Source organism: Pelobates fuscus, chromosome 4 (assembly GCF_036172605.1).
Source record: "Pelobates fuscus isolate aPelFus1 chromosome 4, aPelFus1.pri, whole genome shotgun sequence".
In the NCBI taxonomy this organism is placed as follows: domain Eukaryota; kingdom Metazoa; phylum Chordata; class Amphibia; order Anura; family Pelobatidae; genus Pelobates; species Pelobates fuscus.
In genome coordinates, this window is record NC_086320.1 from 297,117,322 (window position 1) to 297,261,500 (window position 144,179).

The 144,179-nt window shown below is 43.5% G+C and overlaps 2 protein-coding genes across 3 annotated transcripts in view; one reads left to right on the forward strand and one right to left on the reverse strand.

Annotated features, from left to right (window-relative positions):
- Positions 1–3,277: 3,277 nt before the first annotated feature.
- On the reverse strand, positions 3,278–64,448 carry DYNC1LI1 (dynein cytoplasmic 1 light intermediate chain 1). Its single transcript, XM_063452223.1, has 13 exons — positions 64,156–64,448; positions 48,916–48,989; positions 39,449–39,565; positions 34,619–34,849; positions 21,713–21,882; positions 20,684–20,777; positions 20,148–20,283; positions 19,468–19,579; positions 19,221–19,280; positions 19,090–19,131; positions 10,727–10,847; positions 9,197–9,307; positions 3,278–5,450 (listed from the first exon to the last, which is right to left on the reverse strand). The coding sequence occupies exons 1-13, from the start codon at positions 64,269–64,271 to the stop codon at positions 5,338–5,340; spliced, it is 1,497 nt and encodes a 498-aa protein (XP_063308293.1). The 5' UTR covers positions 64,272–64,448; the 3' UTR covers positions 3,278–5,337.
- A 76,312-nt stretch (positions 64,449–140,760) lies between these two features.
- The window catches only part of CNOT10 (CCR4-NOT transcription complex subunit 10), a 99,159-nt gene continuing 95,740 nt past the window's right edge, over positions 140,761–144,179 (forward strand). For both annotated transcript variants that reach the window (XM_063452220.1, XM_063452221.1), the window contains exons 1-2: positions 140,761–140,846; positions 142,413–142,537. In XM_063452220.1, the coding sequence (XP_063308290.1) occupies positions 142,516–142,537 (22 nt within the window). In that variant the 5' untranslated portion in view covers positions 140,761–140,846; positions 142,413–142,515. The remainder of the gene's footprint in view (positions 140,847–142,412; positions 142,538–144,179) is intronic.

The following is a 144,179-nucleotide window of genomic DNA, read 5'->3' on the forward strand; positions in this document are numbered from 1 at the left end:
GTTTTTTGGGGGTTGTTTTTCACTACCACATCATTTGTTTTTGACAGGTAGATTTGTGGAAATTTACATAGAGCAATTCTAGTACAATTAACTGTATGTTGTGCAATCCGTATAGAAACCAACAGAATTCTAATGCTTATTTCCCTACTTTTCAAACTAGGGCCTGCTTTACTAATTATTGCTTATTAAAGAACCTACTTAAAAAAAATAAAAACTCGAATGTCCTTTTAATAAGTGCGGGCGTTTTATACACATTTCTAATAGGTTAAAATTTTGCTAAGGAAAAGCATGCATTTATTCAAATTGCAAAACAAAAAGGACAGTGCTAAGAAAAAAACTTCCTAGCCTGAGATTTGAGTTCTGCTCTAATTTTTGTCTTACACAAAATGTACGGTTTGGACACTACTTAGAACTATGTATGTGCAACCATGCCAGAGTACCCAAAAAATAAATGGGAACTCTACCAAAACATGCAAACAGCACACTTTGCCTTCATAAATAGCAAGATATGGGATTTGAAATGCCAGCCCAGTACTTTTTGCCATTACTTTAGCCAGCACCTGCAGGTTTAAAAGGCTGGCAAGTTCAACCAGTGGTGGATGGTGTGGTTTCAAGACTCAGCAATAACTGCATTACGACCTGTTGTAATCTACCAAATTAACCACTCTAACTGGATCCAAAGAGACATGAGGCCCCATAAAATACCACAACACCATAGAAATGTAGCATCCTCTATATATATATATATATATATATATATATATATATATATATTCATAAAAATGTATGTGTAATTATTATATTTTTTTACTATTGTCACATAATCTGATGTCCAAGTATGCCTGTGGACTGGTCCAGCCTATAAAAATCTGATTTAGAGTGCCTCTTTACAAGTACTCTAATTGTTTCTTTTAAGTCCACCATGTCAACGCATTTAATGAAACCGATCCCAATGCAGAGTCTTCACTGCAGCCTAATCCTTTCAAAGACATACTTCTCATAGAGGAACATTACAAACATACAGCATAGTGATTCTCTCTGACAGAGGTACACAACCATTTTAGCAGGAGGTCTGGATGGCATGCCTGTATATGAATGTATATGGAAGTTTAATAGAGCCGCATAATTTGGTTTCCCTCTGTGAGATTGGCACAGAAATCATTGGTTTGGTATCCTTATACATGGCAAACAGCTGAAAGATCAATAGAAAAGTCCCTTTCCCCATACCCTTATCTCTCATTCATTTCATACCCCATCTTCCCTTTCCCCTTTCTCTTTTCATCCATGTCACCTAGAATTTCTCACTATATGCCTTCCCCACCACCTTCTAACAATGGATCAAACGGTTACACTTAAATATCCACCACAGTGCTATACAGCCAGCCATAAGACCCATACTGAGACACACAAATACTGAAGTTAGGTAGGGGTGAACATTATGAGGTAGGCCTATCACTTACTTCCAGAAAGGACCTCATCCCTGGTTTCCAGAATGGCAAGGGAGCCAGGAGGAGCGTGTAAGAGTTCTATAAAGAGCAACCTCGAAGCCCGTTGTGTGGCAACATCATTCATTGCTACAGTGAGAGTTGCTAGGAGAGATTTGTAGAAGTCTGCTGTCGAGTACGGCAGGGGGCGGGGTCAGATTCCATAATTTGCAATAATCAACGGGGCCCGGTGTAGTACTAGTCCAGGCTGGGTGCGGCCCATAAGTTGCCATCACCTGCTCTATGAGAAGCATTGAATTCAATGCTGCATACCCAGTTCAGCAACAGCATAAACTGCATGTTGACGCTTTACCTAAAGTAGATTCCATTAGTGAATCCAAATCCTTCAAGGAACAATATAGCCACCAAAACAACTTTAGCTTAATGAAGCAGTTTGGATGTATAGACAATGTCCCTGCAGTCTCACTGTCCAGTTCTCTGTCATTTAGGAGCTAAATCACTTTTGTTTCTGTATCCCTGGGCACACCACCCCAGACTGACTGCATAAAAAAAAAAAAGTTCATATCAGATGTTAACTTACTCCAGATGTTTTATATCCTGCTCTGTAAATTAAACTTTAATCACACATAGGAGGCTTCTGCAAGGTTGAGCAAGCTATTAGAGTAGGATATGAGAGATTTTAAATTAAAACAGAATTTGCAATAAAGGAAGTATAAACATTAGAGGACTCTACAGGAAGTGTTTAGGAAGGCTGTACAAGTCACGTACAGGGAGGTATGACTAGGGTGCATAAACAAAATGCTTTAACACCTAAACAGAGAATTTAGAAGTGAAGTTGCATGGGCATAATCTATACACCAAAACTGCTTCATTAAGCTAAAGTTGTTTTGATCACTATAGTGTCTCTTAAGGGCTGTCTGGTAGCTACTAGAGGCATGGGTAATGGCAAAACAGTACTAAATTTTTGCCCCAAAATCATTTCTAAAAGATGAAATTATTAATTGCTTTGACTGAACTTAAAAAGTCAAATTACAGACATACCCTAATTTTGACATGTCTCACGGTGATAGAAATAGTCAAAGTTTGATAACACTAACACTAGATATTACCAACTGTAACCCTAAAAGACCACTTTTGAGCACATAGGCCGCCCCAAGCATAGTGATGGCTGTAATAGCAAATCACAATTATTGCATTGCCTTGCCATCACTTTGGGGAGGGGGGCCAAAACTGCACACCCAATCAGTATTGGACTCTTCTCACAAGAGAGGCAGTCCAGAGATGCCTGTGTAAATGTTGAGAACTTGTTACAACATTTAGATACTCTTGATCTGTATATGATCTGTTAACCTATTGCTGGATGTCACATGCTTGAGATATCCACCATTAGCCCAGTAAATACTGGTATCAGCATGCATGTGGTAGTCTACATGCCACCATCAATGCGCTATGGCTTAATGCATATCAGATGCATTTGGCAGCGTCAGAGGGATATTGCCAGACATACTCACAAACGAGTAGTCTGGCAACGGACATGTCTGATTGCAATTGGGGACACCCATTTAAATGGCCACTGTACTCTGTACTTCACCGTCACTTTTACAGTTGTTGAAGGCTGAATTAAAGTGTGTGACAACAGTCATGAATACGAGGGGGAAAAAAAAATAATAATAATAAAATACCCCATAACCAACAGATTTTTCAATAAAGAATTTAACTTTATTAAAAATCAGGAGACAGGTCCACGTTAACCATCTAGGCTTTTAAAGGGGTAGACAACTTTAATTCACCAAATGTATAGTGTGGTATTTAAAGAACATTAGACTAAAGCATTTTAGTTTGTACAATTTGACATCACTTTTAATTGGATTGTTTCATTTCTGTTATGAAAGGCTTCACAAAAATCAACAGGTACATTTTTACATTTTCCTGTAACCAGCTTGTTTGCATAAACTTCCCTTATACAACAATTAATATTGCTGCTGCTTTTCGATTTCACATGTCAATAGTAAAAAGCCTCATCACTGTGAATATCTTTGAATGGGGTGGAAAAATGACAAAGAGGACACTCTGTATACATATATATTTACATGTAAAACCATATTAAAGGGAGAAAATTAAAATAAATAGCCATAGTCTTCATTGGAAACATTTTACTATCATGCATATACTTTTATCCAGCTAACCCCTCAGTAGTATGGACTGTGAATGTTTATCTCTGGGACAGGAATATAAATCCCATTGCAATGAATAGTTCAGGAAGTTGCAGGCACAAATTAAAATATGCATGCTTATGCTCCCTGCTCAGCGGTTCTTTGAAAAGGTACACTCTGTAGGACTTGCCTAGTTACCATTGAGGTTTATTGTACACAGTTCCCATAATGCTCAGTTAGCCAGAGATTGCCGAGCACCATGGAAAATGTTAACTGAAACTGCTATAGGGTAAACTCATACCAAAACCACAATGCTTTCAATGTAAGAAATATCCCGGGATATGGAAAGACCTGTACTATGTACTGCATCCCTACAAAAATGTGCTATTTTATAGAAGATTTAAAAACACATCTTGAAGCAAGTACTAAATTAATACCAAGTGTATCAAAACGGGCTTGTTTTCGCAAGACCTGTTAAACCTATATTTTGCAATATCAAACATTCAAGTGTATTCAAACCCAAGAATAAAAATAAAAGAAAGCAGAATCCATTACAAAAATCTGCAATCGGGCAAATGTGCCCACATTGTTTAATGAATGCATCCTACCACAAAAACAAAGAGTTGGAAAATTTAAGCCAGTATTGGCAAGACCGGAAAATGGATAACCCATTTGGAAAATTACATCAATCAGGAGGAATTGGGCTGTTCTATAAAAGGTGTAAATAAAAAAGCCTAGTTTTAAACTTTATGTATTGAAGTGTGGAAGCTTGAATTCTCAGATTGTTCTAAACCATGAAACTGCCACTACTACCTTTACATACATCAGCCCTCCCCCATTACACAGTGAGCACTAAATGAGATTGTCAAAAATAAACATAAAAATAAAATATATATATATGTCTATGCAGATAATAAATACAGCTTTATTAACCGATTGTTGAGAACATGACTTACAACCAAGAAAAGAAAGAATTGGCTAGTGCAAAGCCATGTGTTTTATACAAAACAAATCTGGAAAAATGTAGTTAAGCTACTCTCCACCTTCTTTTCATTGACAAAATATTTATTCAGTGCGTGAAGCAAGTGGTAATAGATCCTGCCTATACCTTACATCATTGTATTTGCACAGCAGCAATGTTAATGGTCTGTTACTTACCCCACAGTTAGATTCAAAATTTACCCTATTTATGTATCAAACAATATATCCTACATTTTAACACCTTTCTCTTTTGTTCTATGTCAGCATAAACAAAACAAAATAAACCAAAGAAAGAAAACCACAAAAAAAAAAAAAAAAAAAAGTACTTCATTCGATTTGCCCGCTACCTCCCTAAAGGTTTCTACAATAGTAGAAAAGAACCCCAAATCATCAGTAAAGCCTTTGGCATTGTGCATCATCTACACTTTGCGGGTTGGGTAATTAACCCCAACCAAGTTGCAGTCTTACCAAAATAATTTTACAGGAGGAAAAAAAAAAAATACATAAAAAAAAAATTAAATGTAGATCTTGGCTGTAAAAACAGCAGTCTTGTATGGTTTCATACACTGCACAGATCTAAGCTGGAATAAAAAAAAAAAAAAATAAAAAAAAAGGGATTTCACTTAGAAAGAAAATAAACTCCCCTCCCCCTAAAGTGTTTGGGCTCCACAGTTCCACGATCACTGAGGAAGGAAAAAGGCAGATGCACTTTAACAAAACTCCAAAAAGCTGGATAAAAAGGCTTTTGTTTGGCGTCTTCAAGAGGCTTCACTTTCTGCAGGGGATGTAGGTGATGTTGGGGACACGAGATCAGGTTTTCGTGAAATTCTTTCCAGCTCAGCTTGAACATCTGTTAACACAGGCTTCTGGCCTAGAAAATTATAAACAAGAAGTTGTGTCAGAGTTACATTGCCTATAATAAGAGGAATCCAATGGTTTGGATCTTGCTTACTTGAAATTAAAATTAGAGGCAATGTGGAGATTTGTACCATGTATTTGCTTGGTAAATGTGGCTGATGAATTTTTGAACAGGTGATCATTTAATAGAAGTCTTAAGTAATTAGGTCCTGTAGTTTATTTACTGCATTCGGGTACATTATAATGTTGTAGTTTGAAGATAGGTCAACATACAAGGTTTTGAAAATAAAATAAATCAGTTCAATGCAGCAAACAATGCAGACTGGGGCGGAGCATGACCTTCATCCTGAACGGACACCATTCTATACAGCCGCCCACAAGAAATATATAATCCACCGAAACTCTCGATACCTGCAGCCCATCCAGCCTCCTAAAGTACCCAGCTGGACCCCTCAAGTCTTATGGAGTCAATAGATGCCATTTTTTTATGGCACCCAACCAGCCTAAACAGAGGTGAAAACTCTGTGCCTACCACACGCTGCCGCTCCCAAACCTGGAGGCACTGTTTTGCGGCGCAGAGAGCCCGGGAGACAAGCCTACCCCCACGACGGCTGTCCGAACAGCCCACATGCAATCTATGGGCCGCCGCTCACATAAACGGCAAGCCACGGCAGACGGCAGGGACATCGGGGCCATGCTGCAGAGGCCCATGCCGCCAAAACCGGCGCCAGCGGAAACCCTCAACCACCTAAACAGACAGGGCCTGAGGCCCTGCCGGACACGCAAGATGCTCCATCACTACAGCCTCCTCCAACCTGACACAAACTACCAGGTAGGACCTGAAAGTGTTATCTGACTTTCACAAAATACTGGCAGCAGAGCTAGCTCCCATAAAAACAGACATGAAAGCAATCACAGAAAGGGTGCAGGGCTTCAGAACAGGACATAACGGTCATACAAATCCAGCTTTCCACGCTCCAAAACACAGTGCAACAGGTCTGATCCCAGCAGAGGGCCATGTCTACAGAGCTGACAGCCACGGAAGAACGCCAATGGTGCACAAACCTAAAAATCATGGGTGCCCCTGCAGAAATCACGACAGTCGCCTATTAGCCACTATTCTGCCCCACGCTATAGCAAAGAAACTGGCAATTGAGGGGATATACCGCCTACCTTGCTCCACTAAGGTGCCACTGATGGCAGCCCGAGACGTCATACTCCGATGCCCAACGGTCCATGATAAAATCCAGATGTCAGCACTCAAAAGTAGGACACCTCTGGCCTTTGAGGATGCATCACTTACGTTCTACCAAGACCTGACAAAAGCCACCCTCCTCTGACACAAATCCTTTGGCCCTATCACAAGTAGTCTGTTCCCCACCTGTAGGCAATGCCTGCTGTTCTCAAACGGATCTCTAATAGCAAACAGTAACGGTACCTCACTCACATCCACGGAAGACGCAGCCACGTTCCTGGAGGCGCTGGGACTACCACCCCCGACTGCCGAACCAGCTACATGGCCCACCACCGGATCTTGGGATCCTGAACACATTGTACCCTTTGTTCCGAGGAACAGGGAATCCCAAGCCACAGAACAATGACACCAAACAGGAACTGAGTTACCATATGGTACCTGAATTCCTGGCGGTCATTGCTCCCCTACTCAGGCACTGCCTTGGAGAGTCTAAAGCTTAAAGGGACACTATAGTCACCAGAACAACTACAGCTTATTAAATTTGTTCTGGAGAGTAGAATCATTACCTTCAGGCTTTCTGCTGTAAACACTGTCTTTTCAGAGAAAATGCAGTGTTTCTATTACAGCCTAGTGATAACTTCACTGGCCACTCCTCAGATAGCTGTTAGAGATCCTTCCTGGGTCATGGCTGCCTAAATTGCATCCAAACATTCAGTATCTCCTCCCTCTGCCTGCAGACACTGAACTTTCCTCATAGAGATTCATTGATTCAATTCATCTCTATGAGGAGATGCTGATTGGCCAGGGCTGTGTTTGAATCATGCTGGCTCTGCCCCTGATCTGCCTCTTTGTCAGTCTCAGCCAATCCTATGGGGAAGCATTGTGATTGGATCAGGCTACCACTTCTGATGATGTCAGCAGACAGCTTGTTTTTCTGAGTCTAACAGCATGCAGAGTTACAGCTTCAGGCTTGAATACAGTAAGATTTTGCTATATTTTTGGAGCCATGAGGGGCCCAGATGGTGGTTTTAACACTATAGGGTCAGGAACACATGTTTGTGTTCCTGACCCTATAGTGATCCTTTAATGACTCCAACCAGTTATTCACATCTGTTTTACCTTAAGTACAGTAATGGTTTAGTATTTTTATTTTTTTTACACTGACGTTTGACAACACTTTCAGCATAGCTCCAAATTAAAAGTTTGATTTGCATTTCACGCACACACAACCTCTCCCCCCGCCCCCCCACACTCCTGCTGCTCCCTTGGTTAAGAGAAATTACACTCAAAGCACAGAGCGATACCACAAGTTTGAGCAGCCGCACTGACCAGAAATCATTAAACTCTGGAGCATAGCAGAATTCACACATTTCAGTCCACACCCCACTTTGCCTGTACGACACTTACCCCTAAAGCTACCAAGCATGCAAATCAAACTGCAACACTCGCATCTCGTCCCCCGACTTATCATGTCATCAGAACCTAGTGCCACTATTGGCACAATGCCCACCTCAATGGGGACCCTTTCATATAGCCCAACAGGCTCACATGCACCCAACCATCGAATTTAGTAGCAAAGAGCACACTGACAGCATACTGGGTATAGTGACAGTCCAAAATAGAACACCATGCTAGTCCTGACAAGCAGGGCTCCAACCTGTTTCAGCCACCCTGCGGGACAACTCTCTACGAAACTAATAATTCCAGCTCAGCAATCAGCTGGTAGAGCAAGAGCGTGTAGCCTTCAATACCTCTAGCAGCCGATTGCTCAGTACATGCATAGACCTGCTTAACATGTCGGGCCAGAACGCTATAACATGCTTAGTCCAGAGCTCCAGACCTAACTATGAATCCTAAGTTTAGTACTCTTGTTTAATTAATTAATTTAAAAAATGTGCAAGTGTTCCATGTATTTGCTTGTTATTGGAAATGCTCGCCATCGAAATTGTGGCATGGCAGGCATGAATGTTACCTACTGCACAAATAAAATTTAGTTTCTCTAAAAGGTTGGTGTGTGCATGTGAGAAATTTCTTCAGCAGAAAGATTTGTTTGTTTTTGTAGTGCAGAACAACAAATACCTTTATTAAAATATTTTTATTTTAGGAAATAAATCCTTAAATAATGGTTACAAGTTGTACAAGCTGAAGCATCCACCCCAGCCAACCAGGCCAGTCCCGGACGCATCCACCCCAGCCAACCAGGCCAGTCCCGGACGCATCCACGCCAGCCAACCAGGCCAGTCCCGGACGCATCCACGCCAGCCAACCAGGCCAGTCCCGGACGCATCCACGCCAGCCAACCAGGCCAGTCCCGGACGCATCCACGCCAGCCAACCAGGCCAGTCCCGGACGCATCCACCCCAGCCAACCAGGCCAGTCCGGACGCATCCACCCCAGGCAACTTGGGAAGCAACCATCTCTACAAAACCAAATATGGGGAGGGGGACTCTGCTCCAGATTTTAACTAAACCTTTCCGGATGGATGACCTACAGATTATGAACGGCTTCCTATGGTTTACACATTCAGGATACCTGATTTTTTTGCCAGATGTTGGCAAACTTACCTCCAGGATTTCCAGTTGAGTTGCCTGTGCCACCAGGTCCAGGTGATCCAGTTTTCTTACTTAGCAAGCTGTTAAAAAAATTAGCCAACACTCCTTCACTCGTTGTCCCAGCTAAAGAAAAATAAATGTATAAAACAGTCATAATTTTATAGGAAAGACATTCAGCTCTTACTAGACTACAAAGTATTATGCACCAATAAAGCTTGACTACATAGTTTTATTTACTAATCAATATTTGATTTTTCTGCAGTTTACGTGACATCCATATTCCTAAATTTATGCTGCCAAGGAACGTTCATTGCTAAATGAGCCATTAGGTCAATTGATTTCATTGTAACCACTTATATGATTTGATATATAGGATGCATCCATTACAACTTTGTACGTTTACTTTATAAATAAAACCAAATTTAAACAAATGTAGAGAAGACAAGTCTGCCTTTAAACATTGTCCTGTCTTTGGCAAGATGCCTGGTTTGAGCACTTGTTACAGTAGGGAACAATAGCCCTAGCAGTTAGGCAATACCATTAAATATTTGCATTGCGAATCAAATCACAAACCACATGTTTAACTTGTATTCTAGTCTAAATAGGATATAGTTACAGTGCTGCAGTCTGCCCTGTGTGTGCGCTATTTAGTGTTAGTTTGTAGGGACTTCTAAGAAAACCATCTTCAGTACAAACGCAACTGCCAATGTTAAGTTAAACGTTTTAAGAGGATTTTAGTGCCACTAAAAGGACCATCAGCTACTTTAAGGGACACCCCACACAAAGCACTTCAGGAAGCTGAAGTGCTGCAGGGGTCTTAAGCGAGTGTCCTCTTTTTCATAGTACAAAAAGTGCAGATTTCAATACAAATTGTCACTTTTAGAAATCAACCTTCTTACAACGGATCGTTTTACTTCCTGGTTGTATTTAACTCAGTGGAGCTAAACTCAAGAAGCAAGCAATTGCTTAGAGCACATGAAAAAAAAAAAAAAAAAAAATATTCTCAGAGCTGCATTGGGAAGTCTAATTGGACAGTCACAAAGTCTGGGCAGAGGAACAAGGGGAGGATTTGCAATGGTTTCAGACATTGTGAGATCTGCAGATTTTGCAAGCAGTTTTTAGATATACTCAAATAGAAAAAAGTATGCACTTTTTTTATTATTATTTTTATTATAATAATATCTACTAAAATGATTGCAGTGGAGTGTCCCTTTAAAAATACATCGGAGTTTGGGTTGGTGTGCAGGCAACGTTTACTGGTTTGAATTTTTTTATATATGGAGAATAAATACTATAGCCATTTTTAGCATCCAAGAAACTTGAGTGCTAGAATATATGACCATTAGGTGTGCTTAAATTCTGTTTAACAGACGTTTTCCCATTGGTCTGATAAAGAGGACAGAATTCTTCTAAAATCCAACGTCACTGCACATATAGTCACTCATTACACTCAATGAGTGTAAACCATGCCTTATAATTTTACACATGCAGCCCATTTCCCCAGCATAACATAGCACAATTTATCTGGGTCTCATGAGGTACCTTTCATGTTTGGATCAATTTTCTTTGTACCAGCAGGTACTGGGGACACACTTGCAACATTAGAGCCCCCTGATCTACTTGGTGTTCTAGGCGATCCACCAGAGACCCTCGGAGATGCATCCTGATGGGGAGGGAAATATAGATATAGAAAATATTATTTAGTTCTTACATAAAAAAAAAAAATAATAATTTGGAAATGTGTAGACATTAACATTTCACAAGTGCCTAGTAATATGGAATGCTGATTTTTTTCTAAGTTTGCTTTATTTCAATTCTGTTATACTTCATGTGACAATATAGAGCGTTCAAGTCGAGCGCTTACTGCTGCCTATAAGGATAGTCAGAGTCAGAACTGCTTTCTGAGCTCCTCCAGCACAAGAGTAACTCACAGCAGAAACAGGTACACCATTGGCCTCTGTGGATCAGCACCTGCAAATCCCGCACATCAACAAACCATATGTGATGACATAGTATCTACCTCATTTGTAGCAGAGCCAGGATGTGCAATTACTTGTTATAGGAAAGGGCTTCCTGGCCTGTTCAGTGTCATTGCTTTCTGGACCAATAATCATGGATCTTTTTTTTCTCATTATTATTATTATTATTATTCACGATTGCTGCACATACATACAGAATCCTAGCCATTATAAAAGTGGTAGAGCAGCATAGATTTTCAATAACCAGGGCCGAACTGGGAATTAAAAGCAGCCCTGGAAAAAAATTCTTTACCAGCTCCATAATGCGTCGCGCCAGCATAGTATGCAGATACAGAGTTAGAAAAGATAACTTAAAATTAAAAATTATTACTCCAACGTGAAAAAAGCACATAGAGGCTTAAAAAAAAAAAAAAAAGTGCAGATTTATTTTAAGCAGACGTGCCTTTGCATATAACCAATGTTTCAGTCCAACTACCGTGACATATTAAGGAAAGCTTGGTAATGGGACTGAAATGGTGAATGTATGTAGGGCACAACTGTAAAAAAAATTACGTTATCTTGTTTATTTTGAAGTCCTGTGGGTGCACTCTTCACTTTAAATATGTTATTGTGCTGGAGTATGCAATTGACTGGGCCAATATTTGCTCATTACATATGGTACATATCAATGACATTTCTATGTGTATTATATATTCATACATGCATACATACATACATACGGCGGATCCAGAGCCTGATCTCGGGAGGGGCACTTATAGATTAAGTAAAGAAATAATCCATGCACAATAACCACTCCTGCTCTGTGTAGTGGTTATGGTGCCAGGACCCGCTCCCAGAGTAAGTAGTCAAACCGTTTAAGAACAGTTTGACAATAGTGATGTCGCGAACATAAAATTTTCCGTTCGCAAGTGCGAACTTCCGCAAATGTTCGCGAACGGGTGAACCCGGTAAACCGCCATAGTCTTCAATAGGCAGGCGAATTTTAAAACCCACAGGGACTCTTTCTGGCCACAATAGTGATGGAAAAGTTGTTTCAAGGGGACTAACACCTGGACTGTGGCATGCCGGAGGGGGATCCATGGCAAAAATCCCATGGAAAATTACATAGTTGATGCAGAGTCTGGTTTTAATCCATAAAGGGCATAAATCACCTAACATTCCTAAATGGTTTGGAATAACGCGCTTTAAAACATCAGGTATGATGTTGTATCGATCAGGTAGTGTAAGGGTTACGCCCGCTTCACAGTGACAGACCAAACTCCCCGTTTAACGCACCGCAAACAGTCCATTTGCACAACCGCAAACTCCCCATTTGCACAAGGTTGGATACCAAGCTAGCCATGTCCCGTTCCTTGTCCTCACTGATGTCATTGAAGGTCTCTTCCTCCACCCAGCCACGTACAACACCAAGCCCCCTGTATTTTTTTTTTTTTAAATGTACACTACTGTTACACCAGATATGAGTTGCACTGGTGTGGCACTGCCCTGGCAGGCCCTGAAACGCACACGTGTGAAGGAAACTGACTGCTATAATTTCACAGTCAAATTTCTAGTTTTTTTTTTTTTAATGTACACTACTGTTACACCAGATATGAGTTGCACTGGTGTGACACTGTGCACACGTGTGAAGGAAACTGACTGCTATTATATTACAGTCAAAAAGTTTTTGTTTTTTTTAAATGCAAGCTATTGTGACACCAGATATGAGTGGTGGCACTGGGCAAGTGGGCACAGTATACGCTGTGAGCCTGACACACACGTTGGAAGGCAGGCAACTGCAATTAGATTACACAGAAGAAAAAAAAAGCAGACTGATGTTCTAGCCCTAGAAACGGATTTTTGGGGTGCTGTCCTTACAGCAGAGATCAGATGAGTCCTTCAGGAATGTAGTGGACACTAAATACACTAGCCTAGCTATCGATTTCCCTATTAAATCAGCAGCAGCTACACGGTCCCTCCTCTCACTAAGAATGCAGCTTCCAGTGGGCAGGGCCTAGCTGTCATGGAGGAAAGACGCACTTCGTGTGAGCTCCCTCAATATCTCACTTTAAGCAGCTATCAACAAGCGAATTTCACCCAGAAGGGGGGATGACCCAGCAATGTTGCTCCTACCTGACCGACCCGACATGCTTAAAGGACCACTCTAGGCACCCAGACCACTTCAGCTTAATGAAGTGGTCTGGGTGCCAGGTCCAGCAAGGGTTAACCCATTTTTTTATAAACATAGTTTAAGAGAAACTGCTATGTTTATTAATGGGTTAAGCCTTCCCCCAAATCCTCTAGTGGCTGTCTCATTGACAGCCGCTAGAGGCTCTTGTGTGATTCTCACTGTGAAAATCACAGTGAGAGCACGCAAGCGTCCATAGGAAAGCATTGTAAATGCTTTCCTATGCGACCGGCTGAATGCGCGCGCAGCTCTTGCCGCGCGTGCGCATTCAGCCGACGGGGAGAGTATGTTTTCCTGGCACTATAGTGGTCCTTTAATAGCGGTCTGGTAGATGGTAATCAGTCACACGGGCAAACAAGACAGGAAAGGGTTAAAGATAAATTCAGAGTCAAGAACAAAGCCATGGTCAATACCAAAATAAACAAAATAGATCAAGGAACGCACTAAAGGGTACTGACACAGAAACCACGATAGGACAAAGTGGATAGGGCTAGGGAAGTTTAAATATCCTTTAACATTTGATTGGCCCATGTCATGCCTACGCCCCCAAAACGTTCGTGTGGGGGTGCTGGAATGACGTGGGCCAATGGGAGCCTGAATCAACTTTTGGCTCCCACTGCCCCTTTAAGAGCGAGCTTGTGACTCGAGCCGTGCTCCTAGTGCCAGGCAGGCCACGTGACCGATCACTGCGGTCAGTGCACGCGGCTAAGTCAGAAGAGGAGATCAAGCCGCATGCGGCTCGTGTGGAGGCAGGAGTGATCCAGCCACGCGCGACTCAAGCTTAGGAGCCAGGTCGGTCCCAGGATAAAGTAAATACAGCCACAACCACTTATCCCAATCACACCTTTCCTAACGTCCTATCCCATTAAAAGCACATTACCGCGTATTTAATAAAACAGATAGACCCCTACTTCATCCAGGTTACCGATCGATGGTTCGATATTCTGAGCCCTCTCTGATTTACTGTACATGACTATTCGATATTCTCACAAATTTTATATAGCATTTTATGTTTGTCTGAGACCACCTTAAAATTATTGGATATCGCTAAAAATCATGATCACTATATACTTTCTCTACAAACCTCTAAAACGAACCAAACTACTCATCCATCCGCTATACCACTTTATCCCACCTAGAACTAGTGCCCAGTTAAAATACTTGACTCTTACTTACCCACACTCAGTCATGCCACACACATTTCACCACTACTCTCACTGAATCCCTCTGACTACAGCTAAATTCATCTTCTACATCAGAACACTACTCCTAAGATTGGGTTGTATCCGTGTCTCGGGTCTTTCATTTAGAATAGGGGCAGCTTCGGTCTCCTTCAACACTGACACTCCAGTGCATATTATTAAAAGATTGGGCAGATGGAAATCCTCAGTCTACAACCGATATATTCCTCATCCCGAGAAAGAAATGAGGAAAGCTTTTAAAAGTTTGGCTTTGTAAATTTGATGCAATAAGTGTGTTTTTCTTTAATACCTTTTCACCCTCTTTGCATGAACCCGATTTACATTTATTACTAATAGGTTTCTGAACATATATATTATATTATTCACTCACTCACTCTCTGGGCCGGCCTAAGACATCATGCTGCCTAGGTCCAACGATAAATGACTATGGGGGATAATGTATAATAAACACAGGTTACTGGCTATGGAGGGATAATGTATAATAAACACAGGTTACTGGCTATGGGAGGATAATGTATAATAAACACAGGTTACTGGTTGTGGAGGGATAATGTATAATAAACACAGGTTACTGGCTATGGGAGGATAATGTATAATAAACACAGGTTACTGGTTGTGGGGGGATAATGTATAATAAGCACATGTTACTGGCTATGGGAGGATAATGTATAATAAACGCAGGTTACTGGCTATGGAGCATAATGTATAATAAACAAAAAAAAACAAAAAAAATGAATGCAGCTTCAGAATTAATCTAAATTGTATGCTGTCTAGGAGGTGGGAGGGTCTGGGAGGGAGGGTCTGCTGTTGATTGGCTGGAATGTGTCTGCTGACTGTGAGGTACAGGGTCAAAGTTTACTCAATGATGACGAATAGGGGGCGGACCGAACATCGCATATGTTCGCCATCCGTGGCGAATGCGAACAAGCTATGTTCGCCAGGAACTATGCGCCAGCGAACCGTTCGGGACATCACTATTTGAAAACTTACCTGGGGTCTGCTGGGATATGGGGCTGTAGTAGGGTAGCAGTAGTGCAATGTGTGAGGGGTGCAATGTTTGTGAAAGGTTGGGGGGGGGGTGGTGTGTGTGTGTGTGTGTGTCTAGAGTTCACTCTCACCACTGCGACCACCAGGAATCCCTGGTGGTCGCAGTGGTGAGTGAACTCTAGCCCGTAGCTCCAGGGCTACAGTTCACTCTCGCGAGAGCCGGAGCGTTGCCGCAAGAAGGACCCGGAGGAGCTGCAGGCTGAGCTCCCGGGTCCTCTCTTCCTCCCTCCCCTGCCGGCTGCCTGCACGGTGCCTGTGGAACGGGGAGGGAGATCTCTGATCTCCCCTCCGGTCCGTGAAGGCACAAGGCGCTTGGACAGTGCCAGCCCTGCATTGGCCAGCAGGGGAGAGCCTGGGGGGGGGGGCGCAATTGCCCGTTGCCCCCCCCCTGGATACACCAGTGATATATACAGCCCCTCTGTGTGCCTTTTTGCCTCCCCCGGTCCCTCTGTATGTTTCTTTCTCCCCCTCACTGCTCCTCTGTGTCCACGTCTCCACTCTCCTTCCCAGTCTCTCTTCCCCCTCTGCCTCTTTCTCCCCTTCCCAGTGTGTGTGTGTGTGTCTCTCCCTCTGTCTCTTTCTCCCCCCCTTTCCCTGTGTCTTTCTCCCCCACTATACCATCTCTATTCCCCAACTTTTTCCCCTTGTGTCTCACTCTTCCCCCCCCCCCCCCCCCCTCTGTCTCTTTCTCCCTCCTTTCCCTGTGGAACTCTCCCTCCCCCTCTGTCTCTCTCTATTCTCCCACTGTCAATTTCTTCTCCTGCGTCTATCTATTCACCCTCTACCTTTCTCCCTCCCCTCCCACCCCCCATCCACCTGAGAGGAGTCAGGGGAGCCGGCCACGTTCCACGCTGCAGCCTCGCCGGTCCAGCGGCACCAGCCCCTCTGAGTGTGCCACCAGACCAAGTACTGCAGTGTACTTCATGGGGCCCCGAGCAAGAAACTGAGCAGCTTCCAGGGAACCCATGAGACACACTTCATATTAGAGATATGTAATACATGTGCAAAAGGCATATACGGTCATAATCACCATTAAGTAATTATAGCAGAAGAATGATTAGCAGTCATAGTCAACTTTGAATCAATGTATGTTTTCAAAGATGCCCCTACAAGTGTATAGAGTTTGTTCTTAAACAAAGCAACCTTCCAGAGCAATTGCTCGAATAGGAAAGTTTTTTATGTCTGAGTTTTTAGATTCACTTGTACCTAAATTATTATTATTACTGCACATGGTGGATATGATTATTTACTATACACACACACACACACAAATGATGTGGAAGACTAAGCCATATATTTTCCAATTTGTGATGTCTGATCAGAAAACCTGTAACTGCATTTGTTTTAAGCATCAGCACGATTACAATATGAAGTAGGGATCGACCGATTATCGGTTTTACCGATATAATCGGCCGATATTCGGTATTTTCGGCAATATCGGTATCGGCCAATAGGGATACCGATATTGCCGATAATACCTCCCAGGACCGCCAGGCTCATTACAAGCCCGGCGGTCCTGGAGGGGCGGGCAGCAAGCGTTTACTCACCTCCCAGCAGCTCCTCCAGCTCCCCAGTGTAAATCTCGCGAGACCCGCGGCCAGCTCTGACGGCCACGGGTCTCGCGAGATTTACACTGGGGAGCTGGAGGAGCTGCTGGGAGGTGAGTAAACGCTTGCTGCCCACCCCACTTCCCTCCCCTCCCCTCCCCTCCCCCAGCTAAGCCAATGCCACTGGACCACCAGGGAATAACATATCCCCCCTCCCTGGCAAGGCAACAAGCAGGGAGGGGGGACAACAAAAAATAAATGATAATAATTAAATATATAAAAATAAAATAATTTAATAAAAAAAAAAAAAAAAAATGTTTTAATAAAAAATGCCCCCTCACACACACACTATTATTATACACATACACTACACAAACACACTGTGTATATAATTCAGTGTGTTTGTATAGTGTGTGTATATATAATGCAGTGTGTTTGTATAGTGTGTGTATATATAATGCACACTACACAAACACACTGTATTATATACACACACACACACTATACAAACACACACTGCATTATATACACACACACTATACAAACACACACTGCATTATGTACACACTGCATTATGTACACACACACACTACAAACACACACTGCATTATATACACACACACTGCATTATATACACACACACACACACTACATTATATACAAACACACACACTATACAAACACACTGCATTATATACACACACACACTATACAAACACACTGCATTATATACACACACACACTATACACACTGCACAAACACTGCATCCACTACACACACATACACAGCTCCCCTGTCTAGACACACTGCATCCACTACACGTGGCATGTATATTTTGTGCATTTACCTTTAGAAATAGTTTTTTATTTTCCAAAATGGTAAATGTACAGAATATCGGCAAATTATATCGGCTATCGGTATCGGCTCTAAAAAATCAATATCGGTCGATCCCTAATATGAAGTTGTCACAACTTCCATCCTTTTAGCGCCACAAAGTGGTATTCAAAATTTTCCACTCGCCACTACTCATTGACGAGGAATTTTTTTTAAAAATAAGCCCAGGGAAATAGAAATATATCCCTGGAGTAAGGCTGGGCTAGTAGCCTAGGACTATGCCATTTGGAGACACACCATTTTAAATTTCAATGACAACAAATTAGTCCAAAGAAGGGATTCACACACACCTTCTAAAGAAAACCAACTTAGGTGCAAGTAGGCAGAGGTGGTTTATTACAACAGTTTAAGTGTGCAGACTATTAGTTAAGGCAAAGTTTTGGCTGTAAAAAAAGTAATAAAAAAAAACACAGCATACTTGAGAAAGGCTTGTTAGAGAGGAAAGATTACTTTAACTGATTAAGTCTGCACATTGAAATTACTCTGTGTGCACATGCATTTTTCTGTTGTATGACATCAAATTAGTGTCAGGACAACTGGTAAGAAAAGAATACGGCAAATGGCTTGATGATATACATAAAACCAGGGTGGATAAAATTTGCTTAAACTAATAAACAGAAAAAAAAAAAAAAATATATGAAAAATACAGTGTGTGAGCTTTAAAGAAGCTTTCTAGTGAATTGATTGTATGTTGTATGAATTGGCCCCAGCAGCAACCTTATAATGTATGCATTTTCAGGTGAGTGTAGCCCTCTTGGTTTCATATGCAAGTATATTTGGGAGTCTAGGTCAACTCCCCGTCACTGGTTCCGCATTCCTGGGCCCTATTTAACCTTGCACTATAGAGAGCCTGGGAGGATGTATTTCCCAAGTAAGTGGGTCGATGTCATAAAAGCAGGCAGTAGGTTGCTAGGATAGGACCTGACCAAAAAAAAAAAAAAAAAAAAATAGGGGTCCGCTGGCATTGTGGCAGTCTCAAATCGGTAAAAAAAAAAAGGAAAGGAAAAAAAAAAAATATGCGCTAGAGATATATAGCAAAACAAAAACACACAAACAACTCAAACTTACAGGTCGTCCAGCTGTATTTGGAGGTTGTTTCGACAACTGTGTCTAAAAGAAAGAGAAATAAGCTTTCGTTTTCCAATTGGATAAAAGAACCCAGTGTATTTTAAATTTGTTCATCCCAAATGATTAGTTACCTGCTGCTTCATAAGAAATACTTGATCATCCTCAGATACAATTTCCTTCTCATGCACAAACTGTAAACGAAGAAAAAATGTTAATCTAAATATAAAATTGCAAGTTAAACTATATAGCTGCAATTAAGTAACAGAGAGCATGACGGCTAAATAGGATAGTGCTCCATATTATGTAAACCCACACAAAAACTAGAATGCTATAAAACTTCAAGTATTAAAAAAATGTTTACAAACGGAAGTCATTTACCTTACGCACAGGTGGTTTAGTGATTATATCTTCAAAAGTGTCTTCAAGTTTTAGTGTTTGAAAATTTTCGTGTAGAATACCTATCTTCTTTTCATTATCCCATCCTGCTGGGCTGAAAAGAAAACAAAAAGATAATCAGAATATAGATATGCAATAAATCTATCCAGCTATACAGAATGCTTAAAAGGGACACCATAGGTAACTTTCGCTTAATGCAGCAGTTGTGGTGTGGTGTATACATCACGCCTTAGGACTAAAACTAAATTGAAATTTCCCACCAAACTTTACACTGGCGTGTGAGGGAGCCATACACTCAGAGGGGCTAGGGGACACAAAGAAACAGACAGGGGCAAAAGAGACTTTAATTAAACCCATTAGATTTAATTGTGTCAACTAAAATCTACTGGAGATTAAGTCGGCTAAAACAATTCAAATGACTAAAATGGCTTTTTAGTCAAAAGACGGACTAAAACTAAATTGAAATGTTGCCGCCAAAGTCAACACTGTACTGCACTATTATGGTACTGCTGTAGAGACATGCATGTTCTGGCACCCCCCCCTCCACCCCCGTTTCTGGATTTTTTTTATACCAACATGTCAAGTATGCTTCAGCTGGGCAAAACACAAGTACAAGATAAAAAAAAAAAAAAAAAAAAAAAAAAAAAAAAACTGCTACTTACATATATACTGCATCCTTTTCAACAACCACCGCAGGCATATTAAAATGGAAACCATATAATTGCTGAACAATATATTTATATACAATGTCAATGTTTTTGTTCTCTTTTATTGAGGTGTAGATAAGTGCAGCGCCATCTTAAAATAATTTGTAAAGGAAAAGAAACAAAAACCATATCCATGCAATGGTCTGCATTGCTGCAAATAATCCCGCAGTTATCTGCATAGAGGTGCCTTGTGTTATGAAATAAAATTACTATATTAAAATGTATGTGCGCATATAGCTTAGCCCAATCTCTACTTGCTGCTCAGTAGTCCCCCTCCTCCCCAACAGGCAGATACTGCCCAGAGCCTGGCAGATCAGATGGCTCCAGACAATATGAAGTGCCCCCCCGCCCCCCTTCATAAATTCAGCATTTAATTTATAAAAAAAAAACTTTACTTACAAATCATTGGCCCATTTTAAATGACCTATTTTGTGATCATACAATTCTGAAACATTTCCAATGATTATATGATACACTTGTGAAAAGGATACATTGTAAACAGAATTTTCGGATATGTGACTGGATAAAATCAAAGTGCTCATCTCTGTAGTCATGTTCTTTTTCCAAAATACTAATGGCATCGCACTGCAAGTCAATGATAGAAAATAAATTAATGAATGCATAAGAGAAAGGGTTATAGAATTAGAACAGAGCATACAGTTGCAAACAGCAGCAAGGTAACTTATTAATTGCAAGATGGAGACCGAAATGATATTTATATTAACACAAACAATATTGTGCAACAATGTGTTTTGGGCAAAAAAACAAACCAAAAAATAAAAAATTAGCAAAATGCACAGTTCGTGAACAGAAGAAAAATCTAAATAAGAACGGTGTATCAAGGGCTTCATGAAAAGGGTTGCTAGAGTGGTGTAAAGCACACTGCCAATTTTCTCTAGAGAGGTGAAAATGTGTTTCTGGAGTGATCAATCAGGCTTTAGTATCTGACTGAATAAAAAAATAATTAAAAATAAATTAAAATAATCTGCTTGTGGTAGATGCCATTAGAACGCTACCTATTGGAACTCATTGCACCTACAGTAGAACTCATTGGAGGAGCGATAATAGTCTGGGGGTATATTAGGGTTAAGGATATGCCCCTTAGTTCCGGTGAAGGGTCATCATAATGTTACAGGATAAATAGACATTCCAGACAATGAGGGTGTTCAAACTCTATGGCAACAGTTTGGGGAAGGCCCTTGAGAGTTCCTGAATAACTGTGCCAATGTGATTTATTCAATAAAGGGAAAACTGCTGTGAATTCAAAGTGAGTGTCAAATTTAAAGTCAACATAGCTGAACTTGAAATTTAGAGGACTTGGAGGATCTTTGCAGTTTACCCAATATGGCCTTACATTTCACATTTTGAATTTCTGAATATTCTCAAGATACTGTTTTGTTCAGAGCCATAGCCTCAAATTTATTCCTGAAACCTTTAAGGACTTTTAAAAATTGTTGATCAGAAACAACTGAGCTGTTCAGTATGAATTAAGTAGTCAATATGGTTAAGATCAAACACACCTTTGTGCAAACAACAACTACAGGAATGCCGAGGTTGTGTGTAAGAGTATCTTCTCCCAGTGGTAAAATCACACTTTCGTCTTGTTCTTCTTGTAGAGATGTATTTCTACGTTGAGGTGAAACAGGACATTCTTCTCCAGGCTCTACATATGCTTGATAATTCCTTACCACTGAAAACAGAATTATGTAAAATGGACTGAGAACAAGTTATTAGATTAAAACATTACACAAAGTATATTTTATATTAACTCCAGTAACATATTAATGGGGAGGGGTCCACTCTTGACTGCTGGAAGGCGGGTGAACATGGCACGCTCTCCTGGCTCTATACTGCCCTGTATTATAGCTCAGCCAGGTGGAAAAATGGGAGAGAATCTACATTATCTGTCAGGGAGCTCTGTGCAGTGCGAGCCATGGCAGAGAATCTATATCAGTAGTGTCCAAAAGGTAGATCCCCAGATGTTTTGAAAACTATAGCTTCCACGTTGCTTTGTCATTCTAAAAGGCATGCACAGCATCATGGGAGTTGTAGTTCTACAACATCTTGGGATCTACCTTTTGGGCACCCTTTATCTACATGATCTGTACTCTATGTAGTGCACGTGGAAGGAGCAGAGATATAACTAAACCTCATCCAGTTCCTCTGGATGTTCCCAGCATGCTGCTTGGAGAACCCTGAAAGATCTGGCAGAAGAGCTTGCAGCTCCTCTGCCATAGATCTGTTACAAAATTGGTAGATGAGTATAGGATTTATTGGGGAGAAGGGTGTCAGGACATATACACAAGAGGATGATGGGGATGCAAATAAACACAAAATGTGGGTGATGCAACAAAAAGAAATTTTTGTTAAAAAAGTTACAATTCGGACGGGATGCAAAACAATTCCAACCAGTGTTCTAACTAGCTGTGTCTGATTAACACACAATACAAAATACACACTACATTTATACCATTTGTTCAGCTACTATCGGTTTCCAAAAGGGAGTGCTCAGCATATCCTGCTAAGCAACTCTTGTGAATAGTTTCATTTGTGGAGGACAAAATAAAAATATGCTGGGTTTATAAATTTGGCAAGTAATTACAATTTAAGTGGATGCTATACAAGCCCTTATGAAATGCTACAAAAGCACTTGTACAAGCTGTGGGTCCACATGTAAGTGGTCTTACACAGGTCAGAGGGAAGCTAGATAGAAATGGAATTGAGATCACTGATGCAGAAGTAGTAACTTGCACTTTAATTATACCAAGGTTAGTTCAAACTGTTTGAAAATGGTTTGACGGAGGCAGATTCCACCCAGAAACAATGGCTCCATCACAGTCATACCAAAACCGGGCAAGAACCCAGAAAACACTGGGAACTACCGACCTCTCACTCCTCAACGCGGATGTCAAACTCTTCTCTAAAATCTTAGCAACCAGACTACAACCCTACATGCCCAGATTGATACACCCGGACCAAACGGGCTTCATACCGGGAAGAGAAGCTAGGGACTGCACTCTGAGAGCGTTCACTATCCAACACCAAGCTCAAAGAGAGAATAAGAATCTACTTATGCTCGACGGACGCTGAAAAAGCGTTTGATCGAGTGAGATGGCAATTCATGATGGTGACGCTCAACAAAGTTGGACTGGGGAGGGGGATGCTCGCATGGATCGACACACGTTACTGCAACCCCAATGCACGGATCCGAGTCAACGGAGCACTCACAGATTGATTCCTGATTAGCAACGGCACCAGGCAAGGCTGCCCATTATCCCCACTCCTATTTGCCCTAACACTAGAACCGTTCCTGGACAAGATCAGGCGAACACCAGCCATACGAGGATTCCAATATAAAGACCAGGAACATAAAGTTGCGGCGTATGCAGATGATATGCTCTTCTTTATAGACAACCCGAGGCACACGTTACCGGCACTGATGGACGAGTTTGAACGCTACGGCCGAGCCTCGGGGCTTAAACTAAACCACACGAAATGCGAAACCATACAAATTTCGGCCCAAACATCCAACTGGGACCACGTCAAAAGAACCCCTTTCATAGCTGCGACGACTAGATGATACCTGGGAATCTGGATTTCAAGCAACCCAACGGAAACCTTTATACGGAACTACGCCCCGCTCCTCAAACAAATACAGAAAGACCTGATAACCTGGAATTACGACTGCATCTCATGGCATGGTCGCATCGCAGTACCAGAACATCTTGCCGAGACTCCTCTACTACTTCAACACCATACCCTGGCACTTACCACCGGAATTCTTCACAACTCTGAGAAAAGCGGTCAGCAAATATGTCTGGAAAGGAAACCGAGTGAGGCTTAGCCACGATAAAATATGCCTACCCAAAGCGTGGGGAGGCCTAGCACTGCCAGACTTCTATCCTACAACGGATAAGAGACTGGCACGCAGCCCCTCATCACAAACGCTGGGCAACACTAGACAGAGAAAGCACGAACAAAACCCTGCACTCACAGGTATGGCATCACACCCAGAGGGAAACCCCAAACAGCGACAAAACCTCGCCCATAGCACACACGCTGAAAACATGGGCAACAATGAGAAAAGAAACATACATATCCCCCCCAGCTGAGCCCACTAACGAATAATATTGACCTAGGCGGCGGCCTTCCGAGGAGCGCGTGGCCGACAGCAGAGGGAGATGACTATTTACCCCTGAAGGGGGCGCTAAGCAACGCAGGACTAAAGAACACTGGAACCGGCACCCCCACACTCATGCACAGGTTCCGCTACGCGCAGCGGCGACATTTTTACTACAATCTGCCAAACAGACTGGCAGTCCACAGAGACATCACGTGGTTCGAAAACCTGTGCGTGAATGAACCAGAAGCAGATGGGAGAGTATCCAAACTGTACCAACGGATTATAATAGGAGACCGGGTTCGGAACATAGCCTTCAAGAGACGATGGGAGGACCTCAAGGATAGAACATACACAGATGCCAAATGGGAACAGATACTCATACTTCAGCACAAGAGCTCGATCAGTTCAAGATACCAATAAGTCAACTTTAAACTGATCTCACACTGGTACCGCACACCCTCGCTACTGCATAGAATATTCCCAGGGAGTAACAGATTTTTTTTTTCAATGTATTTTATTTATCATTTTTCATACATGAGAGATACGTAACATCCGCAATGGCGGAGGGGTACAGAAAGGAAAAGGAAAAGGGAAAAGGGAGGGGGGGACAAAGACATATAGCATATCGACTTTTGTACAGAGGTAAGTTCAAACAGAATTACATAATTACAGTAGTAGGTACATTTGTCTGGTTAGCATGCATAACTCAAAACATATGACAATTTTGTTTGTTTACACCCATATAACGATATGCGCGCTAACCTTGGTTCAGTCAGTCCTAACTGGGGTTAGGGGAAAGGAGGAGGGGGCGGGGTAAAGGTGGGGTAGCAGCATCTTTCAAGCTTGAACCTCTACGTCATCTATGAAGTTGTTAAGAACCTTAAGCCCTATTAATGGTGCTAACTGCTGGAGGTTATTGTGTGTGAGTGAAATCTTGTATTTTTTTTTGTTTTCCTCATCTGTATTCCACCCATCTATGCCAGCGAGTCGTATGTTTGGCTTGGTTATCGGTTAGTCTGCTTGCCATGCATTCATATGTGTAGGTCGAATCTAGCCTGCTCAAAATCTCTGGCAAAGTGGGCGGTTGTGTAGACTTCCATTTATGGGCTATTGCGGTTTTGGCTGCTATCAGGCAATGAATCGTTAAATAAAGTTCATCTTCAGGGAGGGTGTCCGTGAAGATGTGGAGCAAAAAGCACTCAGGGCTCATTTGTATCCCGATCCCTAAATTGTTGCGTAGAAGCGACGCTATGTCGCGCCACATTGTGGTGATTAGTGGGCATGTCCAGAATATGTGGTAGAGGGTACCTTCCTGATTCTGACATCTCCAACACACTTTCTTTGTCCCATGGTAAATATGGGCTAGCTTGGTGGGAACCAAGTACCACCGCATAGCTAGTTTGCAGTAGGATTCCCAGTGGGTGAGACTACGGGTGGCCTGCTTTGTTTTCTTTTGGGCCCGATTCCATATTTCTGTCGAAAAACATTTACCCATATCTAATTCCCATTTTGCCATGTAGGGTGGTTTGAATTGCGCGTTCTGGAAAAGCAGTGTGTTGTAACACAGAGACAGTGCTTTAGCCTTCGGCAGTTTCCCCATACATTTTTGGATGAACAGCGGCAGCAGCGCGGGCTCCTTGAGCCGCAGCCCGCACTCCTGCGTTATGTTCCTTATTCGTAGATAGGGGAACAATTCTCGTGGAGATAGGTGGTATTCCTTTGCTAAGTCAGGGAATGGTTTGATACCTTGGGGGGTCAGTAGGGAGCGCACAGATTTAATCCCCTGTCGTAGCCACGTATCCACTTGGAGGTCAGTTGTTCGGGCCGTTAGAGCCCGCAGTGGCGCCGCCATGAGTAAGTCGTTTTGTTGTAGGAATAGTGGGGTAGTTTGCTTCCATGTGCGGAGCAACGTCTCTGTGGTCGGTAGGGGGGGCTTTGGTCCGGAGAGCCGAGCTCCCGTCCAAAGGGTAAGCGGGATCGTGCTATTGGGCATACACGCGTTTTCCAGCGCCAGCCACACCGGAGGAGATGCTCGCTCAAGGACCGCAACGCCCTGTGCCAATATGGATGCTTTGTAGTATAATTTTACGTTGGGTATGCCCAGTCCGCCCTTCGTGTATGAGCGCCACATCGACTTTTGTGCTATCCTCGGTGGTTTTCGTTTCCAGATGTGCGCGTTCATTACGGCTTGAAATTTCTGTAAGATAGGGTTGGGGATTGCGATAGGGAGGGTGCGGAAGAGGTATAATATGTGTGGTAATATCATCATTTTAATAGTGTGAATTCGCCCCAGCCATGAGATCTCTTTATCTCCCCACTGTTTAAGTTGTTGCTCTAGTCTGTTGGCAAGCGGTAAATGGTTTTCTCTAATTATCGCTGAGTGTGAGGTAGGCAACTTAATGCCCAGATATGAAATGGAGGTTGCTCGCCAATCGAAATTATATATCGTTTTTAATTGATTGAGGGTGGAGGATGGAATCCCCACCGCTAGTGCCTGTGTCTTTTTAGCATTGTTTTTATAGTAGGACATCTTTCCGTACCTGTCTAATAATGTTAGTAGGGTCGGTAACGTAGTTTCCGGGTGTGTTAGAAATAGGAGGACGTCGTCCGCAAAAAGGGCTATCTTTTGGATCCCTATCGGCGTATCTAGTCCTCTGATTGCGAATGTATTCTTTATATGTCTAATCAGGGGTTCCATACATAAGATAAATATTAAGGGGGATAGTGGACATCCTTGCCTGGCGCCATTCGTAATTTGAAAAGAGCGTGACAGGAAGCCAGAATTAAATATTTTAGCTGCAGGTTTAGAATATAGAACCATAATACATTTCAGGAATTCCGTAGGAATACCCATGTGCAGCAGCACCGCCTGCATATACGTCCAATTTAAGCGATCAAATGCTTTTTCAGCATCCAACGCTAGAAGTATGCCCTTTTGGTTGGTAGAGTGGGCCCAGGAGATTAGGTTTAAGAAGTGGCGTGTGTTGTCTCCTGGTTGCCTATTGGGGACAAACCCTGCTTGTTCAGGAGAGACCAAATCTTGTAGGATGGGCTGTAGGCGCATGGCTAACAATTTGGCGTATAATTTTAAGTCCGCATTAAGTAGCGAGATCGGTCTTAGGTTGGCACATTCGGTAGGAGGTTTTCCAGGTTTAGGGAGCGTAACAATGTGAGCTAGCAGCATCTCCTCCGGTATGGATCCTGATTCCCGAAAAAAATTGAAAAGATTTGTGAGGTACGGCGTCAGAAGGGGTTCGAATGTAGTGTAAAAGCAGTTGGGGAATCCATCTGGGCCAGGGGCTTTATGTTTGGGTAGCTTGCGGATTGCGTTTCGCACCTCGTCTTCAGTGAAAATGTCCGTCAACTTGGAGCTGTGGTGTGCAGTCAGGTGTGGAAGGTTAGCCTCTTTTAAGTAGACATCTATTTCTGTCTCTAGTGGCTGGTGAAGGGTATCGTCCAATGTGAGATTATATAGCTTATTATAAAAGGTAGCTAGTTCATCTACTATGTCTTGTGGGTTAAATAGTTTCGTACCTGTAGTTGATGTCATATATGGGAGTTTGGATTGGATGTATTGGGATTTTAGGCGTCTTGCAAGCATTTTGCCTGCTTTGTTCCCCTGCATATAGTAGGAGAGTTTCAGTTTTCGTAAATGTCGTTCTAGGGTCAGTAACGACAATGCATGTAGCTCTTCTCTTGTTCTTTCAATTTGTCGAGAGAGCAGTTTGGTTGGCCTGATTTTGTTATCTCTGTCTAGTGTTTTGAGACGTGTAAGTAGTTTTTCATGGTCGGTGTATATCCTTCGCTTTTTTATAGATCCCGCTTGGATTAGAAGACCTCGCACTACAGCTTTAAGAGCCACCCATTTAGTATCAATGCGCGAGGGGTCATTTACGTGGTTTTCATGGAACATTGTGATGCATTTGCGAAGGTTGGCGGCGATATCGCCATCAGCTATGAGGGATTCGTTCAGGCGCCATGTACCCCGACCTCGGGCCGGGTACATGGCCCTGAACGTGACAATTATTGGGGCGTGATCAGACCAAGTTCTTTCTCCTATGTGCACTGCTGTAAGATTCGTGAGGGATCTCTTGTCTACCCAACACATATCTATACGTGAGTACGTGTGATGTACCCGTGAGAAATAAGTGTAATTTTTCTCCTCCGGATATAGAGTGCGCCAAGTATCGTATATATCATTCTTGTGTAATAGTGTACTAAGATTGTGGCTCAGAGTAATGGCCTGTTGAAGTGGGCGCTTATCTGCTATTCTTTTGATGTCTAAGTCTGGATCTAATGTGCAGTTGAAGTCCCCACAAATGATAGTGTGGCCCACCCGCAATTTATTTATCTTGTTTAGCGATTTATTTATAAAAGAGGTTGGGGAATTGTTGGGTGCGTAAATGGAAGCAATCGTGAGTTGCATGCCGTTCAGTGTGCCTACCACGATGAGGAGCCTGCCTTGCGTGTCTGCGTAAGTGGTATTTAGTTGGAAAACCCAGTCAGTGTGAAATAGTATGGCTATGCCTTTGGTTTTGTTAGGCGAGAGAGCATGGTACACTTGGGGATATTTGGAGGGTAGGAAGGTAGGAGGCTTTTTTATACACATATGCGTTTCTTGGAGACATACTATTGCTGCCTTAGATTTATGTAAATCTTTTATCACTGCACTTCTTTTGTATGGACTATTTAAGCCGTTTACATTCAGAGATAAGCATTTAAACTGGCCTGCCATTAGTGGTGTGTATTTGGGTTGGGATGCTTATTATAGGTAGGTCTGCAACCAATCGGGGATGCAGTCTTCCGGAGGTATAACCAGGCCCTAGATAGTTGATGGTGGAGTGGTGCCCTGCAGGTTCCTATAGTTATACAGGAGATTGCTGCTATCGAGGTAGGGGTTGGGAATGGGGGACGGACAGGGGGAGAACAAAAAAGAAGAATAAAAATAAGTATATACAATATCTCTCGAGCCCGAGAGAGGAACAAGGGATACAATGGGGAGACTTCCAACTCGTCCATTGAAGATCCCGTCTGGGGGTCGTGCGGAGCGGGACCGCACCCGGGCCGTATGGTTGTTGTTAGTCTGCGTATCAGTATTTTCTGTCGGGGGGGCGCACTTACGTGCAGCAGCCTTCTGATAGCCTGCGTTTTCACAGTATGGGCCATGAACTGGGTATCGAAAAAGTTTCACACAAGGAACCTTGGATATTTGGTAATATAGTGTATTCAGTTGAATATCTAGGTGTTGTTGGGTAATAATAATTTGTTTTCTTTTATTTTTAATTATTATTATTTTTGTTGTTTTTATTTTATGCTAATTTTTATTCTTTCTTCACTCTGCGCTCTGTCGTTTCGGGAAGGGGCTTGTGATATTCACAGCTATGCGATCAACAACCTGAACCTGAACTGGAGTGGTAGCATGAATGGATGTGGCGAACGTGAATAGTAGTTCACAAACAAGCGAAACAGATGGTTCTAGGCTATACCTTATTGTCATTGACATAATGAGCGAAGGGTACATCCCTGGTGCAGCGAATCAATTGAGTAGATTACAATTTAAACAGGTATATTTGAACGTGACATTAACACTAAGTATAACCTTGTAGACATTATTAACAGTCCAATCGCGACATAGCTTATTGCTGAGGGTAGTACAGTCACATGATAATTACAAACATTGAATGAAGTATATGCAAATTCTTAACTCTAAGCCTACTAAGTGTGATATTTTTCTTTTTTCTTTTTCTTTTTTTTTTTTTATATTTGTTTTAATTTGCCTGTGTTCTGCTGATACGGGAGGGGTCATGTAATGATTAAGAGCATATTGTAGCAGCCTAAATCAGAGAATGGTAGCATGAGTAGACTTTGGCAAGCATAACTGGTTGGACCCCAGCATCCTCGTGATGTCGTGATTGTTATCTAGTAGCAATCAGCAGTGAACAGTAGGGAGACATCTCTCTTTCGATGGAATCCAAACAGTTAGGTAGGTGCAAATATGCTTGAGACCCTTATTGTAGTTTTGTGGTTACTGTATAAACGCGGCATCGTTAAGCACAGAGAATATGACAATCACATGGTAACTGCTACCAACGGACTTAAACATGTGTAATTGCTTAACTCTAGAAATAATAAAGTGTTTTTTATTTTTTATTTTTTTTTTTTTTTTTGGGGGGGGGGGTTTGTAATAGAAGATTATATACATGTTTTAGATTTGTCATTGGAGATTGTATACATGTTTTAATTTTAGTCTGCCTGCGTTCTGCTGTTTCGGGAGGGATCATGTAACGGTTAAGAGCATATTGTAGCAACCGAAACCAGAATATGGTAACATAAATGAACTATGGCAAGCAAAATTGGTTAGTCCCCAATATCTCTATGATGTCACGGCTGTTATTTAGGTAGGTGCAAGTATGCTTGGGACCCTTATTGTAGGATTTCGATTACAATTTAAACGTGGCATCAATTAACACAAGGCATATGACCATCACACGGTAATTTCTAACAATGGACTTAAAGATATGTAACTGTTTTACTCTAAAATTAGCAAAGTGCGATTTTTTTTTTTTTTTTTTTGTTTTTGTAAGTGGAGATTATATACATATTTTTTTTTTTTTTTTGGTGCTTAATCTGCTGCGTCAATACCCGTATATAAATACCAATCCAGTCGCTTGCAGTTGTCGGTTGCTTCCACCGCAGCAGAGAAAGATTGTAGAAGGAGCAAAGAACAGCAGGAAACCGTTTATGGGAGTCCATATGAAGATTCGGCCATATACAGTCTCGGTCAGTTGGGTAGGTAACTTGTGATATTGTGAGTTTTGGTGGTGATAACGAATTCAGAAGGCCGTTGTCCCCATATCTTCTCTAGCGGGGTGGAGGACCCACCATCTGCCAGTCTGGGCGGATCGTCGACGGTGAGGGTGTTATAGCTGCAGGGCTAGAGGCATGGCCTTGTGCTTTCCAGAGGCCCCATGTTGTGAGCGTGGCCAGTCCTCCTATCGGGTCTTCTATAATATGGAGCTTGTTATTCCTCCACACCATGAGTTTGGTGGGGAATCCCCATCTGTATGCCTGGTCGTGGTTTCGTAAGGTTTTAGTTATGGTGGAGAATTCCTTTCTCCTCGCCATCGTTAGTGCCGATAGGTCGGCGAATATCGAGATGTGGGTGAACGGTTCCGGCAGCGTCGATTTTGATCTGGCCGCCTTGAGTAGTGCATCTTTAGCTCGGAAATAGTGGAAGCGAGCTATAATATCTCGCGGTACTTCTGCCGCGAATCTGGGCGGCTTTGGGATGCGGTGGGCTCTGTCAAGTTCCCAAGTAGTACCTTGTAGGTCGGGAACTAGTGTAGAGCAGAGATTTTTAATATAGATAGGTATCTGATCGGGTGTGATGGCCTCTGGGACCCCTCGGAATCTCACATTGTTCCGGCGGGAACGGTCTTCCATATCTGCCATCTTCTGCCATAATTTAGTGTTCTCCTCCTCCAATTTCTGCATTTTGTCAGCTAATGTGTTGTGGGCTGAGCATAGATCGTCAGTCTTTCTCTCGACTTGATCTGTGCGGTCTCCCAGTTCCTCCAGTTCCTGGTGAATGCCAGAAATAACGGTTGTAAAGTCTTCTTTAATGGTAGCCCTCAGGTCCATAAGCATATGTTTCAAGTAATCTTTAGTTATGTGATCATCGTCTGTTGCTTTTTGCAGGGGCGCCTCGGAGTTATTGTCAGTCTCAGGTGACTGGGCTCTGCTTGCGGCGCCATCTTGGGCCTGCTTCTGTCGGTCTTTTTTAGGTGGCCGGACCGCGTCTGTTAGCTTTGTTTGTTTAGAGGGTGACATGGTGTCTCTCCAAATGTCCCCACTCGATTTTGGATCTGAGTGTGTCAGTGAAGTATTGATTAGTCGCTTGTTAGGCCCGGGTTGATACGGAGCTCCTACTCCATGCGACCGATCGTGTCGGAAGTTGGACACGCCCCCGGGAGTAACAGATTTAACCAGATTTGTATCTCCCTCAACCTATCATAGGAATGAGTGAATACATACTCATACCCGTCTAAGCCTCTTTTTTCTCTTAGCAATATATCTGAATAGGCAGACTATCATAAAACTGAAGTCTAAGCCCTCATGATTATATTGCTATCTCAACCTTCATAGCAAGATCTGTAGCATTAAAATGGGTGTAATAAAATAAGTACTTACAAGGAATACTAGAATTTCACTATAGTTGAATCTAGGTAGTTTATACCTCTCTCTCCCTTCAGACTGTCGAACTTCTGAAAAATGCTCAGATAATTAACCTTCCGATTCATAATCCTCAGAGTTGGTGCTGTGCTTGCACAGCACATACTATCACACACAAATAGGACTGAACATCCGGTTTTTATATTTTATTTCTACACATTTTTATTTGCTTGTATTAACAGCAAACATTAAAAGTTAAGTTTTATTACCACTATATTATGTAACAGTGAAAAGACTCCACTTTGATACTACTTACAAATGTATCTCTTTGGCGACACCTGCTGGTAGTTTCTGATTTTGTTTTTCTTCAGCATAGTTTCATTTCATAGTTAAAGGGACACTATAGTCACCCAGACCACTTCAGCTCAATGAAGTGGTCTGGGTGCCAGGTCCTTCTAGGGTTAACCCTTCAGATGCATACATAGCCGTTTCAGAGAAACTGCTATGTTTACATTTGGGGTTAGGCCAGCCTCTAGTGGCGGTCTTCCCGACAGCCACTAGAGCCGCATCTGCAACGCATATTATGCCTCCATCACGCAGAGCGTCCGTAGGAAAGCATTGAGAAATGCTTCCTATGGACACTTTGAATGCGCGTGCGGCACTGCCTCGCATGCGCATTCCGCTCCACTGATGTCAGACAGGGAGCTGACGTTGGCGGGGGAGGAGAGGTAAGAGAGCCCGGCGGTGGAATAAGGCGAGTAACTGAAGGGGTTTTAACCCCTTCAGCACCACGGGAGGGGGACCCTCAGGGTACTATAGTGTCAGGAAAACAGATTTGTTTTCTCCCGCTTTCTCCCCAGTACCACCACTGTGACTCTTTTGACAATATAGACTCTACTCTAGCTTAGCAACTGTTTTTTTTTTTTTTTTTTTTAGAATAAATAAATTATATATATATGTACACACACACACACACACAAACACTTTTTTTATTGACTTTTATATATTTTTCACACATACTTTGTTTTCGTTTATTCTTATTTTCATAGGTCTTTTCTGACCTCAGACACTCAACAAGATGACAACGGAAGCTATTTATTTTAATTCATTTTTGTTTTTAAAATTGAACTTTGAGATTAATGTGACTAAGTCATCTCCTGTCCTGCTTAGTCTTTGCCCTGCTGCTGACTCCACCTCTGGGGGAGGTCTCCCAGCCATCATGTGATATATTCCCCAGTTAGACTATATGGAGACTATTGCTTGTGCTGCATTTTGCCTATAGGGCTGTTTTACATTGACACGATGACATAAAAAATTGGAGATACACATCTCTAAGATATAGGGGTTTCGGATTACGTCATCATGCCGGCATCGACCTGATGACATCATCAGAAGTGGCCGAACTACTGATGGAAAGTGCTCTATCACCTAAACGGCACTTTCTTACCACAGTCTTATCTGGCTGTGAGCTGTATTATCAGGTTGGTCCTTTACTCTATACTCCCCTAATACAATTATTGTTTACTAGGAAAGAACTTAGCTAGGTTTACTCAGCTGTATTTATTAATTTAATGTGAGATCTACGAGTGGCTGTTATATATATTTTTATCAAACTTCTAATTATTTGTAATTTCATTGCAGTTTTTTCACTTAATTTAATAATTTGCCTGTGATTAATCACTGTATTTAAATGTTACTTCTGCATTGATGTTGTAGCTTGATAAGGACCTGGTAGGGTCAAAACATTACTATATTTTCCCCAATAAAGCTGCTATTTTTAGTTATCCCGGAGTGCCTGAACCGTTATTTATCCTGCTATAATGTAAACCTACTTGTATTTTGTAATATTTATACAGAATTCACAGTATCGGAATGAGTAGCAATTTAGGATGGCCATAATGCATTATGGCAATGGACATATTTCTTGTAGTACAATAGAAAGGATCAGGTTATCATGGCCAATGTCATGTGGTTTAAATGCCTAGTTTCCATGGACATGTGTCTTTCAAGCTGCAAGACGTTTTGCCACCACAAAAAGACCTCCAAAAACCCCTACTGCACAAAATCATATCAGCCATATTGAAGTGTTAAAAATAATTTTAAGAAATTAAGACATCACAGATGCACTTACTTTTCTCTTCCATCTCTCGCATTTCTTCGGGTGGAATCTTTAGCTTGTCAATGTGCTCTCTAATTACACTAGCCCACTTCTGCAAAGAATCCAGTGCCAACCATGGCCGTGACATGTCTACTACCAATATAATCAATGTGTCCCTAATACTTTTAGCATCCATGGCGAATTTCAAGAGACCTTTGTGATACAGATCCCCATCCAAGATCCATACGTTACATCTGGTTTGGTCTGGAATAAAGTAAATTGTATTAAACAACAAATTATACATAGTACAATACTATAAAGATGAAGTTGTAATCGTTACAGTCACAGTAAAGCCTTTATTACTTCATTAACTCATCTACGTGGAAGATAAAAATCGGACAGAACTTAATTCATGTTCCAGACATGGAGAATTAGCTGTAGGCATTTTCATTAATGCTAAATTTGCTTAATATGTGTATGTTCATTTACTACGTTGGTAGACAACATATTGTATACTTTGTTCTCAATAGTACTTCTAAAGATGCATTCAAACCAGTGCCTTTCTATGAGAAGCATTGTTGGTAGAGCACAGCAATGACCTAACATTCACCATGGGCCCCAATGCTTTTCCATGTGAGATAATCAAAGTAGATCAGTATGGAGACTCTCCTCGGGCACAAATAAATTTGTGAGGGCATGAGCAGATCCTAGAAATCACTTCATCCCAGTGCCGCTGGGATTCCCAACCTGCACTCACTCACTGAGTGCAAGGGCTATTAGGGAGCCATTACGGACAGACGGACACACCTTTTCCATTAATTTGGTTTGATTAAAGTGAATAACCCAGTCAATGTCTAGATCTAACTAGGGTCCACAAACTCTCATTTGAAATTGTGTGTCAGGACAAACTAGAATGCACTACCCTTTTAATCTCTATTTTAATTTCCATACCACTGATAGCCCCTTTTTAGGTGACCAAAGGAAAGTATACATTTGAGGAGAGACTCTGGAAGCAGTACACATTAGAGAGAACATGTTAATCTCCCATGTTATATACTAATACTGGGAGGTACTGTGAATTATTGGTCAGCTTAATGTGATAGGACAATATTTATAATATAGGGGCTTTTAAATAACCTTGTAATATGTAATTAATTACCGTATATACTCTAGTATAAGCAGAGTTTTTCAGCACATTTTTTGTGCTGAAAAACCCCAACTCGGCTTATACTCGAGTCAATAGTCTGTATTATGGCAATTTGCATTGCCATAATACAGACTGGGGGCTGTGGGGGCTGGCAGAGAGCTTACTTACCTGTCCTGCAGCTCCTGTCAGCTCCCTCTTCCTCCGCGCCGTCAGTTCAGCACCTCGGTCAGCTCCCAGTGCAAGTCTCGCGAGAGCCGTGGCTCTCGCGAGACTTACAGTGTGAGCTGACAGAAGAGCTGACCGGACGGCGCGGAGGAGGAGGGAGCTGACAGGAGCTGCAGGACAGGTAAGTAAGCTCTCTGCCAGACACCCTCTCCCCCCACTGAACTGCCAATGCTGGACCACCAGGGAAGGAGAGCCCCCCTCCCTGCCATATATCAAGCAGGGAGGGGGGACGAAAAAAATATATATCAATACTAATAATTAAATTAAATAATAAACAAATAATAATAATGAAATTAAATTAAAAAAAATAATAAATAATAATAAAATTTAAAAAAAAATATTTATTTATTTATTTTAAGGATGCTATTCCTCAAGTGGCAATATAGATTTATATTTATCTTTGAAACTGCACCAATGCTCCAACTGCACCTGCATGTTCAGGGTGTGCCCCCAATTCTCTTTGGGGCAGTATGGCATCCTGTGAAATAAAATTTTCACCATGATGGCACACTATTTTCAAATCCAGACAAGCCACGGTTAAATAAATAAATAAAATAAAAAAACAAGGGGCCAGTTTGAGTTGTTTGATCAAACCATTTTATAATAGAAACATAGAATGTGACGGCAGATAAGAACCATTCGGCCCATCTAGTCTGCCCAATTTTCTAAATACTTTCATTAGTCCCTGGCATTATCTTATAGTTAGGATAGCCTTATGCCTATCCCACGCATGCTTAAACTCCTTTACTGTGTTAACCTCTACCACTTCAGCTGGAAGGCTATTCCATGCATCCACTACCCTCTCAGTAAAGTAATACTTCCTGATATTATGTTTAAACCTTTGTCCCTCTAATTTAAGACTATGTCCTCTGGTTGTGGCAGTTTTTCTAATTTAAAATATATAGTCTCCTCCTTTACTGTGTTGATTCCCTTTATGTATATAAATGTTTCTATCATATCCCCCCTGTCTCGCCTTTCCTCCAAGCTATACATGTTAAGATCCTTTAACCTGTCCTGGTAAGTTTTATTCTGCAATCCATGAACCAGTTTAGTAGCCCTTCTTTGAACTCTCTGTAAGGTAAAAATGCTGGCCACATTTAGTGGTTATTCTAGCCGTTGTGCTTTTTCAGATCCTGATGTGTTCGTGTAATAAAGCCTCAATATTTGTTTTATTTAACATAGTCTCATGAATAACAGTGCCCCGTGTACTTGTTTTCCAGGTCTTGTTGGCAAGTCACAGGGCCAAATATAGTAGATGCCCCTTTCAACTTAGAAATTGGATAAAGCAAACAGACACTGGCACTGCACTCGTGACATATGGACAACATGTATACAGTATTTTTGTCTGTGTACCCAAGGGCCAGCACTTCGTGTCACAGAGCAGTTTTTGCACAACTTATAAAATATTTTAAATTCTTAATTTAAACACCAAATGCATGTTTTTTTTATTTTATAAACAATCCCAATAATTAACAACATGCTCTCATTTCAGTGTGGTCAGTGGAGTACCAGATATTTCGCGATAGTGAGTATTAGTAGTGAAATATTGTCTGGCATACAAATTACTCTGCACAGCTATATGCTCAAAATACACCATCTGTCATAAATAGTTTAAAATAAATTGTATTTATTCACAAATTATGCCAGGAGTTGCCAAAATTGGCATTTTCAGAGGTGGTACCCAGTTAATCGCTGACAGTGCGCCTCCATTTTGATTGTGTGCTGTAGAATAGTCACCAGAAGGCTCACTTAGGGGCTCTATATCTGATGCAGTAAGTGTGTCACTGTCAGATATATCAGAGAAGTCACTCTACTGTGACCCACGCCTTGGTTACTTCCCCCCCATCCCTCTAACACCAACTCCATCAACCCATCTCCCAATGTTAGAATTCATTGGCTGTGACACTGACTCCGATGGCACCAGATTAGCTGCTGTTGGACTGCCGGGGGGGGGGGGGGGGGGGCAAGCAGACCCCTGATCAGATCAGGCAGAGTATTACTTGTGGGGAGTGGAGGGACACTGATGTTATGATTTGTCATTACGCCCCAATGTCATGAAAGCCAATGCTTTTCAGGATATAATGACAGGAACTAAAGACAGATTACTGTATTATTGCTGGGGAGCTCTGTTATATACTCTACACACCAAAAATATGGAGCTCCTACAAAAGAGGGACATTACGGTAGTAGAAAAGAGACGTTGGTCCAAAACAGGGACTGTCCCTCCTAAATAGAGACACTTGGGAGGTATGCAAAAGGAATTGAAGGAGCAGTAAGAGATGTACATACAGTTGGGAATAAAGATACCTTTTTTCGCTCTGCTCTGGTAACCTTTCCTTGAGTGAACAGAAGATGTGGGGAGGGAGAGGATGCATTTTATTTTTGGTGTATAACCAAGATCAAGTACGCCTGCCAGACAAATTTGAAGCATATACTAATGTGCTTTTAAATTGGAGATTCAGCAGTAATATTTGTACATTTTGTTTTGCCGTCAGATCTTCAATGCTCCGATAAAGATTATAATTTCTGTTGCTGCTGCTTGCACCCAGTTTATCATGACATCACATGTCACTGACCCAAAACAAAATATCAAACAGGTTAGGCAATACACCTATGCACACAGTCATCCATGCATAAATTCCAATACATGGACAAGTCATATATAGACTACAGCATTCACATGCACTGACAAGCCCCACGGTAACATTAGATTATTCACAAACTGATAATCTTTATTTATATGAATGTTGTGATTATGCCTTTTAGCTAGTAACTTTAAGACTTTACTACTAGCGCAAGATCTGAAATTCTGGTTAATACATGATTTTGTGAAACTAATACACCATCATTGCACTTAAAAGGGACACTAAAGTCACCAAAACAACTTTAGCGTAATTAAGTAGTGTTGGTGTAGAGGTCATGCCCCTGCAACCTCACTGCTCAATTCTCTGTCATTTAGGAGTTAAATAATTTTGTTTATGCACCCTAGTCACACCTCCCTGCCTGCCACATGCACAGCCTTCCATAAACACTTCATTTAAAGGTAGATCGATTATGACACTTCCTTTATAGCACAGTTTGTTTAATTTAGAAAATATTGTCTCCTGCATGGTTAATAGCTTGCTAGACCTTGCAGAAACCTTCTGTATTTAATAAAAATTTTACATTTACAGAGCAGGAGCTAAAACATGTAAAGCAAGTTAATATCTGAAAATTAAACCTTTTTTTTCCCCCACACTGGCTGTCAGTCACATCCAGGGGAGGTGTGGCTAAGGGTACATAAACAGACAAATGTCATTTATCTCCTCAAAGGCAGATAGTTGACCAGTGAGACTAAAGGGGCATGATTTATATACCAACACTGCTTCATTAAGCCAAAAGTTGTTTTGATGACTACAATGTCCCTTTAATTTACAAAAGTATATGCATTTGCTTGCATTACCTTTGAAAGCGTAAAAAAACAACATGCATTATATAAAAACCCCACTCACCATCTCGATCTTCATCATGCACATTTATATAGAGATACTCCATCCCTCTCCCCTTCTTGTACTCCTCAATTCCCTGAAGTTTTCCGATCAAACTTGTTTTGCCTGCACCATCTTCGCCTACATTTAAAAATGATGAATACTAATGAGAAATTAAAGATCAATAACCACACAGTGTATAAGATATTACTAAGGTAGGATGCAATCTGCTGCCAAGTAACTTACACAGTTCATGTAAGTGTTACAAAGAAAAACTAAAAAATGATTTTATCATGACTTAACACACATTAAAGCTATCCAGTTGCTTGGAATGTTATTTAAAAGGTACTGTATAATGCAATATCTAAACAGGTAAGAATTTTCCTTCTTTAAATAAAAAAAATAAAAATAATCATACTCCACTTTTAACGAATGAGATACAGAGAGCAAAAAAATAAATCTCAAATCACTAAGTATATATATATATATATATATATATATATATCCATTACAAATAAAACATTTTTAAAAAGATATAAAAGCACAGATTCCATTTAGATTTATTTTTTAAAATCCTCCACACATTTTTCAATAATAAGGAATCCTATATGAGACGTTGTTTAGTATCAATCCTTAATTGCCAAAGCAAAAAATAAAATAAAAAAAACAACTGAATGAGTGAGTACACGGTTTGCAGAACTGCAATTATCACTAAAATATTTAATACCCAACAGCTGGATATAGCATTTCCAAGTTTAAAAAGGTCAGCTCTCTTGGCGTTGATTTAATGTACAGCAAGCACAATATCACACCACCAATATCAGTTAGGAGATGCTATTGTGACATTTAAATCTCTCGGAGGAGTATAATTGCTTTGCAGGGTATCAAGAAGGGCAAAGGGGTGGAGGAGTGTAGGGAGTGCTGCATAGCTAAAGTTATTTAAATCCAGCAGTTTATAATGAATACAATAAGATGGAAATATACGGTTTGTAACAATTGTTAAATTGTACTATATTACAAATTACAATTTTAACATTTAGGGGGGGGGGGGGGGCGGAACTAGCAGAGGAACAGAGTGCTCGCAAAAACGGCTTGTTTTGGTGAAAATTGTGCACATAGCCAGCTATCTACATTGCCAACCAGCCTGGCACGATAATGGGGTGGAAAAATTAAAGTCGGGAAAAAGCCCTAACAACCAAGATATCGGCGAACTGCTGCAGATCTTGCAAAAGGCCGCATGGGACAAGATGGTGCTGGACAAAGGTTCCGTTTACTCCTTGGATGATAGATTTCGGAGAGGGTCAATCACTAGGCCCAACACTCGGGTTTCCACCCAAGAAACCTTTATGCAAAGAGCCAGTAACAGGAATACTTGAAACCATGCTGGCAGACCTTCGCAAAAACATAGCCACTGATATGGCCTACTTTAAAAAAAGAGCCATAGAGGGAGCCACTGCTAGAGTCACACTACGGAAGCCTCTACCAGTACACAATACACGACTTGCCTTGATTGAAAGGCAGCTTGGAGAACTGAAACAGCAGGAGCGCGCAACCAGGGACAAAGTGGATGCATTTGAGGAGCAACAGAGAAAGTATAATCTGAAATTACATTGTGTCCCAGAGTCCGTGGGTCCTGCTGATGCACCACACTATGTCAGATGCGTAGTTGCAGGCCTCCTACCACCTAAACAGACGAAGATGGCGAAATCTGACTGCATATTTTGCCTTTCTAAGCTGGCTATTTAGAGCTGGAGACACACCTACAGAAGTTACAACTCACTGGCCCCCTGGGAGCAGAAAGATCTGTTCTGACTCGCCTAGACCCTACAAGGATAACAAAGTTCCCTCTTCGCTCCCAAGTCTCCCACAATTCACCACTGTAAACCGAATACACTTTACATTATACGGCTACCTCATAATATTCTTCTTGTTTCCTTATTTGCTCTTATCGATTTTACTTATAATGTTAAGGTCCCTCACATTTTTGGTTATTTAGACTCTGGGACTAGTGTATTCCTTCCCTGACAGGGGCACATGTGGCTGGGTCACCTTGCACATACTTGAACCTGATTTATCTGGACACCGAACGCCACATCTGCAATAGGCTCACTTATTAACGCTCTATTTACCTACTCTGTGTCCTGGGAGAGAGAAGAGTCCCTAATTGGGCATCTCTAGTAAAACTGGGGTATAACCTACGGAATTCAGCCTATGCCCATAGGGGATTACCGTTTAGTCTTCCATATGTATGGTTGATATATTGAGGTTTTTTTTCATAAAAGATTCAGCATGTCTCATACTACCCAATATTACGTGGCCTCTGAAGGATAGCTGTATGTAAAAGTACCATATCGAATTGACTTACCTCAAACTTCGCCTTTTGCCTATGGCTTCCTCTTCTCTTCCACTATCAGAGTGTTTTTTTTTTATTTTATTATTTCTCTATAAAAACACAAGAGAAAGTAGGGACTACTTGGTCTTATGTATTTTTCCCTTTGCTTGATAATTGTGACAAAATGTTGGAGCAAGGCAAGCTCCATGTCCTTCATCAAGTTAATAAAAGGTGAAGCTTGCCTTAAGATTTACCTTTGTCAAAAGTCTTATGTTTTAAAGAGAAATAGATGAGATAAGAAGAACATTCTGAAAAAGGAATAGAAGAGGAACCAATAGGAGAAAGGTAAGTCTGAGGAGTCACTTTACAGGAACACTCCAACTTGCTGCAGGGCTTAGCTCAGAGAAGTCAACAGAAGTTTCTGCTGAGGAACCAGTCTAAAAAGGTAGAAATAGGGGGGCGGAGCCTGACAGCCTAGCTGTAAAGACGTGGACGCCACGAGCTCCTGCCTGGCGGGCAAAAATCGGGGTCAAAGCGATGGCTACAAAGCCCAAGAACCCACCAGGGTGCACCATTCATGTCGGGGGTGCACCCTGGAATCGAATGGAACAACTCCGAAACCCGTCGGGGCCGGGAGAGCGGAACGCCAAGTGCGGCCTACTGAGGCTGGAGCCGGGGAGAGGCGGCCGCTCTCCCCGACACCGGTGCCCCCAAACGGATACGCTAACATCCGAGCCCCCCCTTTGGACCGGTGGGGGATATCCCGGTCCCAAATGGGTGAACTGACCAGGCCTGGGGACGAACTAACTGGCTACACCGTCTGCAGGGGCAATGTACCGCTGAGCGCGGTCAAGATGGCGCCTCGGAAAAGGCCCAAGATGCAGAGCCCAACGCTTCCCCTGGAGGCTTTTGACCGGATCTGCAGGGGCTTTTGGACAGTGCTTTGCGGACGTGGAATGGCCTACCATTTAGCGGTAAAAGCGTTGGCTACATGTATACGCCCCACAACTCGCCGCCGCCAATACACCTTCTTACCTCTAGCCTCCAGGGCAGCCATCCGGCAACGCAGACGCCAAAAATATAAATGGCGGGAAACAGCGCCGAGACACCCGGGCGCACTCACTCTCTCCCACACGCGCAGGAGCCGGTTCCTCGAGCAAGCACTGCAAACAAGCAACTCACCTGTCCCAAAAGCCTGCGATCAGCGAAGCACCACCCTACCGACCCCCACTCAAGCTGCAAGCCACGATGCTGCCCACAGGTGCACCAGGCGGAGCACTGCTGGAGCGACATCTCAGCCTGGGATCATCGAAGAGGGGGCCACCAACGCCATCACCCAAGACATGAGCTGGAAGGTGAGCCTAGAGAAGCCTGGGCCAAACGACTGGGAGGCCAGGGTCCATGAGAAAGCCCCCATCGGAGTAAGCACTGGCAAACGGAACTGCCCTTCTATAGGCATTGGCTGACAGACTTATAAACTTTACCTGCTGTGCCACAGAGCACACGGAACAAGTAACTTAGTTTCTAGCTGTCATATCTGACTTGAATTTTCTTTTTTTTGTTTACGAGTACCTAAGATGACAATACAACCTAACAGGTTACGAGTTAAACTTACATACACTGTTAGATTGCAAAGCGATACTGCCTTATTTAACATCATGACATAGCAATATTTCTTATTTTTAGGAGCCCTGCAGCCTATGTAGGTACAGCTTACCATTCCTATCACTAGCCCAGCAGGCCCTACACAAGCGAGACTCACGATCACTCTACCGTCACAAAACACTAGACATGCATCCTAATGCTTTCTTTAGACCATATGCACGGCAAGCTAACCCGGTTTACCCCCACACTACTCGTGAACCTGCTTAGTTACAATCCCATATAAGCCTGAGGAAAGTACTGATTGTTTAATCTATTTGAATATCCTTAGTAACTTGCGCTTATTTCATGTACTTATTTTTTGCATAAACTACTCGCAATAGAACTGATCCTGCATTATTATATAAAAAGGTGCAAGTATTCCATGTACCCCACTGTTATTACCGTCGTTGATACTCATGTGGAATGCCGTTGGGGTACCACATAAGCGCTGTCATATCTTTCTGCACCACAAAAATAAAGAATTTATAAAAAGGTAGAAATAATTTTTCATGGTCAATAAATAGCAAGTTACAGATGACAAAGAAATGTTTTCCCGACTGAAATTTTATCTGGAAAAAAGGGTTGAGGAAGTAAATTGAAATGGAGAGGAAAATGAAAAACAGCCAGAGATATATTTTCTGCTCAACACAAAAAAAAAAAAAAAAAAAAAATGCTTGACAAATCAAAGTTGCGACCCTTAGGTTTCCTATAGGGGACACCAGATGAACTGATTCTTCCACCGCTCTGAACTCTTCTGAGTTCTTGTATTCAGCTTCAATTCAAATAAGCAAATCTTTATATACTAATATGGTAACAAATGTCTGAAGACAGACAAAATCCTTTCCACTCCCCCCTCCATTTTGAACACTTTTAAAGACTAGTATAACTCACTCTACTAAATGGTCTATTAAGTCTCCAACTTATTTCAAAAGGTGGGAATATTTTTTTCCTCTCTCATTTCATACACTGACTTTGTAATTTAAAATGGATGCAAAATCTCTTTAAAAGGAATAGTCATTTCTCTGGATTTAATACAAGAGAAACCCCAACGAAAACCAAGCTTTTTTCCCCCCAGGAGATTCTCCTTTAAAATGTATATTAAGGGGGAGGTCTCTCTTTGGAACCGCCATCATCGCATCCCTATCAGGGACCCAGGGAGAGCATTTCATCTTGTTGGGAGGGGACCTCAGGTATGCCCATCCAGATGCTGCACGGAGGGCAGAGGTGGAGGGTATGAGACCGCGTAAGAAGGTCCTACAGCTAAGGACCGAACGCGGGGGGTACTGAGGACCTACCGGGACGGGCTGGGAACTGTGGGACATGCGGACTGGGACACATGGGACTGGCACTTTGCCTGCCTGATGCACGGGGGTCGTGCCCATGCTACAGTGGGGGAGGCGCTCGGGTGGAGGGGGTGGGGGCGGAGGGGAGGACGAGGAGCCGCCAGGGGAACTCTTGCGGACAGTCACCTAGAGAGAAGCAATACATAACAGTTGCACTTCATATGTATATGGTAGGAATAGACAGAGAGGAGAATGGAGGCCCCCAAATGCCACAACACATACAAATTACCCCGGGTCACCCGCCCCCCTTGCACGGGAGCAAACCTATACCCACTCCCTCAACAAAGGTCATATAGATATAGGGGGGGGAAAAACAATTTAACAATCTTTAAAAAAAAAAAAAAAAAAAAAAAAAGAAACAGAGGTAGTATTTGCAAACAAAAATAATAGGACACACCAGAAAGCACAGGCATTTTGGACTGCCAGAGGTACCGGGGGGGCCAGCGGGGCGTATGGGGAGGGTTTGAGGTAGCGTCCTGGGGCCCTCACGGAGCCGCGACCTCGAACAAAGCTAATTGGATAAGCCCTGACAGGGGCCGAAACCCCCTATGCCCAGCCCCAAACCATTCTCATAGCTAAGAGGTCCCAGAAACCAGCATGAATTCACTCCCCATGAGGTTACTCACAAGGGAGAGGGGAGCCCCACACACACATTGGGACACACATATAGCAGACCAAGAGAGTAGGACATGAGTCTCCCTTCATCTGCGGAGAGCAGAACGCTTGACATAGTATGGCTAGGGATGGGGGACCCTATGTCCACATACAAGTCCCAGTTACCTAGACCTTAAATTGGGTAAATTATAGGAGGAGTAAAAATTGTTGCAAAATTATAAGCACATACACCTTGCAGCATGGCGTTTATTGGAGTCAGGCTCTGGGACCCGCATCTCTTCTCAGCGCTGGACGCTATGGGGGTGCTGGATCCTGAACCCCGCCATGGTCTGGCCACCAGTAAGACCAGACGCTTGAGGCGCTGTACGTTCGGTGCGCTGCCTCTTTGTTATTGTTATATACGTTGTTTTCGTCTTTTCACGTTCATAGGTGTCTTCACCACCTTTCCCTTTTTATCTTTCCCTTTTCTCTTCTTCAACCTTGAGGAGCGGGGCAGCGGGGTCGGTGGGGGGGCGGGACGGAGTTAGCGGAGGTGGGGACGGGAACATGACACTACAATTCACTACACTGAATGTCAGGGGTCTCAATGCTCCAAGGAAAAGGCGACTACTCTTTAGGGAATTGAAACGCATGAAGGCAGATATCTCATAGACCCCGATCAAGTAGGTTTTATACCGGGTAGGCAATTATTCGATAACACCCGCAGGAACATAGATATTATATGGAAACAGAAGGTCACTAACACCCCAACGCTGCTATTTTCAATCGATGCGGAAAAAGCTTTCGATAGGGTCCAATGGCCCTACTTATTCACACTGCTATCACACATAGGTTTTCCCGACCACTCCCATACATTTATAAAGGCCATGTATACGAATGTAAGGGCGCAGGTGAAAATCTCGGGGGCTCCACTAAAGCCATTTCAACTAAACAATGGGACTCGGCAGGGCTGTCCCCTATCCCCGATACTGTTCGCACTCTCACTCGAACCACTACTACAGGCATTGAGGCGACATCCAGAGATAAAAGGGGTCCAGGTGGGGGGAAGCGAATATATAGTTTCGGCCTATGCGGATGACGTGCTCCTGACACTCACTGACCCCGCGAACTCTATGAGAGCCCTTCAAGGGGTCCTACAGAAATACGGAGACATCTCAGGCTATAGAGCCAACATGATAAAATCTAGCGCCCTTCCCATTAACATACCAGTGGGCGAAATGGCCTCGTTACGAGACTCATTCCACATACGCATTGAATATAGAGCTTTAAAATACTTAGGGATACACTTAACGGCGGAACCAACACAGCTGTATAATCACAACTTTACACCGACTATTAAAACCCTGATCCGGGAGTTAGAGACATGGACAGACAAACCTATTTCGTGGATAGGTCGTATCCACGCAGTAAAAATGAATGTCCTACCCAGGATTCTGTTCCTGTTCCAGTCAATACCCATTCACATCCCTAAGTCACAACTACAACCCTTACAACGAGCAATCGGGGCCTTCATCTGGCAAAACAAACGTCATAGGATATCGCGACACACGTTATATAGACCTAAAAATAGGGGGGGGGGGGGGGGGGGCTAGGACTACCCAATATTCATCTCTATTATATCGCAAGCCAACTCGCACAGGTTGCAATGTGGCACTCACCCCCGGGTGAGAGAAAGTGGGTAGATATAGAGTCTCTCATGGTGGGAGCGGATTTGCCACAATACCTAATATGGGTACCTAAAACTTATAGACCAATGATCAGGGTCACATCCCCGACAATACTCAGCTCCATACAAATATGGGATTCCACGGCAACCAGATACGGGCTGGCATCTGCACCGTCCCCGCCTTATTTGCGAAATAGAGAATTCAGACCAGGAAGGACTGCTAGGGATTTCCGAAACACAGAACGCACGGGAATACAACGCATTTGCCAACTATATAACGGAACTGAGATGGTCACATTCGATTCCTTGGGGCAGAGAGATCACCTGACACCTGCTGACTTTTTTAGATATCTACAAATAAAGGAATACGCTAAACTCCCACACATCCAAGCAGCCGCACGGAAAACAAAAACTTTCTTTGAGAATATTTGCATACGGGAAAAAATGCCTAGTGGCTTAATATCTCTCCTCTACACACACATATGCTCAGAGTCTGGGGAATGGGGGAACCTCACATACACCGCTCAATGGGAGCATGACCTAAGGGAAGAGCTAGAAGGGATAGAGTGGCAAGCCATTTGGGAAGCTAACAATACATCATCGGTTTGCGTTACGCTTCAGGAGCAATCTGTAGACAATGCTCCGGTGGTATACCACCCCAGTTAAGCTATATCATATGAAGAAAACCCCCACGGATCTATGCTGGAGAGGTTGTGGGATGAAGGGAACTTACATATGTGGTGGGGGTGCCCCGTAATTAACAGATTCTGGATCCAAGTCAAGGACATATTGTCCCATATCTTCTCTAGGGCTCCTGCTATGGATCCATGGCTATATTTACTAAATAGACCAATGGACGGGTGGACCAGACACGAGCAAAAGCTCATACACAAAATCACATTGGCAGCAAGGAGGGCAGTAGCCGCTGAGTGGCTCAAGGAGAGGGCCCCTTCCTTGAGAGGTGTGATCAACAGAATTAAAGAAGCCCACCTCATGGATGACCTGACGGCCAGGGTAAGGGGCACCCAAAAGACATTTCAGAAAATATGGGAACCGTGGGAAAGTTGCCCCCTGGGTAATTAGAGTATGATGGGGCGCGTTCTGTGGTGGCCCCTGTCCCCCCTTGCCCCCCTCCCCCTCCGCTCCTGTCGGCCTCAGCTCCTGCCTTCTCTACAGCCTTCGGTCTCACTGAAGGTTCTATTTCCACGTTTCCTTTGTGTGTCTGTAGCCTCTACCCATCCCGAAAGGGGTACCTGTTAGCAGTAGACAAACACTAACATGCCTGACAACTCTGCACTGGCGACACAGGGATGATACACTCGGGCCCTGGGATCCCACGGATCTTCAGGTACATGAGGTTGGGGCCCAGGGAGGTCCAGCGCAATAAGCAGCGCAGGATACCGGACCCGGGGGCAGGGATATAATAGAGCCATCACAACGGCACACCACTCTAGATCGAGGCATAAAATGGGAAACATAAGGAGAGTATGCACTCCGAACTGGGGCCTAGCATCAGAGATACAGGACACACATACCTTGTTAACCTAGTTTATTGTTCACCAAAAATTAACATTGACTTCAGCTGACCGGGCAGGCGGCGGTGCCCTAAAGGGATAACACGTGTCACGTATGCATTTAAATGTTGATGTTACATATCACTGCTCTGCTGTACGTATTCGCACTGCTCATATATGCATGATTGAATATTGTTTGTATGCCTAGTCATGTCAATGATAAAGAATTTAAAAAAAAAATTAAATGTATATTAAAGTTTTGGCAAATTACATCACAATACAGTTCAGACAAGGGAAAGCCAGGTTAAACAAAGAAAAAACAAAAAAACTAAACCGAGTGTCTTATAAAGAAGTTATGGTAACTTGACTTCACTTACCCATCAGCAGCACATTTTTTCCAGATGGAAGCTTGGAGCGGGAGCGTGTGGAAACCTCACTAAGAATGGACGACCTACATAAGGAGACATCATGAGAATTTTTCATCACAGTAAACAGCTCTCATTTTTGTTTATATGCAAAGGACATACAGTATTATGTATTGTATGGAGTTTAAAAAAAAAAGTTAAGTAATAAAAGTTATTTTTCAGCAGTCAGAAAAAAAAAAAAAAAAAGTACACAAGGGATAGTTTGATTTTTTTTTTGCCAGAAGCTGTATGACTAGGTTACTCTCCAAACTCCCCCTACCACCCCCAAATTCCAAAACCACAACTCAAAACAAACACACAGAACTGGACAATATGGTTAGCAAAAAGTTAAAAGGAATATAAATAAATAAAAAGAGAAGAAATAAGAGGAAAATACACCGTGAGAGGAGAGAAGACTATCATAGGCTACCCAGAACAGGAGCTGCGTTTTCTGGAGGCCTATCAATTTTATCCCACTTTTGCACACACGGACTGGTCGAGAGTTTAATATAGAGACATAGCCATCATTTCACTAAACAGTGAGCCTGAGTGTGTGTGTAAACGGATAGCAGTCGTGGTATGGATTCCTGAGAGATGACTACGGTAAACACTCTTGGTGATAAACTACTTATCGGTTTATGAAATACATTTCTTCCTGGTGTGCAAGGAATATGTACACCACACTATAGATTGGGAGAAAAACAAAAACACTTTGGCAGATCAATTAAAAGGATACCTGTAATGAAAATGTTCTTATGCATAAAATTCAATCTATACAATGCGTTAGCAGTTTTGGTGGCAAATTTATAGATTGGGAGAAAAACCTACCCGTTGTTTTTTTCTCCAAGCGGCCAGTCAATGCCTCGGCAGACACTAAATGCTGAGGCATTGACTGACAAATAAGAGCAGAAAAAGAAATCCTGCAGGAGATCCTACTGGTCTCCCATGCTAAGCAACCATAGAGCATGCGCTACGGTTGCTATGGAGTGACAATGTCAATCTGTGCCGATACCAACACGATGGCAATAAAGACAGCATGCCGACATCACTGAGGAAGTTTGCCCTGCTTGAGGATGCATCCCAATCAGGGCAAATCAAAGAAGAGAGTAAGCCGAGCAGGACACCCCAGAGGTGGACAGTACATAAAGAGAGTGGTGCAGGAAGGGAGGAAAGGTGAGTATATAAATATATTTTACATTGAATACATCATGTAGTTTTGTGACTTTAAGGGAAGTTTATTTGACAAATGGCTAGAATCTCAGTCAGTCACTTTCTTTTCTTCAGTCTGTACACAATATATACTACGTATTAAAGATTGTACTCTTGAAGAATTGGCTAACAAACCTCCAAAAAGTTACTATTCAGGTTAACCAAATCGTTTTTAATATCCAAATGGCTCCAGATGAGGCTACCTCATATCCTTGCTGTAACTTTTGAACCCAAACGGTCCATTTTAAGTGCAGACTTCCATGCTTGTGATAAATTTGAATTATCTGGCCAAACTGAATGCAGTTGGAGAGGATTGTTGTCCCTAAACAAGAGTACTCCGGCTGTCCACAATTCAGACAGCCAACCAAAGCCCTGATCATTCTCCAGGTTTAATATACAAGTATGTTACTGTAAAACAGTGCTTATTTGTTATTTATTTATAAAATATTTTACCAGGAAAGATACATTGAGATTTCTCTTGTTTTCAAGTATGTCCTGGGTCCACAAATCATTGCATTGTTACAGTTAGTGTACAATAAAATACAAAATATACAATATATACAACATTTAACATAGAACAGGTAGGAAATATATAATCAACCATGACAGGTACATTCTGTTTTGAGGTATGTAGAGAAGGATCTCTTAAAGGACTTTAAGCTTAGGGAAGATTTTAATTTGTGCGGGAGGTCGTTCCACAAATGCGGTGCTCTGTAGGAGAAGGAGAATCGGGCTGCTTTCTTTTTTTATTGAGGTAGACTAAGTAAAGTGTTGGTACTGGATCGGAGGTTGTAGGAAGTGGGAACAGCCGGGGAAAGCATTGTGTTCAAGTAGGGTGGGAGTTTTCCAGAAAAGCTCTTAAACACAAGGCTGGAAAGATGAAGGGTGCGTCTGGATTCCAGCGACAGCCAGTTTAGTTCTTTTAGCATGTCACAATGGTGGGTCCTGTAATTACATTGTAGCACAAATCGGCAGAACGAGTTATACAATGTGTTGAGTTTATTAATGTGGGATTGCGATGCAGATGCATATACTACATCCCCATAATCAATGATTGGCATCAGCATTTGCTGTACAATCTTTTCCTTTACTGAAGGGCTTAGGCAGGATTTGTTTCTGTACAGGGCACCTAGTTTTGGATAAAGTTTAGATGCAAGGTTTTCTATGTGCAGGCCAAAAGATAGATTGGGGTCTAACATCATACCCAAGTATTTGAAAGAGTGGACTGCGGTCAGTGTGCCATTTGAAATTGTTTTGATGGATAGGTGAGAATTGTGTAATTTGTGTAATTTAGTTATATGCTTTGACTAACAAAGAACCTTTTGCATAGTACTTTTGTTGATTGCAAACTACATCAACTGAGGAGAGGTGTTTGTGCTGCTCTTGCACAAAAGAGTTTGCTAATTTTTGGGGTATAGTTTACTTCGTTGAAAAGAGTTTTGTTTATTAAGCCTTTTTGCAGAGTCTGTACAATGTCTCCATTAATGATTTTATACATTTTCTTCTGTGTGAATGGGATTGCTTAAATCTTTATGAAATGCTTTTAAAGCCATGTTTGATTTCACTGTCATTCCAACCCAGTCGAAAGAAATTACAAAGTAGTGACTATTTTGTCTGATGCATTCTTCCTGCACTTGACATAAAAGCGGAACAAACGCAGTCAAGCTTTATGTCTAGTGACAGTTAAAAGGGAAAAAGGCTTGGTCTATGACGGATCCTCCACAGACATCAGTTCAGGGCAAGTAAACTGCTAGGAGCTGAAGATGGCAGCGGCCAACAACAACAGGCTCTAGTAAGTAAAAACTACCTGCCTCTGCACTGCAAGCAGAGAAGTCATCATCTGGGGTCTTTGCAAAATATGCAAAACCCCCCAAAAGTGACAGAGTTGCTTTAAGTATAGTGTAGAGCAGGGGTTCCCAATTAATTTTTCCCGTGGAACCCTTTGACATAGTGTATCAACACTATGTGTCGGTGTGTGTATCGGTGTGTGTGTGTGTGTGTGGAGAAAAGAACACTATGGGACTGGGGAGGAGGGGGGAAAAGAACACTATGGGACTGGGGAGGAGGGGGGAAAAGAACACTATGGGACTGGGGAGGAGGGGGGAAAAGAACACTATGGGACTGGGGAGGAGGGGGGGAAAAGAACACTATGGGACTGGGGAGGAGGGGGGGAAAAGAACACTATGGGACTGGGGAGGAGGGGGGGAAAAGAACACTATGGGACTGGGGAGGAGGGGGGGGAAAAGAACACTATGGGACTGGGGAGGAGGGGGGAAAAGAACACTATGGGACTGGGGAGGAGGGGGGGAAAGAACACTATGGGACTGGGGAGGAGGGGGGGAAAGAACACTATGGGACTGGGGAGGAGGGGGGGAAAAGAACACTATGGGACTGGGGAGGAGGGGGGGAAAAGAACACTATGGGACTGGGGAGGAGGGGGGGGAAAGAACACTATGGGACTGGGGAGGAGGGGGGGGGGAAAGAACACTATGGGACTGGGGAGGAGGGGGGGGAAAAGAACACTATGGGACTGGGGAGGAGGGGGGAAAAGAACACTATGGGACTGGGGAGGAGGGGGGGAAAAGAACACTATGGGACTGGGGAGGAGGGGGGGAAAAGAACACTATGGGACTGGGGAGGAGGGGGGGAAAAGAACACTATGGGACTGGGGAGGAGGGGGGGGGAAAGAACACTATGGGACTGGGGAGGAGGGGGGGGGGAGAACACTATGGGACTGGGGAGGAGGGGGGGAAAAGAACACTATGGGACTGGGGAGGAGGGGGGAAAAGAACACTATGGGACTGGGGAGGAGGGGGGAAAAGAACACTATGGGACTGGGGAGGAGGGGGGGAAAAGAACACTATGGGACTGGGGAGGAGGGGGGGAAAAGAACACTATGGGACTGGGGAGGAGGGGGGGAAAGAACACTATGGGACTGGGGAGGAGGGGGGAAAAGAACACTATGGGACTGTGGAGGAGGGGGGAAAAGAACACTATGGGACTGGGGAGGAGGGGGGAAAAGAACACTATGGGACTGGGGAGGAGGGGGGGAAAAGAACACTATGGGACTGGGGAGGAGGGGGGGAAAGAACACTATGGGACTGGGGAGGAGGGGGGGAAAGAACACTATGGGACTGGGGAGGAGGGGGGAAAAGAACACTATGGGACTGGGGAGGAGGGGGGAAAAGAACACTATGGGACTGGGGAGGAGGGGGGAAAAGAACACTATGGGACTGGGGAGGAGGGGGGAAAAGAACACTATGGGACTGGGGAGGAGGGGGGGAAAGAACAATATGGGACTGGGGAGGAGGGGGGAAAAGAACACTATGGGACTGGGGAGGAGGGGGGAAAAGAACACTATGGGACTGGGGAGGAGGGGGGAAAAGAACACTATGGGACTGGGGAGGAGGGGTGAAAAGAACACTATGGGACTGGGGAGGAGGGGGGAAAAGAACACTATGGGACTGGGGAGGAGGGGTGAAAAGAACACTATGGGACTGGGGAGGAGGGGTGAAAAGAACACTATGGGACTGGGGAGGAGGGGGGGAAAGAACACTATGGGACTGGGGAGGAGGGGGGGAAAGAACAATATGGGACTGGGGAGGAGGGGGGAAAAGAACACTATGGGACTGGGGAGGAGGGGGGAAAAGAACACTATGGGACTGGGGAGGAGGGGGGAAAAGAACACTATGGGACTGGGGAGGAGGGGGGGAAAAGAACACTATGGGACTGGGGAGGAGGGGGGGGGAAAAGAACACTATGGGACTGGGGAGGAGGGGGGGGGAAAGAACACTATGGGACTGGGGAGGAGGGGGGGGAAAAGAACACTATGGGACTGGGGAGGAGGGGGGGAAAAGAACACTATGGGACTGGGGAGGAGGGGGGGAAAAGAACACTATGGGACTGGGGAGGAGGGGGGGGGAAAGAACACTATGGAACTGGGGAGGAGGGGGGGGAAAGAACACTATGGGACTGGGGAGGAGGGGGGAAAAGAACACTATGGGACTGGGGAGGAGGGGGGAAAAGAACACTATGGGACTGGGGAGGAGGGGGGAAAAGAACACTATGGGACTGGGGAGGAGGGGGGAAAAGAACACTATGGGACTGGGGAGGAGGGGGGAAAAGAACACTATGGGACTGGGGAGGAGGGGGGGAAAGAACAATATGGGACTGGGGAGGAGGGGGGAAAAGAACACTATGGGACTGGGGAGGAGGGGGGAAAAGAACACTATGGGACTGGGGAGGAGGGGGGAAAAGAACACTATGGGACTGGGGAGGAGGGGGGAAAAGAACACTATGGGACTGGGGAGGAGGGGGGAAAAGAACACCATGGGACTGGGGAGGAGGGGGGAAAAGAACACCATGGGACTGGGGAGGAGGGGGGAAAAGAACACTATGGGACTGGGGAGGAGGGGGGAAAAGAACACTATGGGACTGGGGAGGAGGGGGAAAAAGAACACTATGGGACTGGGGAGGAGGGGGGAAAAGAACACTATGGGACTGGGGAGGAGGGGGGAAAAGAACACTATGGGACTGGGGAGGAGGGGGGAAAAGAACACTATGGGACTGGGGAGGAGGGGTGAAAAGAACACTATGGGACTGGGGAGGAGGGGTGAAAAGAACACTATGGGACTGGGGAGGAGGGGGGGAAAGAACACTATGGGACTGGGGAGGAGGGGGGGAAAGAACAATATGGGACTGGGGAGGAGGGGGGAAAAGAACACTATGGGACTGGGGAGGAGGGGGGAAAAGAACAATATGGGACTGGGGAGGAGGGAGGAAAAGAACACTAAAAAAAGTGAGGGGAGTTTTTCATAGTCGATTAAATTCATTAAAAAGTCTAATATTAAAATTATAGCGAAAAAAAAAACCTTTTAAAAATCATTTAGCGAAAAAAAAAATATAGAAGTAATTTTCGGTTTTCAGCCAAGGGCATCCTGAATTTTCGGTTTCGGACCAGAAATTTAATTTTGGTGCATCCCTAATGCCACCTAATCCACACTCCAAATGTGCCTACATCTATACAACTTATTTTTAATTCTGACAAGCTTACATTACCTCTGAACATTGTAACAATTTACCAAGCTTGTCCCCAGCACTTGGATCCTTATCAAGGGTAACCTCCCTCCTTTCCCTACCCCTTCAAACACATAAGTGACCTCTCTAGCAGATGTACATCCATTAAATACTTTAGCTGAAAAAGAGTATGCAAGTCCATCTTTTACAGATACAGATAAAACCTCTGCTACACTCCTAAGATCCCTGCCGAACCTACTACTTCACGGTAACTCCACCTATGCAAAGCAACTACCAGGACAGAAAAATATTTATATGCTCTACTTTATAGAGAACTTTTACCGCATAGAAAGCAACTTTACATGCTATGGTGATAAAAAAAAAAAAAAATAATAATAATGATAATAAGTACTACTTGAGAAGAAACAAAATTAGTTTTTAACAAAGTTGCCAGGGCAAGTATGACCAGTCGTACTTAATTCTAGGGACAGACCAATTATCGGTTTGGCCGATATTATTGGCCGATATTCTGGATTTTGGCAAATATCAGTATCGGCCACTATTGATACCGATATTTCCAATAATGTGAGAGGCGTTAGTGGCCCAGAGCACTTCCTGTCAGAAACTGAAGCTCCTGTACCGTGCTACGCTACGCGAGAGGTATTGAGGCAAACCAGGGAGAGGACCACTAAGGAAAGGGGGGGTAGGGGGTGGGGGGGAAAACAGAGGGGAACACTAAGGGACAGGGAGGGGAGAGGCCCACTAAGAGACCGGGAGGGGCACACTAAGGGACAGGGAGGGGAGAGGCACACTAAGGGACGGAGATGGGAAGGGGAACAACACTAAATATTACTGAAAAAACATTTAAAAAAAAAATCTGAATGGCATGTATATTTTGTGCATTTACAACTTAAAAAATATATATTTTTTTTAAAAAAAGCAAATAAACATGTTTAGTTAAGTAGATTTGTGTAGAAACAGTTTATTTTTTTCAAAATGGTAAATGTACAGAATATCGGTATGTTAACGGCTGTCGGCCTGAAAAATTCACAGATTTTTTTTTATTATTTATTTATTTATTTTAAAAACAACATTGGTCGATCCCTACTTAATTCATCAAGTAGTACCCAGAATCGAACAAGTTTGTATTTCTAACACAATATAGTGTTTCTTCAAAGATTTCCAGCTTAACATAACCGACTAAAGTATTTGCTCTAGTCATTATGAAGATCCAAAATGTATGAAGGTTACGAAGCTTAAAAAGGAACACTACAGCCGTTAGAAATAGAAACAAGTTTAGTATAGGAGTACGCCCCCATGAATGCATCGGAGGCTAGTGCACGTGTGGCAAATAGTCAGACTGCATCAACAGAGCAGCATTTAATTGACAAGAGTTTGACTTGGTTCTCAATGTGGAACTGCCATTAGTAGCGGTCTGGAAAAAGTGCTTTGTTAAACCAACCTGCAATGGAAACAATGCATTTTCTACAAAACAGTCACTGCATCCAGGCCACTTCAATGAGAGTAAACGGTCCTTTAAACGCAATCAAAATTACGGAGGGGGATTAAATATAAAATACGTAAGTGTTGCTTTCTTTTAACAGTTTTATTGGATTACCAGAAATCAGATTCATGAATGCACTTTAAAACTGAAAACACCAAATAAAATATTGTGTTGTAAACGAATACAAAAGGTGCAAAGGCCATGGGTGTGTTATGCTGTTTAGAGGAACAAAGTACACAGAAAAACAAACAGTACATCACCATTTACAACAGTATTGTCTCTTTTACATGAACCACATATTTATCCCTATTAGTTACCCTTATTACTGGGATACAGTGTACAGATTTTTTTATCCTACTAAATATACATTAAAAAATTAAAATAAAAACCTAAATAAACACCAGAATTACAGATACAAAACTGTATTTCTAACATTATAGTGTCTATCTCTAGACCCCGGGTAACTAAAAAATAAAGACATTTTACTAATTATTTTCTACAGCCCTGCTCCAGCCAAGGTAATTATAACTGGTTACCTCATTCAATGCAACGCATGTCCATAAGGAAGCATTGGAGACAAGCGCCATGCTGCACCTATTAACTCCTCATAGAGATGCATTAGATAAAGGCATCACTATGGGGAGTGTTCGGCTTCTTCCTGTGATAATGCCAAGCTTTGGTCCCGTAAAGATTGCAGGACCACAACAGGAAGCACCTCTCGTTGCTGTCTGAGTGACATCCACAATACAGGGTTTAGGAGTTGTCAGACTGCAGGGACCAGAACATTAAAGGGAGACTCCAGGCATCAAAACAAATTCATTTAAATTGTGAATGAATCTGTCAGCCAAGGCTCTCAGCCAATCAGTGACTCCCCATTCACGAAACTGGCTTGAGAAAGGTGCGTTACTTTCCAAGCCAGTTTTGTGAATTGGGAGTCACTAATTGGTTGAACGCGTCAGCAGATGGCTCTCAGCCCATTAGCGGTGGCCCTTCCCAGCAGCACTCTGTGCTTTCTGGGCGCAGTGGACATGGCCGCTGGAGGAGACTTAGGGGTTAATCCATTATCAAATGGTTTAACCCCTTGAGGTAAGAGTGCTTTCGGGGGCCTCCTGGCACTGTAACAACTTAATTTAGATCCTAATTGACATATCTTTCATAGTAACATTTTATTTATGCATTAGAAAACAGGGGGCAATTTTCACCTTTTTATTATTATTATTATTATAATAGCATTAACAACACAAGCGCTAAAACATAGTGACCCCTCTCCCAAACTTACTGGGTGCCCCACAACTATCCAGTGATCTAAGTGGAAAGAAATTGGGTTTCCCTTTCTTCTTTTCAGCGCTGGTTGGGTCTCCTCCAACATTACGGCGATAGTGGGACCCAATGCATAGCACTCAAGTCCCATAGGAACATTGAATCAATGCTTTACGATGGGCAATTTGAAGACCTTTCACAAAATAAAACTCCATAAGGGTAAAGGATTTGCCTCTAGAGGCAGTTTCTCATAAAATGCAAGATTTTATGGAGTTAACAAACAGGGGCACTGCACCCAGACCATTTCAAGGAGAGGAAATGGTCCAGATGTCTATAGGGACTCTTTAATTATTAAAGAAACACAATAGTGTTAGGAACACAAATGTTGGGGGCGTGTCCAACTGCCGAGGTGAACGGACGCATGGAGTGAGAGCTCCCGGTCCGAAACAGCCATAGCTTGACTAAAAGCAGCTTTTACCCCCAGCATAAGGAGTAATATTAAAGCAATTTATCTCTCCTACCTAACATGTCCCGAGCGAAGCAGACAAAGCTGACGGACTCGATCCGTTCGGCGAAAAAAGACCGGTCGCGGCCGGCGCAAGATGGCGGCGGCGAGGAGCTGGAGGAATCACAGGCCTCAAACCCTCATATAGAGCACGAGGAGCAGCGTTACACCGACGCCCCAGTCACAGAGAAGAAGCTTTACGCAACGCTGCATGATTTCAGGCTTATTTTGCAGTCTGACCTAAAGAAAGCCAATAATGATATTAAAAAGGAAATTGCAGATCTGGGTGAAAGAACTAACAACCTAGAAGCCCGCACTGATGACATATGTGCTGCACATGATACGCTGGCAGACACAGTACAGTCTTTGGTGGAAGAACAGCAGATCCTGAAAAGGAAGATGGCGGATATGGAAGACCGCTCCCGCAGGAACAATGTCCGCTTCCGCGGAATTCCAGAAGGTATCACAAGGGAACAATTGCCTCACTACCTATTGTCTCTCTGCAAGTCCCTGGTACCAGACACAGCGGACCAAGAATGGCTGATGGACCGTGCCCACAGGCTACCGAAGCCGCAAAATCTGCGTCAAGATACGCCACGAGACGTGGTAGCACGTTTCCACTATTACAAAACTAAAGACTCCCTTCTGCAAGCGGCGAGGAAAATAGCCACGTTGCCTGAACCGTATGCAGGTGTTCAACTATTTGCAGACTTGTCGGCTATGACTATGAGCAGGCGGAGGGAGTTCATCAATGTAACAAAGACATTACGGAACAACGACATTCCATATCGATGGGGGTACCCGACAAAGCTACTTGTTTGGAGGAATGCCAAGACTCACACTGTCAACGAACCAGAGGTGGGAATGCGCTTACTAAAGGAATGGGGCCTGTTCCCGCTACCACCACAAGACGCTTCGAACACAGCATCTCCGAAACGGCCGCAGGCGGAATGGCAGATGGCGAGTTCACCACGTGGAAAAAATTAAGACTTTGGGTCCTGTTCCAGCAAAGTCATGCCGCTACCCCACGGCAAATACTGAACATTAAAGGACTCTCTGGCCCAGGGCTAACCTTCTGATATCTGACATGCTAACGTAACTGGTTGTGAGTATGTGTATATTTGTACCATGTTAGTGACTGCATAATACCGGTTATACCCTAGAACCGAGGTAGCGGGATTCCATGGTGCGGGGCGAACCCAACTCGCACCACCCGTGAGGATAGGGTTCGGGGCAGACACATAGCGAAAGGAGCCTCACGGCTCCCTCATGGGATGCAGCACGGGGGGGGTACAAGGTAGCCATGCCTTAGCGACAAGACGTTAAAATGCCTCATGTCAGTGCAATGTCTAGAGAGTGGCGGGACAGAGATATGGGAATTCGCTGCCGCTATTCAAAGGGTATATGTTTGAAACCTCAGAATGTTAAGGGTAAATACAAGTTTATAAGGAGTTAGGCTGTTTACACTCGGCCGTACTATCTAGGTACGACCCCAGGATGAGAAGTGTGAGGGGAAATGTTTGCCCGCTCGCACCTCACCCACGTAGAGCGCCAGTTTTCTCAAAGGCGCTTTGTACATACTTTGGTTACCCCTTTCCCCTTTCCACACCCCTGTTTACTCTCTACTCCACCCCTTCTCCTTACCCTGGAATGGTCTCTCACCACAGGTCGCAAGGCGTGAATGTCACCCCAATGCCCTGGTACAGCATAGTTTCCCACCAGGATCATGGATGATTCTCTCACTGTATTTACATTAAACGTTAAAGGCCTCAACAGTCCCCATAAAAGGAGGTTGGTGGTACAAGAAATGACCAAATCCAAGGCAGCAGTTGTAAGTCTACAAGAGACGCACTTTTGTATTACCAAACCTCCGAAATTTAATATCAAATCATACCCCCAAGGTTACCACGCTATGTCCACGACTAAAGCCAAAGGTGTTGCCATCTATTTTCACAGAGACTGGGCCTTCACACCAACCAAACAGTATGCTAGCAAGGACGGGAGAATATTGATACTAGTGGGCTCCCTGAACGGGTTATCGATGACTATAGCTTCAATTTACGCGCCCAACGACAGACAAAAATCCTTCCTTAAAGCGGCACTGTCATGCCGAATTCCGTTTTTTTTTTAACCCCCCTCCCGCCTCAACTACATCCAATCGACCCCCTAGTCATCCCCAAATGCCCCTATGCCCCCCACATTACCTATTTTTTATTCTTTATTTTCTGCCCGATCTTTATTCAGGGCGCCGCCATCTTTGTGTGGGTAGGTGAAGTCCCTGTGGGACACGTCATCTGCCCACACTAGATAGCCCTGAGATTCCCGCACATGCCCAGTGAAACACCTGGACATGCGAACGGGAATTTCACCTATTCATTCATTCATCAGACAGACGAATGAATGAATAGAAAAAATCAGACGAACAAACTAACACTGTGTATCAGTGTTAGTTTGTTCGTTCAGTTTATTACAAGGAGGGAGCTACCGGCGTGCAGCTCCCTCCTTGTAATATGTAACTATAGAAGCGGCAGGGAGCAGAGCTCCCCACCACTTCATAAGCCCCCCAGGTCCCCCCCTCACTCTATGGGGGTCAATATGACCCCCATAATAGCACAAGGGAGATTAAAATCTCCCCAATGCCCCTACTCGCTATATCGCGAGTAGGGGCATGTCCACTAAACAGTGAGCACCCTGCGGAGCTCAGTCTGCGCGGAGCCCTCCATGGGTGAAGATGGATTATTTTTTTGTGCGCTCGGGTTTTTTCTTTTTCGTCGGGTTTTTTTTTTGCGCTCGGGTTTTTTATTTTATTTTTAGTTCGACGGCTATGATGGTTTTTTATTTGGCCTTTTTTGGGGCTGAAAAATGAAGATTTTAGAAAAAAGAAGACGTCGAATGGTAAGTTTAATTTTACTTTACAGGTTAGCAATTTTATTCCCCCCTCACTATTTTTTAGGGTGAGGGGGGTAGGTAGGGGCATTTTTTATTTGGGTGGGGGGTGGGTGACTAGGGGCTTGGGCACCCCTAGTCACCTTGATGGGGGGGGGGGGGGGAATTTACTTAGTGCCCCCACCCGCCGCCCAGGGGTGGGGGCGGGGGGAGGACAGTAGGTCCCCCCCCATTATCGTTATGGCCCCCACCCGCCGCCCAGGGGTGGGGGCCGGGGGGGGGAGGACAGTAGATCCCCCCCCCCCTTATTACTATTATGGCCCCCACCCGCCGCCCAGGGGTGGGGGCCGGGGGGGGGAGGACAGTAGGTCCCCCCCCCTATTACTATTATGGCCCCCACCCGCCGCCGGGGGGTGGAGGACAGTAGGTCCCCCCCCCTTATTACTATTATGGCCCCCACCCGCCGCCCAGGGGTGGGGGCCGGGGGGGAGGACAGTAGGTCCCCCCCCCCCTTTATTACTATTATGGCCCCCACCCGCCGGCCAGGGGTGGGGGCCGGGGGGGAGGACAGTAGGTCCCCCCCCCCCCCTACTACTATTATGGCCCCCACCCGCCGCCCAGGGGTGGGGGCCGGGGGGGAGGACAGTAGGTCCCCCCCCCTCATTATCTTTATGGCCCCCACCCACCGCTCAGGGGTGGGGGCCGGGGGGGGGACGACAATAGGTCTCCCTCCCTTATTTTACTTTACGGCCCCCACCCGTCATTTAGGGGTGGGGGGCAATATTTTTTTTATTTTTTTTCTACAGTGAGACATGCCCCTACTCGCGGTATAGCGAGTAGGGGCATATTATTTACTAATACCAAGACATTTTTACTTGGTGTTAGTAAATTTGGCTGAAAGACCAATTTAGGTCTTTCAGCCTTTTAGTAGATAGCTCCCTGATACCGTGGGAATTAGGGAGTTATCTACTAAGCGGCTGCAAGATGCAGCCACAGCAATGAATAGGATCGGAGTTTCATTCATTTGAATGAAATTCCGATCCGAACAAAGTACCGAATTGCATCCTAACACCAATGGAGAAACGGTGCTCATTCTGTTAGGATGCAATTCGGCAGTTTTGCCGGCGTTCTGTCTAAGTGACAGGACTTTCGGCAATACTGACAGGAAGTATTGTGGGAACTGGGAGGAAAGCTAGGGATCATGGGAAAATTGCTCTGACCAGCGGAAATGAAGCACACTTTGCTCCTCCGCGGGTCAGAGCTGGTCAAGCGGAGGAATCCTATAAGACAAAGAGTCCGTACTTTGTCTTATGGTTTTAAAGAAAACTAAAGAAGAGAGGAAGAAAAGAATAACAGATCCTGAGAGAGGGGGAGAAGAGGAAGAGATTGAGGAAAGGTAAGTTCGGCATGACAGTGCCGCTTTAACAAGGTATTCAGAAAAATTGACGAGATTAAAGTAGGTCACACAATCATAAGCGGGGACTTTAATTGTGCCCCGGACCCAGATGTAGACATTAGGAGAGAAGGTGACAAACGTCCGCAACAGCACTCAATTTCACTAGGCCTGCACCTTAGGGATTTGATGCATGGCATGACTTTTATGACACCTGGAGGAATACAAATGTTTTCCTGACACTATAGATTTAATATTGATGTGAAAGTTCCATGCCCCCTTCTGCTAAGTTTAAAAAGTTATAAAGATAAAAGATTAAAAAAAACAAAAAAAAATTACTTTTTTATTTGTATTTATTTTTTTATTGTCATTTGGCACAGCCTTTCTCTTTCTTGTTAAAAAGTTATAAACCTCGCCTTTTTTCCAGCACCATGTAGGTCTCGTCACGGCTGTCTCTGCCCTTTATCCACCTCCTTGGCTGAGATTCTGTGGGCTACTGCGCATGCGCAGCAACACACAACACCAATCAGCATCTCCTCAGAGATGCACTGAAACTCTATGGCAGGGCTGTCCAACAGGTAGATCCCCAGATGATGTAGAACTAAAACTCCCATGATGCTTTGTCATTCTAAAAGGCATGCAAAGCACCATGGGAGTTGTAGTTCTACAACATCTGGGGATCTACCTGTTGGGCAGCCCTGCTCTATGGGGAACGTTCAGAGCGTGGTGATGCTGATCTGATCCAGGAACCACACACACCAGGTGTTTCTAGGCTGTAATGTAAACATTGACTTTTCTCTGAAAGGCAGTTTTTAACATTAAAATGCCAGCAGGGACTTACAAAGTCTTCCATTAAGCTGTAGTTGTTCTGGTGACTATAGTTTTTGTTTTTAAATTTCCATTACACAATTCAGCCAGACCTGTATTATAAAAGCTCATATTGATAAACAGCTATACTTTAGTCACTTAAAAAGCTTTTCAGATACAGCACAGCCATTCCCTCAGTACACCTAGACATGCTCTCTCTCTCATCCCTCCAGCACAGACAGGTGAGCTGTCATGGTCCATAATAAACACACACGGTCCCGCCCACTGACAGGTGATCAGACATGGACCATAAACACCACCTGACATGCTGCCCCAGCAAGCTGCACTCTGCGCATGCGTAACAAGCACCCGACGTAAAGCCAGCCGTCTGGTCCCACCCACTCTAACCCGTTATCCAGCCTCCATAAATTACATTAAACAGGTAAACCGCCTGACCACGCCCACTTGGCCTGCCCACCTGAGCTGGAAGGGTTAACTGTCAAATCAAGGGCTGGCCCCGCCCACTCCCTGCGCTTCATAACACTGGCAGTAACGGTCTGTAGAATGAATGGGAGCCCCTGCCTCCTCTCCCCATTCACTGCCCGGGGCCCTGCGCTGGGTGACAGCACTGACCAGAGATTGTGTCCGTCCTCCTCCTCGCTGGCTGCGGCCGCGCTGTGGTTGTTCCCGGAGCCAGCGTTAAAGCTGCTGGAGGGGGACGAGTAAGAGCCGATGCGTCCCGCTGCCATCCTGCCCCTCCTTTCCTTACTCTCTGGCGGTTGGTACAGGCTGTGTCCGTGCCACCCCCGCTCCGTGCGATGGTTTAACCCGTCGGCCCGCTATGCAGACAAGGCGCGGTCCTCGGGCACGAGAAATAGGAGCAGGCAGGGGAGGCGGGGCCACAGAGACAGGCATGGCGGAGGTGACGTAGGGGTCGGCTTCTGAAGCCCCGCCCACTTGGCAGCCTGTCTCGCTCCTGGTACCCGCACGTAATACAGCGCTGTGTGAATGGCAGATAACGGTATCCATGGAGATGGGCGGCCATTAGCGCTGCATCAGCCGCTGTGGGACGATCTGTCTTTATGCCCTGCCTAGCGAGCATCAATCATTGCCTTACTGCAGACCTACTACATTATTTATTTATTCATTCTCCGTCATCCACTATTGCATTATGTATAAAAAGTAATTCTGGGGGGATTACTCTTTATACATTGGTTTCCATGGTGACAGCCCCACTTTCGGAACTTTTACTTCATAATATTGGCTAAATAATAAGATATGTTTGTATAAAACAATACGTGTTATAATTCTTATAAGTCTGTTTAGCACTATGAAGGTGACATTACTGAACAGATGGGACACAGTAGGTGTAGTATTGCTAAGCTGCGGTGTTGTTCGGGCGGGCTGGCTTATGCCGCCATCTTCATGCTGCTGTCCTCTTTGACTCCTGGTGCTTCAGTTGCCAGCAGCCTGTCATGTCCAAGAGTACAACACCCAGGGCCGGACTGGGAAGAAAATTTGTCCTGGGCATTTTTTAATTACAGCGGCCCACTAAAAAGGGGGCGGGGCCAGATAGGGTATATTTTGTCATCACCAATGACAAGCACGCCCCATCACAAAGTGAGAATGTTTTTTCAATGCTCTTTCAGGGCAGACCATGCGCAGAGCTCTGCTGAAGAACTCTAGATTGAGAAAAAGACCCTGTATTTGTTCTGCACAGCGCAAGCAAATTTCATAACATGCTTGCACTGTGTTTGCTTGAAATGTGTGTGTGTTTCCGAGAGGTGCAGTGTGTGTGTGTTTGTGAGGGGTGCTGTGTTTGCGTAAGGGTGCTGTGAGTGTCAGGGGTGCAGTGTGTGTGAGTAAGGGTGCTGTGAGTGTCAGGGGTGCAGGGTGCTGTGTGTGAGGGGTGGAGTGTGTGTGTGCTGTGTCTGAATGATGGGTGCTATGTGCGTATCAGGGGTGCATCATGTGTGCTTGAGGTTGCTGTTGATACCGGAGAAACTGACGGAAGCCAAGCACAGAGAGATGGACACAGGTTTCTTCAGGAAGGAAGAGATTCTTTATTGGATCACCGATCGGGACTCAGAGGGACTAATGTCACCAAAATACAGCAAGTTCTGAGCCCCGGACAATAGTGCAGGCTCCTTATATAGGCATATAACTCCTCCCATATTAAGCTCCACCCGCACATTCTCTTAACCAATCAACCCAAATAAGAATTAACTTCCTGTTTGACCGCATGGCTTGTCCAGCACAATGGAGGAGGGGGAATACTATATCCTGTATTCTTGCACATGCTCCGTACACTACTGATCGTATCTTGCCTCGTGCAACCAACTGATCGATACGTCAGCATATGCACGTACACATGCCATGTGGTAATCTCGGCCTACTAAATTTATTTTTACCGAGATTCCACCACATTCCCCCCTTTGATGCCTCTTGATATTTTACAATTACTTGAGGCATCACATAACCTTAGTTTTGCTTACACCGCAAGTTACCTTGAACCAGACCAGACTTATCTTATGATGTGAATCTTTTAACACTCATCTTCCTGCATTGGTTCTCTTTGATCTAGAGCCTTATACTTATATATCGCCATTATCTGTGCAGCAGCCTTCCTCTCTGCTATACTTCCTATCAGGCTTTGCACAGACCTAACTACTAAGGGTATAAGACACGGTAGGAGTAGACACAACAGTAAAATCAGTAGGACTCCACCTACCACTGCCTTAAGCCCTCCAAACCACTCATACCAGCTACCAAACCAACTACTTGGATTATACCCTTTCCATACCTGAGTAGGCACATGCGCTAGTTTAACCATATGGCTAGTAAGCTCAGCTATTGCTTGCCCTTCGTCATCTATTTGAAGACAGCAATTGCTTAGGTTAAACTTCCCACATACACCTCCCTCTACTGCCAAAAGGTAATCCAAGGCTAATCTATTCTGGTATACTGCTGTCCTCATCCTGGTGTTATGCTTCGCTAGAAGATTGAGCGCTTGTGATGTCTCATTTGTGATAATCTCAACCACCGCCTGTAATCTTATAATACGGTTGAGCATATAAATAGGGGTTCTATAACCAAAGGTACCATCCTCAGCCCACGTGGCTGGCCCATAATAATCTATGATACGCTGGGGAGGCCATTCATTATCTTCCCAGGTGCCTATCTCTAAGGGTCCCCTTTTCTTCCTATGATTCACATCATACACTTTAACACCCAAAGTCTCACCTGTTTCAATCGGTAACAAGAAGAAGGATGGTTTGAGCATACCCAACACACATGCCCCTTCCCAGTCCTGTGGCAACTCCGAATAGGCTTTCTTACCACAGATCCAGTACAAATTTGCTGGGGCTCTCCAGGTAGATGTGATGGATAAATCAAACCACACGTCCTTTAAATTGGCGTATCTAGCAAACGGGTTAGATGGTTCTGAGACATTTGAAGCCGACCACCAAGTTGTATTCTTTGTATCATCATCATAAGCTTTTTGCCCTAGACAAGTTAATTCTCCTACAGAAGTATTATACATTATTCCTTTCCTTGCTATGCAAACATAACCTATGATGGAGGTCTTTAATCTCCACTCAGATTTACCTCTAACACTCATATGATAATCGGCTTGTGTAGATATTAATTGGTCAACTGCCTCAGAACCGGACATTACCTCCTTTGCTTCCCAAGGCCATTGGTCTCCCATGTTAGTACCTCCACACACATAGCAGTTGGTAACATTAAGACTACCGGCAATACTTTCGGCTAAATCTATGAACAGGTTTTTAGCGTTATGGGGGATCTTATTATCTATACTCATCTCTTCATAAAAGGAATGGTATACTTGATGAGTCTGGGAGGATACCGTATCAGTCTCTATTCCTATAAACAATAATGTCCCAGGATCTAAACCCGTCCCGTATATCTGAAACCCAAATAAATTTCCATACTTATCTAAGAACTTGTCGGGGTTATTAATAAGTATATGGACTGGGTTGCATTCCATAGACTTACAATATGGGCTAGTCGGCAACTTAGTCACTATCATGTCTTTATCTACTGTCTGTCCCCAAGTCGCCCACCCCACACAAGACCAATATGGGCAAAAGTTATAGTCTTTATTTGGGCATCTAGGACTTACATATTTATTTTTACTACTGGGACAAATATATTTATCATTAGACCCATACGTCCTCTCCCATCTAAGATCCCCACATACATTCCACGGTTTTCTACCACTCGATATTGCTTTACACGCATCAAATAGCAGAACACCCGAAGAATGTACGGATTCTAACACCGTCTTATTAATTAGGGTCCCCTGAGGATCTCCATTCCTGAGAGTCAACCAAATTGTACGAGGTTGATACTCCGGACTGAAGCACTTAGGTTCTCCTACTCCTAAATGGCACACACTATAGTCTATATTTAAGTATCTACATCTCGATACATCTCCTTTACACTCGTATTGTGAATGCCAAATTAGGGTTTGGGAAATATGGTTACCTGTTCTCGTAGTCTTAATGCATACCTCACAGCTAGGAGTGTCGGTACCTCTATCTTCCTGAATATAAAAACACATGTAAATAAACACAATCAAAAGCACATCTTTCGCCGTCATCCTCAGTCTTCGTCCGTGCGATGGAACCTCAGCTTCCAGGATGTGAGGGCTGCAAGGAATGGAGTTCTGCTCGTCTTCACAGGTGTCCCTTCGAGACTTTCCTGGCTTATACACTATGTGTTGGTAAGCGGACAGGCTTTATTATGGCCTTCTCACTCACACCTGTAACAATAAAATTTGTAATCCACAATAATTCCTCGTTACTCCGACTGAGTAGTGCGTTTCAACCGGATCTTGCAGGGATTCTCTGGATCTGCTGTAACTTGCCAAGAATCGACTGCTGCTGGCTTAACCCTGGAGTGATGTATCCACGGAGTCACTTCGGCTACTTTTATCGCTGTAGGGGTAGACAAAAGAACAACATAAGGACCTCTCCACTTGGGCCCTAACGGTACATTATTCCACTCTTTAATCCACACTTGGTCTCCTGGATGATAACTATGAACAGGGGGACAAATATTCACAGGTAATCTATCTTGTACCCATTTCTGTACCTCCTCCATAGTCTTACCCAACTCTACAACCTGCTGCCGGGTAATTCCTTCTCCCAACTGACTCAAATCCCCCCTTAAGTTACCAAGTACGGGAGGTGGTCGCCCATACATAATTTCAAAAGGAGAGAGGCCCATCCTTCTGGTAGGGGTACTGCGGATTCGCAATAGAGCTATAGGTAAGAGAACGTTCCACTTAAGTTGGGTTTCCTGACACATTTTAGCCAACAGGTTCTTAATAGTTCTATTCATTCTCTCTACCTTACCAGAACTCTGGGGTCTATATGCAGTATGAAGCCTCCACTTTATACCAAGCATATGAGTCAGTTGTTGTAGGCACTGATGAACAAAAGCTGGACCATTGTCCGATCCTATAGAACAGGGTAGTCCATATCGGGGTATTATTTCTCGTAGCAGGAATCTCACAACTTCTCCTGCTTTTTCTGTACGAGTAGGACATGCTTCTACCCAGCCTGAATAGGTGCACACAATTACCAGCAGGTAACGATGTCCACCCGATTTAGGCATCACTGTAAAGTCTATTTGTAGATCGGACATGGGGAGTCCCCCCATAAACTGGACTCCTGGTGGCTTTACTGGTCCTTGTCTTGCATTATTCTTAGCACACGTTACACATCTGCGTACAATGGCCTGAGTCAAGTTGGACAATCTTGGTATGTAGAAATGTTTCCTGAGAGATTCTTCTGTACTGTCTCTCCCAGAATGTGTCCCGTTATGATAGTTCTGGACAATTTCTACTGCTAGTGATGCTGGTATAACTATTCTTCCATCTTCTAGCTGATACCACTTGTTCTCCAAATACTTTCCCGGTTCAGTCTTTAACCACTCCTCTTCTTGAGTTGTATAAACTGGAGTCCATTGAGACAGTGGGGTTGGTATTAGAGCAGCTATATGCCCCACATACTCCTGTCTTCCTGATTCAGCAGCACGCTTAGCTGCACTATCTGCCATCCGATTTCCCTTGGTTACATCACCATCTCCTCTCAGATGCGCTCGACAATGTATGATACCGACTTCTTTCGGCTCCCACACTGCTTCCAATAGTTGTAGGATTTCGGCTGCGTATTTGATTTCTTTGCCTTCTGAATTCAGTAGTCCTCTTTCTTTATACAAAGCTCCGTGGGCATGAGTGGTTAAGAACGCATACTTAGAGTCCGTATAGATATTCACTCTTAAACCTTCAGCCAATTGTAACGCTCGTGTTAGTGCTATTAATTCTGCCTTTTGTGCTGATGTTCCTTTCGCCAGTGGCCGAGCTTCTATCACCTTGTCTATTGTTGTTACTGCATATCCTGCATAGCGGATCCCTTCTTTCACATAACTACTGCCGTCGGTATAATATTGAACATCGGGGTTCTGGATGGGAAAATCACGAAGATCTGGTCTACTTGAAAATACTTCATCCATTACTTCCAAACAATCATGTTGACTTTCAGTAGGTTGCGGCAAAAGGGTAGCTGGATTTAAGGTGTTTACAGTCTCTAAATGCACTCTTGGGTTTTCACACAACATTGCTTGATACTTGGTCATACGGCTGTTACTAAACCAATGATTTCCTTTGTAATCCAACAACGTCTGTACTGCATGTGGGACTCGTACATAAAGTTCTTGACCCAGAGTGAGTTTATCGGCTTCAGCTACTAGCAGGGCGGCTGCAGCTACGGCTCTTAGACAAGGTGGAAGTCCGCTGGCCACTGCATCCAGTTGCTTAGACATGTAGGCAACAGGTCTTTGCCATGATCCCAAGTACTGTGTCAATACTCCCACAGCCATTCTTCTTTGCTCGTGTACATATAAGTAGAATGGTCGTGTGTGATCAGGTAGACCTAATGCTGGGGCACTCATCAAAGCCTTCTTCACATCTTCAAAAGCCGTTTGCTGTTCTTGAGTCCATAAGAAGGGGTCGTGCTCTGTACCTTTGATGGCTGCGTACAGAGGTTTTGCTAGTATCGCATAGCTGGGAATCCATATCCTACAGAAGCCTGCTGCCCCCAAGAATTCTCGCACTTGTCTTCTATTCTTGGGTATTGGTATTTGGCAGACAGCTTCTTTTCTCTCTGGCCCCATAATCCTTTGACCTTCAGAGATATGGAATCCCAGATACTTGACAGTTGGCAAACACAACTGAGCCTTCTTTCTGGACACCTTGTATCCTGCCTTCCAGAGAATGTGTAGTAGATCGTGCGTTGCTTGCTGACAGATTTCTTTTGTAACTGCTGCTATCAACAAGTCATCTACATATTGTAACAAGACACACTCTCCTGGGATGGACTCGAAATCCAATAGATCTTGACTTAGGGCTGAACCAAATAGGGTAGGTGAATTTTTAAACCCTTGGGGCAGTCTTGTCCAAGTCATCTGGCGTTTTGAGCCCGTTACAGCATTCTCCCATTGGAAAGCGAAAATACATTGACTTTCTGCGGCAATTCGGAGGCAAAAGAAGGCATCTTTGAGATCTAAGACTGTGAAGTAAGTAGCCCCGCCCGGAATTAAAGCAAGCAGGTTATATGGATTGGGTACAACTGGATGTATACTAACAACCGCATCATTGACTGCTCTCAAGTCCTGCACAGGTCGATACTCATCTGTACCGGGCTTTTGAACAGGCAGCAATGGGGTGTTCCAGGGGGAAGTACAGAATTTTAGGATACCATACCGTATGAACTTATCCAGATAGGATTGGATGTTCTTCTTAGCCTTCTGCGGGATGTGGTATTGTCTTAGGCTTACTGGATAAACCCCAAGTTTCAGTTCAATTTTTATAGGTGGAATATTGCGGGCCAGTCCTGGTGGGTTGTTCTCTGCCCAAACTCCTGGTATGTTAAATAATGTCTCATCACTCCTAGGGTTTTGGCTAGTCAACACTGTGTAAAGTCGCCACTCTTCTTCCTTTGGTACGGATAAAGTCATAATACCTGAAGGTCCATTAAACTTTAAGGATGTTGTTCCATTTGGTAGGAACGTAATCTGCGCTTGTAATTTTGATAGCATATCACGTCCCAGCAATTGGACTGGACATTCAGGCATATAAAGGAATTGGTGTTTTACTACGTGGCCTCCCAATGTACAGAGTCGACTTTTAAGAACCGGTTTTTCAGCACTTCTTCCAGTTGCTCCTATCACAGTAATAGTCCTTCCAGATGGAGGAGCAACTAGATTAGTCACCACTGAATGTTCAGCACCAGTGTCGATCATGAACGCACTCCTTTTTCCCCCTATTGATACATCGACCATAGGCTCCGCTCGACCAAGGGGGATGGAGCCCGGTCGGTATCAATAGTCCTCCATGACCGTGTCAGCCAATCCTACGAAGTCCCTACCTTCTCTATCGCGGGACCTTTGCGCTGCTGGAATATACCTGTCCTCCCTAACACTTCCTCTGTTCCCATTACTCCCTCTATAACCATTACTCCCTCCGGGGCCTCCTCTACCTCTCGCTCTGCCTCTAAAGTTTCCGTAGCCTGCCCTGGGTTGGTCTCTCTCGTACTGCTCTCTTTGCGGACATTCGTTCCTCCAATGCCCTTCTTCCTTGCAATACGCGCATTGATCCCTACTCAAAGGCTCCCTACTCCATCTATTATTGCCTCTATCTGGGCCCCGTTTATCTACGCCTGCGATCGCTACCGCTAGCATATCAGCCTTTTTACGCATCTTGCGCTCTTCCTCTTTCTTACTTTCTGTATCCCTGTTCATATAGACCTTATTTGCTACCTCCATTAGTTGGGTGATGGACATACCTGCAAACCCTTCTAACTTTTGTAGCTTGCGCTTAATATCTCCGTATGCTTGGCTGACAAAGGCGGAGTTAACCATTCGGGAATTGTCTGCGTCTTCCGGATTAAAGGGGGTATACAAGCGGTATGCCTCCAATAATCGGTCATAAAAGACACTGGGCGCTTCATCGCTTTTCTGGATCACCTCAACTGTCTTCGACATGTTAATGGCTTTCTTTCCTCCTGCTTTCATGCCAGCAATTATAGCGTCTCTATAGGCTCTGAGTTGAACCATATCAGCACCATTTACGTTCCAATCGGGATCAGTATTGGGATAATGTGTTGCGGCCCATGCTGCTGGATTAGCTTGGTTCAAAGCACGGGCTCTATCCTCTAGTGCTTTTATGGCTGCTTGATTTATTCTTGTCCTTTCCTCATTGTTAAATAAAGTCATTAGTAACTGCTGGCAATCAGCCCATGTCGGATTATGCGTCTGTACTATTGAGGTGAACAGATCAGTCATAGCTTGTGGTTTCTCAGTATACGAGGAATTATGGGTCTTCCAGTTTAAAAGATCGGTTGTGGTAAATGGGACATATACGAAGACTGGGTCAGCGTGTGCCATTTGACCTGCGGCATCGATATAAGCTGACCCGGGATTCAGACGAAGAGGCATCTGATAGTGCTTTAATTGTTGGGCACCAGTCAACTGTCGGGTTTGGATGGGGCTACGTAGAGAGGCGTCAGTCATGGGTTCCGGTCGGGGAGAGATAGGGTATGGGGATGTGGGAGGTTGGCTTTGGGAAAAGGTTGTAAATAAAACACTTCGAGCCGAGCTAGATGAAGCTTGACCGGAAGTCTGAAGTGGCGCCAAATCAGGATATTCGTTTCTAATGGGGGTGGGTTCTGGTTCCGGAAGGGGAGATTTAGTACGAGGGGGGGTGGATCCTGTACTGGAGGAGGAAGCGGAAGTGGATGAGGGTAATGAGGGGAGGGGTGCAGGGCTTCCTGCGTTTGCGTCACTTCTTCTTAACGGAAAGTAAGGGGGAGGCAAAGGGATCTCGGACTCAGGGGGCGTGTCCAAAATGGGCCTAACACCAGTCCTAGTGGACGAACAAGTCCTAGCTACCATGAGGCGACACTGCTCTTCGTGGCATGTCTGGAGCCATTTTGGCGAGTCATTTACGGCCTGTCTCCAACAGTCAATATAAGGAAACTGGCCGTATAGTTCAGGCCTACCTGATACAGCCACGTGTAAGCGCTGTACCAGAGTTAGATCCAAACTGCCACGTGGCGGCCATGCCGCAACCAAAGTAGGCCACTCCCTAGTGCACAAAGTAACTAAACGCACAGGAGACATCTTAACCCCAAAATCACAAGTTTTGAATCCCTTTTTAAAATTCTTCACCATACAACCTAAGGGATCCGGAATCGTTGACTGCGACGCACCCATACTTAACAATGGAACGTCGTCGACAACGAATACTATACACACGTACTATTCACCAATCACACCCGTTTCCTCTGGCAACAGCACCACGTGGTACGGTTACCAAGTGAAACGTACACAATAACAATAAACACTCAGGGAATTCCCGTACACACACAGCTGTTACACCAGTCACTAGATAATCAATATTATGCCCTTTGGCGTAACTATACAGTCACCCACGCTATAATTCTCTATATACGAATTACCCGTCTATAACACACCCCAGTAACATCGTCTTTTACAAATAGCGGTTACAGTACGGTTAGCATAGGTCAAAGCACAAGTTAAGGTCACAATACAATTATTAGTGGTTATGGTGTTAAAACATGCAATTGACGACAATGATTAGTACTTATGTACAATGTCAGTAAATATACAGGGTTATGGTACCGTGCACTATAATACAGCAACACACTATTAACACTCTCGCTAGACGGCTGAGCTCGCGCTATCTAACAAGATATACACTTTACTAAAACAATCGTTAACACATTTACAATTCCCAACTAAACTATTGGCCAGTACCTTGAATGGACTACCTAAAACTATATACACCCGTTTTGGTTAGCCACACTGCCCAATCACCACATATATAGCGAGCTAGAGAACCGAATTTACACAGGCGCCTCTTAGTCGCACTATCAAAAGTCTAGTGGGTTCCAAATTTACACGCCTTCCCACTTAGCCCAGATAGGATGAGAACTAGCAAACCGAATTTACACAGGCGCCGCTTAGTCTCCCGGTCTCTCCGACCTAGCGAACGTAATATACACCCTAGAACGCTAGTCTAGACAAGACACCGGTGTCCGGCTAGGGCTATTTACACCAGGACCCCGCCTGACTAACCAAATCAAACGGTCTGACTAAAGAGCGTTCGATCGAGCGGTGCGCCTTCGCTCCTTCCCTCCGACAGAGGGGGCAGATACACAGATTCAAAACCCCTTTGGGCCTACCGCACAATCGGTATACCCCTAGTGGGTCCTGCCGTCTAAAACAGCAGTTGTCTTACCTCCTCGTTCCTGAACCTGAGTTCACACTCATCGACGGGGACACCCCAGCACTTCTCACGTAGAGGCCGATGATCTCCTGGACAACGGCCCAGTGGCGCCGAGACGAAGGGAGGTCCACGCAGAAGTTCAGGGGTGCAGCCGTAGAGAACGTGGGCAAAGATAGACCGTCTCACGCCTCTGCCTCTCAGCTACCGTTGAACGATGAGCTTCCCGGCCAATGCACCAAATGATACCGGAGAAACTGACGGAAGCCAAGCACAGAGAGATGGACACAGGTTTCTTCAGGAAGGAAGAGATTCTTTATTGGATCACCGATCGGGACTCAGAGGGACTAATGTCACCAAAATACAGCAAGTTCTGAGCCACGGACAATAGTGCAGGCTCCTTATATAGGCATATAACTCCTCCCATATTAAGCTCCACCCGCACATTCTCTTAACCAATCAACCCAAATAAGAATTAACTTCCTGTTTGACCGCATGGCTTGTCCAGCACAATGGAGGAGGGGGAATACTATATCCTGTATTCTTGCACATGCTCCGTACACTACTGATCGTATCTTGCCTCGTGCAACCAACTGATCGATACGTCAGCATATGCACGTACACATGCCACGTGGTAATCTCGGCCTACTAAATTTATTTTTACCGAGATTCCACCACACTGTGAGTGCCAGGGGTGCAGTGTTTGTGCTGTGTCAGGGGTGCAGTGAGTGAGGGTGCTGTGATTGTCAGGAGTGCAGTGTGTGTGTGTGAGAGTGAGGGTGTTGTGAGTGTCAGGGGGGCAGTGTGTGTGTGTGAGTGAGGCTGCTGTGTCAGGGGTACAGTGTGTGTGTGTGTGTGTGTGTGTGAGGGTACTATGTTAGGGGTACAGTGTGTGTGAGTGAGGGTGCTGTGTCAGGGTTACAGGGTGTGTGTGAGTGAGGGTGCTGTGTCAGGGGTGAAGTGTGTGTAAGGGTGCTGTGTCAGGGGTGAAGTGTGTGTAAGGGTGCTGTGTCAGGGGTGCAGTGTGTGTGTGAGTGAGGGTGCTGTGAGTGATTGTATCCCCCCTCCCTTCTTACCTTTAGCCTGGGAGGGGGATCGTGCTGCTGCCATCCCTGGTGGTCCTAGTGGTGAGTGAACTCTAGCTTGTGAGGCTAGAGTTCACTCTCGCGAGACACGGAGCGTTGCCATGGCAACGCTCCGAATCTCGCAAAAGGAACCCGGCAGAGCTGCAAGTTAGAGCTCCTCCGGGTTCCTCTCCTGTCTCCCTCCCTCTCTCCCCACCGGCAATTGTAATACACTGTATGGGGGCCAGTGAGGGAGATCTTTGATCTCCCCACCGGCCCTTCATGGAATGCAGCAGGGCCGGTGTGGTGGAATCTCGGTAAAAATAAATTTAGTAGGCCGAGATTACCACGTGGCATGTGTACGTGCATATGCTGACGTATCGATCAGTTGGTTGCACGAGGCAAGATACGATCAGTAGTGTACGGAGCATGTGCAAGAATACAGGATATAGTATTCCCCTCCTCCATTGTGCTGGACAAGCCATGCGGTCAAACAGGAAGTTAATTCTTATTTGTGTTGATTGGTTAAGAGAATGTGCGGGTGGAGCTTAATATGGGAGGAGTTATATGCCTATATAAGGAGCCTGCACTATTGTCCGGGGCTCAGAACTTGTGGTATTTTGGTGACGCTAGTCCCTCTGAGTCCCGATCGGTGATCCAATAAAGAATCTCTTCCTTCCTGAAGAAACCTGTGTCCATCTCTCTGTGCTTGGCTTCCGTCAGTTTCTCCGGTATCATTTGGTGCATTGGCCGGGAAGCTCATCGTTCAACGGTAGCTGAGAGGCAGAGGCGTGAGACGGTCTATCTTTGCCCACGTTCTCTACGGCTGCACCCCTGAACTTCTGCGTGGACCTCCCTTCGTCTCGGCGCCACTGGGCCGTTGTCCAGGAGATCATCGGCCTCTACGTGAGAAGTGCTGGGGTGTCCCCGTCGATGAGTGTGAACTCAGGTTCAGGAACGAGGAGGTAAGACAACTGCTGTTTTAGACGGCAGGACCCACTAGGGGTATACCGATTGTGCGGTAGGCCCAAAGGGGTTTTGAATCTGTGTATCTGCCCCCTCTGTCGGAGGGAAGGAGCGAAGGCGCACCGCTCGATCGAACGCTCTTTAGTCAGACCGTTTGATTCTGTTAGTCAGGCGGGGCTCTGGTGTAAATAGCCCTAGCCGGACACCGGTGTCTTGTCTAGACTAGCGTTCTAGGGTGTACATTTTGTTCGCTAGGTCGGAGAGACCGGGAGACTAAGCGGCGTCTGTGTAAATTCGGTTCGCTAGCTCTCATCCTATCTGGGCTAAGTGGGAAGGCGTGTAAATTTGGAACCCACTAGACTTTTGATAGTGCGACTAAGAGGCGTCTGTGTAAATTCGGTCCTCTAGCTCGCTATATATGTGGTGATTGGGCAGTGTGGCTAACCAAAACGTATGTAGATTGTTTTTAGGTAGTCCATTCAAGGTACTGGCCAATAGTTTAGTTGGGAATTGTAAATGTGTTAACGATTGTTTTAGTAAAGTGTATATCTTGTTAGATAGCGCGAGCTCAGCCGTCTAGCGAGAGTGTTAATAGTGTGTTGCTGTATTATAGTGCACGGTACCATAACCCTGTATATTTACTGACACTGTATATAAGTACTAATCATTGTCGTCAATTGCATGTTTTAACACCATAACCACTAATAATTGTATTGTGACCTTAACTTGTGCTTTGACCTATGCTAACCGTACTGTAACCGCTATTTGTAAAAGACGATGTTACTGGGGTGTGTTATAGACGGGTAATTCGTATATAGAGAATTATAGCGTGGGTGACTGTATAGTTACGCCAAAGGGCATAATATTGATTATATAGTGACTGGTGTAACAGCTGTGTGTGTACGGGAATTCCCTGAGTGTTTATTGTTATTGTGTACGTTTCACTTGGTAACTGTACCACGTGGTGCTGTTGCCAGAGGAAACGGGTGTGACTGTTGAATAGTACGCGTGTATAGTATTCGTTGTCGACGACGTTCCATTGTTAAGTATGGGTGCGTCGCAGTCAACGATTCCGGATCCCTTAGGTTGTATGGTGAAGAATTTTAAAAAGGGATTCAAAACTTGTGATTTTGGGGTTAAGATGTCTCCTGTACGTTTGGTTACTTTGTACACTAGGGAGTGGCCTACTTTGGTTGCGGCATGGCCGCCACGTGGCAGTTTGGATCCAACTCTGGTACAGCGCTTACACGTGGCTGTATCAGGTAGGCCTGAACTTTACGGCCAGTTTCCTTATATTGATTGTTGGAGACAGGCCGTAAATGACTCGCCAAAATGGCTCCAGACATGCCACGAGGAGCAGTGTCGCCTCATGGTAGCTAGGACTTGTTCGTCCACTAGGACTGGTGTTAGGCCCATTTTGGACACGCCCCCTGAGTCCGAGATCCCTTTGCCGCCCCCTTACTTTCCGTTAAGAGGAAGTGACGCAAACGCAGGAAGCCCTGCACCCCTCCCCTCATTACCCTCATCCACTTCCGCTTCCTCCTCCAGTACAGGATCCACCCCCCCTCGTACTAAATCTCCCCTTCCGGAATCAGAACTAACCCCCATTAGAAACGAATATCCTGATTTGGCACCACTTCAGACTTCCGGTCAAGCTTCATCTAGCTCGACTCGAAGTGTTTTATTTACAACCTTTTCCCAAAGCCAACCTCCCACATCCCCATACCCTATCTCTCCCCGACCGGAACCCATGACTGACGCCCCTCTACGTAGCCCCATCCAAACCCGACAGTTGACTGGTGCCCAACAATTAAAGCACTATCAGATGCCTCTTCGTCTGAATCCCGGGTCAGCTTATATCGATGCCGCAGGTCAAATGGCACACGCTGACCCAGTCTTCGTATATGTCCCATTCACCACAACCGATCTTTTAAACTGGAAGACCCATAATTCCTCGTATACTGAGAAACCACAAGCTATGACTGATCTGTTCACCTCAATAGTACAGACGCATAATCCGACATGGGCTGATTGCCAGCAGTTACTAATGACTTTATTTAACAATGAGGAAAGGACAAGAATAAATCAAGCAGCCATTAAAGCATTAGAAGATAAAGCCCGTGCTTTGAACCAAGCTAATCCAGCAGCATGGGCCGCAACACATTATCCCAACACTGATCCCGATTGGAACGTAAATGGTGCTGATATGGTTCAACTCAGAGCCTATAGAGACGCTATAATTGCTGGCATGAAAGCCGGAGGAAAGAAAGCTATTAACATGTCGAAGACAGTTGAGGTGATCCAGAAAAGCGATGAAGCGCCCAGTGTCTTTTATGACCGATTATTGGAGGCATACCGCTTGTATACCCCCTTTAATCCGGAAGACGCAGATAATTCCCGAATGGTTAACTCCGCCTTTGTCAGCCAAGCATACGGAGATATTAAGCGCAAGCTACAAAAGTTAGAAGGGTTTGCAGGTATGTCCATCACCCAACTAATGGAGGTAGCAAATAAGGTTTATATGAACAGGGATACAGAAAGTAAGAAAGAGGAAGAGCGCAAGATGCGTAAAAAGGCTGATATGCTAGCGGTAGCGATCGCAGGCGTAGATAGACGGGGCCCGGATAGAGGCGATAGTAGATGGAATGAGGAACCTCTAAGTAGAAATCAGTGCGCTTACTGTAAGGAAGAAGGGCATTGGAGAAATGAGTGTCCGCGAAGAGAACAGTCTGAGAGAGACAGACCTAGGTCAGGTTACGGAAACTTTAGAGGCAGAGCGAGAGGTAGAGGAGGCCCCGGAGGGAGTAATGGTTATAGAGGGAGTAATGGGAACAGAGGAAGTGTTAGGGAAGACAGGTATATTCCAGCAGCGCAAAGGTCCCGCGATAGAGAAGGTAGGGACTTTGTAGGATTGGCTGACACGGTCATGGAGGACTATTGATACCGACCGGGCTCCATCCCCCTTGGTCGAGCGGAGCCTATGGTCGATGTATCAATAGGGGGAAAAAGGAGTGCGTTCATGATCGACACTGGTGCTGAACATTCAGTGGTGACTAATCTAGTTGCTCCTCCATCTGGAAGGACTATTACTGTGATAGGAGCAACTGGAAGAAGTGCTGAAAAACCGGTTCTTAAAAGTCGACTCTGTACATTGGGAGGCCACGTAGTAAAACATCAATTCCTTTATATGCCTGAATGTCCAGTCCAATTGCTGGGACGTGATATGCTATCAAAATTACAAGCGCAGATTACGTTCCTACCAAATGGAACAACATCCTTAAAGTTTAATGGACCTTCAGGTATTATGACTTTATCCGTACCAAAGGAAGAAGAGTGGCGACTTTATACAGTGTTGACTAGCCAAAACCCTAGGAGTGATGAGACATTATTCAACATACCAGGAGTTTGGGCAGAGAACAACCCACCAGGACTGGCCCGCAATATTCCACCTATAAAAATTGAACTAAAACTTGGGGTTTATCCAGTGAGCCTAAGACAATACCACATCCCGCAGAAGGCTAAGAAGAACATTCAATCTTATCTGGATAAGTTCATACGGTATGGTATCCTAAAATTCTGTACTTCCCCCTGGAACACCCCATTGCTGCCTGTTCAAAAGCCCGGTACAGATGAGTATCGACCTGTGCAGGACTTGAGAGCAGTCAATGATGCGGTTGTTAGTATACATCCAGTCGTGCCCAATCCATATAACCTGCTTGCTTTATTTCCGGGCGGGGCTACTTACTTCACAGTCTTAGATCTCAAAGATGCCTTCTTTTGCCTCCGAATTGCCGCAGAAAGTCAATGTATCTTCGCTTTCCAATGGGAGAACGCTGTAACGGGCTCAAAACGCCAAATGACTTGGACAAGACTGCCCCAAGGGTTTAAAAATTCACCTACCCTATTTGGTTCAGCTCTAAGTCAAGATCTACTGGATTTCGAGTCTATCCCAGGAGAGTGTGTATTGTTACAGTATGTAGATGACTTGTTGATAGCAGCAGTTACAAAAGAAAAATGTCAGCAAGCAACGCACGATCTACTACACATTCTCTGGAAGGCAGGATACAAGGTGTCCAGGAAGAAGGCTCAGTTGTGTTTGCCAACTGTCAAGTATCTGGGATTCCATATCTCTGAAGGTCAAAGGATTATGGGGCCAGAGAGAAAAGAAGCTGTCTGCCAAATACCAATACCCAAGAATAGAAGACAAGTGCGAGAACTCTTGGGGGCAGCAGGCTTCTGTAGGATATGGATTCCCAGTTACGCGATACTGGCAAAACCTCTGTACGCAGCCATCAAAGGTACAGAGCACGACCCCTTCTTATGGACTCAAGAACAGCAAACGGCATTTGAAGATGTGAAGAAGGCTTTGATGAGTGCCCCAGCATTAGGTCTACCTGATCACACACGACCATTCTACCTATATGTACATGAGCAAAGAAGAATGGCTGTGGGAGTATTGACACAGTACTTGGGATCATGGCAAAGACCTGTTGCCTACATGTCTAAGCAACTGGATGCAGTGGCCAGCGGACTTCCACCTTGTCTAAGAGCCGTAGCTGCAGCCGCCCTGCTAGTAGCTGAAGCCGATAAACTCACTCTGGGTCAAGAACTTTATGTACGAGTCCCACATGCAGTACAGACGTTGTTGGATTACAAAGGAAATCATTGGTTTAGTAACAGCCGTATGACCAAGTATCAAGCAATGTTGTGTGAAAACCCAAGAGTGCATTTAGAGACTGTAAACACCTTAAATCCAGCTACCCTTTTGCCACAACCTACTGAAAGTCAACATGATTGTTTGGAAGTAATGGATGAAGTATTTTCAAGTAGACCAGATCTTCGTGATTTTCCCATCCAGAACCCCGATGTTCAATATTACACCGACGGCAGTAGTTATGTGAAAGAAGGGATCCGCTATGCAGGATATGCAGTAACAACAATAGACAAGGTGATAGAAGCTCGGCCACTGGCAAAAGGAACATCAGCACAAAAGGCAGAATTGATAGCACTAACACGAGCGTTACAATTGGCTGAAGGTTTAAGAGTAAATATCTATACGGACTCTAAGTATGCGTTTTTAACCACTCATGCCCACGGAGCTTTGTATAAAGAAAGAGGACTACTGAATTCAGAAGGCAAAGAAATCAAGTACGCAGCTGAAATCCTACAACTATTGGAAGCAGTGTGGGAGCCGAAAGAAGTCGGTATTATACATTGTCGAGCGCATCTGAGAGGAGATGGTGATGTAACCAAAGGAAATCGGATGGCAGATAGTGCAGCTAAGCGTGCTGCTGAATCAGGAAGACAGGAGTATGTGGGGCATATAGCTGCTCTAATACCAACCCCACTGTCTCAATGGACTCCAGTTTATACAACTCAAGAAGAGGAGTGGTTAAAGACTGAACCGGGAAAGTATTTGGAGAACAAGTGGTATCAGCTAGAAGATGGAAGAATAGTCATACCAGCATCACTAGCAGTAGAAATTGTCCAGAACTATCATAACGGGACACATTCTGGGAGAGTAAGAATCTCTCAGGAAACATTTCTACATACCAAGATTGTCCAACTTGACTCAGGCCATTGTACGTAGATGTGTAACGTGTGCTAAAAATAATGCAAGACAAGGACCAGTAAAGCCACCAGGAGTCCAGTTTATGGGGGGACTCCCCATGTCCGATCTACAAATAGACTTTACAGTGATGCCTAAATCGGGTGGACATCGTTACCTGTTGGTAATTGTGTGCACCTATTCAGGCTGGGTAGAAGCATGTCCTACTCGTACAGAGAAAGCAGGAGAAGTTGTGAGATTCCTGCTACGAGAAATAATACCCCGATATGGACTACCCTGTTCTATAGGATCGGACAATGGTCCAGCTTTTGTTCATCAGTGCCTACAACAACTGACTCATATGCTTGGTATAAAGTGGAGGCTTCATACCGCATATAGACCCCAGAGTTCTGGTAAGGTAGAGAGAATGAATAGAACTATTAAGAACCAGTTGGCTAAAATGTGTCAGGAAACCCAACTTAAGTGGAACGTTCTCTTACCCATAGCTCTATTGCGAATCCGCAGTACCCCTACCATAAGGATGGGCCTCTCTCCTTTTGAAATCATGTATGGGCGACCACCTCCCGTACTTGGTAACTTAAGGGGGGATTTGAGTCAGTTGGGAGAAGGAATTACCCGGCAGCAGGTTGTAGAGTTGGGTAAGACTATGGAGGAGGTACAGAAATGGGTACAAGATAGATTACCTGTGAATATTTATCCCCCTGTTCATAGTTATCATCCAGGAGATCAAGTGTGGATTAAAGAGTGGAATAATGTACCGTTAGGGCCCAAGTGGAGAGGTCCTTATGTTGTTCTTTTGTCTACCCCTACAGCGATAAAAGTAGCCGAAGTGACTCCGTGGATACATCACTCCAGGGTTAAACCAGCAGCAGTCGATTCTTGGCAAGTTACAGCAGATCCAGAGAATCCCTGCAAGATCCGGTTGAAACGCACTACTCAGTCAGAGTAACGAGGAATTATTGTGGATTACAAATTTTATTGTTACAGGGATTTGGTGTGTGAGTGAGAAGGCCATAATAAAGCCTGTCCGCTTACCAACACATAGTTTATAAGCCAGGAAAGTCTCGAAGGGACACCTGTGAAGACGAGCAGAACTCCATTCCCTGCAGCCCTCACATCCTGGAAGCTGAGGCGCCTTCGCACGGACGAAGACTGAGGATGACGGCGAAAGATGTGCTTTTGATTGTGTTTATTTATATGTGTTTTTATATTCAGGAAGGTAGAGGTACCGACACTCCTAGCTGTGAGGTATGCATTAAGACTACGAGAACAGGTAATCATATTTCCCAAACCCTAATTTGGCATTCACAATACGAGTGTAAAGGAGATGTATCGAGATGTAGATACCTAAATATAGACTATAGTGTGTGCCATTTAGGAGTAGGAGAACCTAGGTGCTTCAGTCCAGAGTATCAACCTCGTACAATTTGGTTGACTCTCAGGAATGGAGATCCTCAGGGGACCCTAATTAATAAGACGGTGTTAGAATCCGTATATTCTTCGGGTGTTCTGCTATTTGATGCATGTAAGGCGATATCAAGTGGTAGAAAGCCGTGGAATGTATGTGGGGATCTTAGATGGGAGAGGACGTATGGATCTAACGATAAATATATTTGTCCCAGTAGTAAAAATAAATATGTGAGTCCTAGATGCCCAAATAAAGACTATAACTTTTGCCCATATTGGTCTTGTGTGGGGTGGGCGACTTGGGGACAGACAGTAGATAAAGACATGATAGTGACTAAGTTGCCGACTAGCCCATATTGTAAGTCTATGGAATGTAATCCCATCCATATACTTATAAATAACCCCGACAAGTTCTTAGATAAGTATGGCAATTTATTTGGGTTTCAGATATACGGGACGGGTTTAGATCCTGGGACATTATTGTTTATAGGAATAGAGACTGATACGGTATCCTCCCAGACTCATCAAGTATACCATTCCTTTTATGAAGAGATGAGTATAGATAATAAGATCCCCCATAACGCTAAAAACCTGTTCATAGATTTAGCCGAGAGTATTGCCGGTAGTCTTAATGTTACCAACTGCTATGTGTGTGGAGGTACTAACATGGGAGACCAATGGCCTTGGGAAGCAAAGGAGGTAATGTCCGGTTCTGAGGCAGTTGACCAACTAATATCTACACAAGCCGATTATCATTTGAGTGTTAGAGGTAAATCTGAGTGGAGATTAAAGACCTCCATCATAGGTTATGTTTGCATAGCAAGGAAAGGAATAATGTATAATACTTCTGTAGGAGAATTAACTTGTCTAGGGCAAAAAGCTTATGATGATGATACTAAAAATACAGCTTGGTGGTCGGCTTCAAATGTCTCAGAACCATCTAACCCGTTTGCTAGATACGCCAATTTAAAGGATGTGTGGTTTGATTTATCCATCATATCTACCTGGAGAGCCCCAGCAAATTTGTACTGGATCTGTGGTAAGAAAGCCTATTCGGAGCTGCCACAGGACTGGGAAGGGGCATGTGTGTTGGGTATGCTCAAACCATCCTTCTTCTTGTTACCGATTGAAACAGGTGAGACTTTAGGTGTTAAAGTGTATGATGTGAATCATAGGAAGAAAAGGGGACCCTTAGAGATAGGCACCTGGGAAGATAATGAATGGCCTCCCCAGCGTATCATAGATTATTATGGGCCAGCCACGTGGGCAGAAGATGGTACCTTTGGTTATAGAACCCCTATTTATATGCTCAACCGCATTATAAGATTACAGGCGGTGGTTGAGATTATCACTAACGAAACATCACAAGCGCTCAATCTCCTAGTGAAACATAATACCAGGATGAGGACAGCAGTATATCAGAATAGATTAGCCTTGGATTACCTTTTGGCAGTAGAGGGAGGTGTATGTGGGAAGTTTAACCTAAGCAATTGCTGTCTTCAAATAGATGACGAAGGGCAAGCAATAGCTGAGCTTACTAGCCATATGGTTAAACTAGCGCATGTGCCTACTCAGGTATGGAAAGGGTACAATCCAAGTAGTTGGTTTGGTAGCTGGTATGAGTGGTTTGGAGGGCTTAAGGCAGTGGTAGGTGGAGTCCTACTGATTTTACTGTTGTGTCTACTCCTACCGTGTCTTATACCCTTAGTAGTTAGGTCTGTGCAAAGCCTGATAGAAAATATAGCAGAGAGGAAGGCTGCTGCACAGATAATGGCGATATATAAGTATAAGGCTCTAGATCAAGGAGAACCAATGCAGGAAGATGAATGTTGAAGATTCACATCATAAGATAAGTCTGGTCTGGTTCAAGGTAACTTGCGGTGTAAGCAAAACTAAGGTTATGTGATGCCTCAAGTAATTGTAAAATATCAAGAGGCATCAAAGGGGGGAATGTGGTGGAATCTCGGTAAAAATAAATTTAGTAGGCCGAGATTACCACGTGGCATGTGTACGTGCATATGCTGACGTATCGATCAGTTGGTTGCACGAGGCAAGATACGATCAGTAGTGTACGGAGCATGTGCAAGAATACAGGATATAGTATTCCCCTCCTCCATTGTGCTGGACAAGCCATGCGGTCAAACAGGAAGTTAATTCTTATTTGTGTTGATTGGTTAAGAGAATGTGCGGGTGGAGCTTAATATGGGAGGAGTTATATGCCTATATAAGGAGCCTGCACTATTGTCCGGGGCTCAGAACTTGTGGTATTTTGGTGACGCTAGTCCCTCTGAGTCCCGATCGGTGATCCAATAAAGAATCTCTTCCTTCCTGAAGAAACCTGTGTCCATCTCTCTGTGCTTGGCTTCCGTCAGTTTCTCCGGTATCACCGGCACTCGGATAGTGCCGGCCCTGCATAGACCGGCAGGGGAGATCCTGTGACCTCCCCTGCCGGCCTTAGCCCATGGGCATCGCAGCCCACCAGGCATTTTCCCGGTGTGCCCGATGGCCAGTCCGGGCCTGCTGATGTCTATGGAGGATCGCGCAAGACCGCAGGATCCTCCATAGTTAGCCTGAATCCCACAGCTGTCGTTTGTGACCACTGCTGGAATTGGACAAAAAATCATTTAACATGAGACAAAGTTGTCTCTATAGTATGTTTGTATTGTGTTGGAATTTCAATGAAATTCCAATGCAGTCTTGTTCAGTATTTCATAAAGAATATATCTTTGAATTACGGAAAAGCGAAAGATCCAGTGTTATGCTTCACAAAGCTGATTTGTGGAAGGGCTGCAATTCCAAAACAGCTTCTATCCAAGGCCAGCACAAAAGCAATGAATAGAAAAAACATTATGGCGTACTGAGTCCTCCTTTATCTAAAAACAGTCGATAAACTCTCTAACGCCGGTACGCATTATTGGCAGTGGGATTCTTGCATCTGTGGGCCCTATGTCCTGGCTTCCCTAGCTAATGCTGCATCCCAGGCCGTCTGCTATAATTAAGAGTTCATAGACAAAATTGTATTTATTGGAAAATCTTTTCCCTAAAGCAGATTCTGAGAAGCAGCTGTCAAACTCTATTTGGTGTATCGAAAAATTACTTGTGGTAAACCTTTTATATCTATTTTTTATTGTATATGTGTCACATTTTCGGTGTGTATTGGGAGTGTATGCATTAGGTGATTTAGCACCATATTGTTTTATCCTGCACCAATCCCTGATTTTATTATATATTTTTTAGATAGTTACATACAAGTGCAGGCAGCATCACACAGTCACAAGCAGACAGACACTCACAGTTACTTGCAGACAGGCACATATACACTCACAGGTAGACAGTCTCACACACACAGTTACAGGCAGACAGTCACACACACATACATAGAAACATAGAAACATAGAATGTGACGGCAGATAAGAACCATTCGGCCCATCTAGTCTGCCCAGTTTTCTAAATACTTTCATTAGTCCCTGGCCTTATCTTACAGTTAGGATAGCCTTATGCCTATCCCACGCATGCTTAAACTCCTTTACTGTGTTAACCTCTACCACTTCAGCTGGAAGGCTATTCCATGCATCCACTACCCTCTCAGTAAAGTAATTCTTCCTGATATTATTTTTAAACCTTTGTCCCTCTAATTTAAGACTATGTCCTCTTGTTGTGGTAGTTTTTCTTCTTTTAAATATAGTCTCCTCCTTTACTGTGTTGATTCCCTTTATGTATTTAAATGTTTCTATCATATCCCCCCTGTCTCGTCTTTCCTCCAAGCTATACATGTTAAGATCCTTTAACCTTTCCTGGTAAGTTTTATCCTGCAATCCATGAACCAGTTTAGTAGCCCTTCTCTGAACTCTCTCTAAGGTATCAATATCCTTCTGAACAGGGACGGACTGACAGCCATTTGGGCCCCTGGGCGAAATTAGGTCATGGGCCCTTTGAAGGCCAATATATATGTATTAGCTAAATTTTAAATATAAGTTTCATATAATGTTGGGTATTACCTGTGTTGCTTATAATGCTGATTATGATTGCATGTTTGCATTTGAGCATTTAAAATCATCGTCAATGGACACTTTTGCATATTGTACTATTATGGATGCATATGTGTTTGTAGAATGCCAATATGTGTGAATTCAAGAACATATTTGAGTGTAGTAAACTATGTCAGTGGAGGGATAATTTGTTTTACCGCAAGAATATTAATGCAATATTGTATTTATATGCAATTCCAAAGTATTATTGTGTGCATCAAAGTAAGGATAATTTTGTGTAATGCTGATATGTGTAAAACCCAAAGGATATTTTGTGTAGTGCCAGTGAAAATAAAATGCAGGAGTTTTTTTTTCATGCAGTGTACATATATGATGGACAGGCAGTGTTCTATTAGAATGCAGAACAGATGTGTGAATGAAGAGATTTATTTATTGGGATTAAATGCAGGAGTGTATTATTATGGAATTTTGTTGTGTGAATACAGAAGTATATTCGTTTAAAGTATCAGTGTGTGTAGGAGTGTATTTGTGTGCAGTGCTTGTGTCTATGTAAAGGAAGGGATATAAAATGCATTTGTGTTGAAGAAGCTGTGTGTGTAAATGAAGGAGACGGCTGGTGTGTGAATGTCTGTCTGTATTAACATGGACAGTCTGTGTATCGATGCAGGAATAGAGTGTTTGTGTGTGAATATGAGCAGTTATATAATATACACAAAGATATACACAGAATGACACACACAGTCAGATAATATACACACATACATTCAGACACACACACACACATATATACACAGTGTGACACACACAGATAATATACACACATATATACACATAGTCATAATATACACACATATATACATACAGTGACACACAGTCAGATAATATACACAGTATGACACACAGTCAGATCATATATACATACAGAGACACACAGTCAGATCATATACACACAATCAGATCATATAAACACACATATATACATACAGTGACACACAGTCAGATAATATACACAGTATGACACAGTCAGATCATATACACACACATATATATACATATAGTGGAACACACAGTCAGATCATATACATACAGTAACACACACACACACACACAGGTATACATACAGTGACACACACAGTCAGATCAAATACACACAGATATACATACAGTGACAGTCAGATAATATACACAGTATGACACACAGTCAGATCATATACATACAGTAACACACACACACATATATACATACAGTGAAACACACAATCAGATCATATACACACATATATACATACAGTGAAACACACAATCAGATCATATACACACATATATACATACAGTGAAACACAAAATCAGATCATATACACACAGATATACATACAGTGAAACACACACACACAGATATACACAATGTGACACACACAGCCAGATGCACTTAGAAACATAGACACACACAAATAAATTACTATACCACATTCTTAGCCAACCTCATGTCCCCATACCTTTTTGGTGTAGGGGGAGGATGGCTTCTCTGGGTCCAGTGGAGGGCTGGAGCTTGCTGGGGATGATAGGAATCGGCTGCCAGGAGCTTCCATCTTTCAATCCTCCACTTGAGGCTCTCTATGCGATGGGAGGAAGTGAAGTGTAATCACTTCCTCCCAATTCAGCTGCCGCGCAGGGGAACTGCAGGGGGAAAGGGGCCCAGTCTGATGTGCAGATACAGTGCTCGACCGGCCCCTGGTGGGAGGAGTTTGAAAAGGGTATAGCAATAGGTTGCAGGCGCTACACCAGCAGGACACTAGAATTATGCCGGGTCAGATGGGAAGATCTCCATCTAGACCATATCAGTGCACCCGGGCCCCTGACTGCCTCGGGCCCTCAGTCCATGACCGATGTGCCCGAGTGGTCAGTCCGCCCCTGCTTCTGAAGATACGGTCTCCAGTACTGTGCACAGTACTCCAAGTGAGGTCTCACCAGTGTTCTGTACAATGGCATGAGCACTTCCCTCTTTCTACTGCTCATACCTCTCCCTAATACAACCAAGCATTCTGCTAGCATTTCCTGTTGCTCTATTACAAGTCATCAGAAATAATCACCCCTAAATCCCTTTCCTCAGATGTTGAGGTTAGGAGTCTATCAAATATTCTGTACTCTGCCCTTAACACAGTTACAGACAGACAGTCAAGGTGGGTGTACAGGATCAGATATAAGATGTAAGTTTGGAGGCTCAGCTTCTGTATAAAGTTTGGATTTATATGGCAATATTCCAGAAACGATTGAAGCTGTTCTGAATTCTCTGTGTCATTGTGTGTTTCTTTATGTGTCTATGTATTTGTATGTGTGTCATTGTGTGTTTATGTGTCTATGTGTATCTGCATGGGTGTCAGTGTGTCTATATATGTGCATGTTTGTGTGTCTGTGTGTCTGCATATGTGTCAGTATGTGTATCTACTTGTGTCAGTGTTTCTATCTGCGTCTGTCTACCTGCATATGTGTCTGTGTATCTGCATGTATGTAAGTGTGTGTGCATATGTGTATACATCTCAGCATTCAAATGCCAACACTACATACAAACACATCATTGCATTTAAACGTCAACAATACATATAAACACACCATTGCAGTCAAACATCAAAACACAACACACCCCTACATTCAAAAGCAAACACTACACCCAAGTACAATTAAAATACAAAAGAAAGAATATGATAAAAGTAAAGTGCTCTATCACCTGTGTGAATCACTCGAAAATCACACACAACACTGAATACAATATATAGAAAAATGTGAGAGCACACAAATTGTATAAATACCACAATGTAGCAAAACTGCGTGGAATCTATAAATAACAGAAAAAGAGAAGACCATAGCGTTATACAGTAAACATATAAAATGTATAAGTGCTTTTCTGGTCCAACTCATATGATTCTGAGCTACTTAAAATAAGCTGTCTCAGACTAGACCAGGGGTAGGCAACCTTTTAGTAGCACTGTGCCAAAATATGATTGTGATGTCCTGTAGCGTGCCGGTCCTATTTCTTTAAATTGAGGTGTGTATGTTGCCATATTCTGCTTGTGTTATTTATACTGCATTTGCTTTGTATTTGTGCGTATATGAGCTATTATATTGTATATGTTCATTAATAGTTTGTGGTTGTAGCGGTACTTACCTTATCCGGGGGCCGGCCGCGGTCCTCTCTTCAAGCCGCGCGCGGTCCTGCGGCTGCACGAGCCGCGCGCGGCTCATCCGACTGCTCAAACAGGAAGGCGGGCAGTGACCGCGAGAAGCGGTCACGTGTCCCGCCTGCAGCTAAGAGCGCGCCGCGAATCTCGGGCGCGCTCTTAAAGAGACAGTGGGAGCCTAAATTGCAAAAAGGCTCCCATTGGCTCCTGTCACGCCAATCACCCCATACACTTACCTGTTGGGGGAGTGGAAGTGACAGGAGCCAATCACGTTAGTTTGAAGACTACTTATACTTACCCTTTTCCCTTAGTTCCTTGCCCTATCGTGGTTTCTGCTACAGTTCCCTTTAGTGCTTGTTGTATTCAGTTGTGTTTCTCCGTACTTGACCTTGGCTTTGTATTCTGACTTCGTTTTCGCTTTATCCTTGTCTGTACTGTTTGCCGGCTTGCTGATTCCTGTGTACCAGACCCCGGCTAGTTCTCGTTTACGCTGTCTCTTTGTGCCCTTGACCTCGGATCGCTCCTGACTCTGTACTTCTCCTTTACGTCGAGTCCGGCCACTCTAAGGTCCGGTAGACGTATCTCTCCTCTGTGCTGTCTTCTGTTTTGCTGGATCCTGCGTGTAGGGGTATATACTCGTTACATTACGATAGGGCCATGGACCCCGCAGATTTAGCTCAACAGATGGCGACCCATGAGGCTAGATTTGTAGAGCAGGATCACCGTATGGATCAAATAGCTCAGGCTCTCCAGACGCTCTTAGCTAGAACCATTCCAGCAACCGCACCTAACCCTCCTGCACCCCTGCTTCCTGAAGTATCGACTATGCCTAATGCTACAGCACATTTAACGCCTCCTCCTAGGTATGGAGGGGATTCTAAGACATGCAGAGGGTTCATTAACCAAATAGAGTTTCATTTTGAAATGTATCCACGTTCATTTCCCACAGAGAGGTCCAAAGTTGGGTTCTTTATGCACCAACTTACCGACAAAGCACTTGAATGGGCAAACCCTATTTGGGAGGCTAATGGACCTATGGTGCATAACTTTCACAGTTTCCTAACAGCTTTTCGCAGAACTTTTGACACTATGAAAAGGTCTAAGAATGCCGCTAGAGCATTAATGAGGGTTAAACAGGGTTCTAGGTCTGTGGCTGATTACGCTATACAGTTTCGTACCCTTGCCTCACAGGTCGATTGGACCAATAATGGGTTAACTACTGCCTTCATGGAAGGCTTATCAGATTCTATATTGGATGAGGTAGCGGCTAAGGAACTTCCTGTTGCCTTAGAGGACCTTATTGACTACCTCATCGATATAGATAATAGGATTCGGGACAGGCTCTATACCAAGAACAGGAATAGAAGTTTCGTTACGCCTATTCACCCCAGAGTTAATCCACCGGAGAGTGTAAAAGTATCTGAAGAGGAGCCAATGCAATTAGGGGTTGCCAAACTCTCTGATAATGAAAAATTACATAGGAGAAGAGAGGGACTCTGCCTATATTGTGGTAGGAGAGAACATATGGTAAAGGAGTGTCCTCTGCTCCCGGAAAACTCTCGCACCTAAGACCTTATAGGGGACTGGCCTTGGGTGTGATTTCTAAGTCTCCTACATTGCCTCCTAACCGACTGCTTCTCCCTGTTTCTTTACATATGGGAGAGAGTTGTATAGTTGAAAACATATACGCCCTGGTTGACTCTGGGGCAGCTGAGAATTTTATAGACTCTGGTTTTGTAAAGAAAAACAATATTCCCATCAGGGAGAAGGAGATACCCTTGGCCGTTGAGGCCATAGATGGTAGACCATTGATATCTCCAGTTGTTACTCACGAGACTGCACCGCTACACATGTACACAGGGGTTCTACACTATGAAACCATTCGGTTCCAGGTCATCACCTCTCCCTCTTCACAGTTGGTATTAGGGTATCCATGGTTACGTGCCCACAATCCCATTTTTGACTGGGAGACAGGGCAGATAAAATCATGGAGTGAAGCCTGCCATGAGTCATGTACTATTGAAGTCACGCCTGTGAATTCTATTAACGTTCCTACTGTTCCTCCTTTATCTACGGCTATACCCTCTCAGTATTTAACTTTAAAGACTGTCTTTGATAAAAGAGAGGCTGACAAATTACCGCCTCACAGACCCTACGATTGTGCTATTGATTTGTTGCCTGGTACTATACCTCCCAAGGGCAGGGTGTACCCCCTATCGGTTCAAGAAAACCGTGTCATGGAGGAGTACATTAAAGAATCATTAGAAAAGGGATTTATTAGGAGATCCTCTTCTCCGGCTGGAGCGGGGTTCTTCTTTGTATCGAAGAAAGAAGGTGATTTAAGACCTTGCATTGATTATAGAGGTCTTAATAAAATCACCATCAAAAATGCTTACCCTATACCGTTAATAACAGAATTGTTTGACAGGCTCAAACATGCTACGGTATTCACCAAATTAGATCTTAGAGGAGCATACAATTTGATACGTATAAAAAAGGACCACGAATGGAAGACAGCCTTTAACACTCGGTCAGGTCATTATGAGTATACCGTCATGCCATTTGGGCTTTGCAATGCCCCAGCAGTGTTCCAAGAATTTATTAATGATGTCTTAAGGGACTTTATTCACTCATTTGTTATTGTGTACTTGGATGACATTTTAATATATTCTACAGACATTCACACTCATCACAGACATGTTACGACAGTTCTGAAGACCCTTCTTGCTAATGGTCTTTATTGCAAATTAGAAAAATGTCTATTCGACCAATCCGAGGTCCAGTTTTTAGGGTATTTGATTTCCGCTGAGGGTTTTCGGATGGATCCCCAGAAGCTCGCTGCGGTCATAGAATGGCCTCTGCCGCAAGGTCTGAAAGCCATCCAGCGTTTTCTGGGTTTCTCTAATTATTATAGACGTTTTATCAAAGGTTTTTCGTCTATAGTAGCGCCTATTACTCGTATGACTAAAAAGGATGGCAATACACGTGTCTGGTCTACTGAGGCACTTCAGGCTTTTGACTTTCTTAAGACTACGTTCGCCTCTGCCCCTATTTTACAGCATCCTGTCCCCTCATTGCCATATATACTTGAGGTTGATGCTTCCGATATAGGGGTAGGTGCTGTCTTATCCCAAAGAGAGTCTCCTGACAAGCCATTGCATCCTTGTGGCTTCTTTTCTAAACAAATGTCCAAAGCAGAAAGGAATTATGATGTGGGTAATCGCGAACTCCTTGCTATCATTTTAGCACTCAAAGAATGGAGACATTTGTTAGAAGGCACTAAGGATCCCATCCTCATATTTACGGATCATAAGAACCTGTCCTACCTTAGCGAAGCTAAAAGATTGTCTTCCAGGCAGGCTAGGTGGTCACTGTTCTTGTCTCATTTTAATTATATAATAACCTATAGGCCAGGCGACCGGAACACTGAAGCGGACGCTCTGTCCAGACAATTCAAGACTATTGACAAACAGGAGATTGATGTCACTCCTGTCATTCCCCCAGACAGGATAATAGCAACTACTATATTGTCTATTTCCTCGTCCCTCTTGCAGGCCATACAAGCGAAACAGAGCATGGCACCTGGCGAGAGGCCTAATGATAAATTGTTCGTTGACGTTCCCGAGAGACGGGATATTCTGTCACTGTATCACGATACTAAGACTGCTGGACATCCTGGTATTTCCAAAACAGTGTCAGCCGTTTCTCGGTATTTCTGGTGGGATACCTTACGTAAGGATGTTACTGACTATATAAGTGCTTGTTCTACTTGTGCATGTATGAAAACCTCTCGTAGAGTTCCTTGTGGGCTGTTGCATCCGTTACCCGTTCCCGAGAGACCTTGGTCTAATCTATCAATGGATTTTATTGTTGAATTACCCCCTTCGAATGGTAACACAGTCATCCTAATGATAGTAGATCGGTTTTCCAAAATGGCTCACTTTGTGTCTCTTCGCAAGTTGCCCACTTCCAAGGAACTGGCTCTTATCTTCGCTAAAGAAGTGTTTCGATTACATGGTATTCCCTTATCTATTGTATCCGATAGGGGTAGCCAATTTATTTCCAGGTTCTGGAAAGCCTTTTGTTCGGAGATGGGTATTTCCCTCTCATTTTCTTCCGCTTACCATCCCCAGTCTAATGGAGCTGCTGAACGTGCCAACCAGTCTCTGGAGCAGTACCTCCGTTGTTTTGTGTCTCACCATCAGGACAATTGGTCTGACCTGCTCCCTTGGGCTGAATTTGCTCGGAATAACGCCACTCATGATTCTTCCGGCAAAAGCCCTTTTTACGTTGTCTATGGCCAGCATCCCGTTGTTCTTCCGGCTGCATTCTCCTCACAGGGCATGCCAGTTCTGGATGAGCATTTGGCTGGTTTGCGTAATACTTGGGAGCAGGTTCAGCGTTCTTTGGTGGACTCTGCTGCCCGCCAGAAGGCTCAGGCTGACAAGCATCGCAGAGCGGCTCCTTCCTATGTTGTGGGGGACAGGGTTTTGCTTTCCACACGGAATATTCGCCTCCGGGTGCCTTCTATGAAATTGGCTCCCCGCTTCATTGGTCCTTATCGCATTATACATAAGGTTAATCCCGTTTCTTATGCCTTGGGTCTGCCTAAAAATCTGCGTATACCCAATGTATTTCACACCTCGTTGTTGAAGCCTTACGTACGCAACCGCTATACCCGGAGTACACCCCCTCCCCCTCCTGTCTCTGTGGAGGGTCATGAGGAGTTCGAAGTGTCTGCTGTTATTGACTCTCGTTTCCTCAGGGGTCGGCTTCAGTACTTGGTACATTGGAAGGGTTATGGGCCTGAGGAGCGCAGTTGGATTTCTGCGGATGCTGTTCATGCTCCCCGCCTTGTACGTTCTTTCCATTCGCGTTTTCCTGCCAGACCTGGTCCTGCCCGCCCGGAGGGCGTGTCCTCAGGGGGGGGTACTGTAGCGGTACTTACCTTATCCGGGGGCCGGCCGCGGTCCTCTCTTCAAGCCGCGCGCGGTCCTGCGGCTGCACGAGCCGCGCGCGGCTCATCCGACTGCTCAAACAGGAAGGCGGGCAGTGACCGCGAGAAGCGGTCACGTGTCCCGCCTGCAGCTAAGAGCGCGCCGCGAATCTCGGGCGCGCTCTTAAAGAGACAGTGGGAGCCTAAATTGCAAAAAGGCTCCCATTGGCTCCTGTCACGCCAATCACCCCATACACTTACCTGTTGGGGGAGTGGAAGTGACAGGAGCCAATCACGTTAGTTTGAAGACTACTTATACTTACCCTTTTCCCTTAGTTCCTTGCCCTATCGTGGTTTCTGCTACAGTTCCCTTTAGTGCTTGTTGTATTCAGTTGTGTTTCTCCGTACTTGACCTTGGCTTTGTATTCTGACTTCGTTTTCGCTTTATCCTTGTCTGTACTGTTTGCCGGCTTGCTGATTCCTGTGTACCAGACCCCGGCTAGTTCTCGTTTACGCTGTCTCTTTGTGCCCTTGACCTCGGATCGCTCCTGACTCTGTACTTCTCCTTTACGTCGAGTCCGGCCACTCTAAGGTCCGGTAGACGTATCTCTCCTCTGTGCTGTCTTCTGTTTTGCTGGATCCTGCGTGTAGGGGTATATACTCGTTACAGTGGTATCATGTATAATACCTATGAATTTGGGCTGTGTATGGGGGCTGTTTGTGGAATTGTGTGTGGATGGATATGTCACATTGTGTATTTGGTAGTGTGTGTATGTGTGGGGCTGTTTGGGGTATTGCATGTGAGAGGCTGCATGTGGGGTTGTGTGCATGTATGTGGATTGTTGGTGGTGTTGTGTTTGTGCGGACTGTGTGTGTGTTTGTATTATTTGTATGAGGGGAGGGTTATTCTGCAGCTCTGAGGCTTCCCTGGGTTTTAGTGGGGACCAGGCTGGCCAGGTACAGCTCAAAGACAGGAGGCTGTGGGCTGCTCTACTTCAGTGTGGATTCCTATTCACAAGTGCTGGGAGGAAGTGATCTGAGATCACTTCCTCTGCGTGCTGCAATGCATAAATGGAGGATTGTCCTTCACCACCTTTTCATATTAACAGATATCTTAAGTTTCACTGGGACTCCTGACAGGCCAGAGCCTGTTTGGCTCTTGTACCCTTGAGTGCCGTGCAAAGGCACCTCGAGTGCCGTGCATGGCACTAGTGCCGTAGGTTGCCTACCCCTGCACAAGGAGATGTGTTTATATCAACCGGTGATATGCTTTTAGTAACTGAAGAAATGTGTATAATACCCATTGGAATGTTTATAGCAACCGGCTTAATGTTTATAGCAACCAGAGGTATGTTTATAGCAACAGGAGTGTGTTTATAGCAACCAGATATATGTTTATAGCAACCATAGACATGATAATAGCAATAGGAGATATGTTTATATCAACCGGTGATATGCTTTTAGTAACTGAAAAAATATTTATAACAACCAGTGAAATGTTTATAGCAACCAGCTTAATGTTTATAGCAACCAGAGGTATGTTTATAGCAAGAGGAGTGTGTTTATAGCAACCAGATATATGTTTATAGCAACCATAGACATGATACTAGCAATAGGAGATATGTTTATATCAACCGGTGATATGCTTTTAGTAACTGAAAAAATGTGTAGAATACCCAGTGAAATGTTTATAGCAACCAGCTTAATGTTTGTAGCAACCAGAGGTATGTTTATAGCAACAGGAGTGTGTTTATAGCAACCAGAGACATGATAATAGCAATAGGAGCTATGTTTATATCAACTGGTGATATGCATTTAGTAACTGAAGAAATGTGTATAATACCCAGTGAAATGTTTATAGCAATTAGAGGTATGTTTATAGCAAGAGGAGTGTGTTTATAGCAACCATAGAAATGATAATAGCAATAGGAGATATGTTTATATCAACCGGTGATATGCTTTAGTAACTGAAGATATGTGTATAATACCTAGTGAAATGTTTATAGCAACCGGCTTAATGTTTATAGCAACAGGATTGTGTTTATAGCAACCAGATATATATTTATAGCAACCAGATATATGTTTATAGCAATTAGAGACATGATAATAGCAATAGGAGCTATGTTTACATCAACCGGTGATATGCTTTAGTAACTGAAGATATGTGTATAATACCTAGTGAAATGTTTATAGCAACCGGCTTAATGTTTATAGCAACAGGAGTGTGTTTATAGCAACCAGGTATATGTTTATATCAACCAGAGACATGAAAATAGCAATAAGAGATATGTTTATATCAACCGGTGATATAATTTTAATAACTGCAGAAATGTGTATAATACCCAGTGAAATGTTTATAGCAACCGGCTTAATGTTTATAGCAACCAGAGGTATGTTTATAGCAAGAGGAGTGTGTTTATAGCAACCAGATATATGTTTATAGCAACCATAGAAATGATAATAGCAATAGGAGATATGTTTATATCAACCGGTGATATGCTTTTAGTAACTGAAAAAATGTGTAGAATACCCAGTGAAATGTTTATAGCAACCGGCTTAATGTTTGTAGCAACCAGAGGTATGTTTATAGCAACAGGAGTGTGTTTATAGCAACCAGAGACATGATAATAGCAATAGGAGCTATGTTTATATCAACTGGTGATATGCATTTAGTAACTGAAGAAATGTGTATAATACCCAGTGAAATGTTTATAGCAATTAGAGGTATGTTTATAGCAACAGGAGTGTGTTTATAGCAACCAGATATATGTTTATAGCAACCAGAGACATGATAATAACAGTAGGAGATATGTTTATATCAACCGGTGATATGCTTTTAGTAACTGCAGAAATGTATATAATACACATTGGAATGTTTATGGCAACCGGCTTAATGTTTATAGCAACCAGAGTTATGTTTATAGCAACAGGAGTTTGTTTATAGCAACCATAGACATGATAATAGCAATAGGAGATATGTTTATATCAACGGGTGATATGCATTTAGTAACTGGAAAAATATTTATAACAACCAGTGAAATGTTTACAGCAACCGGCTTAATGTTTATAGCAACCAGAGGTATGTTTATAGCAAGAGGAGTGTGTTTATAGCAACCAGATATATGTTTATAGCAACCATAGACATGATCATAGCAATAGGAGATATGTTTATATCAACCGGTGATATGCTTTTAGTAACTGAAAAAATGTGTAGAATTCCCAGTGAAATGTTTATAGCAACCGGCTTAATGTTTGTAGCAACCAGAGGTATGTTTATAGCAACAGGAGTGTGTTTATAGCAACCAGAGACATGATAATAGCAATAGGAGCTATGTTTATATCAACTGGTGATATGCATTTAGTAACTGAAGAAATGTGCATAATACCCAGTGAAATGTTTATAGCAATTAGAGGTATGTTTATAGCAACAGGAGTGTGTTTATAGCAACCAGATATATGTTTATAGCAACCAGAGACATGATAATAACAGGAGATATGTTTATATCAACCGGTGATATGCTTTTAGTAACTGCAGAAATGTATATAATACCCATTGGAATGTTTATGGCAACCGGCTTAATGTTTATAGCAACCAGAGGTATGTTTATAGCAACAGGAGTTTGTTTATAGCAACCATAGACATGATAATAGCAATAGGAGATATGTTTATATCAACCGGTGATATGCATTTAGTAACTGGAAAAATATTTATAACAACCAGTGAAATGTTTACAGCAATCGGCTTAATGTTTATAGCAACCAGAGGTATGTTTATAGCAACCAGAGGTATGTTTATAGCAACAGGAGTGTGTTTATTGCAACCAGATATATGTTTATAGCAACCAGAGACATGTTTATATCAACCGGTCATATGCTTTTTGTAACTGAAGAAATGTGTATAACACCCAGTGAAATATTTATAGCAACCGGCTTAATGTTTATAGCAACCAGAGGTATGTTTATAGCAACAGGAGTGTGTTTATAGAAACCAGATATATGTTTATAGCAACCACAGACATGCTAATAGCAATAGGAGATATGTTTATAGCAACCGGTGATATGCTTTTAGTAACTGAAGAAATGTGTATAATACCCAGTGAAATGTTTATAGCAACCGGCTTAATGTTTATAGCAACCAGAGGTATGTATATAGCACTAGGAGTGTGTTTATAGAAACCAGATATATGTTTATAGCAACCACAGACATGCTAATAGCAATAGGAGATATGTTTATATCAACCGGTGATATGCTTTTAGTAACTGAAGAAATGTGTATAATACAGAGTGAAATGTTTATAGCAACCGGCTTAATGTTTATAGCAACCAGAGGTATGTTTATTGCAACAGGAGTGTGTTTATAGCAACCAGATATATGTTTATAGCAACCAGAGACATGATAATAGCAATAGGAAATATGTTTATATCAACCGGTGATATGCATTTAGTAACTGAAAAAATATTTATAACAACCAGTGAAATGTTTATAGCAACCGTCTTAATGTTTGTAGCAACCAGAGGTATGTTTATAGCAACAGGAGTGTGTTTCACAGCCGAGTTTCATTCGCGCCCTTTCACAGCCGATATTGCCGGTCCGTTTCCGCATTCGTCATGAGACGGTGACAGGCTATTCACACTATTTGGTTGACGTCATCAGATTGCGTCGGGACGCCCTACGATAATCGGCATCCTTGCGCTCCAATGTAATTACCCTGTAATTACCCTGATGGGTAGTAAAATACACACCATTTTGAAAAGGCAATATTTAAAAAGGAAATTTAATACAAAAGTAAAATTCATATAAACGAATTACTCAAAATCAGCATTTAAGCCTTTAGGTAACAAGGTATCTAAATTAAAAATCCACCTCATTTCAGATTTGCTTAAAATACTAGTAATATCTCCTCCTCTCCAGTGCGTTTTAACATTTTCAATGCCCAATAAATCTAGTCCACTGGCTTCTCCATTATGGACCTCCTAAAAATGTTTTGATACGCTATGTTGATATAATTTTCTGTTGATATTATAAATATGTTCCCTAATGCATATCTTAAGGGGTCTAGACGTTTTCCCTATATACTGGAATCCACAGGGACATATTATCATATATATTACATTTTTGGAATTGCATGAGATGAAAGATTTCACATCATATTCTATTTTAGTGGAGAAAGAGGTGAATTTTTTGACATTCTTACTTTTGTTGCTCCTTAAGGAGCACCCATTGCAATTTTTGCAGCAATGAAAACCATTTTCATCTTTTAAAAAATTCTTACTGCCTATTGGTGTTTCTATTTCTAAAAAAACTATTGGTCAAAATATGTCTAAAATTATTTGCCCCCCTAAAAATGATCTTTGGTTTAGCCCCAATAAAATTCTGGATCCCCTGATCCTCTTCTAGGATGTGCCAATTCCTGTGAATGATTTTCTTCAACGCACCAATATTGGGCCAATTTCTGTGAAGGATTTTCTTCAACGTACCAATATTGTACACACAAGTACACCATTGCTTTTAAATGAAAACAGTACATAAAATCTTAAAACTGCATGCAAATGCCAACACTACACACAAATATACCCTTACATTCACACAGACATATACTCCATGCAAAAACATGTTTACATTTAAACACACAAACACTGATCATTGCTAAATACAACCCTGCAAGGATGGGCAAATGGAAGATCCCTAACTGGCAAAGCATTGTGGGAGTTGTATGACAGATGGGGATCTACCTTTTGGCCACTCTTGCGATAGGAGGGACCAAAACAATTTTGCAAATGGGCCCTCTCTATGTTTGTTCTGCCACTGCTTATATCCTTGTCGTATTTATTCACTACGGTGGCCTCTTACTGTATGTGTTTTTAGCATTTAAAGCTATGTTGTAGTACAGGGTAGGTACAGTAAGTGCATGTCAAGTTTGCTGCTCTTTCCAGACATCATTCTAATGCGCAATGTAATGCTATACTTTGACCCGGCGTCACAATCAAAACGAGACAAAAGTAGTTACTCAAAATTCCAAACTCTCATTGCACCTAAGTCAATATTGATACGACACGAAAGGACTTCAAGCAAAACCCAACCTCTCAACAGTCCTGTGTTAGTAACGAGATGAACAGATGTTTATACTAAATGTATAGCCAAAAATGGCGCAGGTTTGGAATTGCATATCAATAATGTTTGGTGTCGGTCTGGTGATGTAAGACTAGATGGCTATTTAAACTCAGGCCAATAGAGGTCCTGTGCAATGCTGTGGTTCCTGTATTCTGAAGAGTGTGTTCCTTGTGTTTAGTTTGACTTTGGCTTGTCCCTCGATTTTGTGTCTTTCTGTGCTATTTGACCTTAGCTTGCTCACGACTTCTCTTTCTCTGCTCTCAGGCATTTTATTGGTCTATCCTTAGTGATAGCCCGGACATTCTAAGAACCGGTACACACTTCTGTCTCTGTCTAAGTTTGCCTAGTAGCTTAGCAAGTATTTGTTTCTTGGATCCCTAGGTTAGTTGCTTAAGTTTAATGCTGTGCTAGCAATTTTGAAGGATCCAGTTATATGACCTTATTTGGATTCCATCTCCTCATCTGATAGTTATAAGGCAGTTTATTTACTAAATCGGTAATTGCGAACAACCGATTGCTAAGGTAATTAAAGATTTTAGGCCAAAATACTCAAACTGGAAATTTTGTAGATATTTTGTTTTTATTATTATTTTTCTTTAATGGAGGTAAAAAGCTAAAAAAAAAAAAAAAAGTTTTCCTTAGGTTCCCACAACTGCAGAGCAGAAAAGAGCAGTGGTCACATAATAACCAAGAATTAACTAAGGTACCGAATTAGTTAATCATAATCCCTGCAAAGCCAATGCAATAGATTAGCTGCCTTTGCACTAATATGCAATGAGATTTAGATGAAATGAGCATTGTGCTAATGTATGTTAGCCCAGGAATTAGAATTACATCTAATTATGCCCCATTAGAGCATACCACTTGCAAAAGTAGACAAGCCAGGGTATTCAATATGGGGTATGTCCAGTCTTTTTAAGCAGACACTTAGTCAAAAACACTGGCCAAAGTTAGCGTTTATATTTGTTTGTATGTGAAAAATGCAAAAAACTAATATGAATGGTATACCCCATTTGCAACACCTTGGGTTGTCTACTTTTGCACATGGTATGCCATCACGGGGGTAATTTTCATTCCTGGGCTACCATACGGTCTCAAAGGCAACATTACCAATCTGGCAAATTTCAATGAAAAAAATGAAATGGGCAAGCCTTATATTTGACTCTGACTTCACTTTCAATGACAATATCATCGTTGTGATATGTTTTACTGTTTTGAAACACTAATATTTGTGTTTAGCGACGTCTCCTGACTACAACAGTACCCCCCATGTACAGGTTTTAGGGTGTCTTGCAAAGCTACAGGATTAAATATAGTGCTAGCAAATTAAATTCTCTAGGTCCCTCAAATTTCTATCAATAAAATTACTTATTTATGTAAAAATATTACATAAATATGCATGTAGAATTTAAATATATATATATATATATATATATATATCATACAATAAAAAACAGGTTATACCCTTAACCTCTAACTGCAGTCTCTATTACTGCAGTAATATGAATAAACCTATCTCTCCTGGATAGTCAAACAGTAATATACCACAAATGACAATTAAAAAGAGTCAATATCGGGCGGAGCCAGCGCCCGAGCAAGCAAGTCGCACCACTTGACAGCTCCGTGCTCGAAACCCGCTAAGCCACCTATTTCAGCGGCCAAAATACACCCCGAGACCCAAAAACCGGTCCATCGACCCCGCACACCATGGGGAAGAAGGCGAAGAAGAGCCGAGCCGATCTGGATATAAGCACTTTTATGCGCCAGGCACAACGACACGCGCCCGCCAAGATGGCGCCGCAGGAGGCCTATACCTCCCAATCCTCGGATGAGGAAAGTATACCGGGCTTTAAGCCCGCTCCCGGGAAGCAACAAACCCGACCTCTGCAGCCACACGACCTAGGAGATGCGGCCCCAGCAACAAAGGCCGACATCAAGGCACTAGTGGCGGAAATCAAAGCGATGTTCGACGCAGACATGGCACAAGTGAGAGGTGAGGTCTCGATGCTCAATAACCGTGTAGTGTCCATGGAAGAGTCCCTTAAAGATACCAGGGTGGCACAAGCGGCCACAGATACAACACTGGGATCCCTGCAAAAGCAATGCACCACGCTGACAGCCCAAATGGCAAGCATGGAGGACAAGGCCAAAGCAAGGAATCTGAGGATCCGTGGAGTTCCTGAAACGGTTACTACTGTGGAGCTGCCACATTATTGCAGGAGGCTCATAGCCACGTTACTAGTCCCAAAGCAGGCAAAACAAACAGGTATGGACTCATAATTTCGCCTTCCTAAAGCGAACAAGGCACCCCAGGATGTTCCTAGGGACGTGCTCATTAAGTTTGTACGGGACTCAGACCGAGGGGCCCTAATGGGAGCTGCAAAAGGCTCACCTACAGTTGCATTTGAGGGCGACACCCTAACGCTATACAGGGACTTATCCAGGCAGACTCTCATGTGGCGTAGGTCACTTCGCCCTGTTACCATGCAGCTAAGGGAAAATTCCATCACCTACAAATGGGGCCCACACCGCCTTACGACGGAACGTGCAGGGAAGCAGTTATCCATGTCACATATCAATGAGGCATCTACCTTCTTACAGTCGTTAGGACTTTCACTGCCGGCAGCACCAGTGGGCGCCCGCCCAATGTGGAACATGGAAAACATCACCCCGTTCGCCCCCAGAGCAGTGACACCGAAGGCGACAGGCTCCTTAACCTGAGACTCTTCTAATGGACATCCCACCCACAATTGGATTCCGCTACACACTATTGCAAATCCGCAAAGTGGACTCGCAATTTAAACCCACATACTGTTTATAATTGATGACTATGTGTGTATAATGTGTTTAATGTTTAGTTTACACAGTTAAATTTTTCTTTAAAAATGAAACCTAGACTTCTCGCATATCGCTGATAGCATGGAAAGTCTTAGATTGATCGCAACTGGCTCCGAAAGCAACTAGCCGGTAATTATGTGCAAGATGACACCCCCCCCCCTTGACCACAACTACTCCTCCCCTCCTCCCTACATCCCCCCCCCCTGACCAACCTAGAGCTCACACGCAAAGATAATCCTGGCATCCTACATCCGAGCTCCTATAGCTGGGTACAAGCGGCCTCCAAACTAGCAGCACCGACTTAAACTGCCTAGCAAGTGGGGTTTAGAAGCAAATGTCAAAAAATTAAAAACGGGTTGACTAGCAAGGGTGCAAATATTTTAAATGTGTTAAGTTTTTGCTAAATGTGTTAAGTACAAATGTATTCTATGCAGTTGTATTATATACATATGTTCCTCTATACACACCTGATGTAAAACAAGTTTGAATTACTGCAAACCCACAAAAATAAAGAATTTAAAAAAATAAAAAAAAAGAGTCAATATCAGATCTTATATACTGAATGCAACAGACTAAATGATAAAGTCCAGTATTAGTCTGTGCAAGTCTCCTTTATCCCAGGTATTTTCTTGAATAGTAGCACTCCACAATAGAGGTGAATATATGAATTAGATACAGAGAAAAATGAATTAGTGACTCTCTGTATTAATACAGTACATGAGAAGCAGTCCAGATTAATTAAAAATAAAACTTGCTTTATTAGAGTCTTAGCTCTCAGCTAAAATCAATATGTAAAAGCTCAGATACATTTTTTTTCCATAAAATAATAACAATCAGACTTCATTAACATGTCTATAAGCTGATATACAAAGTGCATGTTAGGTGCAGACCTTGTATTGCTCACGGCGTCCCGGATCAGCAGCTTAGATGTTACTTTGCTGGATACAATACGGGTAAGTGTTCCCTGGATGCTGGCTTTCAGTAATCAGCAATCAGTCCTTCCAAACGCGTTTCTCCGTCAGAACGGCTTTTTCAATGGATACGGACTGTCAGGCAGTTGCCGCCTTATATATAGTGATGTATTTTCCTCCAATTTTCACATATCAATAATCATGCCTTTTTAATCATTTTACATACACAGTATTTGATATTGTTACATTATTATAATATTGGCACATATTCTTAGTTTCTCATTCTTAATCTCAAATATTATGTTGCACTTCTTTTTAAATTCTTTATTTTTATCGTGCACAGATTAACAACAGGCTTGCAGAGCCACGATAGCAGCTGCAAACTTTTCAATACATTTTTACCAGGTAAAGTGTGGCAGATTAAATAGCACGTTTTCTTTTTTGATAACAAAAATAAAATAAAGCTTACATGGGAATAACTGGCATTGTAACAGTAATAGTTGAGGTTAAAACACGCTAAGCTAGGCAAGTTTGTGAATGGATTAGTCACATTTAGGATTCTGTTAACTGTCGTGTCGTCTCCATGTTATAGCTTTTCTGAAGCGGTATAAACATTTAAGTTAATGCGATATTTACGTCTGCTTAGCCGTTCTCTTTAGTTTAGCATCAAATTGTGCCTGACTGGTAGGAAAAATCATAGGGGAGACTCAGTTTAAGAGTGCTGCTTACGTGGACCTCATAGCATTGGGTTAATATCGTCGTGTTATGGGTATAGCTGCAGTGAGAGCTAAGCGGTGTGTAATCAGGCGGTTCCCTTTATACTAGCAGATTTCTGATCATAGGTCTGCCTTCGACTAAGAGCAGGTTAGGCACAAAGTGCAGGTTCTATTTAGGTTAACAGTGTGCATCCGACAATGGTATAGCAAACTATGTTTCTAAGTGAAGTTCGTAAGGGAGGCAAATTACCGTGGTCTCTTGACCTTGTGGCAGTGGACCGGGTAAGGTGATCTGCTCAGGGTGGTCAAGGTAACCTGCTGTCTGTGGTCGATAGGGGTGCCCATAATTAGTTTAAACGCCGTTTAGTAGGCTCTTTTGTAGAGCCTCGTTAGGCTATTACTGTGTGTGGTCGTGCCTATGCGTAAACAGTAGACAATATAATTCGAATGTCTATTCCGAGAAAGTAGAGTGAGGCTCACTAAGGTAGCGCGACCCATATCGCCTTTCGCTTGCCAGCTTCTGAGCATTAGCAGGAAGTCATATAACGTTTACACACACTAAATCAATCTACTTAGAGTTACCAGCCTAAGAGAGCTAAAACAAACATGGCAAACACAGCAGTATTTACAACCTAGCGCCTGTCCTCCGAGGGAGTTAGTAGGAAGTCCTGTAACTTTTAAAACATACCAGACATTCTATGCATTCCAACGTGTGAATCATAAAGGTATACGGTTAACGCAAGTGTCCCAAACTAGTCCGTAGGTCCCATGCCTGCACGAGGTCATGAGGCGGTTGTCTCGGTTTTTAGTCCCCTGGTTCTGTCTCAGGCGGATGGTGGTCTCTCCGTGGTTCGAAAGGGGCGATGTTGTCCACATCCCATTGTTGTCCCCGAGGGCTGCCCCTTCTGAGCTCTCTCTGTGCGGCAATGCCTTGCTGGGTCCGGAACGATTGGCCTTCCTCCGGTGAGCGAATGGTATGGGTTATCCCCTCCGTGGTAATCTGAAGAGAGCATGGTGTGCCCCAGCGGTACAGGATCTTCTGCCGTCTCAGCGTGCTGGTAACAGGGCGCATTGTTTGCCTCCATAGCAAGGTGGGTTTGGAGAGGTCGTTATAGAATGTCAGATTATGCCTCTCGAAGGACAGGAACGGCAGGTCCCTTACCGCTGCCATGATCACCGTTTTGTCCAGGTGTGTGACAAGCTGTAAAATGACATCGCCGTTTGTCTGTTGGGGCTGTCTGCCCTGCCTGCGGGTTCTGTATATGTTGTCCATCAGGATGTTCTTAGCTTGTTTGTGGGGAAGTATTTGCTGGAGCAGGCGCCCCACGTATTGTGGCAGTTCAGTCTTATCTATCGAGGTAGGGATACCCCTAATCTTGATGTTCTTGCTGCGGCTGCGGTCTTCATAATCGGTTAGTTTCTGTGTTGTTGTTGCTTGTGAGGCGGTTAGCCTTTTCTGCTCTGCGGCAAGTGTGGTTTGTTCGGCTTTGAGGTGGGCCGCTGTTTCTTCTGCGGCCTTGATGCGCCCTGTAAGCGAGAGCATGTCTTCTCTCAATATTGCTAGGTCCGCCTGAAACATCTTGCGGATGTCGCGGAGGAGCGACTTAATGTCTCCCTTTGTGGCCGGGGTGTTGTTCTCCTCGTCCGAGGATTCCATATACAGGCCGCCAGCTTGTGGGATGTCATCTAGGGCGTCCATGGAGGCGTCTTCCTCCTCCGACGAGGCCTCCACATGTAGGTCCGCCATCTTGGGCGCCACGCGCGGGAGGCTTCCCTGCATGTACTCCCCGATATTACGGGTTCCTGAAGCCATTGCTGCCTTGAGCTTCTTGGTTCGTTTTCCCATTGTGTAGGTGGGGTGCTAGTCGGTGTACCGGTGATTTTTCACCCGGTTAGTTGCTGTTTTTAGGCTTGTTGGTACGGAGCTACAGCTCTGCACGTCTGTTCAGTTCGCTGGCTTGGCTCCGCCCCCCTATGTTGCACTTCTTGTTGCTACTTGTAACCATAGTTACTCCCGCTGGATATCAGTTTAAACGTAACTGTCATTTACTTAAACTCTTATTTCATTAATATATTACGAAAGAAAGATCAATCTGAATAATGTGCAACACTATACTCCATAGCGCATACTGTTCATACCGATCTCGGTGGGGAATCTATTAGAAAAATGAATTCTAAGGCAAATGGTGCTCGTATCTTCTATCTAATATTGCAATAGCACTTCAGTTACAGGGTGAAATACCCAACATATTAACTTGAAATAATGGATAGTACTATATTTATATTAATCCCTTCTACTGTCTTATCATAGATATTTATTAAAGGGGCCTTGTCTTTTTCTTTTTAATGTTTAATTGGGACATTGTTAATACAAAGAAGGATGACAAATAAAAATAAAAGTAAGAGTAAGAGATAATGAAAAATAATAAATGAGCTGTCTCAATGGCAGTATTACAGGAGTAGAATCTAAACATAGATGAAGTAGAAATGTCCTGCATAATGAGGTAAATAAGACTCTCAATGTCAATGATTGCAGGTTTGAACATTTTCAAATAATTAAAATAATTAAGAATTAGAACATAAATTTACAGTATGATAAAAAATAGTGTCCTATATGGAGAAATTAGTGTGATTTTCAATCATACTATACATTGCTGTATATAAATAGCGTCCTCATTAAAGGGACCTGTCCTGCTAATAAAATTTAATTTACTTAATTATTGTTGTTCTAAAATGTTTTCAAGCGTGATAGAAACTTCCTAAATGATTCTATAACATTCTTTTCTTTCTCAAAATGGTATTGCATAAAAATAATCGGCTCATTTTAAGATGATTCAACCTAAGAAGTGGCATAGTTCGAATTCTGCATTTAAACCATTTGGTTGCAGTGTATTTAAAGTGTATATCCATTTCATTTCTTGTATTCCCAACTGCTTGATATGGTCTCCACCTCTCCAGTGTTTTCTTACTTTGCATATAGCTTTAACCCCTTAAGGACCAAACTTCTGGAATAAAAGGGAATCATGATGTGTCACACACGTCATGTGTCCTTAAGGGGTTAAAATTCAAAAGACTCATATCTGCTCCATGGTACTGTGCAAAGTGGGCCGATACCGTATGCTGCATGTACTTCTTCTTAATGTTTAGCATATGCTCTCTTACTCTAATATACAGTTGTCTTTTCGTCCTACCTACGTACTGGAGTCCACATGGGCATTCCATTACGTAGATAACATATATATATATATATTTGAAGTCTATGTGTATATTTATGAAATTATTTATGTAATTAGGTGTGGCGAAACCAACCTCGCCACTGGGCATTGGAGAAGACTGATTGCCAGCCTCCTGCCCTGTGACTATGGCCCCATGTTAAAATGCTTGATTTTCCCCTGCAAAGACCCGAAAGCTGGGTCATTCTGTACTTTCCCTATGTGAGCAGTGTTACCCCAGATAGCTATGCCATGGAGCCCATTCGTATAACGAAAGACTATGTGAAAGACTTTGGCTCCATGGCAATTGAACTGTATGTATGTGATCTGAGCGCCATTCAGTCATAATGTGCACTCAGATCTAAGCTATCTGGGGATATGTTGAATGTATATGTTTTATGCAATAGCTGCACAGTTATATATTTTTATGTATTTTATTGTATTTTGCTACCATGTGGCTAATGGAGTTTTGCCTCTGTCCTTGGAGATAATTGGATTACTTCCCAATTATCTCCAGGATAGAAGACTCTGTGAAACTGGTTTTGGGCAGAAAAGCCATGCTTGATTTGGTCAAATAGGACTTTCCCTTAACTTTTTAACCCCTGGATGGAATTGGCTGAATTTTGACTATGTTTATAATTAAAGTGTGCTGAGTTCGAATATGTGATTTTTATGTTTGTGGCATGTATATTTTGGAAGTTATTAATATTTGGTAAAAACTGTATTTCTCTGCCTGTGATAATTATATTAACCATTGTGTTCAGTAATCATATCACAGGCAGAGGGGAGGATTTTGTGTGGGAGTGTCTGTGTGTATTGTACGGATTGATTGGTTGTTCTGTAAAACCCCGTGGGCAGTACTAAGTTTGTGGATTGGGAATAAAAGAGGCTGTATGTGCCAGTACAGTCAGCTCTGCTTGACCTCAAAACGAAGTGTCGTCTCGTTATTGGGGGAATTGGATTGTATGCTGATTGCCAGGAGTGTAAGCTGATTGTATGCTTTTCCTGTTCAGCTGTTCATTCATATGCTTGAGAGCATTCGTATGCTTCTCCGGTTCGGTGGTTGTGGTGTCTGCTGCAGTGCTTAGAGTCCTCAGGAAGCGCTAGGAGCATTCTTCAATGGAGGTACCCAGCTGGGGTGCCAGGTGATCCGTTACATTAGGTATATGGATATATATATATATATATATATATATTTTTTTATTATTATTATTATATATAAAATTTCATTCTAAGTGTATTTTGAGAAATATATATATATTAATATCAATATACAGTTGGAATAAAATTACATATATATATATATATATATATATATAATTAAAAAAATTTTTTTACTTATTATTTATATTTTATAATATATACTGTGCATATATATATATATATATATATATATACACACAATATACATAGTTATTATATATATATATGTGTGATTTAATTCTAAGTGCATTTTTATATTAATATATATGTATATATTAATATAAACATACACTTAGTATGACATTTGATATATATAAGATATGAGATATATACATATATTATTCTTTTTTTTTGCTTTACTAATATATTTATTTTTCAGCAGCAGGGAGACTGCCTGACAGCCCAGGCTGTCCCCCTTCAGGTAGCACTATGGACGCCTATTGCGACCATGTGACCGCTCTTTCAGAGCAATCACATGGCCTGTGGGGGCCTAATTTGCAGAGGGGAGACTGGTTGGGCTCTCAGGTAGTCCCCCCAGACCGGGAGGAACATCGATCGCCGTCGGGGGAACTTCGGCGATCAGGTGAGTGCATAGGATGGCGGGACATTCTATGCCGCCTGCCGGTGTTTAGTCTTGGCTCCTTAAAGACGGCATAGAATACCCACCATCCTTAAGGGGTTAAGTCATCCTGTCCTTTGCCCATTACTGGTGGATGGTGTGTATAATGTGACGGTTTACTATTAAATATGTTATGTGCTCTTCTTTCATGCTGATTCTCTCAACCAACTAGGTGGATTTGACTGTGGAACCGGTACAATGCCATCTGTTGGTTGTGAGGATCTTAAAACGGTTATATGCACTACATGAATACCAAGACTGGTTAATATATATATATATATATATTTAGGAAGATTTGCATATTATGATTTCTGCAGGCAGGAGAGACATTTCATGTTAATTATTGTCTTCCCCACCTCTTTATAAATATTTTATTACAAGTTCATTTATATTTTCTGACATATTTTGGATATTTGTATTTTATTAAGTTTGTCACAGCAAGCTGAATGTTATGTGCATACGGGCTAGTCCCGAGTTAAATAAAGCTGTGTATTTTAGATCCTTTTGGAATTGTGTGTTTTGTTTGGATTTGTTCAGGAATCCCAGTAGCAGAGTTGTCATACCTGTTGGCTGGCTGTACGGTCGGATCAAAATAAAGAGTGCTAGGCCTGAGAGCCACAAGTGCCTTTGTGAAGGCAGTAGTTAATCACATAACAGGCAGAGGTGTGGATACCTCCCTGGAAGGAGAGCTGCAGAGGAATAGGCAGAGGGGATAATACCTGCCTGGAAGGAGAGAGCTGCATGGTCGGTGGAAGAGCTCCAAAGAGCCCCCAGTCAAGCTCAGTGACTGGGTCTGAAGTGTTCCAGGGTCCCTAAAAGCGGCAAAGTAATGGTCCGGACGGAAGTATGAGAGCTCCGTCATACATGATATCTGGCTATATTACACTAGGCTCTGCACCTCTTTTTCATTCTGTTTGAGCTTACCGGATGGAACATCAGAAGAGGTACAGTACACTCCTGTCGATGTGATTTGAGCCTGTCCTGGGTGGCTCTAATCTGTGAGTTTACCTAATTGTCTTTATACTCACCTTGACTGATTAGACATAGTCATAGATCCTCTGTGTTTAGTCTTGCGCTATTGCAAGAGCTAACACAGGTCCATTGGAAGTCTGGGTATGTACATGATTTCATATGCATGCCTTAGGAAGGACAGCAGATAGGATTAACTGTATCCTCCAACTTAGAAACTTTAGGATTGCGCCCGTGTGAAAAAAGACCTGGCGGGACAAGCAGAAAATTAAAAAAGGTATGCTGCACTGGTCTTAAGGGTCAATAAAGTTTGTCAGGTGTCAAGGAGGGTTTGAAGGAGGGATCACTAGTCTGGGGGCCAATGAACAAGTAGGAACAGAGACGCTTTAAAGTTTAAAAATGTTGACAAAATTAATAAAAGTAATGCTATGGACCCTGCTCTTGTTGATACTGTTGTTTTATGTATGTGACTTTTTTTTTCTTGGCTGTTATCTTGAAAACCATTAATAAAAATGAATTGCTGAAACAAAATTTAAAAAGTAAGCTTTATTTTTGTGTGCTCCATAAATTAGTACAATAAATTATCATCAACAGTATATCGACCTTTATTAAGGAACACTATATCATTAGAAATATAAACCACTAATGCCCTAGTCAAGAGTTAGATTATTAAAAATGGTAAAAAAAAAAAAAAGTTTTTGTTTACCTTTTCTGCAGCACCAAGACTCACTACTAACCGCTCCACCTCCAGCAATGTCACCTAGGACGCTTCACTTTCTCAGTGATGGTCCAACCCCATACTCCTCAAAGACATCGGTTGCTGTAGAGGAAGTGCCTCTAGTGGCTGTCAGGAAGATGTGTACATTGTATTTTCTACACAATTGCAATGTTTTTGCTGCAGGATTAAAACTAGAAGACAACTGCGTCCAGACCACTTCATTGAGATAAAGTGACCAGTGTGCATTTAGTGGTCCTTTAAGTGTTAACTATATATTACTGATAAGCCACATAGTATACCATTTGTGAGATGCTATTTTCTTATTATGTTTTTGTCTAAAGCAAGTAAAAATAGCCTAGCTGGAAACATAACTGACTTGGAGAATTTTCAAATTTAACTATTTTGTCCTAAAACTTGCAATTTCCTGGATATATATATATATATATATATATATATATATATATATATACAGTTGCAAGAAAAAGTATGTGAACCCTTCTTTGGAATGATATGGATTTCTGCACAAATTGGTCATAAAATGTGATCTGATCATCATCTAAGTCACAACAATAGACAATCACAGTCTGCTTAAACTAATAACACACAAAGAATGAAATGTTGCCATGTTTTTATTAAACACACCATGTAAACATTCACAGTGCAGCTGGAAAAGGTATGTGAACCCTTGGATTTAATAACTGGTTGAACCTCCTTTGGCAGCAATAACTTCAACCAAACGTTTCCTGTAGTTGTAGATCAGACGTGCACAACGGTCAGGAGTTATTCTTGACCATCCCTTTTTACAGAACTGTTTCAGTTCAGCAACATTCTTGGGATCAGGGCCGGCCTTAGGCATTTAGACGCCCTGTGCGAAAAATCTTCACAGCGCCCCCCCGTCATCCATGTATGCTGTAATGTTTGTGTTGTCTGTGTATGTGATAGTAGGTGTGATGACTGTGTGTGATATGTATGCTATGTGTGACACCCTATTTGTAATGGGTGTATTAACAGTGTGTGATATGCGTGTATTGGTTGTATGTGACACACACACACACACAGAGTCAGACGGCCATACACACACACAGGAAGACATCCACACACACACACACACACACACACAGGCAGACAGTCATACACACACACACAGACACACAAAGGCAGACAGTCTCACACACACACACACACAGACACACACAGGCAGACAGTCAGTCATGCACACAGACACAGACAGTAATACACACAGACACACACAGAGGCAGACAGTAATACACACAGACATACACACACACGCAGACAGTCATACACACAGACAAACACGCAGACAGTCATACACACAGACACACAGAGGCAGACAGCCATACACACAGAGGCAGACAGCCATACACACAGAGGCAGTCATACACACAGAAGCAGTAATACACACAGACACACAGTGGCAGACAGTCATATATACACACACAGGCAGACAGTCTCACACACACAGACACACACAGGCAGACAGTCAGTCATACACACAGACACAGACAGTAATACACACAGACACACACAGAGGCAGACAGTAATACACACAGACACACACAGTCATACACACAGACACACACAGAGGCAGACAGTCATACACACAGACACACACAGAGACAGACAGTCATACACACACACACAGGCAGACAGTCATACACAGAGACACACACACAGGCAGACAGTCATACACACAGACACACAGAGGCAGACAGTCATACACATAGACACACACAGGCAGACAGCCATACACACAGACACACAGAGGCAGACAGCCATACACACAGAGGCAGACAGCCATACACACAGAGGCAGTCATAGATACAGAAGCAGTCATACACACAATCACACACACAGAGGCAGACAGTAATACACACAGACACACAGTGGCAGACAGTCATACACACACACACAGACACACACATGCAGATAGTCATACACACAGACACACAGAGGAAGACAGTCATACACACAGAGGCAGACAGTCATAAACACAGAGGCAGACAGTCATACACACAGACACACACACAGAGGCAGACAGTAATACACACAGACACACAGTGGCAGACAGTCATATACACACACACACACACACACACAGGCAGATAGTCTCACACACACAGACACACACAGGCAGACAGTCAGTCATACACACAGACACAGACAGTAATACACACAGACACACACAGAGGCAGACATTAATACACACAGACACACACAGAGGCAGACATTAATACACACAGACACACACAGTCATACACACAGACACACACAGAGGCAGACAGTCATACACACAGACACACACAGAGGCAGACAGTCATACACACACACACAGACACACACAGGCAGACAGTCATACACAGACACACACACACAGGCAGACAGTCATACACACAGACACACAGAGGCAGACAGTCATACACACACACACACAGACACACACAGGCAGACAGTCATACACAGACACACACACACAGGCAGACAGTCATACACACAGACACACAGAGGCAGACAGTCATACACACACAGACAGTAATTAACACAGGCAGAGAGTCACACTCACCTGGCAATCCCTGTGGAGTTCATTGTGGAGGCAGTGCAGCTCCTGGTGACTGTTTGGTGGGGAAGCAGGGACTCCTTCCTGCTTCCCCTGCAGCAGTTTTCCGGCGCTTTTAGCTCCGCCCCCGCCGCACGGTAAGCTCCGCCCCCGCTGCAAATGTAAAAAAAAAATAATTTTTTTTTTTTTTTTTTTTTTTTTTAAATCCCGGCCGGCTGTGCGGCCGCACGGCGCCCCCTGCTCCATGGCGCCCTGTGCGGCCGCACAGCTCGCACACCCCTAAGGCCGGCCCTGCTTGGGATGTCTGGTGTGAATCGCTTTCTTGAGGTCATGCCACAGCATCTCAATCGGGTTGAGGTCAGGACTCTGACTGGGCCGCTTCAGAAGGCGTATTTTCTTCTGTTTAAGCCATTCTGTTGTTGATTTACTTCTATGCTTTGGGTCATTGTCCTGTTACAACACCCATCTTCTGTTGAGCTTCAGCTGGTAGACAGATGGCCTTAAGTTCTCCTGCATGTCTTGATAAACTTGGGAATTAATTTTTCCTTTGATGATAGCAATCCGTCCAGGCCCTGACGCAGCAAAGCAGCCCCAAACCATGATGCCCCCACCACCATACTTCACAGTTAGGATGAGGTTTTGATGTTGGTGTGCTGTGCCTCTTTTTCGCCACACATAGTGTTGTGTGTTTCTTCCAAACAACTCAACTTTGGTTTCATCTGTCCACAGAATATTTTGCCAGTACTGCTGTGGAACATCCAGGTGCTCTTGTGCAAACTGTAAACCTGCAGCAATGTTTTGTTTGGACAGCAGTGGCTTCCTCTGTGGTATCCTCCCATGAAATCCATTTTTGTTTAGTGTTTTACGTATTGTAGATTCGCTAACACGGATGTTAGCATTTGCCAGTGACTTTAGCTGACACTCTAGGATTCTTCTTCACCTCATTGAGCAGTCTGCGCTGTGCTCTTGCAGTCATCTTTACAGGATGGCCACTCCTAAGGAGAGTAGCAGCAGTGCTGAACTTTCTCCATTTATAGCCAATTTGTCTTACCGTGGACTGATGAACAGAAAGGCTTTTGGAGATACTTTTATAACCCTTTCCAGCTTTATGCAAGTCAACAATTCTTAATCGTAGGTCTTCTGAGAGCTCTTTTTTGCAAGGCATCATTCACATCAGTCAATGCTTCTTGTGAAAAGCAAACCCAGAACTGGTGTGTGTTTTTTATAGTGCAGGGCAGCTGTTAACAACACCTCCAATCTCATCTCATTGATTGGACTCCAGTTGGCTGACATCTCACTCCAATTAGCTCTTGGAGATGTCATTAGTCTAGGGGTTCACATACTTTTTCCACCTGCACTGTGAATGCTTACATGGTGTGTTCAATAAAAACATTTCATTCTTTGTGTGTTATTAGTTTAAACAGACTGTGATTGTCTATTGTTGTGACTTAGACGATGATCAGATCCCATTTTATGACCAATTTGTGCAGAAATCCATATCATTCCAAAGAAGGGTTCACATACTTTTTCTTGCAACTGTATTTCTATAATATGTAGAAAGGAAAAGGGAAAATTAAGGAAAGATAGGGAAATAGGTGACAGAAGGCAATAATTATTATTATTATTATTATTGCAATTTATATAGCGCCAACAGATTCCGTAGGGCTTTACAATATTATGAGAGGGGATTTAACTATAAATAGGACAATTACAAAGAACTTACGGGAACAATAGGTTGAAGAGGACCCTGCTCAATCGAGCTTACATTCTATAGGAGGTGGGGTGTAAAACACATTAGGACAGGAATTTGCAATCAAATAAGGTGGACTGCCCTTTAGGAGAGGGCAAGAGACAGGTATGTAAGGTATTGGTTAGTCTTGGAGGCCATAAGCTTTCCTAAAGAGATGGGTTTTAAGGCACTTCTTAAAAGATGCAAGACTAGGGGAGAGTCTGATGGCGGTAGGCAGGCTATTCCATAGGAAGGGAGCCGCCCGCGAGAAGTCCTGCAAGCAGGGCCGGATTAACATAGGGGCTGATGGAGCTGCAGCTCCAGGAATAGGCCCATTGATTGAAAAAAAAAAAATGTTTTTTTTTTTTTTTTTTACACACTACTCTTAGGTTTGCCACCTGACTGGTATTTTACTGGCACAGCTGGTATTTGAGGCTGCCTGACCGTACCGGTATTGCAATAATACCGGCAATACAAATGCAGGTATTTTTCTCAGACTAAATGGAGATTACTCTGCAATACCAGCACCGGCCAGTAAGGGTCACTGTGTGTGGAGAGAGGCAGGGATAGGAAGTTACAGCATATCCCTGCCTCTCTCTACTACTCACTGATCCGTGAGACAGCAGCTCTACAGTAAGTGAGGGATGGGGGGAAAGGCAGCAGGGGCACATGGAGACACTGAGACACTAGGGGACACTGAGGCACTAGGGGACACTAAGGGACATATGGGGACACTGAGACACTAGGGGACACAGACACTAGGACACATGGGGACACAGAGACACATAGGAACACTGAGACACTAGGGGACACTGAGACACTAGGGGACACTGAGACACTAGGGGACACTGGGACACATGGGGATGCTGAGACACATGGGTACGCTGTGAGACATAGGGACATTGGGAGACACTGAGACATTGGGACACGGAGACACTATGTCCCCATTTCTCCCAGTGTCCCTAGTGTCTCAGTGTCCCCAAGTCTCCCAGTGTCTCAGTGTGCCTAGTGTCCCCATGTGTCCCTATATGTCCCAGTGTCTCTACATGTCTCTGTGTCCCTAGTGTCTTAGTGTCCCCAAATGTTTCAGTGTCCCCATGTGTCACAGTGTATGTGTTCCTAGTGTCTCAGTGTGCCTAGTGTCCCCATGTCTCCCAGTGTCCCTATATGACCCAGTGTCCCCATGTCTATGTCCACAACTGTCCCCATGTCTTCCAGTTTCCCCCAGTGTCTGTCTCCCAGCCAGTGTCCCCTAGTCTCCCAGTGTCCCCTAGTCTCCCAGTGTCCCCTAGTCTCCCAGTGTCCCCTAGTCTCACAGTGTATGTGTTCCCATGTCTCTGTGTCCCTAGTTTCTTTGTGTCCCCTAGTGTCTCAGTGTGCCTATTGTCCCCATGTCTCCCAGTGTCCCTATATGTCCCAGTGTCCCCATGTCTATGTCCACAACTGTCCCCATGTCTCCCAGTGTCCCCAAGTGTCTGTCTCCCAGTGTCCCCTAGTCTCCCAGTGTCCCCTAGTCTCCCAGTGTCCCCTAGTCTCCCAGTGTCTGTGTTCCCATGTCTCTGTGTCCCTAGTGTATTAGTGTCCCCAAATGTTTCAATGTCCCTAGTGTCTCAGTGTCCCAATTTCTCCCAGTTTCCCTAAATGTCTCAGTGTCCCCATGTCTCCCAGTGTCCCCATGTCTGTGTGTTCCCATGTCTCTCAGTGTCCCCAAATGTTTCAGTGTCCCCATGTCTCTCCGTGTCTGTGTCCCTAGTGTCTCAGTGTCCCCATTTCTCCCAGTTTACCTAAATGTCTCAGTGTCCCCATGTCTCCCAGTATCCCCATGTCTGTGTGTTCCCGGGTCTCTCAGTGTCCCCATGTCTCTCAGTGTCCCCATGTCTCTCAGTGTCCCCATGTCTCTCAGTGTCCCAGGGTCTCACTGTGTCCCCAGTATCCTAGTGACATGGGGGGACACTGAGACATTGGGACACTGGGAGAAATGGGGACTGGGCGACATGGGGACACTGACACTGTGATACATAGGGATACTGATACACTGGGTGACTTGCGAGACTGAGACACTGGGAGACAAGGAGACATTGGGAGCAATCCATCTATACAGCAGAATCAAACTGTGAGTAGTTTGTTGGTGATTTTACAGAATTTTCTCTGATGTCACTCCTTGTGATTTTACACATTATTAAGGCTGGTATTTTTTCCCAAGAAAGGTGGCAACCCTAACTACTCTTCACATACTCTTGTTTAAAGGAGCACTAGAGGGTCAGGAACACAATCCTGTATTTCTGACCCTATTATGTTAAAACCACCACCCTGGCCCCTTCTTGCCTCCCTAAGTATAGTAAAATATAACTTGTATTCAAGTCTGCAGCTGCTGGCTCTGCCTCTGAACTGACTGTCTGCTGACATCATCAGAAGTGGTGGTCTGAGCAAATTACAATACTTGCCCATAGGATTGGCTGAGACTGTCAACTAGGCAGATCAGGGGCAGAGCCATCACAAGTCCAACATAGCCCTGGCCAATCAGCATCTCCTAATAAAGATAAATTGAATCAATGCATCTCTATGAGGAAAGTTCAGTGTCTGCATGCAGAGGGTGGAGACACTGAATGGCAGTGCTGCACAATAGGCAGTACTGCCCCACAAAGCACCTCTAGCAGCCATCTAAGGAGGGGCCAGTGGAGTTATTTTCTCTGAAAAGACAGTGTTTACTGCAAAAGGCCTGAATGGAATTATTCTACTTGGCAGAAAAAAATACAATAAGCTGTAGTTGTTCTGGTGACTATAGTGTCCCTTTAAGTTTAGAAGCTTAAGAGGGATGTATGGGAACAAAACTTGTGTGGACTGGCTGGCTGACAATAAAATTAGTTTAGGTAATGCAGAAGTTGGTCTCTCTAACACTGTAGCATGTCCCCTTTCTTCTACACTCACTACATACACCTTTTCTCTGTCTCAGGAACTTCTGCCTGCTAGTAAGAAGGTAAGGAGACAAGTGGACCAGCGAGTGCTAGGGGACAGTCCTTAGAAAGCATGGAGTGAGTGCATCATTAGACACATTTATGTCAAGCTCAGGGTGCTGCCTGCATAGTATGCCCTTAGTTGGACAGCCTGCATGATTGGCGGGCAGCCTGACATGCATTCATGCCAGGCTGTCCTTCAAATTCGTTGGACAGACATGCCCCCTTTTTGGGCATGTTCTCCCCTTTTGGCAGGTCTGGTTACGTGATTCGCACCAGTGGCCCACCCTTTTACCTCACCCATTGACTTCCTGCTTCACTGGACACAGCTGTTAGGGGGATTTACTTGAAAGATGAAAGCATAAATTAGAGAGAGATTAGCATAGAGTATGTGTTTTCTTATAGCTGAATCCTATGAGTTTCCCTCCAACACCATCTCCATCAGATACATGACGCTTGGGAGGTTTTTGGTCGATAAGATTCCGTAATTAGGCCCATCATAATTGTCAGCACCAGGCCCACTGTGATCTTAATCCGGCCCTGCCTGCAAGCGCGAGTTGGCCGTACGAGTGCGGACAACGGACAGGAGGTGGTCACGGGCAGAGCGGAGAGACCGAGAAGGGACATACCTATGGATCTGTGAGGAGATGTAAGAGGGGCTAGAGTTGTTCAGTGCTTTATAGGTGTGAGTTAGTACCTTGAATTGACTCCTATAGCATACAGGAAGCCAATGTAAGGACTGGCAGAGGGGTGAGGTGTGAGAGAAACGACTAGAGAGGAAAATCAGTCTAGCAGCAGCGTTCATTACGGACTGTAGGGGTGCAGTATGGCTTTTGGGAAGACCAATCAGGAGAGGGTTACAGTAATCCATGCGGGAAATTACTAGAGCATGGACAAGCTCCTTGGTAGTATCTGGTGCAAGAAAGGGGCGGATGCGGGCTATGTTTTTAAGATGGAATCTACAGGATTTAATGAAACTTGAATGGAGAAATTGAAACTTTGATTAATTTAGCAGAACAAAAAGTAAATTTGTTTTCTATGATTAAAGGGTTATTCCGACCAAAACCAAATGTTTTTAAGGAAATATCTTTTTTTTGTCAGATGAACCCTTCTTATACTGCTCCCCCGCTCCCCCCCCCAAAAAATAACAATCTGATATTCTTCTGCTAATGTCACAAGCAGGAAGGATGCCAGGGAGGGCAAAAATGGCTAACTAAGCAATGGTATTCTTCTGCCAAAGTCATTCAAACTGACATAGACATGGAATAACAAAACCAGAATACCCTGCACTCAGGTCCTGCACATATGCTCTGGCCTTCCACCAAGGGGGCTCTCTGTGTATAGGATGGACACCGCTGAATCCACCAATATAGTACCAAAGAAAAAAAAAAATACAGGCAGCACTCCAGGATATAGAAGGTGAATTTATTTGTGGGTTCACCACCTCACCAAAATAAGTGCAACGTTTTGGCTCCTGAGATAGACATGGAATAAGTCTCTTGAATTAGGTGGGATGAGTAAAAAAACTGACAGTGATGGTTATCTTCTGGGACTGCTTATTATGCTCAAAATATGTATATTTAGAGTGCTGAGTGTTCAAGTAGGGTCTAAGTGTTACATTAAAGTGTTACTCCAATGCCCAATTTCCCATGACTACTTGCTTTCTGAAGGTTGAAACACTGCACAACCAGAGTTATGTGCCCTTGTGTGTCTGGGGCTTGTCACATCCCTGGCACATGTAACTTTGGCAGCCCGAAACCTTGTTCAGTCTGCCAAATGTCAATTCTGTGCATTTTTTATGTCTGCTGTCAGCGTGCACTGCGGGCTTGCAACAGATGTGATCTGCTCTGCCTGCAAATGGAGTCTTATGTCTCCCCTCCCTCCCTAGTCTAAGAAAGTAGGTGCCTCGGCTAGTGTAGAGATTTTAAGCACAGTCCCTTTATCAGTGACCACCAAGAACCTGGGGGATATGCAGTGGTATTCCACACCGGCTGCTCTCAGATGGCTAGTGACTGGTTGCAGGGATCGTCGCCATTGCATTGTGGACCTAGTAAGGTCTTGGAAGAAGGAGAGACTAGTCCCTTCAAAGGATAACGGCGTCTTGTCGTGCATCGCTGTCATCAGGAGTCTTTTATCCTGTGAGGTGGAGCATCGGACAATCACATCCATCACCATGGTAGGGGCAGCTCTGCCTGCTGTCGGTAGACAGTATATCCAGTCTATGGAGAATTTCTTGAAAATGCAATTATTTATCCCATACATACGCCTCAGCAGTTTGTGTACTACATATTAATTATTACTCGTGCCGATAAAGGGAAATGTAGTCCAACAGGGTTATTCACTAAACTCTGAATTTTAACAAACTAAAATCGAAATAGGAAACTTCAGGCTAAAGTAGCCATGATGTGACTATAATCCACCACAAACAGTGATGGACTAATTTGTCTATAGACAGCTATTAGTGCACTCATTACAATATATACTTGTACAGTATCTCACAAAAGTGAGTACACCCCTCACATTTTTGTAAATATTTTATTATATTTTTTCATGTGAAAACACTGAAGAAATTAAACTCTGCTACAGTGTAAAGTAGTAAGTGTACAGCCTGTATAACAGAGTAAATTTGCTGTCCCCTCAAAATAACGCAACACACAGCCATTAATGTCTAAACCGTTGGCAACAAAAGTGAGTACACCCCTAAGTGTAAATGTCCAAATTGGGCCAATTAGCTATTTCACCTCCACGGTGTCATTATTATTATATTATTATTGTTAGTGTTACAAGGTATCAGGTATGAATGGGGAGCAGGAGTGTTACATTTGGTGTTATTGCTCTCACACTCTCTCATACTGGTCACTGAAGGTTCAACATGGCACCTCATGGCAAATAACTCTCTGAGGATCTGAAAAAAAGAATTGTTGCTCTACATAAAGATGGCCCAGGCAAGTGATGGCGAACCTTTTTGAGCCCGAGTGCCCAAACTGCAATACATGCCAACTTTTTTTCCTCAAAGTGCCAACACGGCAATTACACCTGAATACTGAGGTTTAAGTTTAGAAAAAACAACTCATACAGTTGTCCAAACTAATTCTTCTCTTCTCTTCCCCCAGCATCTTCCCTTCTCTATCCACAGCATATCCCCCTCTCCACCCAGCATCTTCTTCTCCTCCTCTCCCCAGATTCTCCTCCTCCTCTCCCCCAGGTTTTCCTCTTCCTCTCCCCCAGATTCTCCTCTTCCTCTCCCCCAGATTCTCATCTTCCTCTCCCTTTCTCCCCTCAGCATCTCCTCTTCCTTTCCCCAAGATTCTTCTCTTCCTCTCCCCTTCTCCCCCCAACATCTCCTCCTCCTCCTCTTCTCCCCTAGCATCTCCTCCTCCTCTCCCCCGAGCATCTCCTCCCCCCAGCATCTCCTCCTCCTCTCCCCCCAGCATCTCCTCCTCCTCTCCCCCCCAGCATCTCCTCCTCCTCTCCCCCCCAGCATCTCCTCCTCTCCCTTTCTCCCCCAGCATCTCCTCCTCCTCCTCTCCCCCCAGCATCTCCTCCTTCTCCTCTTCCCCAGCATCTCCTCCTCCTCTCCCCCCAGCATCTCCTCCTCCTCTCCCCAAGCATCTCCTCCTTCTCCTCTTCCCCAGCATCTCCTCCTCCTCTCCCCCCAGCATCTCCTCCTCCTCCTCTCCCCAAGCATCTCCTCCTCCTCCTCTCCCCCAGCATCTCCTCCTCTCCCTCTCCCCCAGATTCTCCTCCTCATCCTCCCCCCAGATTCTCCTCCTCTCCCACAGATTCTCCTCTTCTCTCCCCCAGCTTCTCCTCTTCTCTCCCTGCAGCATCTCCTCTTCTCTCCCTTCACTACCCCAGCATATCCCCCTCTCCCTCCCAGCACTTAAATAATGTGTGTTTTTTTTGGGTGGGGGGGTTTGAAGTCCACCCAGGCTCTCTACCTGGTGGATCCAAATCCTTCCCGCTGCTGTGAGGGGGTGTGGGTGCACTGCTTTACGTGCTGTTCCAGCATCGGGAAACAGGTAATTCCGTCAATCAGGTGGCGGCGCCTGATTGATGTCATTTCTTGTCTCCCGGCGGCATCAGCGGAGGGAGCAGTGCTGGAACAGCACGTAAGTCAGTGCTTCCTCGCAGCCTTCCATCCCACCCACCCACCAGTGCCACCTTAACACGATATGGGCCCCCGGGCAAAGCAGTGCACTGGGGCCCTGCCTACACACAACTCACTAGAATAAAAATGTAAATTATGAATACACACACTGCTGAATACACATACAGACAGACTGATGAATATACACACACACACACAGACAAAATGGGGAGTACACACAGACAGACTGCTGAATACATACACACAGTCTGCTGAATACATACACACAAACACACACACATACTGCATTGAAGAGTGCAGTGTATGTGTTTGTGTGTACGGGTGCGGGGTGCTGTGTGTGAGGGGTGGTGTGTGAGGGGTGGTGTGTGGGGGGGGTGTCGGGTGGGTAGGTGGGTGCTGTTCCAAATGTATTAATAAAATCTGTATCGTCCCATTCTTCTTCTTACCTTTGGTGAACGAGGGGTGGGGGGGTAGCCATCCCTGGTGGTTTCGGTGGTGGTAAGTAGGACAGGTCCTGCAGCTGTCCTCCCGCGCGATGATGTGTGGAGCGTTACCATGGTAACGTGTGGCAATGCTCCACACAGATTGCTTGCGGGAGGACAGGAGAGCTGCTTCTCAGATCCCTCCCCCTGTCCTCCCGTTTTGTGCAGGCAGGTGCCTACTCTGCATTGATGCCGACTGGCGACCTATGGCCGCGTGCCCACAGAGAGGGCCCGGCGTGGCACGCGTGCCATAGGTTCGCTGTCACTGGCCTAGGCTATAAGAAGATTGCTTGCAATGAAGTTTCAGAGGTTAAGGAAGTTTTTAGTGTTTTTGCCAATGATATACGGCAGGTTGCTTCCACATTGTCATTCTCTGAAGTTCTGCCTGTGCATAACACTCAGAATGACAGGCGGATGCGTATTAGGGACTTTAACTTGTGGCTTGGTGAATGGTGTCGGGAGCAAGGATTTGGCTTTATTGCTCATGGTAGCTCTGTTTGGAATGGAAATAAACTGTACAAAAAAGATGGTTTGCATCTTTCTCAAAAGGGAACAAATGTTCTCAGTGAGCAGTTCAGAGGTTTTGCTAGGATGTATTTAAACTAGGAGGGGGGGGCAAAAGGGTGATAAAACATCAATCCAATTGTCCCCCAAAACAAGGACAGAAGGTGCCTGTAGCAAGTGTGTTAAAAAATGATAAGCTTAGAGTCATGTCTACAAATGCTCGCAGTTTAGGGAATAAGATCCATGAACTTGTGGCAATAATGGCAACTGATAGTGTAGATTTAGTCGCTGTTACTGAGACATGGTATAATGAGAAAAATGACTGGGACATAGCAATACCAGGGTACTCTTTATATAGAAAAGACAGGGAAGGCAAGAAAGGGGGAGGGGTGGCCCTGTATGTAAAGAATAGCATAAAATCTAGCCTAATAAAGGTTAGTGAGGCGAACATAGAGTCAGTTTGGGTTACGTTAGAATTTGGTAATCACACAGTAACTCGTGTAGGTGTGATTTATAGGCCCCCAGGACAAATTGAAGAGTTAGATAATCTACTAGTTGAAGAAATAGCTAAAATGACAATGAAGGGGGAAGTTATCATCATGGGTGACTTTAATCTTCCTGATATAAATTGGAAAACAAAAATAGCTACTTGTGCCAGGAGCACACATATTCTAAACTCCCTACTGGGATTGTCTCTAAAACAAGTCGTTGAGGAGCCAACTCGTAAAGAGGCCATACTAGATTTAGTGTTAACAAATGGAGATTTGGTATCAGATATTACTGTAGGTGAAAGTTTAGGATCCAGTGATCATCAGTCAGTGTGGTTTAATATAAGAACAGTGACTGAGTCACACCACACAAAAACAAAAGTTTTAGACTTTAGAAAAACAGACTTTTCCAAAATTAGAATATGTGTAAAGGAGTCAATATCAGACTGGAGCAATTTAAATGGAGTCCAAAAGAAATGGGATTATTTAAAAGTTGCACTACTGAAGGCAACAGAAAATTGCATTAGGCTTGTCAGTAAAAGCAAAAAATTCAAGAAACCACTGTGGTACTCCACAGATGTAGCCAAAATAGTAAAAAACAAAAAGTTAGCATTTAGTAATTATAAAAAAACCCAGAGTGAGGAAGACAGAATGACCTATAAGATTAGGCAGAAAGAGGCTAAGCAAGTTATAAGAGCTTCCAAATCACACACAGAAGAGAAAATAGCACAGTCAGTAAAAAAGGGGGACAAAACCTTTTTTAGATACATAAATGAGAAAAGAAAAGTAAAACAAGGATTAGTTAGATTAAAAACAAAAGAAGGAATGTATGTAGATGAGGATAAAGGTCTAGCTGACTGCCTCAATGAATATTTTTGTTCGGTATTTACAGATGAAAATGAAGGAAAGGGACCTCAGTTAAGAAAAAGGATAAATGAGTCATTTATTACACGTGAGTTTACAGAGGAAGAGGTTCTATTTCAACTGTCAAAAGTAAAGACAAATAAGTCAATGGGACCTGATGGAATACACCCAAAGCTATTAAAAGAGCTTAGTGGTGTACTAGCAAAACCATTAACAGATTTATTTAACCAATCATTGATAACAGGAGTAGTCCCAGAAGATTGGAAGTTAGCGAATGTTGTGCCCATTCACAAGAAAGGTAATAGGGAGGAGTCGGGCAACTATAGGCCAGTAAGCCTAACTTCAGTAGTGGGGAAAGTGATGGAAACCATGTTAAAGGATAGGATTGTTGAACATCTAAAAACACATGGATTTCAAGATCAGAGACAACATGGGTTTACTTCAGGGAGATCATGCCAAACTAATCTTATTGATTTTTTTGATTGGGTAACTAAAATTATAGATCAGGGTGGTGCAGTAGACATTGCTTACCTCGATTTCAGTAAGGCTTTTGACACTGTTGCACATAGAAGGCTTATCAACAAACTACAATCTTTGAGTTTGGATTCCAATATTGTTGAATGGGTAAGGCAGTGGCTGAGTGACAGGCAACAGAGGGTTGTAGTCAATGGAGTATATTCGAAGCTTGGGCTTGTCACCAGTGGGGTACCTCAGGGATCTGTACTTGGACCCATTCTCTTTAATATTTTTATTAGTGATATTGCAGAAGGTCTTGATGGTAAGGTGTGTCTTTTTGCGGATGATACTAAGATATGTAACAGGGTTGATGTTCCAGGAGGGATAAGCCAAATGGAAAATGATTTAGGTAGACTAGAAAAATGGACAGAGTTGTGGCAACTGACATTTAATGTGGATAAGTGCAAGATAATGCATCTTGGACGTAAAAACCCAAGGGCAGAGTACAGAATATTTGATAGAGTCCTAACCTCAACATCTGAGGAAAGGGATTTAGGGGTGATTATTTCTGATGACTTAAAGGTAGGCAGACAATGTAATAGAGCAGCAGGAAATGCTAGCAGAATGCTTGGTTGTATAGGGAGAGGTATTAGCAGTAGAAAGAGGGAAGTGCTCATGCCATTGTACAGAACACTGGTGAGACCTCACTTGGAGTACTGTACACAGTACTGGAGACCCTATCTTCAGAAGGATATTGATACCTTAGAGAGAGTTCAAAGAAGGGCTACTAAACTGGTTCATGGATTGCAGGATAAAACTTACCAGGAAAGGTTAAAGGATCTTAACATGTATAGCATGGAGGAAAGACGAGACAGGGGGGATATGATAGAAACATTTAAATACATAAAGGGAATCAACACAGTAAAGGAGGAGACTATATTTAAAAGAAGAAAAACTACCACAACAAGAGGACATAGTCTTAAATTAGAGGGACAAAGGTTTAAAAATAATATCAGGAAGAATTACTTTACTGAGAGGGTAGTGGATGCATGGAATAGCCTTCCAGCTGAAGTGGTAGAGGTTAACACAGTAAAGGAGTTTAAGCATGCGTGGGATAGGCATAAGGCTATCCTAACTATAAGATAAGGCCAGGGACTAATGAAAGTATTTAGAAAACTGGGCAGACTAGATGGGCCGAATGGTTCTTATCTGCCGTCACATTCTATGTTTCTATGTTTCTATGTTTCTAAGACCCTGAAACTGAGCTGCAGTATGGTGGGCAAGACCATACAGCGGTCACAGAACAAGCCTCACCATGGTCGATCAAAGAAGTTGAGCGCACATGCTCAGCGTCATATCCAGAGGTTGTCTTTGGGAAATAGACATATGAGTGCTGCCAGCATTGCTGCAGAGGTTGAAGGGGTGGGCGGTCAGCCTGTCAGTGCTCAGAACATACGCACACTGCATTAAATTGGTCTGCATGGCTGTTGTCCCAGAAGGAAGCTTCTTCTAAAGATGATGCACAAGAAAGCCCGCAATCAGTTTGCTGAAGACGAGTAGAATAAGGACATGGATTACTGGAACCATGTGCTGTGGTCCGATGAGACCAAGATTAACTTATTTGGTTCAAATGGTGTCAAGCGTGCGTGGCGGCAACCAGGTGAGGAGTACAAAGATAAGTCTCTCTTGCCTACAGTCAAGTATGGTAGTGGGAGTGTCATGGTCTGGACCTGCATGAATGCTGCCAGCACTGGGGAGCTACAGTTCATTGAGGGAACCAGGAATGTACTGTGACAAACTGAAGCAGAGCACGATCCCCTCCCTTCGGAGACTGGGCCGCAGGGCAGTATTCCAACATGATAACGACCTCAAGCACATCTCCAAGACGACCACTGCCTTGCTTCTGTGGTGATACCGGAGAAACTGACAGAAGCCAAGCACAGAGAAGTGGACACAGGTTTCTTCAGGAAGGAAGAGATTCTTTCTTCGATTCACCGACCGGGGCTCAGAGGGACTAATGTCACCAAAATACAACAAGATCTGAACCCAGAACTGACTGTGTAAATGCATGATATAGACATATAGCTCCTCCTATAGTTAACTCTACCCACATATACTCTTTACCCAATCAGCTGAACAAAGCCTAACTTCCCTTACCTGTTAGACCACATGGCTCACCCAGAACAATGGAGGAGGGGAAGTGTTTTCAGTTTCTGCATTCCTGCACTTGCTCAGTACAGTGTTGATTGTATCTTAGCTACGTGTAACTAACTAATTGATACACCAACATTTACACATATGCCACGTGGAAATCTCGGCCTACTAAATTTAATTTCTACCGAGCTTCCACCACATTCCCCCCTTTGATGCTTCTGATATTTCACAATTCCAGATGCATCACTTAACCATAGTTTGCTTACACCTCAGGTTGCCATGAATCAGAACAGACCTCGTAAGCATCTTAGCATCATTACAAATTCCTTCAGCACTCCTCATTCTGAATATATTCTCTCTGGGCTAAGGGTTCATACTTGCAAACAGCCATTACATGCGCAGCTGTTTTCCTTTCTGTCGTGCTCTCTATGACACTCTGTATGGACCTAATTACCAATGGAACCAAACATGGTAGAAAGAGACACAACACTATAATCAACATGACTCCTCCTACCAATGTCTTGATCTCTCTAAGCTGCTCGTACCTACTTCCAAACCAACTACTAGAATTGTACCCGTTCCAGGCTTAAGTCGGTACATGCGTCAGTTTAGCCATATGGCTTGTGAGATCAGCCACTGCCTGCCCTTCATCATCTATGTGCAGACAACAGTTGCTGAGATTGAACTTTCCACATACACCTCCTTCTATTTGCACTGGAAGTGAATGGAGGACTTTATCAACAGCCCAACTGGTTTACCTGGTAAGAAGGCTATGTGCTTTACAGAGGAATCCATAATTGCCTAATGGTAGAATGAGGCTTGAATCCCTGTATTAGAATACAATAACACTTCATGGGCATACAGTTTGGCTGTTAACCAGTTCCCTCACATATTACATCCCTCCTATTGGCAATGAAGCGCGCTAAGGTAGCCAGTGCCACTCATTATCTTTCCACCAACCTACATTCAAGGATGCTAGCTTCTTTTTATGATTCACATCATAAACTTTAACTCTCACGGTCTCTCCTGTTTCAATTGGCAAGAAGGATGGTTTGAGCATACCTAATACACATGCCCCTTCCCAGTCCTGTGGTAACTCCGAATAGGCTTTCTTACCACAGATCCAGTACAAATTTGCTGGGGCTTTCCAACTAGATGTAGCAGATGGGTCAAACCACACATCCTTTAAATTGGTATAAATTGCAAACGGATTAGGTGGTTCTGAAACATTTGAAGCTGACCACCAAGTTGTACTATCATTAATCTTTTTGCCCTAGACAAGTCAATTCTCCTACAGATGTATTAAACATTATTCCTTTCCTTGCTATGCAAACATAACCTATAATGGAGGTCTTTAATCGCCACTCAGATTTACCTCTAACACTCACTTGGTAATCAGTCTGAGAAGATATTAACTGTTCAACTGTCTCAGAACCGGAATACATTACCTCCTTTGCTTCCCATGGCCATTGGTCTCCCATGTTAGTACCTCCACACATATAGCAGTTGGTTACATTAAGACTACCAGCAATGCTTTCGGCTAGATCTATAAACAAGTTTTTCGCATTATGGGGGATCTTATTTTCCACACTCATCTCCTCATAGAAGGAATGAAAGACCTGATGAGTCTGGGTTGCTACAGTATCGGTCTCTATTCATATAGATAATATTGTCCCAGGATCCAAACCTGTTCCATATATCTGGAACCCAAATAAGTTCCCAAACCTATCTATGAATCGTTCTGGGTCATTGATAAGTATATGGACTGGGTTACACTCCCTAGACTTACAATATGGCTTGGTAGGCAACTTAGTGATGATCCTATCCTTATCTACTGTCTGTCCCCAGGTTGCCCACCCTACACAGGACCAATACGGACAATAATTATATCTTTATTTGGGCACTTTGGATCCATATATTTGTACTTACTACTGGGGCAAATATATTTATCATTAGACCCATACGTTCTTTCCCATTTAAGATCACCACATACATTCCTCGGTTTCCTACCACCTTACATGCATCAAATAGCAGAACACCTGAAGAATGTATGGTTTCTAGTATGGTCTTAAATATCAGGGTCCCCTGTGAGTCTCCATTCCGAATAGTCAACGAAATTGTACGGGGTTGATACTCTGGACTAAAACACCTAGGTTCTCCTGCTCTTAGATGGCATACACTATAATCTATACTCAAGTATCTACACTTAGATACATGTCCTTTACACTCATATTGTGAATGCCAAATAAGGGTCTGGGAAATATGATTGCCTGTTTTCGAAGTCTTAATGCAAACCTCACAGCCTGGTGTGTCGGTACCTCTACCTTCCTGAATAATTAAAAAACACAAATATACACATTATCAAACACATCACTCCTGACATCTTTGTCCTGACTCTTCGACCGTGCGATGGCACCTCAGCTTCCAGGATGTGAGGGCTGCAGGGAATGGAGTCCTTCCTGATCCTCACTTTTCTTCACAGAGGTTTTTCCTCTGGCTTAACGTTGGTAGGAGGTCAGGCTTTATTGTGGCCGTCAAAACACCTACTTGTAGATCTTTGTTGATGTTCCCTTTTAACAATATTCTCTTCGCAAAAAACACTTTTAATCCAACTGGGTCACACGCTTCAACCGGATCTTGCAAGGAGTCTCTGGATCTATGGTAGCTTGTCAGGAATCTGCCGCTGGTTTTTACCCTAGAGTGATGAATCCACGGAGTCACTTCTACAACCTTTACAACTGTTGGGGTAGATAAAAGAACAACATAGGGACCTCTCCACTTGGAACCTAATGGAACAGTGTTCCATTCTTTTATCCACACTTGATCCCCTGGATGGTAAGAATGAACAGGTGGATAAATATTCACAGGTAATCTATCTTGTACCCATTTCTGTACCTTCTCCATAGTTTTACTCAACTCTACAACCTGCTGCCGGGTAATTCCTTCTCCCAATTGACTCAAATCCCCCCTTAAGTTACCAAGTATGGAAGGTAGATGCCCATACATAATTTTTCAGCAGTACCCCAGAAACAAAAGAAAGCATCTTTGAGGTCTAGGAAGGTATAGTAGGTTGCCCCACCTGGTATTAAAGCAAGCAGATTATAGGGGATGGGTACTACTGGGTGTATATTGACTACTGCGTTATTAACTGCTTTTAGATCTTGTACAGGATGATACTCATCTGATCCCAGCTTCTGAACAGGTAATAATGGAGTGTTCCAAGGGGAGGTACAGAATTTTAGGATGTCATACTTTACACACTTATCCACATAGGTTTGTATATTTTTCTTAGCCCTCTATAATATATGGTACTAACTAAGGCTAACAGGATACGCTCCAAGCTTTAATTCAATGTGTATTGGTGGAATATTGCGAGCAAGTCCTGGAGGATTATTCTCTGTCCATATTCTTGAAATGTCAAATAAAGATTCATCACTCTTAGGGTCTGTATTTGTTATTATAGAGTAGAAGTGCCATTCTTCTTCCCTTTGCACCGATACTGATATTATGCCTGGTGATCTATTAAACTTCAGAGACGTTGATCCGTTGGGTTTAAAAGTTATTTGGGCTTGAAGCTTTGATAATAGATCTCGTCCTAGAAGCTGAACTGGACACTCCAGCATATATAGGAACTGGTGCTTAACAAAATGGCCTCCTAGAATACAAGTATGACTCCTGAGAATTGGTCTAGCAGCGCTTTTCCCAGTAGCTCCTATCATAGTTATAGTCTTCCTGAAGGAGGAGCAACTAGGTTAGTTACCACCAGGGCCGGCGCGTCCATAAGGCGGCACAGGCGGCCGCCTTAGGGCGCACCGGCTCTGGGGGCGCAAGGTTTTCGTGACCGGCAGGAGGGAAGCTCTCCCTCCTGCCAGGCCACCATCTCGACCCCCGGCGCGGCTGTGCTGTGATCAGACGGCGAGGGAGCTCTAATCTCACCGCTCTGCTCCCTCGCGCGCTGTCTGCTGATACCGTGGGAGCCGGAATATGACGTCATCTTCCGGCTCCCGCGGTATCAGCAGACAGCGCGCGAGGGAGCAGAGCGGTGAGATTAGAGCTCCCTCGCCGTCTGATCACAGCACAGCCGCACGCCGCCCAGCAGCCACACTGGACCCCAGGGAATGACTCCTCATCCACACCAGCTCTCCAGGTAGGGAGGCTGGGTGGAAAATGTTTATTAAAATAATTAGTGAGTGTCTGTGTGAGTGAGTGTCTGTGAGTGAGTGTGTGTGTGTGTCTGTGTGTCAGTGAGTGACTGTGTGTGAATGTACGTGAGTGTCTGTGAGTGAGAGTCTGTGAGTGAGTGTGTGTGAGTGTGTGTGTGTGTGAGTGTCTGTGAGTCTGTGAGTCTGTGAGTGTATGTGTGTGTGTGAGTGTCTGGGTCTGTGAGTGATTAAATGAGTGTGTGTGTGTCTGGGTCTGTGAGTGATTAAATGAGTGTGTGTGTGTCTGGGTCTGTGAGTGATTAAATGAGTGTGTGTGTGTCTGTGAGTGATTAAATGAGTGTGTGTGTGTCTGTGAGTGATTAAATGAGTGTGTGTGTGTGTCTGTGTCTGTGAGTGATTAAATGAGTGTGTGTGTGTCTGTGAGTGATTAAATGAGTGTGTGTGTGTCTGTGAGTGATTGTATGAGTATTGCATGTGAGTGTATGAGTGTCAGTGTATATGTGTGTCTGTCAGTGTGTGTGAGTGTCTGTCAAATCAGTGAGAGTATCTTTGTCATTGAGTGTGTGTCTGTCATTGAGTGTCAATCAGTGTGTGTGTGTCAATGAATGAGTGTGTGTCAGATCAGTGAGTCTGTGTGTTTGTCATTGAGTGTGTGTGACTGTCAGAAGAACACTAAGGGATAGGGAAGGGAGGGAACCAATAATGGACGGGGAGAGGGGCTGGTTAAGAGGCACATAGGTGAAGATGTTATTTGGGGGGGGCGGAAAAATACATCTTCGCCTATGTACCCAAAAATCCTTGCACCGGCCCTGGTTACCACAGAGTACTCAGCACCAGTGTCAATCATGAAAGAGCTCCTCTTTCCCTCTATTGATACATCGACCATAGGCTGCACTCGGCTAAAGGGGGATGGAGCCCAGTCGGTATCAATAGTCTTCCATGACAGTGTCAGCCAGACCGACAAAATCTCTATCTTCTCTATCCCTTAATCTCTGGGTAGGGGAATAGTATCTACTTCCCTGAACACCTCCTCTGTTACTACTGTCATTCCCTCCAAGACTTTCTCTATAGCCACCTCTGTAACTATCTCGTAACCTTCTCTCTTGTCTTATCTATAACTTGCTTTATATTCCCTCTGTGGGCAGTCACTTTTCCAATATCCTTCCTCTCTACAATATGCACAGTGATTCCTACTTCCTCCCTTACTCAGCCTATTCTCAACTCCTCTATTCACCTCCCTTCCCTGTCTCTCTACACTTATGATAGCTACAGCTAGCATATCTGCCTTCATCCTCATTTTACGTTCTTCCTCCTCCTTTGTTTCAATCTCCCTGTTCATATACACCTGACTTGCAATTTCTATTAACTGTGATATGGACATTCCTACAAATCCCTTTAACTTTAGCAATTTTCTTTTGATATCACCTTGGGTCTGGCTGACAAATGCTGAGTTGTTCATTTGAGAGTTCTCAGGGGCCTCTGGATTAACAGGAGTATATAATCTATATGACTCCAGCAATCTCTCATAGAAAGCACTAGGTGACTCGTCGGCTTTCGTAAAGGAATTATGGGTCTTCCAATTAAACAGATCAGTCATGGTGAAAGGGACATAAACAAATACAGGGTCTGACAACTGTAATTGACCATTAATATCAATGTGTGGTGGACCAGGGGTAAGCTGCAGTGGCATTTGTAAATGTCAAAGTTTGTCAGGTTAGGGTGGGACTTAGATAGGGTTGTTTAGTCATAGGTTCCGGTCAGGGAGTGGTGAGGTAGGTGGAAATGGATAAATTAATTTTACTGGTCAGTAACTCGGTTAACAAAATGTTTCGGACAGGGCTGGGAGGAGCCTGACCAGTAACCAAAAATGGTAAAAGTGTATTCCAGCGTCCTATACCATTGACCATTTCATCCAGTTGTATTTCAAAACTAATTTACTGTTACTAAAGGCACACAAGGCTCAGTAATTATAGGGTTATGTCAGTGGTTATGGTGTTTTCAGTGGTTATGGTATTATCAGTGGTTATGGTGTTTTCAGTGGTTATGGTATTATCAGTTGTTATGGTGTTTTCAGTGATTATGGTATTGTCAGTGGTTATGGTGTTTTCAGTGGTTATGGTGTTTTCAGTGGTTATGGTATTGTCAGTGGTTATGGTGTTTTCAGTAATTATGGTATTTTCAGTGATTATGGTATTGTCAGTGGTTATGGTGTTTTCAGTGATTATGGTATTGTGTAATTGCTGAGAATTATCTGATTCAGTGGACTTCAGTTAGTTACTGTTAAGAATTCTCCTCAAAATTTTGACTGCTAATAATAAAACTGAACAATAATAAAAAAACACTAAAATACCCTTCCACCAAAAAAAAGCCTCAGGGTACAAAGAACCAGATCGGGGGGTTGGTAGGCACAGAAATTGGAGGGCTTAAAGCAAGGGGACAGGCATTTGAGAGCCAGGGTCAATAGAGCACAGGTGGACATACCAGCTGCACCAGTTCTTGCTAAAGAACTTAGTTGAGGGATGGTCAGATGGGTCAGATTCCATTGGGGATGGACAAACCAGTTTTGGTAACCATCTAGTAACACAAACTGTTTTAAACAGTCAAAATATGGAAACTGGTCATAGAATTCAAGCATAATAGATACAGCCACATGTACACGCTGCACTAGATTTAAATCAAGACAGATTACCACAGAGGCCATTCTCTACTACATAAGGTAGTCAGGTGATTTGGAGCCAATTTTAACCCCAAAATCACACACATTATATCCCTTTTTAAAGTTATTTAGCATACATTCTAAGGGATCAACAATCTTTGAATGCGGCGCAACGGAGCGTCTAATTCAAAGAAACACAACAAACACACCTCCAACAGTCACACTCGTTTCCTTGGCAACAGCACCATGTGGCACAGTTACTAGGTCAAACTCATACAACAAAACATACAGAGAATTCCCATACACACACAGCTGTTACACCAGTCACTAAATAACTAATACTGTGCCCTTTGGCGAAACTATACAGTCACCACGTTATAATTCCCTATATCTGAATTACCCGTCTATAACATACCCCAGTAACATCGTCTTTACAAACAGTTGTTATAGTACGGTTAGCATTGGTTAGAGTACAATTTAAAGTCACAGTTCAATTAGTAGTGGTTATGGTGTTAAACATACAACATAGACGACAGTTATTAGTAGTTATTTACAATATCAGTAGTTATTATACATGGTTATGGTACCGTGCGCTATAATACAGTTACACACTATTCACACTCTCGCTAGACGGCAGAGCTCACGCTATCTGGCAAGATATACACTCTACTACAACAATCTTTAACACATTTACAATTCCCAACAAATCTATTGGCCAGTACCTTGATGGACTACCTAAAACTATTTACATCCGTTTTGGTTAGCCACGCTGCCCAAGCACCACATATAGCGAACTAGAGGGCGGAATTTACACAGAACCCTCTTAGTCTATATACTCTATCAAAAATCTAGTGGGTTCCAAATTTACACGCCTTCCCACTTAGCCAAGATAGGTTGAGATCTAGCGGACCGAATTTACACATACGCCGCTTAGTCTCCCGGTCCCTCCGACCTAGCGAACGTAATATACACCCTAGAACGCTAGTCTAGACAAGACACCGATGTCCGGCTTGGGCTATTTACACAGAACCCAGCCTGACTCCAAACCAAAATTAAACGGGCTGACTACAGGGCGTTTAATTGAGCGGTGCGCCTTCGCTCCTTCCCTCCACTGGAGGGGGCAGATTCCATACACAAATAACCCCTTATGGGCCTACCGCACAATCGGTATCTAATACCCCTAGTGGGTCCACCGTCTAAAACAGTAGTCGTCTTACCTCCTCGTTCCTGAACCTGGGTTCACACTCATCGACTGTCATGGAGTAACACTTCAGGGTTAAGTTCTCAGCAGTGAGGAGCCTGACTCCACCCCCCTCTGACACAGCTCTGACAGTATTTAGGGAGACTGGGCCAGAGGGAGGGGGCTTGGTGATTGATTGTTTGAGCCAACGTGTGAGCTCCCTCCTGGAAGCTCCATAGGTTCAGCTACTGGGAAACTTGCACCAGACAAACCCTTCCAGCCTTTGAGCAAATGTAAGGATTGCTGCAAGCCATAAAGGATTACTAGGGAAAGGAAAATTTGCTACTTTACAAGTGGACAATATGTCTGGACTATTGGAGGACTACCCATATAAACCCTAAGTATATCTTTCAGCTAATTGATTACAAAATCATTTATTCTATGAACTCTTTCTTGCATTGCAAATACTTCCATTGCTACAAGTTACTAATCTCATGAAGGACAACTCCCATCATGCTTATTCACTATGAACTGTTTCTTGCTCTGCAAATATATTCATTGCTACAAGTTACTAATCTCATGAAGGACAACTCCCATCATGCTTATTCACTATGAACTGTTCTTGCTTTGCAACTATTCTCAGCTAATTGATTATTGTTCCTATTGAAGATTATTCTCATGAACTAATGTTACTTAATGCATCTCTATGAACTAAAGTTAATTAATGCATCTCTGAAGAAATACTTAATACTGAACTTTGTGTTGTTGAATTACTTGCAATTCTTATTATTGGATTATTGCCTAAATGCAATTAATTTAAGTTTATCTCTTATTAAAACTTCGGTTGACTCAAGTTACCAGTGATTCTCTCTTTTCTTAAAGCTACAGTATTGATACTTAAGGATTCTCCATTTCTTTACTATTGTAATTAGGGAGTTTACAAGCTGCAGTTGAGTTCCAACCCAAATCACCCCGAGTAGCCCTAACATCGACGGGGGCACCCCAGCACTTACTACGTAGAGGCCGATGATCTCCTGGACAACAGACCAGTGGCGCCGAGATGAAAGGAGGTCCACGCAGAAGTTCAGGGGTGCAGCCGTAGGGAGCGTGGGCAAAGATAGACCGTCTCACGCCTCTGCTTCTTAGCCACCGTTAACGATGAGCTTCCCGGCCAATTGCACCAAATGATAGAAACTGAGAAACTGACGGAAGCCAAGCACAGAGAAGTGGACACAGGTTTCTTCAGGAAGGAAGAGATTCTTTATTCGATTCACCGACCAGGGCTCAGAGAGACTAATGTCACCAAAATACAACAAGATCTGAGCCCAGAACTGACTGTGTAAATGCATGATATAGACATATAGCTCCTCCTATAGTTAACTCTACCCACATATACTCTTTACCCAATCAGCTGAACAAAGCCTAACTTCCCTTACCTGTTAGACCACATGGCTCACCCAGAACAATGGAGGAGGGGAAGTGTTTTCAGTTTCTGCATTCCTGCACTTGCTCAGTACAGTGTTGATTGTATCTTAGCTACGTGTAACTAACTAACTGATACACCAACATTTACACATATGCCACGTGGAAATCTCTGCCTACTAAATTTAATTTCTACCGAGCTTCCACCACAGTGGGGCATCCTCAAACAGACGGTGGGGGAGCGCAAGGTCTCTAGCATCCACCAACTCCGTGATATCTTCATGGAGGAGTGGAAGAGGACTCACTTTTGTTGCCAACGGTTTAGACATTAATGGCTGTGTTGAGTTATTTTGAGGGGACAGCAAATTTACACTGTTTTACAGGCTGCACACTTACTAATTTACATTGTAGCAGAGTGTAATTTCTTCAGTGTTGTCACATAAGATATAATAAAATATTTACAAAAATGTGAGGGGTGTACTCACTTTTGTGAGATACTATAGATCCAACAGCAAGACCACATGAAGAATAAAAAAATATAAATCTGCAAAATATAAAACAACAGTTTATGGTGCAGAATATCTGTATACTACTACAAGCTCAACCAGTATTCCTAAATAGATGACACTCACGTATTTAGCAATGCAAATAGAAGTCCAGAGAAGGTTTTAATAGCATTATACCATCTCATATATTTATTGTAAAAAAAAAAAACAACAAAACATTAAAACCCTTACATCACATTGCTATGAGTTTTGACAAGCAGCTCAATAAACATTTTCAATGGGCCGCCTTTCCAAGTTTGGTTTCACTCCCATGGTCCATAGTATCCGGTCAAATAGGAACTCTGGGTCTGCCTCCTCAATTGACACTTCTGTGTCATGTGGACCTTCTCGGACCGAAGTCCATTTTGAAGGGATAGGGGAGGGACACTGAAGCTTCCTCTTGCAGACATGCTACCTGCAAGTTCTGTTTCCCCCTTTTTTACGCAATATGAAAGGCAAAACATTTTCAGTGCTCTCTGCATTGTTCTAGTGCTCTGAGTGCAACGCTAACTCTACACTTTTTTTGTGGACAGGTCCCTGGTGTCCCAAAAAGTAAGACTGTCCCGCTAAAACTGGGATGGCTGGCAGTCATGCCCAACTAACACCCTTGACCAGCGATTTCCAGCCCAGTCCTCAAGGCACGCCTACTAGTCCGGGATTTAAGGATTACCTAGTTGTGTCTAAGGTGTTTTTAGAAAGCAAAAAAAAAAGAAAAAAACACCTTGACACAACCAAGTAATCCCTAAATCCTGAACTGGTACACTTGCCTTAAGGACTGGTTTGAAAACCACTGCCCCTGACCAATTATATGTTCTATATGAGATGAATTCACAGCATTTGGTGACCTCACCCTCGACATGATTGACATCAAATAGCTTCATAAGAAAGTGTTTCTAGTGACTATCAGTCTAACAGCCATGTTTATGGTCCATTATAGATATTGCTTTATCTTTGCCAGACTGCAGGGATAGGGTCTGTATGTGACTCTGTTAGTGAATATCAACACACATCTGAATTTAAGGTCCAAATGTTAGCCATACGTTATATAATATAAAGGTAGATAACAGGAGGTCTCCGCAGAGCACTACACACACCGGAGACACTTATCCCCCCCGAAATAGCTCCTTGCTCTTGCATTTGTAACTCTGCCTGTGGGCGGAGCTTCTAAACGAGGCCTGTCGCCGATCATTGTCGTCACTTCCTTCCGGAAACGCAGCCGTTTGTCGTCAAGGCGAGAGGTCATCGAGCAGGCGCACAACTTGTTCCTGTAGTGACTGCTCGACGGGTTGTCTTTACCGGTGGGTTATGGAGAGGGCGGGAGATGGTGTGTGCGGTCAGGGCCGGGGCACCCAGCGCGGCTCAGCCTTCGGACCAGCTCCGGGCGAGCCATGGCGCAGTGTGGGCTAATGCGGTGTCCGGGATGACGGCAGAGAGCTGGACCGGGGGCTGAGGGGAGGTGCAGGCTGACAGCTCCGAGTGACACATTTGTTGTGGTGTGACTGCCTGTCAGAGATGGGAAGGGTTTATGGGAACTTGGACTGCCAGGGAGCTCCCAGGACAGGGTGACAGGCTGTATGGTAGCTGGTAATACATGAGGATCATAAGACTTTAACATCTTCTGGAATTTAAAGAGTGTTTGTGTAATGCATAAACTCAGTCATTATTTTTTACACTAGTGATTTTTTTTTTTAAACTAGTTATATCACTAGATTTTAAACTAGTGATATATATATATATATATATATATATATATATAATTTAAATTTTTTTTATTTATATTTGTATTTTTATATGAGATACTAAATTTAAACTTTTTTTTGTTGTGTGTGTGTGTGTGTATATGTGTATATATATATATATATATATATATATATATATATTAGTAGCTTGCACTCCATGAAGACTTTTGTTGTGCCCGGTGCTGGTTGTGGCAAAGGTAGATATGGGTGTAGAAACAATCGCACTCCTGGGACTTGGTTGAAGTAGTAAAATGTAGCTTTTATTTAAAAGCTAAATTGTACTACTTCAACCAAGTCCCAGGAGTGCGATTGCATAAACTCCCTGCACAGATGCAGGGGAGATCATGGAGTCTAACTTGTCGGTTTTCAAATGCTGTCTAACACAAGGTGTATGTGGCTGAAGCATCCTTTCCTACTAACAGCAAGGGTTCATTTTTGTTCATAGACATAATTTTGCCAAAATCTGTTTGCGTTTAAAACTTTATGAAAGAGTTATTGTATTAAATCAAGTTTTGAGGTGTCCATTATTTAAGCATAATTATTCATCCCCTTGAAGTGGTCTGGATGCACAGTCCCTTTTTTTCCCCTTCACGCTGCAATGTAAAACATTGCAGTTTTAGAGAAATTTATGTGAGAAGTGATAAATCTGCCTCTAGTTGCTTAATGCTTATGTGGTGCATTCACATTAGGTTCACCCCATTGGCTGACATCAAGGGACATTGGAGCTAGAGTCAGATAAGTGGTTAAAAAGTAATTTAATCCTTTATTTTGGTAGGAGAGGGGACTGTGGTGGTCGTAGTTGCAGAGGGACTATATAGTGATAGGCATACTTCTTTGTATTCGTAACACTATAGTGTTCCTTTAAACTGATGTTGCAATACATTTTTTTTTTTTTAAATAGACTGTAAAATATACAAAATGCAAGATTCCAAAATGTAAACTTGCTTGAAAGAAGTATTCTAAAATGGCACTTAATCCTGCAAAACTCCACACATGTCTATGATCATAATTGTCCTCCAGATATTAAATGTAAAAAATATATTTTTTCCCTTGCTTATGGGATACAAGCGAGATATCATTCCAATTCATTTATTTGACACTTTCAAAAATCTTTTAACCTTTTAGGAAGGAAAAAATTCACTTCAAGAAGACACTGCTTAATCAAGCTTTGAAAATTGCGACCAAAACATTTATTTTAGGAGAGAGACTCTACGAGAATAGGTGAAGAATGGCAGCAGATAAAGCCGGAGGTAAGACCCCTGATAATTGTTGTTCCTTTGACAATTTCATCCACTATATAGTACACTTTGTAAGTTTAATAACTTCCATTTGTATTTATTGGTAGCTGTTTAAAGAGAGATTCCAAGCTCCGTTCTGATTTGAGCTTACCGTCTTAGTATTTATGTACTTGGAATATTGGGGCGCCCTTTATTTTTATTTTTTTCCCATTTTTACAAAAAAAATCATTTATTTTTTAATAGTAAATCAACATCTCCGGTTTTGTATATTCAGCATTCTCTTTGACTCATTCAAACTTTTAAGAAACAGGATTTAAGTGATTCGTATCAGCCTGTGGCGCATTATTTGATTGAAACAATTACAATACTAAATAAATGTGTGTACAGGGAGTGCAGAATTATTAGGCAAGTTGTATTTTTGAGGTTTAATTTTATTATTGAACAACAACCATGTTCTCAATGAACCCAAAATACTCATTAATATCAAAGCTGAATATTTTTGGAAGTAGTTTTTAGTTTTAGCTATTTTAGGGGTATATCTGTGTGTGCAGGTGACTATTACTGTGCATAATTATTAGGCAACTTAACAAAAAACAAATATATACCCATTTCAATTATTTATTTTTACCAGTGAAACCAATATAACATCTCAACATTCACAAATATAAATTTCTGACATTCAAAAACAAAACAAAAACAAATCAGTGACCAATATAGCCACCTTTCTTTGCAAGGACACTCAAAAGCCTGCCATCCATGGATTCTGTCAGTGTTTTGATCTGTTCACCATCAACATTGCGTGCAGAAGCAACCACAGCCTCCCAGACACTGTTCAGAGAGGTGTACTGTTTTCCCTCCTTGTAAATCTCACATTTGATGATGGACCACAGGTTCTCAATGGGGTTCAGATCAGGTGAACAAGGAGGCCATGTCATTAGATTTTCTTCTTTTATACCCTTTCTTGCCAGCCACGCTGTGGAGTACTTGGACACGTGTGATGGAGCATTGTCCTGCATGAAAATCATGTTTTTCTTGAAGGATGCAGACTTCTTCCTGTACCACTGCTTGAAGAAGGTGTCTTCCAGAAACTGGCAGTAGGACTGGGAGTTGAGCTTGACTCCATCCTCAACCCGAAAAGGCCCCACAAGCTCATCGTTGATGATACCAGCCCAAACCAGTACTCCACCTCCACCTCCACCTTGCTGGCGTCTGAGTCGGACTGGAGCTCTCTGCCCTTTACCAATCCAGCCACGGACCAATCCATCTGGCCCATCAAGACTCACTCTCATTTCATCAGTCCATAAAACCTTAGAAAAATCAGTCTTGAGATATTTCTTGGCCCAGTCTTGACGTTTCAGCTTGTGTGTCTTGTTCAGTGGTGGTTGTCTATCAGCCTTTCTTACCTTGGCCATGTCTCTGAGTATTGCACACCTTGTACTTTTGGGCACTCCAGTGATGTTGCAGCTCTGAAATATGGCCAAATTGGTGGCAAGTGGCATCTTGGCAGCTGCACGCTTGACTTTTCTCAGTTCATGGGCAGTTATTTTGCGCCTTGGTTTTTCCACACGCTTCTTGCGACCCTGTTGACTATTTTGAATGAAACGCTTGATTGTTCGATGATCACGCTTCAGAAACTTTGCAATTTTAAGAGTGC

Excerpts from the sequence above, each read along its gene's own strand:
- DYNC1LI1 (XM_063452223.1), bottom strand. The coding sequence starts at position 64,271 with ATGGCAGCGGGACGCATCGGCTCTTACTCGTCCCCCTCCAGCAGCTTT. Across the intron at positions 9,308-10,726 it reads AATTGATCCAAACATGAAAG|CTGGGACAACGAGTGAAGGA; the intron begins GTACCTCATGAG and ends ATTTTTCTTTAG. Across the intron at positions 5,451-9,196 it reads CTCAACTGGAAATCCTGGAG|GCCAGAAGCCTGTGTTAACA; the intron begins GTAAGTTTGCCA and ends ATAATTTTCTAG.